Below are 129613 nucleotides of genomic sequence, written 5' to 3'. Positions count from 1 at the left end.
TTACAGGGAGAAGAAATCAACAGTAAACTTCATTCAGAGCAGGTCACTCATGTCCTTTATGACTCTACATAGATCTAATGAATGATGCAGTGTCCTAGTAAAGCAATCTACTGTCATTCTGCACCTCCACCACCTCTAACTTGAATTAGAGTTGAATGGAAACACATTTCTTTCACTGAATTCTATGGAACCAGCTGTTTTCACCATGTGACAACCTAACTCTTGGAAGTTGGTCACCATTTAAAATTATAATTTGTTTGAGGGACACAGAGATGAATCACTAACACACCAAAATCACTTATGCCTTTTCAACATAAGAGATAAAAGAAACAACACACACTTGCTGAATCCCTCAGGTGAAGTGCCTGCAGACCCTGGGCATTCTGACTTTACTTTTTGTAGGGAATCATGGGGAGCTGCCGCTGCTCTGTGTGATGTGACATCATCATGTTTCATCCCAAACAGTCTCCAATCCTGCTTCTGGTGTAGTTCAGAAGCGGCTTCTGAATGTTGGAAACTGTAGCAGCCTGGGTTCTTGCCTTCCTCTCTGCCACCCACTTCATTCCCATGTGAAACAGGGAGGTGATGGCAGGTGTAGAAGCCAGGTCTCTGGGCAGCTCAGCCATGTGTTCCATGGCCCTCTTTGTGCCATCTACCTCTCCCTGATGTCACTAGACCTCAAGATGAGGGGAGGCTATTGAAGCATGGACAAACAGACAAAAGCCTTCTCTCCAAACATGACTTTGCCGGCTGTTCCATGGCATTCCATCTGGAATATCTTCAGGTATAAGCAGCTACATCTCTCACTATCAGCTCCTGGCAAGGTATGCCTACTCTTCCACCAGAAAGAGCCAACTAGAAGACTTTTTTTCTCTTCCAATATGGGTGGGGGGAATAGTTTGACCCCTCGAACTTTTTTGGGGGGATTTGATTTGGCAAACAGACCAAAGCTCTGCAGACTTGGGAATAACTTGAAAAGCTTCTGGGTCATCTCTTGTCCCACAAGGTAAAATATTTAGGACTCAAAAGTCTGGAATTAATGCTTTTGGCTGCAAGTGATAGCCAACATATAAGTTGTTCACACAACGAAGTATGCTAATAATTTCATTTAAGAAGTCTCAGGTAGGGTGATTTCAGGCTTAGCTAATGTAGCGATTCATTGAGGCCTCCGAGGTCCCAGGTTCCTTGTTCTCTCTTGTCCCAAGCATGCCTGCTTTTCCTGATCCCCAGCAGCTTTGTACACCAGCATCAGAGGATAAGAGGACAGGATGACTATTGCTTTTTTCCCTGTTTGAGAACAAGCACCTAGCACTCTCCCTCACACCACGTGGTCAGCCTGGGTCTCATGTCTGCCCAGACTCAGGTGTTGGCCAGAGGGATGGACATGTCATCATTGGCTCAGACTTGTCCAGGTTCATGTGCTGGATAAAGGAATCTCCCAGCATCTCCTGAAGCTTATGGCCAATGGATACACAACTGAGTTCCCCTCTGGAAAATTAAGAGGGAGCATCTGTTGAAGAGGCATCAAGGAGTCATAAGCTGTTGTGATTAGAAAGATTCCCTACATCCTACTTCATATAGAGGGAGGGACCCAGAGAATTCTGGATAGACCCCTGCAACTTTCAGCTGAAGAATGATCATAGCTTTAGGTGTAAGACAGGTGGGCTACAGAGATGCTATTTAGTGGATTTGAGGTGCCAGAGCTACTGGACCCATCACAGCAGCACCCATGAGCATGGTGTGGCTGCTGATGGCCACGTTGGACTGAGGCCAGTGTTGCTACACACTCTGATTTGTCATAAGAAGCTAGAAACCCAGATCTTTGTATAAAACCTTACACTTCTTAAATATTGATCAACTCAAATTTTTAAGAACACTGTGTGATTTTAATAAAAAATGTGCAAGAGTTAGACCTAATCTAGGACTGGCATTCCTCATACTGATAAAGAGGCTCACATCTAGAAGTTATGAGGCTTTGCCATTACTGATTGTCACTGACCATGGGTGACACCCCTGGATTGAGAGACACCAAATATTACAGCAGAAGCCCAAGAGCTCTGTTACATTCTCCCAGGACTGAGGATCAGGCCACTTTCTAACTTTTATCTTCTAGAAAGGACTGGAAAAGGGATATGACATAAACCAGGATGCTTTTAGGAAATAAGACGGAATGCATCCTGCCAACAGGAATATTTCCCTTGCTGTGTTGGAGAAAGGTAGGGTGTGGACCACGTGATTCATAGTTTCAGATGGAAACTAGACACAATCCAGAATGTTTATGGGAAAAGCAATGGGGTGATGAAACTTAGCCACCATTGAATAAAATTAGACAAATGAGCACAAGCATGGGCAGCTAATTCCACCTTATGGGCAGCTGCAGTTGCAGAAACCTCCAGAAACTGGGACACAGGGCCTCTGTGTATCGTGGACCATCTCTACTTTGACTCTTGTCAGTTCTAACAAGATTCGGTGCTGGTACTGGGGGGTCAGTCATGCCTTCTTGTCCAGGACAGTCCAGTCATGGTTGGATGCCTGACTCATATGGACTTTTCTTTGTCATTGTGCCCTGGGTACCCACCCACACCCACACTCTCACCATGTCACATATCTCGCTGTCAACACCTACCTGTTAGCTGGAGACACTCTGGCCACTGGGGCTGTGGGACAGCTGTATCCCTACCCTGTCCTGACTGCCAAGCTTTCCTCTCCTTACACCCCTCTTCCCAAGAAGATGCTAAGGGAAACACAGCAGTTCATAAAAAGGTCAGCTATTTATTATTTTTTTAAAAAGCATATTAAAAAAAGCAACCTGGTTTATTTTCAAAACAACTTAATGGAACTAAATTACTCCACCATTTTTTACGATATGAAAACAGGAGTCTTCTTCATTTGCCCAGTAAATGCTGTGACAGAGGCAATGAATGCGGGCTGATCTCCTCCAGGGTCTGCCCTCTCCTGCCCTCACCTCCTCCTACTATGTGGAAAAGGGTCAGAGTGACACAGTAGCCTTTTGTAGATGGAAAAATAAGGGCACAGAAGAGCTGAGTCACTCCCCCGAAGTCACAGAGCTTGGACCAGGCAACAGAGGAGAATTCACAGTGTATCTCTATCTAGACCCCAGGGACTCTGACTTCTCATGCTACAGGAAGTCAGGAGAGGGGGGTGTCTAGTTTACATTTCCATGGAATAGTCTGGGCCAATCAGGAAGATCAGATTCTAGGGAGCCCTCAGGGCACTCAGGGAACCCTGTACACTCTGGCTGCAGTTCTTGACTTGTGGATCCGAATGCTTCACAGCCAGCAGGCGAGCTCCCAGCTCATTTCCAGGGGAGCCTGGTTCTGCTCCAAAAGTCAGGAGTCCACGCATGAGCCTTCTGATGGCGCTGTTTGAGCGGCAGTTACAATTGAATGGCCCTGCTGCCTCCTCTGTCTCCACCTGGCCAGCAGGGCCTGGGCCTTTGAAGCATCAGTGTCCTTGCAGAGAAGCAGCCTCCAAGCACCCATATGGGGTCAGCAGGTCCTAGGTGCCAACAGCAACTTGTAACCCCATTGGCAAGGGTGATTGATTGGCATAACAGTGCACCACTGAGGGAAAATACAGTGTGGTAACTTCTGGACAATTCAATCCCACGGCAGGCAGGAAAAATTTGCTGGGCACATGTTGAGATCTCAGGTCATGGTGCTGTCTTTGAATACACACACAGTGCCCCATGCACTACACACATCTGCCTAGGGTCCTGGGTTAAAGACACCTATGGCCATGGTCTGTCTGCACTGGCTGGCTCCTCTCCCATTCATCCTCCCAGGCCCCCACAGCAGGCAGTCGGACCTCCTTTGGTCCCGTTCAGGGCTATTGGGCATTGTGCTACCCCTGGGGTATTCGTGGTGGCTGTTTCAGAACCAACTAGAGCAGAAATAACCGTAATCATAAAATTGTCACGTAGTGAATGTGAGACTCTATTCACAGGGCTAATGATGGCAATTGTTGGTGAAGAACTGACTTCCAAAACCTTTACTATGTCATCTCATTTAATCCACATGCTTCCGGCTGTGTGACATCATTTACATATTAGGAAACTGAGGTCCAGAGAGGAAAGATATTTGCAAAAGTCACATGACTAGGAAGTATCATATTTGCCAGCAATCACAACTACAGAAAGTGGGAATTATCATTCCTGTTTGTAGTTGAGGTGAGTTTGAGGATGCCAACTGAGGCCAGGCAGCAGTCCTGACCTAGGAAGATGGGGTCTGTCTTTTCTGTGTGCTCCTGGAGCAGGACACTCTTCTCCTCTGCAGCCCAGGCTCCCAGTTGCAAATGGTTTAGCACCCACTCAGCATGTCCTGGACCTACCTGGTATCTGGCCTGTTCTCGATGGATGCTTGAGACGTCTGCTTCTCTACATCTAGTCTATACTTCTCAGGAACCCCCAAGACTGCCCACTCAGCTTCCTGAAAGCAGTAAAATTCTATCTATTCAACCTGTGAGACCTCCTTGCAAACAACTGCAGTGTTACTGTTCTCATTTACTGAGAATCAAAACTTGGCGCGTGAGGCCAAAGAGGTCATTTGTATTTCTATGAAATTATATTGTCTAAATCGGGCTAACTTGTTATGACAGCTTATTGGAACCGCTGAGAATATTGTAAATGCCAAAGAGATCCTGCAAATTGCCCAGCTTAGCCATGGAAGCATGATTTACAACCTTGTATTTCAAGCACAGAGCTGTTGCTGGAGATGAAAAGAAAAAAGATCCTGCCGAAAAGCACTATTCCTCTTTGTGATTTATCTCTTTCCAAATCCTGACAAGCGGCCTTTTCTTATCAAAGCCAGTTGTCAGGAGGTGAACACCAGTTAACCTTAAAAACAACATTCAGCCCGGTCAAGTTTTCTATAAATATTGTGCATGATAAATCACGTTAGGAGACTATTTACAAAATGTGGAAAAGTCAATAATGCTCTAAGGAAGAATGTTTAACCAGCCAAGGAGCCAAACAAGACTTGAAGGCAGGGAATTCTTTGAAAAAGAAAATCTCCAAGTCTCCACCAAATGTAATGGGGCCTTTTTGTCCCTTTCATTTTTTCTTCAGTGGGGACTGGCCAGAGGTGTGGAGCCTGCCTCTTCTCTGTTTCCTTGCATTCACAGTAACAGTGACTCTTGTCTCCTGAAGATCTGCTCTGCCCCAGCCTCCACAGGAAGTGCTAACAGCTATTGTCTCCTTGAATTTAATGCTCACAACATGATGGTATCTTGATTCTTATTTCCCCCTTTTTCAGATGAGGAAATCAACATCTCTGGACGTGAAGAGGTTGGGTTCAATCCCAAAGCCAGCAAATGGCCAGATTGAGGCTCCAGCTCTTGTAAAAGGAGAGTCTGGGCTGTCTCAGCTCCTCAGTCTCCTGGTGTGATGGTAGCTCACCTCCTGCCAGGCACTGTTCTGAGTGCTTTTGAGGTATGAGCTCATTTAATAATCCTCACAAAGACCTAGGAAAATGACACTGCATTGTCTCCCATTGCATTTGAGAAAACGGTCACAGATTGTTTTACTACACAATGAATAACAGAGTGGTTCAGCAGCTTGCCTAAGGTCACACAGTTACTAAGTGACCCAGTGGGATTTGAACCAAGGATGGATGTGTTCTATCCCTTCAATGCAAAAAATCCACAAGCTGCCCCTTGGGATGCCTGAGCATACTTACACCCTGGGTGGGTGAGTGCAGTGGCTCACTCTTCTGTCTAATGCCGTAACTTTCAGAAATGATCATGTCACGATCACTATTAGTGAGTTTTCTTTATCTGTTTTTTCATTTTAAAATCATGTACTTTAGGGGCACCTGGGTGTCTCAGTTGGTTAAGCAACCAACTTCAGCTCAAGTGATGATCTCGTGGTTTGTGAGTTCAAGCCTCGCATTGGGCTCTGTGCTAACAGCTTGGAGCCTGGAGTCTGTTTCGGATTCTGTGACTCCCTCTCTCTGTCCCTCCCCCACTCATGCTCTGTCCCTCTTTCTTCAAAAATAAGCAAACATTAAAAAAAAATTTAAACCATTTATTTTAAAAGGTGAAGCTTCAGTTGAAAAGAAAAAAAAAATACTCAGATTCAATTAACTATCTCTGTTCCTCTGGTTTAAGCTTTCAATCACAAATAACCCAAGTGGCCAAAGACAGTGATGGAATACAAGTGGCTTGAGCTCTGTGTCTTTCTCTCTACAGACTCTGTGCTGTTACTGTTTGTTGGGAATCTGCTAGAGGAGCTGGAGACTGAGCCGGCTGAACAATTCCCCGCCACTGTGAACTTGCTCCACAGGTCTGTGGAAGGTGTGGTCCATGTGGGGTGGAGTCCTGCTTTGCCACTGGGAATTTCCCAAATAAGCTTCCACAGAAAATACAATGTTTATTAAAGGATATGTAATTACAAGGTGCTGCACTGAAGCTTGCATATATATTATTAAACAGGGGTTTCTGGGAGGCTCAGTCGGTTAAGTGCCTGACTTTTGGTTTTGGCTCAGGTCATGATCTCGCGGTTTGTGAGTTCAAGCCCTGTGTGGGGCTCCATGATGACAGCATGGAGCCTGCTTGGAATTGTCTCTCTCCCTCTCTATCTCTGCCCCTCTCCAACTCATACTCTACTGCCCCTCTCTCTTTTTCAAAGTAACTAAATAAGCTTTAAAAAAATAAAATAACAGTAACCACCACAATTGTTTAGAATGTAGAGCAACAGAGGTGTGTGTGTGTGTGTGTGTGTGTGTGTGTGCGTGTGGAGCAGAATTTTATCACTGATCTTGTTTAGAATTGGTGGGAATTGGCAAAAGTAAAAAGACAATAAAAACAAGACCATCATTGAATCAGTTTTAGTACTTTACTATTTGAAATTCCCTGCAAACCCTGTGAAGTGCACCGCTCCCTGGCAGCCACCTCAGGCCCCCCACTTACCTGGGTCACCTCTAGAAGGTGACCTTCACTCAGCAAGAGAATTGCTGCTGAGAGCCTGTGGCTGGCCAGCCTGTCCCTCTCTACCAAGGACTGTCCTCTTGTCCTCTGTCTTACCTGTCTGGTGCAAAATCAAATAGTACCAAAACCCATGTCCCTTCCTCCTCCCTGTGCAGAAAACAGAGCCTGGCACATAGTAGGTGCTGACATACATTTCCTGAGTGAAGATACAAAAGGGGGACAATGAACTGACATACATATTGGGGATACCTGCTGTGTATGTCAGGAAAAATGCAGTGTACCTTTTGGACATGTCTTCATTCAATTTTTAGTTTAGAGAATAAAGAAAAAGAGACATCAGATGCCTGAATGACCCACAAACCGATCACTGTGCTCCAGAATAATTGAGATTAAACTACCCCATATTAGAGACTGGAATGGATCCATTCCGAACATTGTATGAAGTACATTTTAGGACAATTTAAAAAGAAAGCGCAGAGTACTCATTAAGAGTCCAGAATAAAAGTAGACAGTTTGGGGTCATGGCTCAGTGCTTACACCATGCTATTAGGTTTACGTTTATTCTAGAACATGTAAAGTGGCTTGTATTCAAAGATCTTCCAAGGAAAGCTCTCTGGTCTTCCAACTGCTGATTCCTGTTTTTTAATTATCAATCTTCAGAGAGATTTGATAAAATCTACATTTTAAATAAAATGTAATAAATTGTCATCCATGGAGGAATTCAGTATGTGATGTTCAGAATTTCCTCCAAGTTGGTATCCAAACAATCCTCAATCCTTTGTGAACTTAGCCAAGTTCTATCTGGTAAAAGTAAGCTCTCCTTCTTCTGCTTAGCTCACAGGCAAAAGCACTGTGCTCCCAACCCCACCATGCTGACGCTCCTGCCACATCCTTATGGAGTATACAGCAGGGAGAGGACAGTAGTACACCTGGAGCTAGAAACCTCAGGCCATGGGGTGCCATGAGAGTTAACTCAGCCAAGCTCAGTAGGCAGAGACTGAAGGATCAAGGATCAGAGGGAAATTCAGAAGATGTGGGGTACAGGGGGAGAGGAGATAACAGAGAAACTGTTCTGCATTCAACATTCGGTGGGTCAGTATGAGGCCAAATGCACTCTTGTGGTTTAGACAGATGGTTTGGTTCCTTGTGCCACATAGTGAGGGCTCAGCAGTGGACTCCGTCCCTGCTCTCTTGCTAGTCTGCTTTCTTCCCAGCTCCAGAGGAGGGAATGATACATAACTACATGAGTTCACTGTTGTTGACACTAGAGTAAGAAAGATATCCAAAGGCCCTGTTCCCATGTCATTTGCAGATGAGGGGGATCAAGAGTGAGGCTTAGATAACCAGGTTACTGGAGATAATAAAGTAGAATCCACAAGCCTAAGAGAAGGCAGCTTTCTGCACTGAACATGGTCTTTCTCACAGTTGGTGCTTTACAATTCTCCCTGGGTTAATGAATAGATAAACTGAGCACATGGCCTTGCTTCACTTTCTTCTTTATGATGTCAACACTTGGCTAAGTGAAGAGTAGTTGATTTGAAAGTTCCCACGTGAAAGATGAAGAACTGCCAGCAAAGGAATACCCTGACAAAGATCTGGGGGTCTGACTGGTTAATAAGTTCTAAGTCACTGATTCAACCCACGTCCTTAAGCACCAACCAAGCAATGTGTTGGATGAGTCCTGCAGGATCACAACAGTTTGCTGAGGAATCTAGCTCTGTGCTCTACAGACAGTAAGTAGTCTGGCTACTTCCCAATCTTCCCAAGGGGGTGAATGCAGAGTCCTGAGGAGGCAGGGAGACTCTAAGCCCCAAGAGGCAGCCTCCCTCCAATTGTTCTCTGGCCCAGGTCCCATTTTTCTGCCTCCAGTAGACACAGCCTTCTAGGACCCCCAACCCTTGGTAGTATAAGCAGAGAGCCATGAAGTCCTACTGGGTACCTCCCATGTCCTCTATTCCTACTCCATCCATTGCCAAGAACAGAGTGTTCTGGATCTTTATCACTAAATCTGCTATCCCTAATCCAGGGGAACCAGCCCAGGTCAAGTGACTGTCATATGTGCCTGGAGATCGGCAGTTGCCTGCTGAGTGATTCCCCCACATTGCTGGGGTCCATCAACCTGTTCCCCAATCTTCTACATGCAGGTCTTAACAAGTTGGCCCCTGGGTGTTTCCCCATGGATTTCAGAACAAAACTCCAAATTTTCATTGTTTGGACTCACAGAGCTTCTCCTTGACTGGGTCCTCCTTTCCATTTTTCAGGCTTTGGTCTTACAGCCCTTCTTTCACTCCCTTGTAAAGGGTACAACCCTCATATCACAGGGCCTTTGTTCATGCTGTTACCCCAGATGGAAATCATTCCCCTTCTTCGCTATTCTTCCTTTTGATTCCAGCTTCACTGCCATTCTCCATCAGAGGAGACTGTCACACTTCCCACTTCCCAACCAAGTCAGTACCTTGGCTGACACCCTCATCTTCTCCCTGTGTACGTGTCATAGCTACTACTGTTCAACATGTTCATAGCTATCTAATATAACAGACTTCAAGGGTCATGAAGGTAGGAGTTCCCTCCTTTAATCCCTGTGCCCAGTCCAGTGCATGCTGGAGGCTTAAATAACATTGGCTAGGTGGCTGGATAGGTGAGTGGGTGTATAGATGGATGGATGGATGGATGGATGGATGGATATATGAGTGGGTGGTTAGATGGATGGGTGAATGGATGGATGGGTGGATGGATAGGTGAGTGGGTAGATAGATGGCACCAAAGAACACAGGAGTATCCTATGTGTTCTGGGAGAGAATCTCTGGACTATCTCAAATATCTTATTAAAATAAGAACATAAGGAACACCTCTGATGAGTCTCCAAGAGTCTGAGATGGGCGTCGCATGCCTTGGGGAGGCGAAAGCCAGCAAGTTCATTATCTTCACAACACCCTAAACTCAGATCTCTGTGGAGGGCTGATGTAGCAGACACTGGTGCCATGCCCATAGCCCCTTGGCAGCTCCCTGCAATTCTCTTCAGTGTTACCTCTGGTCAGCCAGGTTCTTCCTGTCAGCCCAGAGTGCCAAGAACTTGTTGCCTCCAGTGAGGAAAGGGGCTGGAGGAGCTGCCACAGCCCCCTCTCCTTGGCTCAGAAAACTGATGCAGGTGTTCCAGAGACCACGGTGCAGGAGCCCCAGTGTCACCTATGCACTCAGGCACCCTGTGTTGGTACCCCCATTCCCTGCCTGACTTGCCCTCTCAAATGAATGACTTGTCTCCAGTCCTTGAGTCAGGGTCTACTTCTAGGGGAAGTGCCCCAACCAAAGACAGCGCCAGTGAGTAACACATCTGCAGGAAGAACTGCAGGAGGAACACCCTTTGTTTTCTTCAAGGGCCTTTGATGAGCTGCTGAACGGAAGGGGCCTGCCGTGACCAGGATTCTCAGAACTCTGGCCCTTCCTGGTAACTCTGAGCTGGGAGACAGGAGTGCCAGTCCAGGGCCATGAGGCCAGAAGCATTTTCTTTTTTTCTTTTTGATGCCTTTTTGTGACACTGCCACCTCACAACACAATATATGCACCACAAAACCCTGAAAACTGCCAAATTTCACCCTATTTATTTTAATGTTCTTTAGGAGCTTGGCATTGTGTTAGACACTCTGTGATTCCCACGGCCCGGTTCCTATTTAAAAACTGCCCATCTATTTAAAGTTCATGATGGGGGGGATAAAAGAAAAAAGACTTCCAAAGCCAAAGGGAACATGAGATAGGCAGAAGAAAAATCCAGTTTGCTTCTAAAAAAGGCTGAAAATTATAACCATCCGTGGCCTCATGTCTCAAGTCTGAGAATTTTTTTTTCTCTTCTGGCTGTTTGCAAATCAAAGTGGAATTTTATTATGGGTTACTAAGTGAGCTTTTTCAAGTTCTTAGTCCCCAAAAGTCTCCACTCACTCTGTAGCATGCCATTTAAGTTCCTCCTGCAGATGGGGAAGACAAGGGAGCGCAAATAAAACAGAAGGGTGTCTCCCAGCTGCAACGGTCTGCCCCCACGCCTCTGCATTTCCCCAGCGATTAGCCAGGGACCCAACACAGCCGCCTGACCTCTTTAACGAACAACAAAACCGTGATGAAGGCAACAGGAGTCAGAAAACTATTCACTGCAGGAAGCCCCAGTATCCGGTGAGAAATAAGAAGTACAACAGCACAGGATGCGCCTTGGGTCAGGGGGATGTGAAAAGCCCTCGGTCTTTGTGTTCTTCCCTGTGCCAGAACGTCTGCGTCGGAGCCCTCAGTTCTCCTCTCAGCTCAGCTGCTGTCACTGCACGGCTGCCAGCCTCCCGCTGAAGGGGACACGGGGCCATAATGGCCACCTCTGCCCGCCTGCTGCTGCCGCTGCTGCTCCTGGGCCAGCCCTGGGCGGGGGCTGGAGCTCCCGGGGAAGCTGTGGTGTGCGCGGGGAATGCCTGCTACACAGCCCACTGGGGCAAGCTGAGTGCGGCCGAGGCCCAGAGTCACTGCAGCAAGAATGGGGGCAACCTGGCCACCGTGAAGAGTGAAGAGGAGGCTTGGCACATCCAGCGAGCCCTGGCCCAGCTCTTGGAGTTGGAGGAGGCCCTAGAAGCTCGGATGGGCAAGTTCTGGATCGGGCTCCAGCGCGAAAAGGGAAAGTGCTTAGACTCCAGCTTGCCGCTGAAAGGCTTCAGCTGGGTGGGCGGCGGGGAAGACACACTTTACACCAACTGGAACAGGGAGGTCAGGAGCTCCTGCATCTCTAGGCGCTGTGTATCCCTGCTGCTCTATCTGTCTCTGCCGTCTCATGCCAGCCACCTCCCCAAATGGTCTGAGGGCCCCTGTGGGAGCCCAAACTCTCCTGGAAGCAACATCGAGGGCTTTGTGTGCAAGTTCAGTTTCAAAGGCATGTGCCAGCCTCTGGCTCTGGGGGGCCCAGGCCGGGTGGAATACAGGACCCCGTTCCAGGCCACCAGCTCCTCCCTGGACACTGTGCCCTTTGCCTCTGTGGCTAACGTGGCCTGTGGGGATGGGGACGAGGGTCGGGAGCATTACTTCCTGTGTAAGGAGAAGGCCTCAGATGTGTTCGACTGGGGCAGCTCAGGCCCCCTCTGTGTTAGCCCCAAGTACGGCTGCAGCTTCAACAACGGGGGCTGCCAGCAAGACTGTTTCGAGGGTGGTGATGGCTCCTTCCGCTGTGGCTGTCGGCCGGGATTCCGGCTGCTGGATGACCTGGTGACCTGTGCCTCCCGGAACCCTTGCAGCTCCAGTCCCTGCAAAGGGGCAGCCACCTGTGTCCTGGGACCTCACAGGAAGAACTACACGTGCCTCTGCCCCCAAGGCTACCAGCTGGACTCAAGTCAGCAGGACTGTGTGGATGTGGACGAGTGCCAGGACTCCCCCTGCCCACAAGAGTGTGTCAACACCCCTGGGGGCTTCCACTGTGAGTGCTGGGTGGGCTACGAGCCCCGTGGCCCTGGGGAGGAGGCCTGTCAGGATGTGGACGAGTGTGCCCCTGGCCACTCACCCTGCGCCCAGGGCTGCACTAACACAGATGGCTCGTTCTACTGCTCCTGCAAGAAGGGCTATGTCCTGGCTAAGGAGGATGGCACCCAGTGCCTGGATGTGGATGAGTGTGAGGGCCCGGAGCATGGCCTTTGTGAGGGCTTGTGCCTCAATACGCAGGGGTCCTTCCGCTGCAGCTGCCTGCCGGGCTGGGAGCTGGGCCCAGATGGGGTCTCGTGTACCACAGGGTCCACGTCTCTGGCACCACAGACTGGGCCTCCCCAGGGAGAGGATATGGGAGATAGAGAGGGGAATCTTGTGTATTCTTCCACAATATCCAGGCCCACCAGGGACTCCGAGGGCACCTCCAAGGAGGCATCTACCATGAAGACTCCCTCCCTCCCATCTGAGGCCCCCACCACCCTGACTGTGCCTGACATGCTGGCTCACAGTGGGCCCCCTGGCGAATGGATGGAGCCCAGCACCCATCACCCCAAGGCTACCACAGATGGTGGGGAGAATATGGATGAGGATTCCATGTCCAAACAAAGTGACAATGGCACCGATGGGCAAAAACTGCTTTTGTTCTATATCCTGGGCACAGTGGTAGCCATCTTACTCTTACTGGCTCTGGCTCTTGGACTTCTGGTCTATCGCAAGCGGAAAGCAAAGAGGGAGGAGGAGAAGGAGAAAAAGCCCCAGAACACTGCTGACAGCTACTCCTGGGCTCCAGAGCGGGCTGAGAACAGGGCCTTGGAGAATCAGTACAGGTAAAGGAGGCCTCAGATCACCTACAGGGGGCAGGAGGGTGGGCAGGTGCAGGGAGGTGGGAGGGCAAGGACCACCATACAAAGCAGACGGAGCACAAGGGGCAGGCGCTGTCTAAACCCTTTGGCCCAGAGGCACTCACTGAGGCTCTTTCCTTGCCTGGTGCGTGGACCATGCGGGTTTCTCCCAGGGTCTAGATGTGCAAGGCAGGTCAAAGCGGCTTCCAATACTGTCATCATTGTTTCTCATAGTCCAACGCCAGGGACGGACTGCTGAAAGGTGAGGCAGCCCCAGGGACACTGCCAGTCGGCCATCACCATCCTCAGAGCTTTCCACACCCCATCGGAAGGGGCGACCCACATCCTTCCCAAAGACTGGACTGGAATCTTAGCAAACAGTTGTAAACATTCTTAAAAGCCTAGCACCTTGGAATATACAGGTATTTTCTACTTGTGCGTGGTAATCCTGAAGTAGAAGCAATGGGTTGGGATGTGATTTCGGGAATTTTGTGGATGTTAACAATTCTTACTCACTTTCCCTTTGCAAATTCAAATGTGACCAATTTCACATTTCCCACTGATTCTGGATGAGGGAGTTACAAATCAGGTGCTAATGGGGCTCCTTCTAAACTGCTTCCCTGCTCGCTTGAACATCTGAGGAGAAAAGGCTGTCTGCTAATGCTAATTAGTGTTGAAATGATTTGTTCCTCTTGGTATAACAGAGACTAAATCATTGTTTAATGATGTAAAAAGTTTTTCTTTTCTTTTTTTGTCAAAAGGAACATATTGAGGACTGGAAACATTTCTTTACATTTGCATTCATGTATTTTCCCATCACAAGCCCTGATAAGCTTGACCTTGTTGAAATCCTCCAGAATGACCATAGTACCCTGGACTGCTCAAGTAGCAAGGATGCTGGAAGTTTACAAATTGCATTTCCTAGTTCTTAACATTGCTAATAGTTTTGGGTTTCTTTGCAAGTGAAGTCTGGAAAGGGTGGGAGAAGGATGAAGTGAGTTGAAAGTGTTTTTGAAAGCCAGTAATCCAAAGCGCTGGAGAGAAAGGCCTGAGGTTTGTTTCACAAATACTTGAATCAATCCATCTAAATACACTTGTGTTAACACACACTATTGATGAGGTGAACACGCACAAGGAGAAAAGTCAGAGTCGTCTCTCCTATGCCACCTGCCTTCCCTGCATTGGGCTCTGGATTTAAATGCTCTGATTGTAGATGGATGAAGCCCCTAGAAGTCTCTCATTCTGACTGTTAACACTGTATGAGGGAGATGAGATGCTGAGCTTTGAAAGCTGGCATCATAAAGCATTTTAACACAGCTCACAGTTGGTATTGCTTCCTGAGGGCATGATTCCTGATTTGTGGCTATAGCTTGCAACCAGGTCAGGGACCAGACAGGAGGGACACTGGCCTTGTGCTGCTTAAAGAACATTTGTCATATTTTTCTCTTGTTCTTAAAAAAGGGGGGAGAAGAGAAGGAGAGAGAAAAAGAATAATTCAAATCTTTTGCAACCATAAAAACTGCTTGAAGCAATTTTAATTTATATCCTCCTTTTTAAATGCTTGCTTGTGAAGATTTCCCCTCCTGAGGTAGTGGTGGAGAGCACTACCTTCTCATGTGGTTCTGCCTGAGTCACTGGAAAGTAGCCGTGGGATTCAGATCTTTTTTTTTTTTTTTTTTTTTTTTTTTTACTTTATGATGATCAGAGCTTTTTTTTTTTTACTTTATATTAGAGGAGTTTTAATTTTTTTTAATATAATTTATTGTCAAATTGGTTTCCATACAACACCCAGCGCTCATCCCAACAAGCGCTCTCCTCTCTGCCCACAACCGCTTGAGTAGCACCAGGAGGACTCAGGTCACCTGCAGGCTTGTTGCTGTCACCACGCAGAACAGATTAGGAATGTGTTTCCTTCTGGGGATTCCCAAGTCTGCCTCTCAAAACCAGGGTGCCCTATTGTTTCTGGCTTTGCCTTAGAAACACATCTGTTCCAGAGGCGGACACCTGGGGCAGGAATAGCTGACAGGTGAATGGCCGGCCCTCAGAGTTAAGTAAATATCCTTTTGCCAATATTGAAATGTAAATTCTATAGTTCAGGTTTTTTTTTTTTTTTTTTTTTAGGAAAAAGAGTAACTGAAGGAGTGAGTATACAGGAAGATGAAGGTTTTGGAGGACTTAGCAAGGTGTTTGGAACTTTGCTTTTTAAAGACATCTAATATTATTTAGATTTCAGTTGAAATACTGGTGTGTAACACTCAGGAGACAAAGGCTTATATCCACTGGCCCCAGGACCCTTGGCTGTCTGTTGTGTGGGAACCAACCACACCACTATTCAGAGCTGGCCAGAGGCATTGCTGACAATATGTGCACTTACTTGAACTAACTGCAAATTCAACAGCTTTGCCTCCAGGCTTTTACAGTTCTACCCTTATCACTAGGGGAAAGAAGACATTCCTATTTAGGCTTCCCCTAAGTCCCTCTGAGGGCCTGTGGGACCTTGTACTGGCTGAGGTCCCCAAACATGCTCTCTCATTTTTACGGAGTCTGACTTCTTCTACTGCCCAGTCCCATTTTTGACTTTTCTGTTCAAATCTCTCTGTGCGTGGGAATGTGAAGCCCTATCCCTGATGGCAGGCAGACCGCAGATACCCACTGTGAAACACACAAGGGGAGAAATGGACCGATAAATAATTCCCCCAATCCCCTCTAGCAGAATCAGTCCATTCATGAGCAGATGAGCCCTACCTTCTCTCCCGGAAGCTCCAACCAGTGGCCAAGATCCCTGAATTGGATGACCTTATCTGATGAAAACCACTGGCCTCAAACAAATACTGTTCTCCCCTTTGATACTGCTGCCATTTTGTATGAGGGATGTGAACTACCATTTGGGGAGATGGGGAACCAGCAGTGGATGAACCACTGGCCACATGGCCATTGACAAACTAGTTGTTGGCAAACTGTCCATTTATATATACAGAAGCTCCCCGGGTGGCTCGGCCATGACACAGCCTGGGAAATGGAGGGGTTGGAGCATGGGAGAGGTAGACTCTGCTGTGCACAGACTCCTCCAACTGTGTGCTTGGGCTGGGCTGGGGCAGACTGAGGGCTGTTCTGTCCCTGACCTGCAGAGCAGCAGAACGGCCAGGGTGATGGGGAAAGGGTGACAGGTCCATTTGGCAACAGGCTTAAAGACAATGGATACTTTTGCCCAAATAGAATTTCCCATAGTTCAATAATTCTAGGATCTTTTGGACAATTTATATTAGGAAGAAACTCACCCTCTCCCCTCTCTCCATCTCCCAAGGCAGATAATTGAAAGGGAGAATGACTCCTAAAACATGCAGCCCACTATGTTCATTCCCGAACTTCAGAGATAATCACTGCTCTTTTTTCTTGTTCATTTGAACATGTGATGCAGGACAAGCCTCACTCCAGAATCCGAGGAGTGTAAAAAGCAAAGGTGGGGCAATTATCTGAAAATGCCTTTGAAAGAGTTGGACCCAGTGAGGTCTTTTGTAGGATGCACCCACCCCTGCTCAACATCGTGACCTTGAGGCAAAAGATGGCCTTGCAGATGTCCCTTTGGTTCACCCACATGCTTGATCATCATAATTGTGGCATCTGGCACCACACATCCACATCGTGTTTTCCCTTCAGCATCAAGTGGGTGACTTAAGTGGGTTCTGCCTTAAGAACGGGAGGGATGCAGACTAACATCCTGTCCGTGATTAGACAAAAAGGTGGAATAAAAAGTTAAACATGTATGTGAGCGTTGTATGTGCACAGTACAGGAAGAATTAGGTTGGAAATGAATCTCTGTCCCTGAAACACACACATGTGTGTTACCATTCTTATGTTTCAGTCAGGAGCCCCTGTTTGAACTCATTCTGGTGGCACCTGCACTTTTATCACTGAACGTTACCTTTGGAAAATATAGATGTGATCATTAGCTGATTTTATTCCAACCCTCTTTCCCATAAATGTTTCTGTGAAAACTGAGAACAGAGGAGTTTTGATTCCCAAAAATGTACTACATTCAAAGTAATGCATTTTTAAAAGCAAATATAGGACAGACTTTTCCTATTATTTTTCTCCTTAGCTTCTCCATTGTCTAAATCAGGAAAACAGGAAAGCATGGCTTTCTAGCAGCTGCAAAATGGTGTAATGTCCCCTCCATGTTTCCATCACGTTAAACAATAGATTAGCATGGGAATCTGAGATATGATCCTTGAAAACATCTGTCTCTGTCTGGCTGCAAAACCTACTGCTTATAGCCATGTGGTTTGTGGCATTTGTCAACCAAAACAAACAAACAAAAAAGCCGATAATCAGAATTCTCCACATATTCTGTAATCAAATACCATATTCTTTTCCAGATTCCCAAAACTAATACACGCTGAAGTGCTTTTTTAAAAAGTGAATTGTGTTTTGACCTGTTCTTGGGGATCATGCGCATCTCCTCTAGGAAAAAACTCTAGAATATCTTTCTCACATTGTTCCTCTTTATCTGCAAGGGGGCAAGCATTTCCTTTCCACAAATCTTACCCACCATTCTTCTGGACTGGGTTCTTGGTGCACATTTGACTGAAGCTTGAATTAGGTTGTTTGCAAGGCCTTGTTCTATGACACTCAATGGGACTGTAAATGTCAGTCATCCCTTCACAAATGCTAGATAAGAATTTAGTATTTTTAAATCTGTGTATTTGAAATTTGTTCCACTAATTCTGCCATCGTGGGATTTCTGTGCAGGGTGCCTTTCTGTCCTGGGCCCGACTGTTTCCCAGGCAGGGGGAGGGCAGGCTTGGCTGATGCACAGGGCCTCGGAACTCTGAGAAACCAAGGGCCATATTGAGTCCACCTCGACAAGCAGCAAGCCTGCCGTCCTTTGTGTTTTATGTCACATGCCTAACCTAATAAACTCTGGACTGCAGTTGTTGTCACCTTGTTTTAATCTATTTCATAACAACTCAAGATACACTGAAGGACTTACATTCATGGCCATTAAGCATATCCGTTTCCCTTCTCAAAGAGCTGCTAAAAAAATGTACTTTGGCTACTCCACGTCTGCATCTCTACCTACTGGTTGTGATACTGACCCCAAAGCAGCTAGGTTGGGGCAAGGCCCTATCCACAGGAACAGGGACATTCAGAGGGATGGGGCCACAGTGTGTCCTGGGTCCTAGCTGCTGAACCCAGCCAGGCCGGACTCCATGCTTCCAGATATTTTCTTCTGACCTGGAGTCTACTGCCCCATGCCTCTCTGCCTGTTTAATTCCCCACATCATTTTAACTGCACAGGGGACCTGGTGCAGGATTAAACATGTACAACTGGTGTGATGTGAGCACACCATTCCCTAATTAGCATAGGAGCATTTGTCACCACTTTGTCAGCAAAGCCTTTCCAGTTTGTTTAACTCATTGGACAGGCAAACCTGATCCCCTCCAGCTTGGCTGCACGAATCTCACTGTGGCTGGATGCCAGGGCAGCAGGTGTTCAGATCTGAGTCTGCCTGCCTCTTGGATGGTGCTGGGTAAGAACAGGGCTTGGATAGGATCCTGCTGTCCTGCAGACGGACAGGACACATGTGATGACCATTCGTTTCTTAAAGAAAGCTGATCCTGCTAGCAGTCCAGTGAGTGACAAAATACATTTGGAAATTATATCTTAACATAAACAACCATCGCTGCTCCCCAACACACACACACACACACACACACACCACAATTTCAACATTCTTCTCTTTCATACAGAAAAATCCGAGGCCGGTGTTTCCTAATTTAGGAAAAGCCCATGAACAAAAATGTCAAATTCAACGTCTCTTGGTGACTTTTGCTATCTGCTAACTAAAATAACAAATATTAGATAAATATTTCAAATATGAATCATTTACAAGGAAATTCAATTTATACAGAGTTATATTTATTGCACAACAAAGTCCATTTGTAACAGATGACATGTAGATTAAAATACAAGACTCACATATGTATCATGCACATGCCAGGGAGTTTAACATGGATGGATGAACATATCAAGTTCTCAACCTACTTTTAAATTTATTCAGTAAGAGGGGACAGAGCACAGGAAATAAACCCACATACTCTAAGTCTCCATTAGCCCTTCACAGCTTCCTTATACCCCCAGGCCATCCTTTGTGGAGGAAATGATGGACAGGTAAGTGGTGAAAAGTGAGCAAAGGAGAGCAAAGAAATGAAAGAGCCAGGATAACCCATGAGACCAGCAACCACTCCCAGGGAGCCTGAATTGACAGGATGCTCTTCACGGGGCTGCACATACATGTCCTCACCTGAGCCTCTGGGTCCCCACAACTGCAGCACCTTGAGCTGCTGCCCAACCCCAAATTCTAGTTTTGGGGTTTTTATTTGAAATCTGTCACCATTGACTTGGATGTTGATCTTCTCTTCTGGTTGAAACTGGTCCATAGAATTCAACTGCGTGGTTAGAAAGAAAGAAGGAAGGAAGGAAGGAAGGAAAGAAGGAAGGAAGGAAGGAAGGAAGGAAGGAAGGAGAGAGAGACAGATAGAAGGAGAGGGAAGAAAGGAGGGAGGAATGGAGGGAAGGAATGAAGGAGAAAGAAAGGAAGGAATGCAAGAAGGGAAGGAAGGAATAGAAGAAACAGATTTAAAAAAAGGAGAGAGCAGAGAGATGGGAGGGAGAGAGAGAGAGGGAAAGAGAGAACAGCAAGGTAAAGGATGACTCAGCAAGGTCATTGGGTCACCATTCACACATCTCCACTTCAGTTTGAGATATTTGGGGGCCATTTGTCCTCACTGCCATCTGTAACTTCCTTGACCACACTCACAGAAGGCATAGCTCTGTTTCGCCGAGTTTGGCTGAAGACCAATGCCCTTTGTATCATGATCCTGCCAGCTCTTCCTGCGAAGCACTGCTTATCTCTCCCACTTCACGTTTTATGCCTGTCCACATAATTCATATCATAATGTTAAGCTGATTGATGACTTGTGTCCTGTAGAAATCCTTCTATGTTCATATAACAAATGAAAATAATAAAATTTGTGAGGTAGAGCAAATAATTGTGCCTTTTACCCTGTTTCACCAGGGTCTTCCTTTCCCAAAAACATTACGTCACAAATCAAGTGTTTCACTTTCTTGTCAAAGCAATCATCTGCCCTCCCAAGCAGACGACCTGGGCATCCCGGTCTGCCTTCTCTGGTCACAGTGTGGGCACCCCAAGCTGATGACCCCTGGACGTACCAGCCTGCCTCCTCTGGTCACAGCATGGGCACCCCAAGCAGATGACCTCTGGGCATCCTGGCCTGCCTTCTCTGGTCACAGCGTGGGCACTGCATGCAGGTTCTGCATGTTGACCACATCAGGCTCTTCCATTGACTTTGTCCCTGTCATCTTCTCTCATGGTGGTGTGACTTCGCTGACCTTTCTACCGGTTTTGCTTTCTACTTAAAACTGTGTGGTTAAGTGATTGATACGTATTGCCAGATGCTTTACCAATATGAAGTATACCTTTCTTAACAAGTTCATATCAATTATATTTTGTCTATCACAACTGATATACCTGATTAATTGGTTACATTTGTTGAATACTTTTTCATTTTTAAAAAAATTAAAAACAAATGTTCAGCTTCTTTGTGTCTCCTTTGTTTGTCTCTTGTAAAAACAAAGCTGGATTTTCCCCTCATTTTATCCAATCAAAAATCTTTGTCTTTTAACAGGAGATTTAACCTATTCACAGTTACTGAGATTACTAGTAAATTTGCAGCAGCTTATTTTGTTTATTCTATTTTTAATGTGTTTTTGGTGCTTCTATTCTCTTTCTCTTTCTCTCTTTTTAATCAATTATTGGCTTGATTGACATTTCTTTGTCTATTTTCTACCTTAATAGTATGGAAATTTGTAAGGACTGATTGTATTCTTCAAATGACTTATCTTAATTTTTGCCTCATATACTTAAACCTGTATTTCTCCATTGATATCTAATGTTAATTAATAGCTATATCCTTCTCCCTGAAAAAAGAAATGACAAGAATCGTAGCAATCTGTGATTTTTTCTCTCTTCTTCTCAAACTACACTAACCTCCAACACTATCACCCACCTTCACTGCATCTGAATTTTACTGTTTGATTTCTATACATTTTTATGATCAACACCTATTTAGATGCTACGAATTGTACATGATCTCCTTCTCCACTCCCCCTCCCCTAATTCCAAGTGCTCTTGAATTTCACAGGAGTGGAGCTAAAAACCAAGTGTTCTGGTTGGTTGTTTTTTTTGTCTTTTACTGAGGGGGCCATTGAAGACTAGATTTGCTGCAACCTTGTGCTACTGGAAATACTTCTTTTCCCGACTGAATGATGGCTTACCTGGATAATGATTTCTGTAATATACAGATTTTCGTTGATTTACAATGGGGTTTCATGCCAGTAAAGCCATTGTAAGTTGAAAATATTGTAAGTTAAAAATGCATTTAATATGTCTGACCTCCTGCCACCCCCCAACATCATGCCTTAGCCTAGCCTACCTTAAACATGTTTGGAATACTTACATTAGCCTACAGTTGAGCAAAATCAAGTAACCCAAGTCTTATGTTATAATAAAGTGTTGATTATCACATATAATTTATAGAATACTGCACTAAAAGTGAAAAGCAGAATGGTTGTCAGTGGACCATTTGTTGACCCTGGTGATGGTGTGGCTGAGTGGGAGCTACCCCTGCCCCGCATCATGAGAGAGGATTGTAACTCATATCACTAGCCTGGGAAAAGATCAAAATGTAAAATTCAAAGTGTGGTTTCTACCGAATATGTATTGCTTTCACACTGTCATAAAGCCTAAAACCTAGGTGGAGTGATGGTAAGTTGGGGACCGCCTGTAAACTATCATCCTCAGGAACGCTGTAGATACGGAGCCCTTGCATTCTCGCAGGCTGTTCCTGGTGTGAAGGCTGATGTCATATGATTATTTTCCTTCACAAGCAATTTGTTTTCTTTTCTATTCTACTGCTGAATGCTTTTATTATTTTCTCACTTCCTTCTGTGTTCTGAGGTTTCACGTCAGGTGTACAGATGTGGTCCTTCTTCCCATCCTGCCTGTGCTAGAACATTCCCATCTCAGGAGGGTGCTTTATTCTGGCACTTTGTGAACTTGAACATGTGTGTGTTGGGGTGCTGAAGGGGTGCTGAATCCCACAAAGGGTGCTGAAGCCCACAGAGCTGGCCTCAGCCCAGAGTTTCTGAGTCAGCACGTTGGGGATGAAGCCCGAGAATTTACATTTCTAACAGGCTTCCAGGTGAAGCTGCTGCTGTTTCCTGGAGAACCTCTGATTTATTCAGTTTAGGGCAATTTTCTTCTCTTACTATTGTGAGCATGCCTCTTGTCTTTTCTCTTGACTCTCTTATTCTGGAAACAATTTGTAGGTGGTTCTCTTTTCTGTGTCTCCTCCTGACTTTTCTTCCTTACTTTCCACCTTTCTGTTCTGTCTCAGTGGGTTATGCTCCTTCTCTCCAGCCTCCCAGGGATGCTTGCTCGGCCCTGCTTTTTTTCAATGCACTGGATGCCTTCTAACATAGCTTATAATTTCCTTTAATAATTACAATGCATTATTTATCATCCATATTTATATATATGCAAACTCCAGAAGGCCAGTGGTCTTTGATATACCCCAGGCATCTAGACCAGGGCCTTGCATACAGTGGTGCTCAATAAGTGTTGAATGGTGAGAAAGCAGGGCATTGGAGCAGTTTAACAGGCAGGGTGAGCCAATGCCACCCCTGGGTGGTCCTGTTTGCACCCTTGACATCTGTGACCTCTCTCTCCCCTACCAGCAGCCAGAGACCATCAACTGCCCCTTCACAGTCTGCTCAGCCTGACCCTGTCTGTCTCAGGATGCTGCCCATACTCAAGCCTTCACTACAGTTCCCCTGGACTGTCACCTTAATGTCCATCTGGCCTCCAGGCTCCTTTCACTCCAACTCCCAAAAGCAGAGCTGGATACAAGGATTCCAAAGCAAGTACTTTCCTTAGAAGTATGAGGAACATTAGTAGAGTCATGTAACCATGGAAGTTCTAGGAAATGTATTAAACCCAAAGGGGTCATTCCACCTGCAGGACAAGGGAACCAGGGTATTCATACACCGATTCCTGTCTGTAATGGGGAGGGGGCTGCCCTCAGGGGTGGTGGTGAGTAATTTCTGGCACTTCCAGACTACCAAACATATGGGTAGAAGGGCTGAGGAAGCCATCAGGTACAGGGATGGGGCACAGGCAGATGGGACTTGACCCGCACACAGTGAAAAGCTTAAAGGCTACAGGTTAAGCACTGGCAGCATCCTCACCTGTCCCTTACATCCAGCTGAGACACCCCTTCCTTCTTCCACAAGTCATAGACTGATTTTGTCAGGAGGAATCAGGACTCTAAGAAAGGGGTTCTCTTTCTGGATTGTTCTATCTAATGTCCTCAATCACTTAATTCTCAAGTGCTGGCTCAGTGGCTATGGCCTCCTAAGAGATTATAAGGTGCTAGAGGGAAGGGACTGCATCCTTATTGTGCCTCACACAGTGCTTCACACATAGTTGAGTCATAAATATTCTTTAAATTAAAGACCAACTGGATATATTATTTCATGTGACATGTTATTAAAACCACATAGGGGAAACCATTCATTTAACTTTTACTACTTACTGGATGTGAAAATAGTATTTATTGATTGAGAAACAGGCCCTATTACTATTCTCACTTTAGATAGGGAAGTGAGAAACCTGCCCATGGTCACACAGATGCCAGCTGATGAAGTAGGGATGGAAGCTGGTGGTGTCAGTCTTGATCACTAGGTTTCACTGCCTTCAATTAACATGAATGGGAGCTATAATTGAAAAAGTGTCAACCAGCAACAAGCTAGACTGGTTGTCCTCTCAACCTATTCAAGATAAGAAAGGTGGAGCATGAAGCAATTGTGGGTAGTTTTAATAATATTTTATGTCCAAATGAACATACTTAAGCTTGTGCATTCCCCTGACACACACATACAGAGACACACACAGACACACACTGACACACACACAAGTACTGGGACTGGAATCTCTACAAAGTTGCCTGCCATCCCCAGAGAGATCGTGCCACCTGCAACTCACCATGATCTGAGGGCAGATCCCATGACCGCACCCTCACTGATCCCCAGTGTGGTCATCCATCTTCTATCTGGATCAAAATGATGTGTTTGTGTATGGCAGAGGAGGAGGAGGGAACAAAGCATGTGCGAATCACCCTGTAGTTGTGCCTTGCCCTCAAAGGCTACTTCTCCACTGAGGCTGTCATGTAAGCCCATGGGAATGCAGCAATCTTTTCAAAACTATAGACTAGTTTCTTAAAAACCTGAATATACATGTATGATGTAGCAGTCTCCTCTTAGATATTTACTTAAGGGAAATGGAACCATCATCTATACAAACTCTTGGCCACAGATACTCACAGGAGGTTTATTTATGGAGGCTCAACCTGCAAACTACCTAAAAATTCATCAGCAGGTGAATGGATAAAGATTGAGCTTTTTACCATACAGTGAAATATTCTGAAGAAGATGAAAAGGAAGAGGAAGAAGGAGGAGGAGAAGGAGGAGGAAGGAAGGGAAAGAGGAAGAGGTGGAGGAGAAGGAGAAGAGGAGGAAGACTTTTGTTATACACAACAATTACATGGGTAAATTTCAAAAGTATTATGTTTTGCAGAGTAAACCAGACACATGAGACTATAACTCACATGATTCCATTTCTATGAAATTCTAGACTGGGTAACACTATTCTATCATGCTAGAAAGTAGATCAGTGGTTATATGAGAGTGGAATGAGAACTGATCACAAAGGACCTTGAGGGAACTTCATGGGAAAAAAAATTCTGTTTTGATTGGGTGGTGGTTACATGAGTGTTTGTATTTATCAAAACTCATCAAACCATACCTATAAAATGGGTACATTTTATTGTATGTAAATTACACATCATTAAGTTTATTTTATTTTTTATATTTCTTAAGTTTTTTTATTTTAACTCCAATATAGTTAACATACAGCGTTATATTAGTTTCAGGTGCACAATATAATGATCCAGCAATTCGAGACATTAGAGCTCATCATGAAAAGTGTACTCTTAATCGCCTTTGCCTATTTCATCCATCTCCCCAGCTCCTCCCCTCTGGAAACCATCATTAAGTTGACTTTAAACTCTTGGTTAGTGATGTTATAGATAAAAATAAAAGTTTATAAGTTGTGATCTGTATTTTTTATGGAACAGGGAACCATGATTGAGTTGGGCTTCATTATTGCAGAGGTAATAAAAAATGAATGACTCTGAAGTTAGCCTTGCACTGTATGAATTGTCTCCAATGCTGGTTACTTGTCTATATCTTGCACTCAGCTTTAATGATTGGGGAGGTACCTCTTCTGTGACCAATCTTCTCTCTACCTCTCTCCAAGGTAGCACAAGAAATATTAATCCCCTTCATTTTGCTGACCTCCATCAAAACATTCAATAATACCATGAAGAAAATATCTTGTCTGCTCCACACCCACTTTCCTCTCCCATATAAGGAATATGGAGTTTTAAAATTCACATTATTTGGTTATTTCTTTTAACACCACCCCCCTTCTGCACTTCTGTAAATCATCTAACTACACATTTCCTTCTTTGAGATGGCCAGTCAAACCCTACCCTTTGGCTTTAAGCCGAGTACTTTTAGGGAAGCAGCTTTTTACTATGGAAACAACTTTTATGTTATTAAAATTCATAAGTAAAAACAACTTTAGAAAAGCTCTTGGTTACTGCAGATGCCAAGTTGGAAGTGAAGCCAGTGTCAGCCGGAAAGTCATGGCCTTTCATTAAGATACTTTTTTGCATTGCACAGAGGAGACCAGATGCCCAGAATGACTTCTTTAATGCTCACAGAGACTAGATTTGATGCTTAATGGTCTGTGGCTGAAATTAAGTGTTGTTTGTTAACTTTAGATACATGATGAATGGTCTTCACCATGAGGCATTTATCCTTTTTGAGCACAGAAAAAAATAGTTCATTTGGGCCTTGTTATTTCAAAATTTGGGAGTCAGAAGGTCTAGAATCAACTCATGAGTTAGTTGAACAAACAAGAAAACAAACCATAAATAAATAAATAAATAAATAAATATTCATTGGGGAAATGAGTTTGATGAGAGATTTTCAGCTAAGCTCTTTAGCCTAACTAAAAATTCACCTTTTAAGACACTTATCTCAATGCTTATATGCTATTTTGTAAAACAGATATGAATTACAAATAATTCTTACATGAATGGAAATGAATCAATATCTGTTCTGGGTATTTTATTCTGGTTCCACTTGTATGTGAAGCAAACTCACAATATTTAGCAGTGAATTTGACTGCACGTAATAAAGCCGGGCTGACATTATGCTTATTTCTCTCACTTGATAAAGAGTTCAGAGATGGGGACTCTAGGGCCCCTGCTCTCAGGGGTCTTGCAATATTTTTGGTCCTTCATCACCAACCTGTGGCTTTCATATTCATGTTTATGGCATGGCCCACCAAGGCAGTCCCTTTTTCTTTTCTTGTTTTAAATTTTGAAGTAAGATCTACCTGCAGAGAAAGGTACCAATCCAGACTATACAATCTGATGAGTTTTGATGAATGCATACACCCTATCACCATCTCTCCAATCAAGACACAGAACGTGCCATTACCTGGCACACAACCCAAGCTCCCTCCAGTCATTTCTTACCCCAGAGACAAACACCCTCCTTTCTATCACAATGCATTACTTTTGCTTCAAGAAAATCATGTTGATCGAATCCGTTTACTAGGTTTAGGCCTATCATTTTGTTGTTTGTTTTCTGCCTCTCTTGCCTGTTTTTTTTTTTTCTTTTCTTGTTTTATTTTGGGTTAATCAAATATTCTTTTTTTTAATTACTAGACATTTTTTTGAGCAGTTTTAGGGTTATGGAAGAATTGAGCTGAAAATACAAAGAGTTCCCGTATAATCTTTCAACACTTAACCCAACACTTTCCCTGTTATTAACATTCTGCATTGATGTGGGACATTTGGTACACTTGATATGCCAATATTGACACATTATTATTACCCAGAGTCCACAGCTAACATTAGGATTCACTTTTTCTGTTGCATATTCTATGGGCTTTGAAAAATGTGTGATGACATGTATTCATCATTACAGTGTCATGCAGAGTATTCACTGCCCTAAAAAAACCCTGTGCTCCACCTGTTCACCTCTCCCTCTTTCCTCCCCTCTGAAGCCCTGGCAAAAATTGATCTTTTACTGTCTCAACAGTTTGGCTTTTCCTAGAAAGTCATATAGCTATAATCATATAGTACATAGATTTTTAAGATTGGCTTAGCAATATGGCTATGCTATGGCTTAGTATTTAAAGTTCCTCCATGTCTTTCATGGATTGATAGCTCATTTCTTTTTAATATAGAATAATACTCCATTGTCAGTATGTACTACAGTTTATCTGTTCACCTTAGGACATACTGGTTGTTGCCAAGTTTTACATTATCAATAAAATATAAACTTTTGCGTGCAGGTGTTTGTGTGGACATAAGTTTTCAAACCATTTGGTGGGTAAAAAACCTAGGAGTGTGCTTACTGGGTCAGATGATAAGAGTATGTTTAGTTTTATAAGAAACAGCCCAACTGCTTTTCAAAGAAACTGTTTCATCCTGCCTTTCCACTAGCAATGAATGAGATCTCCTGTTGCTCCACATCCTTGCCAGCACATGGTATTGTTAGTGCTCTGGATTTTGGCTAATCTAATAGGTGTGTAGTGGTATCTTATTGTTGTTTTAGTTTGCATTTCCTTGATGACATGATGTGGAATGTCTTTTCAGACATTTGCTATCTGTGTATCTTCTCTGATGAAGTGTCTGTTCAGGTCTTTTGCCCATTTAAAAAAATGGATTATTTGTAGTCTTATTGTTGAGTTTTAAAAGTTTTCTGTGTATTTTGGGTAACATTTCTTTTTCAGATATTTGTTTTGATGATATTTCCCAGGCTGTGGCTTGTCTTTCCATCCATTAAGAGAAGTTTTAAACTTTCAGTATATTTTACTAGTGCATTTTTATTTTTCTGTTGGGTGTCAGGAGTTCAGCTGAGCTGGAAAGAGAGAGAGAGAGAGAATCTGTCAGGTGTTGGAGTAGCTGATTGAAACAACAATAAGGCAAAATGAAAGAGGGGTGCCTGGATGGTTCAGTTGGTTAAGTGTCAACTCTTGATTTTGGCTCAGGTAATGGTCTCATTGCTTGTGGTTTCAAGCACCACATGGGGCTCTGTGCTGGCAGCGAGGAACCTGCTTGGTATTCTCTCTCTTCCTCTCTCTGTGCCCCTCTCCTTCCTGAGCTTTCTCTCTCTCTCTCAAAATAAATAAACATTTAAAAAAATTAAAAAACTAAGCAATGAAGCCTTTAATCACTTACTAAGACAGTATATGCAAGTATCTAAAACGGGAGAAAGTGCTGAACCCCTGTTCCATTTTCTCCCATGGAGTTGCATGGGTAAGGGGTCATCTAAATCAACACAAGCATGGGAGTGGTCTCACTGTGGAGGAAGCCCTGAACAAAAGGCTCCAGAAGTTTTATGGGTTATGAGGAGGTAGAGTCAGAGAAGGGGAAGCCTAGGAGTGGACTGAGTCAGAGTGGGGAAAAGTCTTCAAGATTCTCCTTGGCTCCCAGCCCTGCCCATAAGGAGACCTCAGCCAAGGTACAGGAAAAAGACCTCTGTCCAGGCCTCAGATAAACAGACCTAGGAATGAAGGCATCCAGGGCTAGGAATGCAAACATGTAGGGAGCAGCTCCATCCAGGGGGTCCTTAGTCCTGACTGCACCCCCATTCAGAGACTGCAGTGCACTGGCCATGCCTCAAGTCCACTGTGGGAGGGCAGCTTCGCCCGTGACACCCATTAGCTAAAGTCTTTGCAATTACCTATAGTCAAGCTTGAAAATTTCAGCCTATAGATGGACTTCCCGTGGGTATTTACAGATATCCCTGAATATTATTATTTTATTGTTGCTTTAGAAATTATATCTAATCACAGTCTGTTTAGAATTAATACTGTATCACCTTGTATGAAATAACAAAGACTTAAAACAGTATAATTCTATTATGCCTGTCTTTTGTATTTTTTTGGTCATGTGTTTTATATCTACAGAACTTATAAATCCTACAATACAATGTCATAGTCTTTGCTTTAAATTGTCAGTTGTTTTTGAGGGAGTTGAGTAAATGTTATCTTTTATAATTATTCACATATTTAACATTTTGGATGTCATCCCAATTTTCATGTGGTGTCATTTCCTGTCACCTGAGAGCTTCCTTTAGCATTATTACAGTGCACATCTGCCAGCACTGGATTATCTTAGTTTTCTTTTATTTGAAAATGTATTTACTTCTTCTCCATCCTTGAAGAATATTTTATCTGGGCATAATATTTTGTGTTGACAGTAGCTTTATTGTTTGTTTAACTACTTTAATGATATTGTCTCATTGTCTTCTGGTTTTCATTGTTTCTGATAAGAGATCAGTTTGTTTTTCTCTAGCTACTTTCAAGATATTCCCCCTATTGTTCCTTTTCATCAATTTGGCCATAAGAGACATAATTATGGTTTTCTCTGTACTTACCTGCTTGGGGCTCACTAAAATTCTTGGAACTAAAATTTTAACAAAATTTGGGAAATTTGGGAAATATGTCATCAAATACTTTATTGTTACATTCTTTGTCTTCTCTGCATCTAAGACTCCAATTTCTTATTACTGAAGCTTTATTTATTCTTTCTGAATCTATGTATCTTTCTATTCTTCATACTGATTGATTTCTACTGAGTTATATTCAAATTCATAAGTTTACTGGCTTATCTCCCTACCATTTCCTATATCATAATGTAAAGTTTTCATTTCAGATATTGTAATTTTCAGTACTAGAATTTCCTTTTTTAGCTTTCATTTATTTGCTGATATTTATTGTTTACTCAATATGATTATCTTTTCCTTAACTCTTTGAATATGCTTATAATAGTTTCTTTATAGTTTTTTATCTGTTAATTACACTTTTTGATTCATTTTAACACCCGTTTTGTTGATAGCTTTCTCTCTCTCTCTCTTTTTTAATTATGAGTCATTTTTTCCTGTTTCTTTTTACATCTAGTATTTTAAATTTTATGGCAGACTTTGACATACCTTGGAGGCTCTCATTTGTATAATTTCCCTCTGTTCTGTGAATTTGACTTTTATTCTACCAGGCTGTTAAGTTCTTGGTTGATTACACAGAACTTGTGAAGACTTGGTTTTATGCTTTATTAGGGTATGTATATTTTGTGTTTTCTCCCCTTAATCCTAGAGTAAATTCCGTAGTTCTGGGATATAATCTTTACTTCTAAAGTATGGCTTTTTGGGGGATTTCAGTGAAAAGCCCAGGTGTTTACCAAGCCCTCCTAACTTGGTGATACTTAAACTTTAAACTCTGCCTCCCCTGTGGTGGTCAGTGGAAGACAGATATGCTCAGCCTTTTCATTCATCTGTCTGTTAATTTCCACTGGGCTTCTTGGATTCTCCTTCCTGCATGTATTTCATGGGGTTAGTCAAAGCTTTAAGTGGAGCTTATATTTAGATGATCTGGGACTCTTCCCTGTGGCTTCCTGTTTTCCAAGATTACCATCTTAATATCCAGCTGTGTAAACCCTGAAATCCATCTTTTGACACTTCCAGCCAATAACACAAGACTGTCTACAAGTGTTTTAGTTACCCCACGTTCTGTGAATTGGGGGTATGTTCAGGGAAAGTATGAATAACATGGATATCATCCAAAGTAATTTCCTCCTTCAAAGGGTTAAATCCCTGCAGTTTCTGCCTGGTTTTGGTAATGCCCCAGTGCCTTCAAATGGCTATTTTTCATATTTTGTCCAGAAGTATTATTACTAGTGTTTTGTTTTGTTTTACCAAAACCAGATCCTAAGCTTGTCATTTTTGAAGAACCCTCCAAGTCACTCACCACGTGTTTTTATGCTCAGTTGGCTAGAATTGGACAACATGACCTTCTCTAGCCCAAGCACTGGAAGGGACATTAAAGTGTAGGGCTTGTGGATCGGGAAAGGGGGGTGTCATAAAGTGTCTGCCACACTGCCATTTAAAACATTCTCTAATTCAATTTTTTTCACATTTTCAGACTCGCTTTTTCTCTCCCAACAAGCCAAACACATCCTCCTATATCCCATCTAAATAAATGAAGTTTGACACAATAATTTTGGATTAAAACTGAAGATTTGCCCAGGAGTTTTGTATGACCTTGATGTATAGATTATTGAAGATGATCATACATCCTCGTAAGCTTTAAGATTTGAGGACCATGGATCTTCATAACAATTCCCTGCCAACAAGGTCTGGATAGGAATTTAATAGCAGTATAATTGCTGACAGCAGCATAAGCAGCAACATCTATTTTCTCTGTAACAAATGTCTGACACTTTCCCATACACCTGCCTGGTTCCACTGCCCATCCTGGATGTCCATGAGGCAGACCCAGGAGTTCAGAGTAACCTTGATTGTGTCACCTGTATTGTGTCATCTAACCCTAGGATGTGGTTTTTATCTTTACTTTGAAAGGGAAGGGAAACCGAGACTCAGAGGTCCTAGCTATCATGAAAACAGAGCGAATAGTAGTAATGATTATTTGGGCCCATCCTATGTGCTTGGTATTGTGCAAAATGTCTTCATTATGCACTAGACACTATGAATTATGCTCGATTTATAGGTAGAGAAATTAAAGCTTGATGACATTTAAGCAATTTGTCCATTGTCACAGCTATCAGAACCAAGATTTAAAGTGAAGCCTATCTGATTCCCCATAACTTTGCTCTTAAAGCCATGTCACTCCCTAGATGCTGATGAAAGACTATTACAAGGAAACACAATTCTGGTTATTTTACTAGGCACAGTATAAATTGTATCATTCAAAGAGACGAACTTTGTTTACCCTGGATCAATAAAAAGGAAAGCAGGGAGTTTTATTTTACTCTGATTGAAATCTATTAAGAGCTAGTTTAGGACAGAGTAGATACCAAACTGTGTGGAAAGGGCCTGGTGGAGGTAAGAATGGGGGAGGGTACATGTGGTGTGTGTGTGTGTGTGTGTGTGTGTGTGCAGACATGCGCACATCTCAGAACATAGGCTGCAAAACAAGTACAGATTGAAACATACCAATCAATGGATCTTTAAATTCATGCCAGTTGCTAAATGAAATGGAACCTTGCATCAAAGGCAGGTGCCGAGAGCTCAGTAAGCTCACTGGTCTCCCTCTGCCAATGTGCCTGTCTTTCTGGTTGAATGGGACTTCCCATGCTGTCTCTTCCTTGCACATCCCCTTCCTCAGCTTTGGCCTTGCCATCACCATCTCCTTCTGCCACCTGGATCCCTGTGAGAGTCTCCCAGTAACCATTGGTATCCAAGACCTCAGCAGCCCTTCTCATCTCCAGAAGGGTCCTAGGACTTGGACTATTGGTAAGTGGGTGCCAAAGGATGGAAGGGTAAGAAGTTTATAAACACTGTATAATGTAGCTGAGAAAGCCATTAAGAACCTTCTCCTAGACAGGTTCTGAGACACATTGCTGAAGGTGGCTTTCATCCTCACTGCACAGAGGAGGAACCTGTGGCACAGAGAGGGGCCTTGCTCCAAGAGTCAGCTCTAGAAAGGGACTGGAGAGGGTCTGCACCAGACTTCACTAAGGCCTAGGTCTGGCTCTGTCCCTGCCCCTGCCCACGATAAAGACACCAGGCAGCTCACCTCCAGAATTTGCTTGTTTAATCTGCTCATTTGCTTGCACTGAAATGAAGGAGTGTTGGGGGAGGGCCGTGAGAGGATCCAGAAATATTCTAAGAGTTCGATAAAACAGAAGTCCTCAGAGCTCTAGATTCTGTACTTCTTTAAATCCTCCCTGCATGTTTGTGGCTCCTGTGGGCACTATATTCTGAAGTTTACTAAAACCATCATGTATTTAATTTCTGAAAAAAAATCAGAGAAGGTTTTGCAGTGGCATGAGGCATTGACTAGTAAAACCAGTTGCAAGCTAACCCTCATGCACTGTTGTTGGGAAGGCAAACTAGTGCAGCCACTGTGGGAAACGGTATGGCAGTTCCTTTAAAAATTAAAAATAGAATCACCATATGATCCAATAATTCTACTACTTGGTATTTACCCAAAGAGAATGAAAACACGAATTCAAAAAGATATAGGTACCCTCATGTTTATTGCAGCATTATTAATAATAATCAAGATATGGAAGTAACTCAAGTGTCCGCTGATAGATGAATGGATAAAGAAGATGTGATATTTACAGATGGAATTTTATTCAGCCATAAAAAAATAATGAGATCTTACCATTTCTAACAACACAATGGACCTAGAGGGTATTATGCTAAATGAAATAAGTCAGATAAATTCTATGTGATTTCATTTATATGTGAAATCTAAAAAACAAAACAAAGAAGTAAACAAATAAAAAGCAGAAACAGACCCATAAATACAGAGAACTGTATGATGGTTTCCAGCAGGGAGGGAGTTGGTTGGTTGGATGGGCTAAATGGGTGAAGGAGGTGGGACATACAAGCTTCCAGTTATAGAATGAAAAAGTCACAGAGATGAAATGTATAGCACAGGGAATGTACTCAGTGGTACATTGAAGGTACTTAATAGCACTATATGGTGACGGGGTAGCTACACTGTGGTGAGCATAGCGTGACATATAGAATTGTCAAATCACTATTTTATACACCTAAAACTAATGTAATTTAGTGTGTCAGCTATTCTTCAATAAAAAAACAAAGACAAAAAATCTTCTCCTAGATAGAAAATAATCACTTGATAGATGGTTAAGACTTCCTACTATACATAAAATATTGTAATAGGGATATTAGATTTAGTTGTAGCCTGCAGAGAGCATACAAATCAGTTGAGAGGCAGATGTACCAAAAAGAGCAATAAAAATAATAGACTTATTATTTTTTAAATGTTGGAGCTTGAGCGAGGCTTTTAAGCTCAAGTATTTGAATACATAAGGGCCAGAACAGGCTGAGATGAACAGAACTAATTACTCATTCAAACAAGTGATATCTATTCTAAGCCTAAAATGTGTGATGGCCATCATGCTCTACATCTAAGCATAAGTAAATCACATGGACATGATGCCCACCCTATGGAGCAGATAGAGAGAAGATAAGTAAACAAAATAAATATGTGTGTGTGCATGCACATGTGTGTACACAAGTATGTGTATGTATGTATATTTACATGCTTACAAACATTAACTGAGGAATAAAATAAATATATTTGATGGATGAGATAAGGGAAATGGCAGGTGGTGGAAATAAAAAGGGTGAAGCAGTGGTGGCTTGGGCATGGTGCTGATAAGGAGTAAGAAAGGCACAGACATGCAAAGTGGGAGATCGAAGACAGCTACAATGAGGAGCAGCTGGCACAGCCGCCCAGGGCAATGTGGGTCAGACCGCTCAGGAGCTGAGTGGAGGGAAGTGGCTAGGGTGTAGGGATGGAAGATGGGAGGGGAAAGTTTTTCTTATGAGGTAAAATTTACATACAATTAAATGTATACATTTTAGGCATACCATTCTTTGACTTTTGACAAATATGGACACCTTCATAACTCACATCCTTATCAAAGTAAGGAACATGACCATCACCCCAGAAATTTCCTCACCCTGCTTCTCAGTCAATTGTGACCACACACCCAGCCCCAGGCTCTCACTAGAGGCAACTGCTACTCTAAATTTTTTTCCCCACCATTGATTAGTTTTTTAGAAAACTTTGTGAAAAATGGAATCAGAGCTTACTCTTGTTTGTAAATCTGTTTTCATTCAGTACAATGCTTTTTAGATTCATCCCTACTGTTGTGTGTTTATTCCTCCTAATTGCTCAATAGAATTCCATTGAATGGACATACCACAATTCACGTATCCATGTATCCTTTTAACTACTGAGGAACACCTGGGCTGTTTCTAATTTGATGCTGCATTTCACAAGACTGTCTTGCCAGAGCCTTGACACGTCAGAGACAAACTCATCCTGTGGATAAGGGTATACTGCACTTCCTTTTAAAGGGTTAGAAAATGTCAGTGACAAAATATAGAAAAAAAAAACATTTTCTTACAACATAGTTGATGGTGACATTTTTATTACCAGGCACCCTGTGGGTGACATTCCTGTTGACAGAAATTTTCTTTCCGTCTATTAGATTGCTAAAGCAAATAAAATCTCTCCATAAATGAAGGACTGTTATTCTTTGCAGTGCTTTCCTGCTTCTGATCACTTATTTTTGCCATAAACATTGCTCAAGTTCAACAGCACTGCTCTGTACCAACTCTGAAACTGGAGGAAAAACTGACATAGCCTTTTACTATGTTTCAGGTTTTCCAGTGGTTTAAGGTATGTGCCTTCTTAGAAGACAAGATGGTATTTCCATCTTTCAATGGTTTGGCTAGGGGAGGTGACTGTCTTAAAAGTAAAATTAATTGCTGAGAGAAGGGAATTGAAAGTGAGCAATAAAGAATGTGCTGGTCACTGTGGAAGCCACAGACAACTATGTGGGGTCAGACCACCCACACTGATGTCATTGAGTGAGTAGACATCGAAGCTTTAGATCTTGAATCCAGCTCTGGCTTCTGGAGAGGCATAGGGCAAACCAAATCTGTGAAGAGAACAACTCACAGAACCTTTTTATTTCCATTTGTCTTTCTTCTCCTACTTCAAATTCTCCTGCTTATCATTAAATTAAGAAAAAAAAGAATATGTGGTATTATAAGTAAATTGAACCTTTTAAACTCAGGTTTGGTGGCCTTGCCAACCAATTTGAGAGACACAGATTTGCTGCTAAATCCAGCTACATCTAATTCAGATGACAGACAAAAGATGTGTGGATGTGGATTTCTGACACTCTGCTTGTGGTAAGTGAGGTGCCACAATTGCATCTGGCCAAGAAATCCTCTTTGAGGATTTATGACATTGTACTTCTCATTCATCTGCCCCAGGAATCAGCATACTATTTTGTAATTTTAAGTGTGAAATTTAAAAAATTGAATGAAATTCAGAAATGAATTTTTTTTGAAATGATAATTTTAAGAAATAAAGTTAGGGTCAAAAAGATGAATGGTGTTTTTAACTCATGTCATTTATAAGCCCCTGAAGATTTCATGAAACATGGCCCAGATAATATCTTTGACATATTTGACCTATGTCAAAATCAGAAATGTTAGGGTTATTATGTCATTTCAACAAAATGATTTTTTTCCTTGGTTTTATTATTAACCCTTTATTATCTTTGGATCTACAGCCTCAGTCTGGTGGGCCCAATTATAATCACAAATTCCTTAAAATATGGAAGAGGGAGATAGAAAAGTCAAAGAAAGAGATACAACAACCAAAGCAAAGGTTGAAGAGAGATTGGCAGGTACTAAGCTGTTGGCTTTGAAGACTGAGTGGACCATGGGACAGGAAATGCAGACAACCTCCAAAAGCTGGAATGTTCTCCCCTAGAATCTCCAGAAGGAACATGGCCTTACCATACCTTGATTTTGAACTTCTTACATCCAGAAGGAACTGTTAGGATAACAAATGTGTATTGTTTTAAACTACTAATTCATGGTAGTTGGCTACTGTAGCAATAGGAAACTAACATATTCCCTTGCATACTAAGATTATAACTAAATTATAGGTATTTCCAAGTTTTTTTAAATGTAGCTTTGTTCTGTAATATAGTAGTGACAGTCACCAAAAAGTGATTTCTAAAAGTGCATGAAAAACAGTGTCTGAACTAGTATATGTCTGCAGGACAGTGACCTTGGCTCCCATTTGCCAACCTTGTATGAACTAATTCATGGGACAGAATCACCTGTGCAGCAGACCAGATTGAGCTAATTAAGTAACCAAAGATGGAAAGGGCTTATTTCTGCCTTGGATGTGGTGAGTTCAGAACATGGAGGGTGATGTTAAGCCTAGGCTCACAACTTACGGGAAACTACATGACTGAGGGTTCCAAGTACCTGATAGGGATCAGTCAAGGCAAGGCCAACTCTGTCTGGGAGCCATGGGGAAGATTTGTGGCCTTGAATTGAAAGAACTGGAACAGTATTTCTCTCTCTTTGCAGTTCAAAGCCTCCAGTCATTTTACTTCATCCTTCCCCAACTCCAACTTCTTAAACACTCTGGCTTCTCCTTTCTCCTTTTTTCCTTCTGACTCTGTAACCTCTTTTTCACCCACCAGATTTGTGCAACAGTAATAAATACATCCATAATGGGGCAAAATTTAGAGCTGGGGTCCCCTCTCTGCCACTGCCCCTTACATTTGAATAAGTGCTACTTCAGTTGTTGGGTTTTTACCTACCTGTGTGCATATCTTCTTTGAACTAGAGAAAACTCTTATAAGCAAGGTCTATGTCATCTGGGATTTTTCTTTTTTAATGTGTTTAAGGCAGGGATCAGCAAACTATGACCTGTAGGCCCAATCTGGCCTGCTGCCTGTTTTCATAAGGCCTATGAGCTAAAAATGGTTTTTACATGTTTAATAGTTAGGCAAAAATCAAAAGAAGAAAAATATTTCATTACATGAGAACATTGTAAAAAAATTCAAGGTCTACAAATAAAGTTTTATTGGGACACAGTACTTTCATTCATTTATATATTGCCTATGGCTGCTTTCATCTATGATGGCAGAGACCAAATGACCAGCAACACCTAAAATATTGAATATCTATCCTTCTTTGTTGACCCCTGGTTTAAGGGATATGACCTAATGAACATATAGAAGATATTATTAAATGATGTATTTGACTAAAAAAAGGGGTCAGGCCTTGAAATTTAAAGAAATTAGATCAGATAAATGGCAATCCAGGAAGCTATACTTTAATTTATTCAAATTTGTACCAACTAGGCATGTGACTGGTTGCATATAACAGAAATCCAATTATAGTGGTGGAATCAAAAGAAGGTTGATTTATCTCCCCTAAAAAGAATTCCAGAGGTTGATTGTTCATGAGTGGGGCTATGAGTTCTTAATGCTTTTAGCATCTTGGATTTCTTCAATCTTTCTGCTTTTATCCCAATGCATGACTTTCAGCCTCATGATAGTGATGCCTGCTGTACCTTCTTCTTTGTGGCTAAATTCTAATTCCAACTTGATTGGCTTAAAAGTTTATCTCTACTATTTAATTACAATAAGATTTGGGTTAGATGTGGCCTTGGAGCCAAGAACTGTGGTTGCAGGGTCTATGGATGTGTTGGCAAAGCCAGGACCCAGAGTGGAAAGCACAGAAGATGAGGTGGGGTGGTGAGGATGTGCTCAGAGCCTTGGAGGCCACTTTCATTCATATCTCATACACCATGAGCCCGTGGTTCTCATGGGTATACATCAGAATCCCAAGAAATGCATGCTCAAATCCAGATGATTGGTCTCAACCCCTGGAGTTTCCGATTCAGGAGGACTGGGCTGGGCCCAGAATCTGCTTTGCTGACAAGTCCCATGGTGATGAATGGTGTTTACAGTGAGAAGACATAATTCTGATGTTAATGGTTTTAGGAGCACCTTTCCACACACCTAGAGAGGATCATTGAAACTCTAATGGAGGGCAGGGCAAGGAGCTTCTCATCTCAATGAGGCCATTCAGTTGCCCTGCTGGTTCCTCCTCAGGCACAACCATGCTGGGGGACTTGTGTGTACCAACCACCCAGGATCTTGTCAAAGGCAGATTCTGATTCAGAAGCCATGGGGAGGAGTCAGAGACATTGCTCTAACAAACTTCCAGGTGAGAATGCTGGTCTGGGGATCACATGTTGAGGGACAAGCCTGCAGGAGTCTGCTGTCTCCCTCCTCTTCCTCAGCCTGCATCACAGCAGGGCCACCCTGTTTCCAACCCAAGCTATCTTCCGCTCTGCTAGAGGCAGCAATGCCCAAATATTCTGGGGGTAGGGTGTCCACATCTTTGTCAATTCTACTGAGCCTGGGAGAATATCTATATTGAATGATGTTTTCAACTGCTTGGAAAGATGCTGGGCCACTTTCTCAGAATTAGGAAGTCAAATATTTTTTTTCAATTATTATTTTCCCCCAAATTCAGAGATTGTTTTATTCCCAACAAAATAAGAACTTTTAGATTACAAGATAAAATATGAAAATGATGTCCAAACTCAGAACTACAGGCAAAAAAACAGAAAGTGCACACATTGTGAGAAAATAGAGAATTACAGAATGTTTCTGTGGCATATTTCAAGTTCTTCATTTACTTTATTTTTAGCTGTGTGCATTTATCTGCTTGCTGTAGAACCAGCTGGAGTTTTTAATTTGCACCATGAATAATGCTGTCAGAACTTTCCCTTGCATCTATTGGATCCAAGGTTCTTCAGTAGCCAGCTGGTCACCAGAAGTGACCATAAAAGCAACAACCAGTTCCAAGGAAAATCATTCTTCTGTGGAATAAGACAAGGAAGGGTTCCTCATGTTCTGGAGAGCCCTTTGAGGGACTCTGGAAAGCTGGATCTTACTAAATGTCCCAGAAACCCCTTCTGAAGAAGAAGAAACCCTGATGAGGAGTCTTTGCCAGTGCTTCTCTGGAATCTGGCTTCAGAATTATTCTCACTCTGGAAAGTATTCACAGGGACTTGGGTGTGGACTGAATGCTTCCCCATCTCCCCATGGGTGGGCTGGCTCTGGATGCAGGTGAGCAGGACCTGAAGCTGCCTCAGTGGGGATCCACTCCCTTTCCTCTCCCTCAAAAGCTTGAGGAAGCCTCAAATACCTGCAGGCCTGTGGGTGGAAGTGGAATTTCTGAGTAACAGACTCAAATGTTGGCCAACTTGAGCCCAGAGTAAAGCTGCCTCCTTACAGTGGACTGTGGACTGTGACTCCTTTACTCCTCAGAGGGCCTGTGTTCCCAAGTTCAAGATGTTCCGAATCAAATCACCCAAAGTTGTCAAACCATCCTGCAGGACTGCAGCCACCAAAGGTGTGTAGTAGCTAGTCTGCAACCCTGACTGACCAGATATTGATGGAAATAAGCTATCTAACTAGCATCTAGGAGTTACTAAAAGAATTCAGGTCTGTATTATTCAATAACAATCTGACTAGATAATGGGGGGGGGGGTCAAATTTTGATTGTTCCCATGACTAAATTTTAGGAAGATTTATTGCATAGCAGTAAATAGCATATTGATTATATTGGACAGTGCTATGCTTATGCTACAATGCCAGTGTTGAGCAGTTACAACAGAGACAAAAGGGCCAGCAAAGCCTGACACATTTACTACCTGGCCTTTTACAGAGGAAGTTTGCCCTGCACAAAATTCTTCCCATACCTGGGTCTTAACTGGTGCTCTGATTGTCTTGCCTGCCACAACTCAAAGCAAGAAGCCACAAGATGTAGCAACTAAATAGTAAATTGGTAGTTATGTTGTGGGTGCATTAGGATAGGGCTCTACTACATAGCCTGGCTGAATCTCTGTGATAGAAATCTGTTCACTTGTGAAATCATTGTTTGGGGAAGCATGTGTGCTGAGATCTGGGATGCAAAAACCTAAGTTTTTCCTAAGTCCACAAGGGCAACTCTCCTGTGATGCTGCTAAAGACACTTTCATTAAATGCTTCAAAAGCAATGAGCTAAGAGTGACTCAAAATACATTCTATTTTGCATAAGACTTCAAAACTTAAGTGGCATATTATTAACAAATTACTTTCAAAGCCACTAGCTTTCAATTGCCAAAAAGTAATTTTGCCTTCTTTATAAAGAATTGGAGGGGTGCCTGGGTGGCTCAGTCAGTTAAGCATCCGACTTTGGCTCCAGTCATGATCTCATGGTTCATGAGTTCGAACCCCACATCAGGCTCTGTGCTGACAGTTCAGAGCCTGAAGCCTGCTTCAGATTCTGTATCTCCCTTTCTCTCTGTCCCTTTCCTGCTTGTAGTCTCCCTCTCTCAAGAATAAACATTAAGAAAAAAAAAGAATTGGAACCCATTATTTATGAAGAACATGTTTGTTGTAAAAAATATAGAGGAAAGTGAAAATCATTTGTTATGCTTCAACACAGATAACTTTATTAATATATACACATATAAACTATATATTATGTGTAGTTTTTTTTCTAAATCAGATCATCTATTTCCATAGCTTCCCATCCAATGGATATATCTGTTATAATTCATTAACTGTTCTTTGTATGCTAACAAAATATTCAGGTTTCCAATTTTCAAAAAAGATTATGTGTAGTTAGTTTTATGACAGATGAACGTTTTTGTTGCTGGATTTCTTACATTTAACACATTTAAAGTACATATTAAAATATAATTTTGTTACATAGCATTAAAAATATATAAGTTCTCTTTTCTTAATTTCATAAGTAAGGTATGTTTTCCACACATGCTTCACTTTTAAGCCTCTCATCCTGCATGTAGCTGAGCCAAGAACGTATCCCACAGGAAATGTTTGCCAGACGTCAAAGCATATTTGACGTTTTTCAAATAACGCTTTTGGATTTCTTGGCTCCCTTGTGAAGAGTATCTTCAAGGACAGAGCATTCCTTTCAAATATGTATTGTGTTTTCAATAAAAACATAATCTGCTGTGAATAAATATTACATAAAAAAATAAAGGGAGAGTCTAAAATGGCATACATACACCTTGACGAAACATAGTTCTGGAAATTTCTATTTGACTAACCAAGATAGTTCTGCATTTTTTTTTTACCTCAGTTGTTCTTAATTCAGGGGTTCCATAAATTTAATAAAAAATATTGCGTCCTTATTTTCACTAATCTCTACCTGAAACTTAGCGTATACTTCCATTCTTGGGGGAGAAAAATTTATCAGCACTGAAATCACAGATACTTCACACCACACCATGGTTATTATTCTAGATCTCTCAACATCTTGTTTGCACTGATCGCCACTTTGAGATTATGATATTTATGTGATACACCATAAAGGTCTTGTGATTTTAAAATCCATAAAGAAGTATGTGTATTTAATTTCATGTATTTGTTTCTTTTTTATATTCTTCTAACTATATTTCAATATGATTGGTACTCTTTGTAATTCTGTGTGTCATCTCACATACAAAAATTAACTCAAAGTGGATTAGAGATCTAAACGTAAGAGCTAAACTAGAAACTCTTAGGAGAAAACACAAGTGTAAATCTGATTCATAAATAAAGGATGACATTTCATCTATTTAGAACTTAACATTTTTTATTTCAACATTGTGTGGTTTTTGGAGCAGCATTGACCCCTCAACAATTCAGGTTTGAACTATATAGGTCCACCTATATAGGAGTTTAGTGCAGGACTGTGAATGTATTTTCCTTATGATTTTGTTAATAATTGTTTTTCTCCAGCTTACTTTATTGTAAGAACACACTATATAATACGGGTAACATACAAAACATGAGTTAATCAACTGTTATCAGTAAGGCTTATTTTCAACAGTAGTTAATTAGCAGTTAAGGCTTTGGGGAGACAAAAGTTAGATGCAAAGTTTTGGCTGCATGGAAATGGGGGAGTGACAGCCCTAACCCCTGCATTGTTCAAGGACCAACAGTATACATTTTACACTTCTTTTGTTAAATTTATTCTTAAGTATTTTATTCTTTTTGATGCTATTGTAAATGGAATTGATTTCTTGATTTTGTTTTCAGTTTGTGCCTTGTTACTATATAGTAATACAATTGATTTTTGTGTATTGATACTGCATCCTGCAACTGCTAAACTCATTTATTAGTGCTTATAGTTTTTAAATATTTTCCTTAGGACTTTCTATGTACAAACAAGAGAATGTCATTAATGAATGTATATAATGTTATTCCTTTTTTTTTTTCTGATCTGGATGCCTTTTATTTCATTGCCAGCCTTAACTGCTCTGGTGAGAATCTGGAGGACACTTGATAGCAGTGGCAAGAGCTGACATCTTTTTCTGTTTCTGATCTTTGGAGGAAAGTTTTTAGTATTTGATGATTAAGTATGATGTCTGCTGTGGGTTTTTTGTAGATGAAACATAATTTTACTAACAAAAAAATGAGCCAAGAAAAGATTGTCCATTTTTACCTTGCTTCTTGAAGAAAGCCTGGGTAAGAGTCAAAATTTAGTAAAATATTTGCTCTGCCATACTGACATGATATTGTCTATTGAATAACATTTGCTTATCAGACATTTATTTTCCAAGCTTAGACCCATATATTGCTGCTTAGCCACAGAGTCTTAATTTTTATGGCTGCATTGTAGTATTGTTATGGCTTATAAATATTATGTTTTTACCTTTGTAATTTCTTTCTTCCTAATATCTAACTTATTATAATTAACATCAAGGTTAAAAATAAGATTGATGTATCTATTAGTCAAGTACTAATGATGGTTATATAATTTTAGCACTCCTCTTTTAAAAAAAAAGTAATGTTTTTATTTTGAGAGAGAGAGAGTGAGAGAGAGACAGAGAGAGGGTACTCTCTGGGGAGGGGCAGAGACACAGAATCTGAAGCGGGCTCTGGGCTCTGAACTGTCAGCACAGAGTCCAATGTAGGGCTCGAACCCACAAGCCATGAGATCATGACCTGAGCTGAAGTCAGATGCGCAACTGACTGAGACACCCAGGTGCCCCATTTTTAATTTTTATTCATTTTTGAGAGAGAGAGGGAGACAGAGAGACAGAGACAGAGCTAGTGAGGGAGAGGCAGAGAGAGAAGGAGACACAGAATCCGCAGCAGGCCCCAGGTTCTGAGCTGTCATCACAGATCCTGACCAGGGCTCCAACCTATGAACTGTGGGATCATGATTTGAGCTGACTGAACCAATTAGGCACCCCTTAATACTTCTATTAATGTTCCCCTTATAGATTCTGATTGCAGTTTTGACCACCATTACCTTGAAAACAATTGTGAAACAGCATCCTTTGAACCTAAGAAAGGGACACTAATGTGCTTCCAGCAATGGCTGGTACATTCAGGTGACATTATCTGACTGTATACAGCAGCACCATCTAAAAGAAATTTTGCTAATGATCAAATATTCTGTCTCTGTAATGCCCAATCTGGTAGTCACTAGCCTATGGTGCACTTGACATAGGACTGGTGACACTGAGAAATAAACTTTTAACTTTAATTGTAATGAGTTTAAGTTAACTAACCACAGGTGATTAGTGTCTATCATATTGGATAGTGTATGCAACTTTTATCTGCCTTGTCCCCAAGTTTTTCCAACATCATTTTCCATCCAAAGGTCCTGGAATTTTCATCACCAGCAACAATTAGTAGTCAGTCACGTATCTCCACAGTCTTGATGTTCTTAGCACCTGGAATTGTGCCCTCTAGTAGGTGGTTTTTCAGTAAGTGATCATGTTGGAACTAGAAAGTTCTTTTCAAGTCTTTTAAGAAAAAAGCTGCCTCCCACACTTGAAAAAGATCTTTGGCTAGCATATGTCTGGGGCAACACATTGCCCTTGGACCCCCTCCTGCATCTGGACTCCTCTCCACTTCTGTTCTAACAACATTCACCAGTAGTAACAGCTGTATTTGTTGAATAGCTGCTATGTTACAAGGAAGGTAACACCCCCTGTTAATAAATTTTCTAATTTCCATGACAACCTTGTAAATTAGATATTATACCTCCAGTTTGGGAGAAAACCAGAGATTTAAATAACTTAAATTCCAACAATGGGTAAGTGACAAAATCAGGGCTCTGATGTACTGCACATTCTAATTCTTTCATCCTAAACTGAGTTAGAGAATCTTACTTTCACCACTGACTAGCTGTGTGGCCTTGGGAAGTCACCTATTCTCCCTGACCTTCAGTTTCCACATCTGTAAAATGAGTTATTGATAATGGATGCCTCCAGCCAGATGGGGAGTAAGCCTGAGGCTTACTAAGAGCCTTCTTGGTACACTGGGGCACGGGTCATGCTTCTTGGGCTATCTTCAATTCCTTCCTTGTGCCTCCTGGTCTGTGAACTTATTTTTGTCCTTGATTTTATTTTAACAATTGCTTATTGTTATTATTGGTAAAAATGCTCAGCTGAATTGGATTTTACCCAGTAGACATTTAGTGAGTCTCTGCTATGGTCAGGAGCCATACAGGGTGTCGAACACAATCAGTGCTGAATTCAAATGATAGAAACCCGAGTATATCCTTTTTCTAGCTAAAATTTGTTGAGAATTTACCATGGTTCAGCCATTCTGACTGCTTTACATGCGTAACTCATTCAGTCCTCAGAATAACACTTTGAAGGGGTGACTATTAGGATTCCTCATCCCACAGTTGAAGAAACTGAGGCACAGAGAGGCTGTGCTACTTGCTAAATATGACACAACTTATAAATGATGGAGCTGGGACTCAAATCCAGCCATGGTGGCTGCACAGCCCACACTCCTTACCCTGAGGCTCTGAGGTCCCCCACCTTTGCATTTGCAGGTTAACATGAGAAAGTCACACTGGAGGCAGGGCACAGAGAAATATCTATAACAGGTGCTCAAAAAACTCCTGAACACTGTCTGCAAACAAAACGTGCTGTAGGTGGATGAGGATACAAAGATGTGTAAAAGCTACGCTCCACTCTCAAGAAAGTAGATTATAAATCTAGCAAACAGCATGATTAAAAACACATGATTATTTGTAAAACAGGGAAGATGTGATAAGTGGTAAATTGCCAATAGAAAGTCCTATGAACTTCAAAGAGAGATCAGTTGTGGTTTGGTTACTCAGAAACAATTGTGATGGGGGCAGCATGTCACCTGTGCCTTAACAGAAGGGTCAGATCCCAGTAGATGGAAAAGAAACAAAGGTGAGAACATTCCTGGTAGATAAAAAGACAGGAGCCATAGATTGGAGATGATACACGATGAGGCATTTCTCTGACAGCAGGAACTCCTCTTCCTGAGACCTTAAGCATCCACAAGAACCATTGAATTTGACAAAAGGGTGGGTTGTAAAGAGATAGGTGAAGGCCATGGGCAGAACTGTGAGGACTGGTAAACCTCCTGGGGCAGGAAAGGCAAAGGAGCCACTCTTCTGGCAAGCAGAGGAGAGAAGAAGCAGGAGCGCAGGTTTCTTAGAAGTCATGGGAGGGGGAGACTTGAAAACAGCCAGGGCTCAAGAGTGCAAACAACATAGAGACATCAAGAAAAAAATGAAGAGGGAAAATAAGTTTTTGGCTTCAGTATTTAGAAGATAATGGGTATTCTTAAAGAGAGCTGTTCCCATATAACAGTGAAATGGGCCTGGGCTAGTAAGTCCTCAGTGAGGGTGGCAGGGCCAGGGGTCAGCCAAGGAGAGGGAACTGAGTGTGTCATCCCCATGGAGACATAGGCAGTGGTCCATCCCTTTGCACAGGAGGTACAGAGAGGAAGGACAGAAGTTTAAAACATGCATAAAAGCCTCAAAGTGATGGCTCAAGGAGACCTGAATAGGACTCCCCACTAGAGATGGCCATGGTGAATGAATCAGCTAGAACTCATCCAAGAAGTGAGCCAGCATGCTGAGCGGCGGGGCCCTATCCTTGCATGCCCCTCAACTCTGGCGAGGGCTGGTAGACTTGAAAATCTTAGTGAAGTTTGAGCAAAGGGTGTAACTGGTCCTGTCTCTTCTCTAGCCTCATGCATCCGGATGGTTGCTCCCACTTCCTGAGATCTTTCAGCTGGGACCTGGTGGTTGGGAAAGGCCAAAGGGATCTGCCCAGATGTGAAGGCCCCACTCCCAGGGCAGGCTGTCCCTGAGGCAGCCCTACTCCAGCTCAGGCAGGGGGCAGGCCATGGGGGTAAGTCCAGACACCTGGCTCAGCCCAGGCAGCTGGTGGGATATCAGGCCAGCACCTGCCTGCTCTCACTGGGAGACAACCCAACTCTTCAAATCTGCTGGTCTTTTCTTCTTCTTCCCAGAGGAGTAGAGGCGCCCATTCCGGGAAGCTTCAGATCTCAGTCTCCAAGCTGTGCTCCTCCCCCACCCAGCTCTCAGGAGGCACCGCTTGTCCGAGCTCTCTTGAATGTCGGGCAGTGTAGGGAAGGACCCTCATCCCTCTCATGCCGGGAGTGTCCACGCCCCACCCCCTGGGTAACTATCCGTCAGTACAGTCTGGAGGTGGGAGTGGGCAGGTGCTTGTCTTCGCTAGTGAAGACGCTACACTGCGCTTCTCTCTTACAAGGTCTGGGCTCTGCCCAACCAAAGAGGCAAGATACCCAGCTAAGCGACAGAATTTGCTTGGGACTCCCTGGGAGCCAAGTTTCCTGCCCTAGGCTTAAGGCAGTTAAGGCCCCCACACCCTTAACTCTTTTCCGCCCAAGTTTAGAGAGCTCCAACTTTGGGGCCTTTGTTTAGAGTTCAACAGCGCCGCCCCCTGGTGCTTTGTTGTGAGTGACCATAGCGGAGACGGCACAGGGTTAAAAAAAAAAAAAAAAAAAAAAAAAAAAAAAAAAGTTTGTCACTCCGTTAAGTTTTGGAACCACCCCCGGCATTCTTGGTACGTGAATAAGCGGAAAAGGTCGTGAAAGTGACAGATTCTCATCTCCTCCTCGCTGCTCTCCCCACCCTGCCCGTCCGCATGACCGCTCTTCTGCAACGCAAGTGGCATTTATATGCACCTTTATGTCACTCTGACATCTCAGCCAAATGCAAAAGTCCTTAACAGTCCCAAGTGGGATCCTCTTGGAGCCAGCAGCGTCTTCCCGCGAGGGCTCCCATGTGCCCCTTTTGGGGTGCGAGATAGGCTATCCCTTTGTGAAGCTGGACAAAAACAGACCAAACAGGCTAGCGCGCTTCCCAACTCGCCTGCCCCGATAGGGTTCGGCAGAAATTCGCCTGCCGCTGCTTCTGAAGGGTGACAAGACCTTGGAACCCTGACAGTATCCTCGCGACTTTCCCACGCGACGAGATGAGATCCAGCCAGGCAGCTCGCGCTCAGGGACCCGTGGGTCCTGGCTTGTGCGCGGGGGTGCTTGTGTTACCCCAGTCTTCCCCCTCTGCCTATCCTCGCACCAGCCACACCCTCTGTCCTCTGGGGCCGAGCGCACCCATCTCCTGCTCTAGGCGCCCGGGGCGGAGTCCAGTTCTCTTCTACCGATCGTGTCTTCAGGGATGTCCACGCTCTTGGCAGTTCCTCCCGAAATCCTCTTCTTGGCGGGCACCTCCCTCTAGAGCCTTACAGGTCCAGGGCATTACTTCCCCCCACCCCTCATTCAAAACCCTCCTCCCCCGTCTCCACTTCCCAAGGTTCTGCAATCCAGGCTTCCTTTGAAATCGGTAGTAACAATACATTTATAAGAAAAAGAAACAGGAGCAAGAGATTAGGAGGGGCTGCGGATTAAGACGCCCCCCCCCCCGAACTGCGAGCCCGAGGGCCCTAGTGGCGGGGGCGGACACTGAGGTAGCTGACAGAGGTGCTGTCTTCCCGTGGCGCCTGCGCCTGGCGGTCCAGTCCGGGGACCTCCCAGCTCCCCCGCCGGGTTTACTCATCTCCGCGAGGTGATCCCAGGAGCGAGGGCGGGCACAAGTCTCCCGAAGAACCCAGTAATCCGAGAATGCAGCATCAGCCCTTCCCACTAGGCACTTCCTTCCTTTTCCCGAACGTTCAGGAGGGAGGGCCGCGCACTTATAAACCCGGGCCCCGGCCCCCCGGCATGTCAGAGGCTGTCTCTGCAGGGCTGCGCGCCGCGGCTGGACGCGTCTGGGCTGGGACCAACGCAAGCGGCTGTCGCCAGCAGCGCCCTGCGCCTCTCAGCCCGGATCCGACTTGGGCCCCGTCGCGGCGCTTGCGCTCTCCCCGGCGCCTGCACAAGGCGTGCCGGGACAGCATGCTTCGGGTCCTGCTCCTCGGTGTTCTGGCCCCCGCTGGCCTGGGGCTCTCCGCACCTCCAGGGCCACAGCCACGCGGCAGCCAGTGCGTGGAGCACGACTGCTTCGCGCTCTTCCCCGGCCCCGCGACCTTCCCCGCCGCCAGCCAGGCCTGCGAGCAGCTGGGGGGCCACCTGATGACCGTGCGTTCCTCAGTGGCGGCTGATGTCATTTCCCTGCTACTGAGCGGCGACAGCGGCGACAGCCCGCGCCTCTGGATCGGCTTGCAGCTCCAGCACGGCTGCGACGACCCCGAGCAACTCGGGCCCTTGCGCGGTTTCCAGTGGGTTACGGGAGACAACCGCACCAGCTACAGCAGGTGGGCGCGGCTCCACGTCGACAGGGCCCCTCTCTGCGGTCCCCTGTGCGTCGCAGTCTCGGAGGCCGGGGCCCTAGCATCCGGCGAGCCGGCCTGGGAGGAGCAGCAGTGCGACGCGGAGGCCGACGGTTTCTTCTGCGAGTTCCACTTCGCAGCCTCCTGCAGGCCCCTGCTCGTGGACTCTGGCGCGGTGGCGGCCGCCGGTGTAGCGATCACCTATAGCACCCCGTTCCGGGCCCTTGGCGCTGACTTCCAGGCGCTGCCGGTGGGTAGCTCCGCCGCTGTAGAGCCCTTTGGAGTGGAGCTGGAGTGCGTGGCGCCGCGGGGAGAGGCCGAGGCGCGCTGGGGCCGGGAAGCGCCTGGCGCCTGGGAATGCAGCGTGGAGAACGGCGGCTGCGAGCACACTTGCAACCGGAGCGCCGGGACGTCGCACTGCCTCTGCCCAGCCGACGCCGCCCTGCAGGCGGACGGGCGCTCCTGCGCCGCCGCGCCTGAGGAGCAGTCCTGCTACGAACTCTGCGAGCATTTCTGCATCCCCAGCCCGGACGTGCCTGGTTCCTACTCGTGCATGTGTGAGACCGGCTACCAGCTGGCTGCAGACCAGCACCGGTGCGAGGACGTGGACGACTGTATCCAGGTGCCCAGTCCCTGCCCGCAGCTCTGTGTTAATACGCAGGGCGCCTTCACTTGCCACTGCTACCCGGGCTACGACATGGTGGACGGCGAATGCGTGGAGCCCGTGGACCCGTGCTTCGGGAGTAACTGCGAGTACCAGTGCCAGTCCGTGGGCCAAAATGACTATCGCTGCATCTGCGCCGAGGGCTTCGTACCTAGCCCTCAGGCCCCGCACAGGTGCCAGATGTTCTGCAACCAGACTACATGCCCAGCTGACTGCGACCCCAACAACCCGGATTCCTGCCAGTGCCCTGATGGCTACATCCTGGACGATGGCTACATTTGCACGGACATCGATGAGTGTGAGAATGGAGACTGCCCCGATGCGTGCCGCAACCTCCCTGGCACGTACGAGTGCATCTGCGGGCCTGACTCGCCCTTTGCCGGCCAGGTTGCCACTGACTGTGACCCCAAGATGAACGGTGACAATGACAGTGACAGTTACAGTGACAGTGGCTCTGGGGAGCCCCCGGTCAGCCCGACTCCTAGCACCACCTCCATCCCCTCGCCGGTAGGGCCCCTGCATTCTGGAGTACTCATCGGCATCTCCATCGCCAGCCTATCTCTGGTTGTAGCTCTTTTGGCGCTCTTGTGCCACCTGCGCAAGAAGCAAGGCACCACGCGGGCAGAGCCGGAGTACAAGTGTGGGTCCCCAGCCAAGGAGGTGGTGCTGCAGCAAGTGCGAACCGAGCGGACGCCTCAGAAGCTCTGAGGGGCTGCCTCCCTGGACCCTGGTGTTGGCTAGGCCTTCCCTCCCTCCTGTGCCTCTCCCCTGCCCCAGCCTTACTCCTTGGCCACCTAACCCAAAGCACTTTAACTGGCATGGGAACTGGAGAATACCCTCCCCGCCCCTTTTGCTGATTCTGCACACTGCTGGGGAGGGGTGGGGGTTGGAAGGAGTATGCGCCCCAGCCACTTCCACACGTCATTGGACAACTGGGCAGAGATGGCAATGAAGACACAGACTATAATGAAGACACAGACTATAGAGTGTCCCATGCCCTCACCAAGGGGCACAGGAGGGGTGAGCGTTGTTGGTTGGCAGTCTTTGGGGCAGACTGTGATCCTGTGGACTAGTGAGTGTAATCGAGGTGTCAGTAATGACGAAGATATTTATTTTTTAAGTATTTAGGATGGTTTTGTTATTTTGTTATTTTTTGCTTTTGCATTTTTCCCTACCTGTATGTGTCCAATACCCACTTTATATCCCTTCTGCTCTTTCTCCCTTCCTTGCTTCCCCCTTCCCTTTTTGTATATTTATGTACTTCCACTCTTCAGGTGGCGGTAAAACTATCTTGGTAGGGGTTTTTTTGGTGGGCTCACCTTGATAAAGCCAAGCCCCAGTTCCCTATTCATTTTCTCCCAAATTTCCCCCACCTGGAACTCAGCCAACCCACCTGGAGTCTCCCACCCTACCCTAGACCCTGCTTCTACCCTTCCATGTCTGCCTAGGCAAAACTCCTCCGTGACACAGAAACAGAAACACTACAAACAAGGATGGTTGGGAATCCATTTGGTCTTGAAGCAGATTTGCTAATTTATCCTGAAACTTCAGACTTCCAGAACAATACCATTTTAACAAAAGTTAAGATGTGAGAGACACTCATTTAACTAATGTTTGCTGGACTGTCATAGAAATTCAAGCTAAGGGATGTTTGTTTGTTTGTTTGTTTGTTTGCTTTTAACTTTTTAAACAGTGAGCCTGGGTTTTATTGTTGTCACTTTTCATTTGAACCAAAAGGTCTTTATTGCTCCTTATGCCGTTTCTTTTTCCCATTATTACAATTGCTGTTGTTGTTGTTGTTACTGGTTATTTTTGACAATGCTGAAAATGCTCTCGTGATAGCTCTAGATTGAGAAGGGAATGAAGGATCTCCCACGAGACAGTTTAAGAAAGTTATGAGCTGCACAGTTCATGCCAGTTACCATTTTGAGTTTTACTCTTCTAGTAATTTGTGCTTCAAAATAAAACCAGTTCTGCTGGCCTTGTAGGGAGTAGGGGTGGGGAATTTGGGAGCTTGGGAATGGAGCCTGGAGGATGCTCAATTAGGACCTCACCTTGATCAAGCCCTTAAGAATTTCTCCGACTTCAAAGAAGCCTTCTCACCCTGGCCACTTAGAACATGGTCGCTGGACAAGAGTTAGGAGCTGCCTGCCTCTGGCAGTTGGTTAGAAATGCAGAAACTTGGGCTGCATGAGAATCTATATTTTAACAAGATCTGCAGGGGTCTGCCCAGTATAGTTTGAGAACTGTTTCAGACAGCTTCCAACTTTCTGGAATACATTAAATGTGGATCAGTAATAAGTAGCAGGCCAAGTCAGGGCCTATATTCTCAAGAAACTGAGGAATTTTCCATTTATAGCTTTGCTTTCTGATAGAAAAGACTAGGTACACACCTTTAGACATTGCTACACAGGGTTGTTGGTTCAACTAAGCTAGGAACGAAATCGAAATCTGAAATCGAAATCATGTTTCACTGTTTGGGGAAAATGTATCATACGAGTGTATCTTTTGTAATACAAAGATTTTCCTCTATTTTGTAAACTCGGCACATTTGTACATAGTTATTTATTTATTGGAGACAAACTAGAACACAGGCAAAACTCTTGCTTATGACATCACATGTAGAAAATAAACAAATAACAGTGTGCTCTTGGGTTTTGTTTCTGTTCACCTAGGCTTCCCCAACCGCCTCATTTTGTCATTAAACAGGGCTCACAAACAATGCAAACTCCATGCCATGCATTTAAAGGCTGCTCCACACCCTATCACTAGTTCCATCTGCTCAAGGCACCATCTCTGACTTCAAAGTTCTCTCCAGAGGAGATTGTTTTCCCTGTAGGAGGACTTCATGTTATGTCTGTGTGCACAAATATTTATGTTTCTCTCTGTAACCATAACAACTTCATACACAGGACTTGTGTCTATGTGTTTTGAAACACATTATAGGATTATTTGTTGGGATGAGTTAAAGAAACAGTTCTTCTTGGGGCATCTCTAGAATCCCAGCTTGTGTCCTTCCTGTGAATGGTTTGGCATTATCTGCCCTCTGAGATATGTAAACACAACAGTCATGAGGGGTCTCAGTCTGTGACTCAAATTCAAACCATCATTTCCACATACCAAGGTCTCATGCAGTATTAAGCCATTCTTATTTCTGTTGGAGATTAGAAACATTGTCTTTTCCTGGGCCTCTTTTCCTCACATGGTGGCACTGGCTAAATTTTATATGCAGTGCTCTGAAAATTTTCATAAAACAGAAGTTGGAAGGGAATGGAGTTTGATCAAATATTCACGTATTTTTATGCATCTGGATAATGCTGAATTTCCTAGCTCTCATCTGAATAGTTACAGTTGTGAAGATGAAGTTGGAGATTTCAACATCCATCCTGGATGAAGCTGACAGCTTTGGGGTGTGGCTACTATGCACAGTGCCCTCCCGAGATAACACATTTGAGCAATGTTGCCCTTAGGAGTTTGGTAGGCTAGCGGAAAACCAAATTCAGTAGGAGGCACATATGAAGGAAAAACTTGATGTGTGCAGGCAAAGCTGGTACACATGAATTGTGCTGGGGGTCAAGAGGAGAGAGTGATACCTTACAAATTTGTCCTTACTACTGGACTTCCATTTTTCGAAAGGGTTTGCTTTCAAGTAGCCAGCAAATTGACTTAAGGCTTATTGCTTTAGCGTTTCCTCCTCCAAAGGAGGGGGCTTTTCTTAAGGAATATAAGAAGACCAAAACACACTTCTAAGACTCAGAGCCAAAAACCCTTACTGGGGCATCTTGGAGCCCAGGGCACTAATAAAGTGGGGTCCTAGTTCCTCCCTATCCTCCTCATTCCCTGTCCAGTGGGAGATCAGCATCCCTGCTTATAGGACTCGTCTGAACTTGAGATTCTCAAAACAACTGGGAAACCACAGCCTCACTCCGAGAAAGATGCCAGGGTCATAAACAAATCAGTCAGCTGTAAGAACAATTCCCCAGCATTTAGAATCAGAGTAAACCTTATGAAACAGGGGCTGTGGGTCATCTTATATGGTCTCACTCTGTGTTCACATTATTGGATATTCAGGTCTGAGGGAGAACTCCAAATCTCAGCAACTGGTACATGGTTGCTGATGATGTCCCACAACTTGTAGGGCATGGGGAAGAAGGCCAAGGTCATACTTCTAGATAACTCCGAACTTGATTTTATGAGTGAAATGGCATTTCTCCCCTCCTCAGCTCTAGCCCCTTTGTTAGACTATTTTGGCAAATATTTATTGAGCACGTACTCTGTGCCTGGTTTGGTGATTGTCATGTTAACAAGCCCTGCCTTAAGAAGCTTACATTCCCATGGGGGAGGTACATATAAAACAAATTGCTCCCGAACTGTATTTAACTTAGAGACAGTAGTAGGAGCTAGGAGGAGAACTTCAGCACAATAGGAGAGTGGGACTTAGGTTGCAGGAGTAAATAAGGTGTCTTTGACCCTTAACACTAGATGTGAAGGAGGAGCAGGGGTTGGACAAATGGAGAGTGGAGAAGAAAGCAGTCTGGGTGAAGGAACAGCATGTGCAAAGGCCCTTGTAGGAAAGAGTCTTAGCAGAGGGCAGGGCATGAAGCATGATGAACAAGGTGGAAGATCACCAAGATGGAACTGAAGAGGTAGAATGGAGAGGTAAGGGGGGAGAAGGATGGGGTGAGGGGACTCCAGGTCAGCTTACAGATGGGAAATTCTATACCAGAAGCAAGTATGTCACTCGAGTTTTTTTTTTTTAAGTTTATTTATTTATTTTGAGAGAAGAAAGAGAGAGAGAGAGAGAGAGAGAGAGAGAGAGAGAGAGAGAGAAAAGCATGAGTGGGGCAGGGGCAGAGACAGAGGGAGAGCTGCACATACTGTCAGTGCAGAGCCCAGTGCAGGGCTGGACCCCATGAATCATGAGATCATGACCTGAGCTGAAACCAAAAGTCAGACGCTTACCCGACTGAGCCTCCCAGGCATCTCATGTCACTCGAGTTTTATTAAGAGCATATTGGTATTCAATTTCTGTACTAAAATTGGTTGGGATAATAACAGCTACTTGTAGACTTATTTACATGCCCCCATAGGCAGACACCTGCACAGTTTCCCTTGTAAGCATCCACCAGAGCAAACATGAGTTGTGGGTGTCATATACACCTGGGTTTGAATCCCAACCTGATATGTGGTTGTCACATGACCATGGATACCATGCAACCCCTATAAGGTGGTAAAATGGGGTACTAGCACAGCCACTCCACAGGGTTTCCATGAACATTAAATGAAGTGAGTTAGCACAGGTTCTGGCACACAGCAGGGGCCCAATAAATGTTTGTATATTTGCCAATAAATTAGTAGATGCATAAGTGGATTAAAAATGATTATGCTGAGATCTCAAATGTCTTGGGAGCAAATTCAGGGTGGTGCAGAGAGTGGAAAGTACTCTTTCCAGGCAAGGTGCAGTCACTTGGAAGGGTTGCTGCCCCCTCTAGAGGAAGCATCATGGTGGGATGTGGGGATTCCTTAAGGAGGGATATGTTTGCAGAGTGAGAAGTAGCCCCTTGGGAGCTGTAAAATCCTGCTTCCAAGTTCTATTTTCCCTGCTCACTAATCCCATCAAAGCTTAGGGGTTCAGAGATCCCCTCCATTGTGCTCCCAGGGAGGCCACAGAGAAGGAGAGAACACACCCCAAAGCTTGCTTTCTCAGGGCCCAAAAGTGGCTCAGCCCAGGCAGACCCTGGAGTTGTGGGAAAGGCAGCACTACCCGCACCTTCACCCTCACCTGCTACACAGGGCCTTCAAATGTAGCAATACCAAAGAGGAGGAACTTGCAAAAGAGAGAGGAATCATGAGTTGAAAGTGATAGCTCCAGATGTCCCCAGATTCTTGAAGGGTGACTCTGGGCAAATCTTTTAACTCTATCAACCATCTGCCCCACTGGGGACTGCAAGGGGGCTGGTGGGTGTGGACACCTAAACAGATTTCTTCTGTGATTCGTCTTCCTGATTGAGTTCCCAGGGGCCTGCCGCATATGGGAGACTGCCGACTCAGAAACACTGACAGCTGCCACCTGCATCTGAGGGAAGGCAGTCTCATCCACCAAAGTGAGGGGACTTGGGAAAAATACAGGCATGTTTGCTCATCTTTGTCATTCTCTGTGGGGACAAAGAAGAACCTAAGCTCCTAAGGACCTAAGTGGTATTTGATCACTGATTAGGGTGCCACAAGAATTAAAATCTGGAGACCTGGAAAGTTTTCGCCATTAAGACCACAGGTCACAGGAAGAGCAGGCTTGGGCCAAATGGTGGCCAGTGCATTTTATTTTATCTCTTTTTTTTAAGAAAAAGAAAACCACAACATAATTGGCATACATTAAAATTCACCCTTTTTGGTGACCCAATATGTAAGTCCTGAAGAATACATGCATTCTGGGAACTACCACCATCATCAATACATAGATCATCCTGGTCACACCAGAGAAGTCGCTTAGGCCACTCCCCTGCATGCCACTGGAGTTGTCTACACACACCAGATGACACTCGCTAACCCTCCCTCGACCTCTTCAGGGTCTCTCCGCACCAAGAATCCTGTGTTTTCATGATTGAATCACATGGATGAACTTTTCTGAGCTTCGACCAGACAGCCCGACTCTCTTAACCTTCAGCAAACAAGTTTCAATGAAATCCGGCTCCTAGGTCTCCCAGTGCCCTGCTCATTTGCCTTGTGTTCTGGACTTGTGCTGCCCAAATTTCTGGCAGCCCACCAGGGATGCGCAAAGACACAAAAAAGCTAGATGGTGAATCCCCTGCTCCACAATTTCGGGGGTGGGGCTTGAGGGTGCAATAAAGAAGTAAGGAAGGTGTGTGCAAAGGGAAATCAGGGCACTGCTGCCTCCTACCCCTTGTGCCAACCACCTGCTGTGCCACTCCCATTCCTGGGCCCCTGGGTCTGCCATTCTGGATGTGGAGGGCCAGGTGACAGAAGAAGGGCCACGCTCTCTGCGGGCTTCTGTTGGTCTCATGTTAAATAGGGGTTGATTATTATTTCACATCTTCAGGGAAAACTAATGTTACAAAGAACATATGAAAGCACATTTTCATCATGGTCAAGACTCGGTGGGGGGGTACCCAGGCTCATTTGAAAACATATCCTCTGACCTTTGCAGGCGCTTCTTCATAAAATAATACAAGCAACGCCTGACTCTTCCTTTCATTTTCAGAATGTGTGCCCAGATTCAGCACTATCTCTTTTTGTTTTGAGAAAGTCCTCCACCGCCCCCACCCCCTTTTTGTCTTGGTCAGTAGGTTCAGATGTAGGCAAACAACCAATTTCCTCTCACAAGAGAAAAGAAATATTTTTTTAACATCAGATTCTAACAGAATCAAAATCCTTCTCAGCTTGTTTAGAAAGTATGATTACGAAAGACAAAAGAACCCTGGGGGATGCGTTAATTCAAAGTCACACCCACAGGAAACAGGGGAGCTAGCCACAGAAGGGTTTTAGGATCCAGTGATAAACACTGAGATTCCAAACTGGGGTCCATGATGATAATGCCCCCCACACCCAGGCCATAGGCCAGATACTTTTCTGACTTTCTGTCTGAAATAAATCTTTTATTATTATTTTTTTTTAATGGGACATATCACGACTGATTTTATCCCATGACTGATTATCCTTCTTCCCCTCCGCATATTGGACATGTGGCAACTTCTCTCTGTTGTCCTTCTGGAATCTTTCTTCTGGCTTCACACTGAGGCTGACCTCAATTGCATATTCATGGGCTGTAGGACCCCAGCAGACCTTCCTTCAGCCACCCAGTGAGGAAGAAGGGCTTTGCAACAGTATCCTGAATCCTCCCCCTCTTCCTTCTGCTTTCCACCTCAATTCCATTTAATTCCTTGAGAACAAGGGCCCACGACTCCCACGGACTCTGGGGAACTAGAACTTTGCACACCATCTTGCCTGTAATAGGGGCACATACTGTTAAAGTTGTCTTGAAATAATGACTGAATCCAAAAGTGACACTTTTGGTGATTCTTTGCCAGAATGTGATTCCTGTCTTTCTTCAAACATTTTTGCCCTTCTCCTAAAGGTGGGGCTTCATAAGTCTACTAGTAACACGACAAGAAAGGGAAGTCTGAGAAGGGCCCGGAGTAAATCCTGCCCTCTCTGTTTCATTTGTCTGAATGTCCAGAGCTCAGGACAAGGCTTCAGTAAACACAGAGCTACCCAGCAGCAAGCCTGTGGGCCTGAGATCAATGGAAATGAAGCTTCTGTGGGGTCTTGAGGGGTATCCACTCTGCAAGGCTTTGGAGGGAGCCCGAACCCCTGGCTTGGAGGGAAAGCCGTGCTCTTTCTCCAGAGCTCAGAGTAAAAGCCTATGAGGTCATCAAGAAGCTGGCACCTTGCCCAGAGACATACTCAAGCCCATGGTTGTGGGTGAGGGATTTCTGGAGCCCAGGGTGGTTCTTTTCAGATATGGGAGGTCGAAAGGCAACGTTTCCTGAGTATTGTTTCCTGAGGGATCCCTGCCTGTGTAAAGGAGCTCAGGAAATGGTATCCGGTGGAGGGCCTCCCTCAATTTAGGGATCACATTGCCCCAGATCTGATCCCCTCATGTCCTCCATGCTATTGGCAACCTGCCCTCTCAAGGCATGTGTCACGGCCATGAGGAAAATGCTTGGTGACAACAACAGTCCCCATCTTAACTTGGGGTGGCAGTAGCAGTTAAGTAACGTAACTGTGTAGGTTTGCCAAAATTCATAGCACTGAGCACCTAGAAGGAGTGAGCTTTGCCTTATGTAAATTACACTTCAATAAAAATAGATTGAAAATAAATCACAGGCTAAAGAAATCCTGATTTAAAAAAACACCAGTGTGCCAGGCTGGCTCAGTCGGTTGATCATCTGACTCTTGATTTCAGCCTCAGATCATGATCCCAGAGTTGTGGGATCCAGCCCCGAGTCGGGCTCCATGCTGAGCAGGGAGCCTGCTTGAGATTCTCTCTCTCCCTCTGCCCTTTTGCCCCGTTTGCACTCTTTTGCTTTCTCTCTCTCTGTCTAGAATAACAACAACAACAACAACAACAACAATAAAATAAAAATTAAAAAAAAATTAAAAACAACAAAAAATACAACAAAAATACAACAAAAAATACAACAAAAAAATACAACAAAAAATACAACAAAAATACAAAAATACAAAAAATGCCAATTCTCTGCATCGACCTTGTTGTTTTCCTTCTCTGTCATTTGGTCACTCTCTGAATGTTTAGCCTTCTTCTGGGCCAGTCCCCTGCACAATCAGGGGGTAGATACTGTCATTCTGGCCTTTCTCCAGGGGCCACAGAACTTTTCCTGCGGTCCCACTAGGCTGGTATGTGGATTCTCTCTCCCTGGTCTGTGTGTCCCCAAGTCTATTCTTTCCAGGCCACCGCACATCTGCACTGTGCCAGCGTTGACCTCAGGCAGCCCATGTAGACCCAGGCACCACACTTCTATGTGGCATCAGTGGGTACCCACAGTGTCTTTCGCTAATAGAAAGCCAAAGGTTTTTATTTTAACCAAGTCAGTACTTCCATTCTGAGTGATTCAGTTAATGATCTTGGATTTTTTTAACATTAGTTCTCCCCCACTTTCAAAGGTGCCCCTCCTGGTTAGGCCAATCCATTCATATGATTGGGAACTCTGCCTTTCTGTTGAAAAAAGTTGATGACTGTTGAAATGGAAAGAACACGTTCCACCTGCCACCCTCGCACTGAAAAATGGAGGGCACAAGTGCCCAAACTTTACAAGGACTCAAGACTCCTTGATGGGTTTCTTTGCCAGGTTGACCTGACCCTCTCATTAAAGTCTGCCACTGCTGTGATGTGGCATGGTCCTAAATCCTCAAGGGGACTTATGAGGCACTGCTGGTCTGTCTCCTAGTGCCTGTTGCTGACTGGGCATCATCCGTCCTCTGTTCCAGTCATCTTTGGCATCTTCAGTGCTTACCATCACAGGTCCTTTGCACATGCTGTGCCTTGAGCCCTTTGCACTTTCCACTCCACCCCTTCTTCTCCTGGCTGATTCCCACTCATCTTTATGAGGATGTCATCTCCAGCAACCTTCCGGGGGAAACCTACCCTATGACGATGTCAGGTTCTCTTAGTATATCATCTCATAGAAACCAGAGTCCATTCCTGTGTGTTCTTATTTTAGCTTAAAATTGTACCATCATTTCTGTGGTTCTCTGATGAAGGCTCATCTTTTGCCTCTAAGCTCCAAGCTTCATGAGGACAGGGGTGCTGTCTGTGGAGACTCCCCATCTTACCTCAAAGCTGCCAGAAGCAGCACTCAGCATGCTGTCTGATGCACACTCCCAGCACACACTTCCACAAAGCAGAGCTTCAAGGACAGTGCCTTAGCACTCTGATATTTGTGCTTAAGGAATCTGAAGCTTTTCTGTCACATACTTTGGGTAAGGGGTGGTGAGAGACAGGGGTGTCAGAGAAGAGCTTCAAAACCCAAATTTATAGGAATTTGCCTAGCCACTGGTCAGTCTTCCATGTCTGGTTTCTGAATAGCACAGCAGAAACATACATTTGTTTTTTGGTTTTTTTTCCTTTGATATCAGCCTTCGGCACCTAAGGAGTGCTAGGTATGCTGTTTTTAATGAAAGTGAAGCCAAGAATTTAAAGAAAAAATGAAAATAGTATGCATCTTTGTTCAATGACATAGAGCTGACAGGTTGGGCAAGAATTCCAATGAGTGATCACCTGTCATGTTCAAATACCATTTTACAATCATCTGGAGAAAATAAATACCTGGCTTGTCACTGAACAGTAAGTTAAAGACAGCTTTAAAATGCAAAGCAGTTCACTGATTGAGGGGTGTCTGAAGGCTGTTTCTGCCCAGGTAAAAAATATTTTCATTCACTTTGAAGCCAAAAGCTGTTATGGTCAGTAGAAGCAGGACTCAGGCCACAGCCTGCCTGCATGTCTTCATGGCTGACCCCTGAGGCAGGTGAAATGTGTAATGTGAAATGCTCTCAGGACCCCAGCTACTTCCATCTCTGACTTTAATTCACAAATTCTGCAAATTTTCTGCTCAGGAACCTGAGGGGTTCATGTAATCAGCTGTTAACAAAGGCCTCAGGGTTGATGCTAACTACCACTGTTGGTGGACTCTAAATGTGTCCCCCAACAAATGCCCGGGATACTTTGTGGGTGCTGAGTTGCTAATCACCAAGAAGTGAGAAGGCTCTGCAGCTGAGGAAGACACTGGCCAGCAGCACACTCTCCACCCCTAGCCTGCCCCTCCACTGCGTGATTTATGACTCCCAGGTCAGGGGCAGCATTAATGCTAATTTTTAACAAGGGATAGAGAAAGCACTAAGCATAGACGAATGCTGTCTTTCACCCTCCCACTGCCTCAGCATGCCTCTTCAGTGCTTTTGAAAAGGCAGTTTACAGCTGAGAAGAACTCAAAACCCACACCCTGCTTTGTGCATATTTCATGTGAGAAACTATGGCTCAGAGAAATTATAGCATTCACTGCTGGCTGGCTTGGCCAATGGAGGGCCCCTGCCTCTCAGGGATTTTTCCTTTCATCACCTAAGGCTACCTCTACTTCAGCCATCACCAAGTTAAAAACATTGTATTTTCAAATACTCAGCCCAGCCCAGTGTTGCCAAGACTCCTGGTCAGTGCTCCGTCTTGCTCATCAGAGAGTTGGCCTGGTGTGAATCACTGTTGGACACTGAAGACAAGGACTGTAGCCCCCCCACCCAAGAGGGGGCAAAAGCCCAGCAGCCCATGCCCATGTCAGATCTTTTCCAGTGGCCCCTCCACCACATTTACTCAGTGACCACACTGCTGCATGCTGCCAGGCACTGGGGAACAAAGAAATAATTAAGTTTTAAAGACTGCTAAGAAATTATGGTTACACAAGGCCAGTCAACACCAGCACTGGCTTACTCCAGATGCCCAAGGCAACTCGAGTGGGTATGATAGGTTTGGGACAATTGATGTCTATGTGTTTACATGCATGCATGTGTGTGCATGTGTGCGCACATGTTTGTGAGTTCAAGGGGTTCTTGCACCTTAGTTAGGAGCTCCCAAACCACAGCCATGTCTCTGGGATACAACACAGATTGGCTACACATTTTCTCTCTCAGACAGATGTAGACCACCCCAATGTGCAGACCCTAATGGCCTTCATCTCTACCTCACCCACCCAGCCCTATGAGACACATTTGGATCAACACTGATTACCGCCTACAGATCATACTGCTGGCTGGCCATGTAGAGGAGTAAGGATCCAATGGTTATATGCCCAAACACAATGTAGGTAAGGCTTTTTGTTTTTCATTCAGTAGGGAAGAAGCTAGATTCTATAGCCACATGGAAAAGAGCATACGTTTAGTTCTCTGTCACGGTGTGCCGACATTGGAAGACCTCGTTTTATTACAGACAGAACTCTGAGGACCCTAGAGTTCAGTCACTTGCCTGGATCACACAATGTTTATATCTAGGACCAGAAGTCAGCTCTCTTGCCTGGTTCTCATACACCAGGCACCTGCTCATATCAAATAAGACTCTGGTTTTGGCCCTAACACTTCAGGGAAGAGCCCTGTTCTGTTTCCTTCTCAGAGAGGAGCCCCTGCCCATGGTGGAAGCAGAGCATCTCCCTGGGCCTTGCTCTGCCCTCCTCAATCTTCTTTAGCCTCCTAGAAGCCCTCTGTGTCCACCTTGGGATGCCTGCTGGCTGCCCCAAAAGGCTCAAGTCAGGCAAGTTCTGCTAGGCTGGCAGGTCCCTTGTGTTTTCTCTTGAAGCCCTCCTGCTAGGAAGCTGCAAGGCTGACCCCATTTGAAGAGCAGAGGGGCTCTCTCTCCAGCTGTCCTCACCTCCCTCCCTGAGTATCTTCCTTTCTGCACCGGGATGGGCTGGCCAAACCCAGAAGGGTGTTTTGCTTTGCTCAGCCAGGTGGAGTCTCCCACACAGCTGTTCACATATGTTTAATTGCATGTTTTCACTCCAGGCCCCTACAGAAGCATTGCAAGGATTTATTCACAGAAAACAGGATTAAAGCTCTCATAAGCTGACTTTTTCCTTTGGGAAAAGCTAATTTATCCTTGGGTTAACATTAGGCAAGAAGTTACAGCTGTTTACCATGTTCAGCCTAGATATGTTTATTATGTACATCTATCTGGCTGGTGTTTTACTGAATTGCGATTTTTTTTTTTTTAACAGTGGGTGACAGAGCTGCCTCCTCTATCCAAAATCTGGGCTGATTTCCATCTGCATTCTCTGGTCTCTTCCCTCCCACCTCCAGTTCCCTCCCACTCACCACTGCGGTATAAACTGGTCAACTTAATGAGATCTCATGTTCTCATGACAAAGGGTCATGGCAAAAAATCACACCATAGGAGCTAGATGAGATTCATCCTTTCTGCTTTATTATTATTATTACTGACCTGGTTTTGTGCCTCATAACAAATCCCACATCATGACTTTCCAAACCTTTCCTACTCACAGGAAGCCTGCTGCTAGCCCCAGAAAACTGGAGTGACATTTCTGACTGCAAGCAGGCACTGGGCCTGGAGGTGCCCCAGGCTGTCATGCATCAATTTCAGTTAGAAAAGATCCCAGGAATGGAAGCCAATGGTGTGCTTGGAGGCATCTTCCTTCCTCCCTTCCCTTTTCGAACATGCTATGTCCCCACCACAGGCAGAGTCTGCAGAGAGCAAGGGCACAGGCTGCCTCCACCCTCTGGACAGCCCTCTCCAAGGCAGAGATTCTGTAACACGTCACATGCAGATGGCCATTCCTGCTTGGCATCCCCCTGCTTCCCACCCCTCGGAAACTAGTCAGAGATCCAGGAATAATTAACATCTGACCACGTCCATGTAGTCCTACCCCCATGGAGGTGCCCCCCTAGAAACCAGAGTCCTGAGGACAGAACAAAGGAAAGGAGCTTTGATGCTCTTGGGGCTGGCCCATAGACTGCTGGGAAAAGGTGGCTGTGGCTGTGGTGGGAACAGGTGGTGGCTCTTAGATGAGCATCTAGGACTGGCAGTCTGCTGGGGTGTCAGGGTAGCACAGACTCCCTTACAGGTGGCCAGGCTGGGGAGGAGGTGAACGGGCTCTTCAGAAGGTGGTGGTCCTGGTGAGAGGGATCGGCTTGCGGCTGGGTTCTGGTCGTAAGGGCTCCTGCTGACAGGGGAGTGGGGGGCATATCCATCCTGCCCCACCTCTACTCTTGACAGCAGTGGCATAGTAGTCCAGGGGCTCTTCCTCAGCACCACCTGCGACGTCCAAGAGGCAGCAGCGCAGGCAGAGAACCCGCTGGAAGGAACGGCGGAAGTTGTCTGAGAGGAAGCCATAGAGGATAGGGTTGGCACAGCTGTTGGCGTAGCTGAGGATGAGGGACACATGGTTGACTGTGGCATCAAGGCTGGTCACAAACAGGTTTAGCAACTGCACCACGTAGAAAGGCATCCAGCAGAGCACAAAGACGGCTACCACCATCAGCACCAGCCGCGTGATCTTCTTTTCTGAGCGCCTGCGCTGCTGCCAGCCGGCCCGCAGTGCCACCGCCCGCATCTTGCCCACGATGAGCAGGTAGCACAGGCCGATGGCCAGAACGGGCAGCAGGAAGCCCAGCAGGAAAGTATAGATCACAAAGACCGCCGACCAGGCCGGGTGAGGCCAATGCAGGTTGCAGGCCACGGCTTGGCCGCCCCGAGCCGGCTTGGTGTCAGCGAAGATGGCGATGGGCAGGGTGACCAGCAAGGATGCCAGCCACACGCCCAAGTTGATGAGCTTGGCCACGCTGGGCCTCCGGTAGGTGGCGGCGCGCAGAGGGTGCACCACGGCGACGTAGCGGTCCACGCTGAGCACCGTCAGACAGAAAACGCTGGTGAACATGTTGAGGCCGTCCACACTGAGCACCGCGCGGCACAGCACAGACCCGAAGGGCCAGTGGCGCAGGGCGGCCGACGAGGCCACGAAGGGCACGCTCAGCATGAAGAGCTCGTCCGCGATGGCCAGGTTGAGCAGGTAGATGTTGGTGGCCGTCTTCATCTTGGCGTAGCGGAGGATCACGAAGATAACCAGGGCGTTGCCCACCAGGCCCACCAAGCACACCAGTGCGTAGATGCACTGGATGGCGACCATGCCCGGTGCCCCTGCGTCCCCGGTCCCCGCCGCTGCCTCCTCCTCAGCAGGGGCGCAGCTGGCGTTGACCGCAGGGGACCAGGCTGTCTGGAGCTCTTCCTCGCCCTCTGGGGGCAGCGTCGGGGGGGCGCTCATGCCCAGGGGTGCCCGCCCGGGGCGGCGGGAGCGCGGTGGAGAGTACTTGCCCTGGGACTCCGGTGCAGGTGCGTGCGCCTCTGCCTGCTCCGCCAGAAAAGCCTGCGGTGGGCCCCGCGGGGAGCGCCCGCCAATCCCGCGCCGTGCGCCCTCCGCACCCCAGTCCCAGCGCCCGCGCGTCCCCCCCCCCCCCCCCCCCCGGCCTGCCCACCTCCGCGCCCCCGCCTGGGATCCAGCCCCGCCCCAGGTCGTCCAGAGCCCCAGATGGACCTCCCGCCCCCTCAGCTGCTCACCTCAGATCCTGTCTTGTCTGACCTTTGGCCTCCCACTCCCCTGCTCTGCCCTCTGCAGCCGCGGAGCTAGGGGTCCCAGAGTCCTCCGTTTGGGTAACGCGGCCCTGGGGTGGTAGCGACTATGCTGAGCGTGCAGAGCCCTTAGCCAGGCGCTTGACATCCTCCTCCTCTCCACCGCGCCCCCCTGCCCCTATGATCTTCTCGAAGACCTGCAGGGTCTGTCCCATCATTAAACTCATTTCCTAGAAGCGGAACCTGAAGCTCCCAAAGGCGTCGCTGTGAATTCCCGGTCTGCCCGGGTCCCAGTCGCCCCCTCCCTTCACTCCGCGCAATCGCAAATCCCAGGACCTTTTCAGTGAGATTTCTGTAGGATGGAGGTGGGTGGGCGCCGGGAACGGAGATGCCAGAGGAGGAGGCACAGAGGAGGATCCACAGAGGAGGAGAGATGCCACAAAAGAAGGCCAGCCTCTGCGTCCGATGCTCATCGCGCGGGGCAGCACCGACAGCGGCAGCTAGCCCCAGAGCCAGACGCCGCAAAGCCTATGCCAAGCTGGCTGACTTCTGAGGCGTCCCCACTGAGGTCTCTGAAAGGTGCCTGGGAAAGGGTGCTCTGGAAAGGTCGGTGTTCGGGGCTGGATTCCCTCCTTCTCCCAAACTCCAGAGAGTGCAAGTTAACACCCTTGAGCTGGATGATTCTGGGCTACAGTCCGGGTCTGGGGATCCAGCAGGCAGTCTCACAACCCTGGCCCTACTGGTCAGGCACAGGGCACAGCAGAATTAGTGAAGTGGGGATTTGTCTTGGAAGATAATCCGCAGGGAAATGCTGGCCCTTTGGAACACCACCTTTGCAGGCCAGTGGCCTCCTTGAGCCTCCCTTCAGCACACTCCTGAAATGTCTTTGATGCATCTGGAAGTGGCTACTGGGTGCCAGAAGTGGGGTCCCATCTCCTATGCTGGATGGCTGGAGCAGCTGCGGAGGGGAGGCTGTCGGGATGATTAAGGCCAGCTAGAGGTGACCTGTCAGAGGTCTGACTGCTATCTATCCAGGATTTGGTGGGGGGGGGGGGGGAGAGGGGAGGGACCGGTGATCAGCCCCTGTGCAACATAGTGGCTGAGTCTAATCTCTGTCCCTAGTTTCTGCCACCCAAATGGTTCCTTTAAAAGATTTGTCTTAAAAAAATTAATAATAAAAGATTTGTCTTAGCAACCCTCCTCCCCTTTATGGACACTCTTTAAATTAGTCTGTTCTTTCCTCTGCTCTCATTTTCCTCATTGTCTCTAAGGGAGAGATGCTTATGGGGAAAGAGATGGTGGCTTCGACATTCTAGGGTGCAGGTGTTTGGGGGGGGTGACAGAAACCCAAGATTTGGGTGGAGGGAGAAATACAGGGGCTTTTCTTTTTAGTCCTGGACACGGGGGGAAATCTTTAAATGATTCCCCTCGAGGCCCAATAGGGGAGGTGTCCCACAGCTGTTTTGCATGCCTGGATACCCCTCTACCATCATTCTCTCTGTCCATTTAATGCCCAGCCCCCTCTCATCTCTGAATATTTCCTGGTGTCTTGCCTAACACGTGAGCCCTTGGGATCTTTCCCACCTCTACTTTGGATAGTTTTTCTCCTAACCTTTCCTGGCTCTGCCCTCTCTCCCCTCATGCAGACATACAATTCACAGCAAACCAAGCTAGCATTTAATAAGGTAAATATGTATTGCTGTTTTCTGCGGTTTTAGAAAACAGCCCACATTATGAGTGTGCTGCATGTAGCACTGGGGACACCCAAACCCAGCATTTCTGGAGTCCAGAAGTCAGGGAGACTGAGCATTCATTCATTCATTCATTCAACAAATGCTAGTGGAGAGTATGAGTCCCCTGCGAAGCATGGTTGCATATGTTGTCTTATATGGGATGATGGCCTACTGTGTGCAGGGCCTTGGAAGGCTTATATTTTCACCACCGCCCCACATTGGAAACATACTGGAAAGTGCCTGGGATCACAGGGGAAGGGTGGTGGCAAAGAAGGAGACAAAGAGCATGATAGTGAGGATGAAGGTGTACTTCAGAGAGAGAAGCTGGCAGAGCAGATGCTGCTGGGGGCCTGGGGAATGAACTGCGAAGTGGCAGCAGTACTGGATGCCTGGCAGGGGAGCAGAATGTAGTGGGTGATGATAAGGTATGCCTTGTGTGCCTGGAGGAGGCCTAGGGCCGTCATCTGAGGAGGTGAAGTTGGGAGTGTGTATAAGCCAACTGTCAGGGTCAGAGTTGGGGTCTGCATGGCTTCCTTACCATGACAGAGGGTGGCCTCGGGGTCCAGGTCTGTGAGGTTTACACAAAGAGCCTTTGGAGCATTTGGAACAGCACAAGCAAGAGCTGCATGTTTGTGCCAGGACTGCTGCAGCGGCAAGCAGAGAGGGCACACTGGTGCATTCTAGGTACACACAGGGCAGGTAGGCTCAGCACTGTGGCATCTTGACCTTGAAACTAGGCTGCCTGGTTCAAATACGGCTTCACCTCCTCCCAGATATGCAGCCTTGGGCAAGTCCCTCCATCTTTTGTGCCTCTGTTTCCACATCTGGAAAGTGGGTGTAATGGTAGTAATTATTTGGTAAGGCGCCATGAGGACCCATTACCTTGGCATACCTATGGTAACTGGGGGAGTACCTGGTCGTCATCAGCACTCAGTGAGTGTCAGCTGTCAAGGTTATTTATTTTTCTAACCCTCTCTGTGTGATGAGACTAAAGAGAAGGTCTGCCTGCTCCCGCTTGGCCCCACGTTATTGTCTGATGTTCCACTGGTTAGTTCCCTTCAGAGGGTAAAGGGTCAAGGGGGTGGTGGAGGCCACTGACACACTCCCCCATTAATTATTATTATAGGTTTTATTGTCAGATGTATCGGTTTCTACTAACAGTGTTTTTATATCTAACCTGTATTGAAAACAATCCTAAGACACATGGGGAGAGCATTACTTCTATCTCAACTTTGTGCAAATGACCCAAACAGAGCAAGCTTTGCAGACACAGCCTGACCTTTATTCTGCTTTGACTCACACCTTAATGATGGGTTATGCTCAAACCAGATTCTCCTGGGAGTGAAAGGAAGCTCTATTAGCAGTTGTGCTGACCAACAGCATGACACCTGACTCTTCCAGGCAAACCAGGACAAGGATCCTCTAATTATGGGGGACTCTCCAATTTAACTTTTGAATTTCCACTTTAAGTGGCAGAAAATAAAGTTTGTGAAGCACCAGATTAACTTCTAAGGGGCTGTCACACATCTCCCCAGAGCATCATAGGGAAAGGGTTTGCAGTGGTAAAGGTGAGGTGTGCATTTCACTGACAACACCAGGAGATATTGAAGATTAAATTGAAATGTCTATGTGTCCAAGATCAAGAGCAGGGAATCATACCATTTCCAAAAATACTCTCTCCAGACTTCTATATTTAGGGAAGGATCAGAGAAGCATTTGAAGTGTGGACCACTCACGCAACAGTGAATTCTTGAGAAAATGAGCACTCACAGTGCTGAACCCCCTCCTGAGATGGCTCTGGAGGGACATGTGCACCTAGGTCATATTCAGCTCATCCTGAGATGAACACTTTCCTGCCCATCCCATTTCTCTACTTTGCTCTCTGGCCTCAAACCCCAGGCCTAGGTTGGGAGTGGGGTTCGGGGATTGAAGAGAGTATCTTAGCTTTTGAAAAATTGCCATAATGATGAAAACAAGATTGAGTTTATACCGAGAATCACTGCCTTCACTGCAGCATCATCATAATGGTAAAATATCATGGACTAGAACAGGTTTAGAAATTGAGGTCTGATGTGGAGGTTCTTCTTCCAAGTCAAGAAAGTCATGAGGCTGAGCTACTAGGATTTGTGTTTGAGCTGACAGTGTGGGGTGGAGGGGGTAATTCTTGAATGGCAGACATTTTGGGAGGCAGCATAACATAATGTGACTGCTTTGATCTGAGTCCCAGCTCATTGCTTGCCAGTTATGTGACCTTGGGCAAGTTACTCAACCTCTCTGTTTCTCTACTTCATCCCCTGCAAAGTGGCCTTAATTCTAGTCCTACCACAGATGGATGGGCTGTTGTGGGGACTGAACAGGTTGACATATGTGAAGCAGTTACAACAGTGTCTGGCTCCAATAAACACTATATGTTTATTATTAATAAAATGTTTATTATTATTAATATTCCATCTGAAGTCTCTGGTGCTTGGTAGCTCAAAGCTCCTGGGCACATCTGGTTTTTCTGACATTAAGCAGAGGACCCCCTCTGTTAGCATCGGTGAGCTGGAAGGCGCAGGCATCACTCATGGAACATGTGTGCTGCTGGAGTGTCAAAAACCAGGCACAAACATGCTCAGACTGGCAGTGAAGAGAAGGTCCCATCCCTCACTGGAGCCCAGGACACAGGATCTGACACAGGATCCTCAGCTTCTGGGAGCTCACTTCCCTGATAGCCAGGCACCCTCTGCTGCAGGTTGGCACCCCTGGGAAAATTCACAACCACGGATGCCTGGGCCCCATTCCCACACACTCTGAGTCATTTGGTTTGGAGGGGGACTCAGGCATCTGAATATTTTAAAGGCTCTCCAGATAATTCTAAAGTGTATTGATGCATTGCTCAATTAAATGGAACCATAAGAGACAGGCAACCTGGGGGCCACAGTGTGTGGAAATCACTGGGCCTCCAGGGAGGCTGAAGGGACAGGTCAAAAGAAGCATCCAGGAAACTAGAGACCCCTCTGCACAGAGAAACAGACAGCTCGAGAGGGGCAAGGTGCAACCTGCTGGATACCAGATGGGATTAGGCTGGGGCGGTTGGGACCCCATAGCTGTCCTCTCCCAAGGCACTAAATATGCCACTAGAGAAAACAGAGTGCAACATTCATGCTGAGTAAAAGCGGGGGAAACAAAGTGCATTTATAAGCTGTTTTTTTTAGCTCACCTGTCCCATTGCTGTAGGATGTATATATGAGGGGCCTATTTTGGGTCTGTTGATTCAATGTCTGGCATCAGACCCAAATTGCTCACCTGTACATAGTTATAAGCAGCAAAGGGCTGGATTTGGGCTGGATCTGAGGGCCCTTCTCTCTCCTCCAGGTCGCGATAGGGCCACCCATGGGTATGGCTGGCCCCAGTAGCTGGTAGGCACCTGGAGTTTCTCAGTGTGAGTGACAGCTGAGAGGGTGAAGTGGGGGCCTCACAGCCCCTCCTCGAGCCAGGGGGAACAGCTCCTTTGTGGGCAATGTGACTACCTCCTCTATTTCCACACTTCAGGTGTGCCCCCCTGGTCAGGAGTCATCTGGCCTCCAAGCATCTGGGCAGCAGGTCTGCAAGAACAGCTTCTTCTGCAAATAGCAGTGCACCTTGAAGAGACTTGACCTTCAGCAGTATGAGGACTATCGTCCCGAGAGCCACTTCTGTCACCTGCTGATTAGAAAATCATCTGAAGAGCTCTCAGGATCTCAGCTGGGCTTTGATAGCTTCTGCTGAGTATACTAAAGCATAATTTACCAGGGGCTGAGTGCATGGCATTGTCAGAAGTGATTTACATAATTGCCTCTTCTTCAGATTCCCATCTGAACTCTAGTGATATGTGGACAATGTGATGATAATACATCCCCACTCCACCCCAAAGACATTAAATATGAGGGCAAGGAATTCCTTTAAGAATTTATTACTTATTCAATGATTTTCTCGAAAGAAAGTAAGCCTGAAATCATATGAGCTAAGCAGAAAGTCGGCATTAGAAGGGCACAAGTCTGGGATAGGAACAATGTTTATGTAATATCCATATGATGTGTCCAGACTCTGCTGTCAATTGTTTGGATCAAGGAAATTGAGCGCCTTGAGCGCTGTTCTGTTGTCTGGGAGTTGTTTCCGGCTGTCCCAGCATCCTGGCCTCATCACTTTGCATGTAGAAGAGAATGAACTGGAAGACAAAACATGGGTTTCGTTCTGAATGCTTTGTTCATGACAGGTGTGAGTGTGGGTGGTTCGTTTAGAGCACTGTTGCTTCAAGAGGACCCGGGACAAGCAGCACCCGCACTGCCTATGAGAAGTGCACATCCTGGACCTGCAGAATCACAAACACGGAAGGTGGGGACCAGCCACAGTGCTCACCAGAGCTCTAGGGGACTATGACAATCTTCAAGTCTGAGAGCCACTGGCATAGCCTTTCTGAGCCTCACTTTCTTGTCTTCCTAGAGTGGTGAACCAGTATCAGGAAAGATCATTTGGCATGAATGCTCTGAAATCTCTAGACTACCTTGGCCACATGGCTCCTGAACACCTGAAATGTAGATATGTGCTAAGTGTAAAAGACACATCAGATCCCAAAGACTGAGGGTAAACAAAAGAATGTAAAACATCATGTTAATATGTTTTATTGATTACATGTTGAAATAATATTTTAGATATGAAAGTAAAGTCAAACATATTATAAAATGAATTTTACCTCTTCCTTTTTTCCTTTTTTAATGCAACTATTGGAAAATGTAAGTTACATTTGTGTCTCACATTATATTTCTCCAGCGTTAGAACCCTACTGGATGCCCCAGCAATGCTGTTAATGTGCTGTTCCCGCGTGGTCACTAGACCCATGTGTCTCTTTGAATTAAACTTGTAAAAAATTCAATTCAATCCCTTAGTCACATTAACTATGTTTCAAGTGCTAAATAGTCACATGTGGCCAGCATACAGAACAGTGGAAATCTAGAACATTCCATTGTCATGAAAAATATAGCATTAGAATTTAAGTGTAGGGCCTTTAGGCCCCAGAATTCCAGTCTGGTTCTGACAAAGTTTCAGCCATGGTTATATGCCTCCCAAATACCACTACTTCCTCTTCCTTATGTATAGATCTCTGATTTTGCTTAGGACTCCACTTTAAATGTACTCAGGTTCTCCTCAATCTGTGATTTGTTTGGGCATGGGCATCTGCCCTTCCTCTGGCCAAAGAGATATGAGGGTACATTATTGAAGTTGCAGGGGCAACTTCTGGGAAAGTTTTGGCTATTGTCTGGCAGGGATATAGTGTTTGGAGGGGCTGCAGCCACTTAGTGATGATGAGGTAAAAAGCTTATCTGATATGAGAGCCAGTATGTTGAAGATGGTAAGGCAGGAAGCAAGAAAGAACTAGGGTACTTGACAGTAGTGAGAGCTAATGAGTCAGCCAACTCTGGACCTGCTCCCACTGAACTTCTTTTTATGCAAAGTAATGCACATTGTTGTTGTTTTAGTGCTTTCAGTTGCATATTCTGTTACTTTCAACCAGAAGCATTCTAGCCCATTATCCTTGGGCCAGTCACTGACCTTTCTAAGCCTGAGTTTCTCATCTCTAGGGTATGAACACAAGAGTTGCTTACCTCATCATATGAGATAATGGGATAATAACGTTATCAGGCATTTATGTCACAGTTACAAGTGGTTTTTATTTATAAAATGCTAATATATCCTCAGCACTTATCATTAAGTGTCACTGTCACAGGAACCAGGTGATTAATTCAGACATTCTGTTCCTAGACGTCTTCTTTACTGTGGCAAGAAGTAGCCTTTCCTGTTCTTCTCCCACCTTTCCAGGAAGATTAGACAAGTATTTGAAAAATGTTTTTGCCCCTAGGACATTTTTAGAAATTCAAATTCTCTCCCAATTGATTGACATAGGAATCAATACATGGAAAAGTGCCTTCCCAGTGTTCAGGCTATAATGCGTGTATTTAAAAATAGACTCATAATAAAAGTATCCACAAATCTATTTAGAAGCTGAAAGAGCTCCTTGATCATAGATAGAAATGGGGTTTTGCTTTTTTGGTACACCACACATTGTTTTGTGCAGAATTAGCATCTCAATCAGTTGTCTGGTTCTTTTTTTTTTTTTTAATTTTTTTTTTTTATTTTTTTAAATTTACATCCAAATTAGTTAGTATGTAGTGAAACAATGATTTCAGGAGTAGATTCCTTAGTGCCCTTTACACATTTAGCCCATCCTCCCTCCCACAACCCCTCCAGCAACCCTCAGTTTGTTCTCCATATTTATGAGTCTCTTCTGTTTTGTCCCCTCCCTGTTTTTATATTATTTTTGTTTCCCTTCCCTTATGTTTGTCTGTTTTGTCTCTTAAAGTCCTCAAATAAGTGAAGTCATATGATTTTTGTCTTTCTATGGCTGGCTAATTTCCTTAGCATAATACCCTCCAGTTCCATCCATGTAGTTGCAAATGGCAAGATTTCATTCTTTTTGATTGCCAAGTAATACTCCATTGTATATATATGTATATATACCATATCTTTTTTATCCATTCATCCATCAATGGAAATTTGGGCTCTTTCCATACTTTGGCTATTGTTAATAGTGCTGCTATAAACATGGGGGTGAATGTGTCCCTTCAAAACAGCACAGCTGTACCCCTTAGATAAATGCCTAGTAGTGCAATTGCTGGGTCGTAGGGTAGTTCTATTTTTAGTTTTTTGAAGAACCTCTATACTGTTTTCCAGAGTGGCTGCACCAGCTTGAATTCCCACCAACAATGCAAAAGAGACACTCTTTCTCTGCCTCCTCACCAACATCTGTTGTTGCCTGAGCTGTTAATGTTAGCCATTCTGGCTAAGGTGGTATCTCATTGTGGTTTTGATTTGTATTTCCCTGATGATGAGTGATGTTGAGCATTTTTTCATGTGTCGGTTGGCCATCTGGATGTCTTCTTTGGACAGGTGTCTATTCATGTCTTTTGCCCATTTCGTCACTGGATTATTTGTTTTTTGGGTGTTGAGTTTGATATGTTCTTTATAGATTTTGGATACTACCCTTTATCTGATATGTCATTTGTGAATATCTTCTCCCATTCTGTCGGTTGCCTTTTAGTTTTGCTGATTGTTTCTTTCACTGTGCAAAAGCTTTTTTATTTTGATGAGGTCCCAATAGTTCATTTTTGCTTTTTTCTCTTGCCTCCAGAGATGTGTTGAGTAAGAAGTTGCTGCGGGCAAGATCAAAGAGCTTTTTGCTTGCTTTCTCCTCGAGGATTTTGATAGCTTCTTGTCTTACATTTAGGTCTTTCATCCATTTTGAGTTTATTTTTGTGTATGGTGTAAAAAGTGGTCCGCGTTCATTCTTCTGCGTGTCGCTATCCAGTTTTCCCAGCACCATTTGCTGAAGAGACTGTCTTTATTCCATTGGATATTCTTTCCTGCTTTGTCAAAGATTAGTTGCCCATACGTCTGTGGGTCCATTTCTGGGTTCTCTATTCTGTTCCATTGAGCTGAGTGTCTGTTCTTGTGCCAGTACCATACTGTCTTGATGATTACAGCTTTGTGGGTAGTATAGCTTGACGCCTGGGATTGTGATGCCTCCTGCTTTGGTTTTCTTTTTCAAGATCGCTTTGCCTATTCAGGGTCTTTTCTGGTTCCATACAAATTTTAGGATTATTTGTTTTAGCTCTGTGAAGAATGCTGGTGTTATTTTGATAGGGATTGCATTGAATATGTATATTGCTTTGGGCAGTATAGACATTTTAACAATATTTGTTCTTCCTATCCAGGCGCATGGAATATTTTTCCACTTTTTTGTGTCTTCTTCAATTTCTTTCACAAGCTTTCTATAGTTTTCAGTGTATAGATTTTTCACCTCTTTGGTTAGATTTATTCCTAGGTATTTTATGGGCTTTGGTGCAACTGTAAATGGGATCAATTACTTGATTTCTCTTTCTGTCACTTCATTGTTGGTGTATAGGAATGCAACCGATTTCTGTGCATTGATTTTATATCCTGCAACTTTGCTGAATTCATGAATCATTTCTAACAGTTTTTTGGGTGGAATATTTTGGGTTTTTCCATATAGACTATCATGTCATCTGCTAAGAGTGAAAGTTTTACCTCCTCCTGGATGATTTGGATGCCTTTTATTTCTTTGTGTTGTCTGATTGCAGAGGCTAACGCTTCCAATACTATGTTGAATAACAGTGGTGAGAGTGGACATCCCTGTCTTGTTCCTGACCTTAGGGGGAAAGCTCTCAGTTTTTCCCAATTGAGGATGATAATAGTGTTGGGTCTTTCGTATATGGCTTTTATGATCTTGAGGTACGATCCTTCTATCCTGACTTTCTTGAGGGTTTTTATCAAGAAAGTATGCTGTATTTTGTCAAATGCTTTCTCTGCGTCTATTGAGAGGTTCATATGGTTCTTGTCCTTTCTTTTATTGATGTGATGAATCACGTTAATTATTTTGGGATATTGAACCAGCCCTGCATCCCAGGTATAAGTCTCACTTGGTCGTGGTGAATAATTGTCTTTACTGTATTGTTGGATCCGGTTGGCTAATATCTTGTTGAGGATTTTTGCATCCATGTTCATCAGGGAAATTGGTCTATAGTTCTCCTTTTTAGTGGGGTCTCTATCTGGTTTTGGAATCAAGGTAATGCTGGCTTCATAGAAAGAGTTTGGTAGTTTTCCTTCCATTTCTATTTTTTATAACAGTTTCAAGAGAAGGTGTTATCTCTTCCTTAAATGTTTGGTGAAATTCCCCTGGAAAGCCATCTGGCCCTGGACTCTTGTTTTTTGGCAGAGTTTTGATTACTAATTCAATTTCCTTACTGGTTATGGGTCTGTTCAAATTTTCTATTTCTTCCTGTTTCAGTTTTGGTAGTATATATATTTCTAGGAATTTGTCCATTTCTTCCAGATTACCCATTTTATTGGCATATAATTGCTCATAATATTCTCTTATTATTGTTTTTATTTCTGTGTGTTGGTTGTGATCTCTCCTCTTTCATTCTTTATTTTATTTATTTGGGTCCTTTCCTTTTTCTTCTTGATCAAACTGGCTAGTGGTTTATCAATTTTGTTAATTCTTTCAAAGAATCAGCTTCTGGTTTCATTGATCTGTTCTACTGTTTTTTGGTTTCAATAGCATTAATTTCTGCTCTAATCTTTATTATTTCCTGTCTTCTGCTGGTTTTGGGTTTTATTTGCTGTTCTTTTCCCAGCTCCTTAAGGTGTAAGGTTAGGTTGTGTATCTGAGATCTTTCTTCCTTCTAAAGAAGGAAGGCCTGGATTGCTATATACTTTCCTCTTATGACCACCTTTGCTGCATCCCAGAGGTTTGCGATTGTGGTGTTATCATTTTCATTGGCTTCCATACTTTTTAATTTCCTCTTTAACTTCTTGGTTAGACCCTTCATTCTTTAGTAGGATGCTCATCAGTCTCCAAATATTTGTTACCTTTCCAAATTTTTTCTTGTGGTTGATTTCCAGTTTCACAGCATTGTGGTCTGAAAATATGCACAGTATGATCTCAATCTTTTTGTACTTACTTAGTGCTGATTTGTGTCCCGGTATATGGTCTATTCTGGAGAATGTTCCCTGTGCACTGGAGAAGAATATATATTCTGCTGCTTTAGGATGAAATGTTCTGAATATATCTGTTAAGTCCATCTGGTCCAGTGTGTCACTCAAAGCCATTGTTTCCTGGTTGATTTTTTTGATTAGATGATCTGTCCATTGCTGTGAGTGGAGTGTTGAAGTCTCCTACTATTATGGTATTACTATCGGTGAATTTCTTTATGTTTGTGATTAATTGATTTATATATTTGGGTTCCTCCACACTTGGTGCATAAATGTTTACAATTTTTAGGTCTTTTTGGTATTATGACCCCTTGATTATGATATAATGCCCTTCTGCATCTCTTGATCCAGTCTTTATTTTAAAGTCTAGATTGTCTGATATAAGTATGGCTACTCAGGCTTTCTTTTGTTGACCATTAGAATGATAGACGGCTCTCCATCCCCTTATTTTCAATCTGAAGGTGTCTTTAGGTCTAAAGTGGGTCTCTTGTAAACTGCATATAGATGGATCTTGTTTTCTTACCCATTCTGTTACCCTATGTTTTTTTTTATTAGAACATTGAGCCCATTGATGTTTAGAGTGAGTACTGAAAGATATGAATTTATTGCCATTATGATGCTTGTAGAGTTGGAGTTTCTGGTGGTGTTCTCAGGTCGTTTCTAATCTTTGTTGCTTTTGGTAGTCACCTGGTTCTTAATGCTTTGTCAAGAACTATGAAGGGTTGAATATTTACCCTACTTGAAAGCTAACCAATTAGCCTATCACAGTCTTATGGAAGCTGGATCAAGTCCTGGGTCAGAGACAAGGACTTTATCTCTGAGGGTTCAATAGGGGCATGAGTTTCCTGTTTATATCACTCTGTTTTGTCTACCCTCCGGCCCCCATCTCATGAAGATGACAGGGAAGTGGGCCCAGGGGGATGCTGCACACACAGTGGGTTTACATCAGAGCTGAAGAGTTCTGAGTTTAAGCAATCTTAATCTTGTAGAGTAGTAGCAAACCTACCTCACCGTTGTACCAGAAGGAAATAGGATCTTTCTTATCCTGATCAGGAAACAAATCTGCTCTCTGCCCCAAGGACACATTATCCCTGTCTTCTAAGGCTTTTGCTATATGAACCGCCTTGGGAAAATAGTTCAAGGCAAAGGCCTGGGTGCACAGGATGTGCAGAGATGAGAGAGACTGTGATGAATTATCTCCTGACACTTTGCTCATTTCATGGGGTAGAGTAGAGACGCCACAGTGTCTCACCTCTACCACCCTCTTCATGTACACCATTTTGGCATCTAGCAGAGATGTTTGCTGTTTGTGTGTGGCTCCAAGCTTCCCCCCACCCCCAAATTTTACCTTTTGGTGACCCATCACTTTCTAAATAAATCACATTCTCAGTGGCCCCCACTCAGATTACCAGGGAAGAGAATTTTATTGGCCTAGCTTGGGTCCAGTACTCTGGGGAGGAGGTGTCGCTGAGCTGTGGCTGGCAGGCAAGGTCAGTTGACACCAACACTTTGCTCCCTTTTGCAAATGGGCCGAAGGGCCAGATCCACTTAAGGCTGAGGGCAGGAAGACAGCTTTAGTAAAGACTCATCCAACAAACATTTATTGCATAACTGGTGTTATCATCATTAGCAGCAGCCTCTTTAGAAGTCTTATAAATCACTTAAAAAGAGCCATCAAACATGTCTCAAATAACTTCAGCAGAAAACAGTCACAATAATAAAGTCATTTAATTACACAGTCTACATATTCTGAATATTCAAAAAATTGTATCGCCCTGCTGTGTGTGTTCAGAGCAATGCTTGACAGTTCTTTTTATTGCTGATGGCTTGCTGGGTTTATGCTCTTTAAAAGTTGCCAGAATCATTTGTACTGTCACTCAAATGTGCTGTTTATGTAAATCCTACTCCAAAAAACAGAAAAGCAATTGCAAAACCACTCCAACAGCCAGAAGAAAGGTAGCCCATTGAAAAGGCATTACCTGGGAAAAACAGTGGAGTTCTGGAAAGCAGAAGTCAGTCTCAACAGGATGAGAATTTGTGAGAAGTTGTCCTACCAGGCTTCTCTCTGTCCTGTTTTGCTGAATGTGGATGGAGGGTCAGAAAGGACAATTGGGTTCTCCTTCTCACAGCCTTTCTTCTTTGTATCTTCATCAGTGAAACTCTTTCAGTTTCCTCCTCACTGGCCTCTCAAAAAACAAAGCTCTGAGCTAGTGAATGTGTACTTTAGTGTTGAATGAATTTTTATCCTGCATCATCCTCCATGAGCTTATCTACATTTTCATTATTCTCTCATAAGGAAATGAAAGAGCCATCCAAAGAGAGAAGCCCAACTGAAGGTTGTTCAAGACAAGTCAGAGAGTAAGAAAGAGTCAGTTGTGTGGTGCCTGGGTGGCTCAGTTGGTTAAGCGTCTGACTTCAGCTCAGGTCATGATCTCAGTGTTCGTGGGTTTGAGCCCCGCATCGGGCTCTCTGCTGACAGCTCAGAGCCTGGAGCCTGCTCCAGATTCTGTGTCTCCCTTGCTCTCTGCCTCTCCTCCGTTCTCACTCTGTCTCTCTCTCTCTCAAAATAATAAACATTAAGAATTTTTTAAAAAAGAAAGAGTAAATTGTGCATACTCAGTCAGCACTAGTCTCTAGTTTAGAAAATGTCAATGACTAACATTTAACAGACAAGTTTCAAGTGAGGGGAGTAGGCTGATTTCCTCTGCCCTTGGAAGTACTTGAACCCAACTGTTTCCTTGCCTTGTGGCCCGTAATCAGAAAGGCCTCACCTCTACCCATTCATTAACCACCTCCCAAGCTTTGGAAATACTTGTCCCCATACAGTCCTGCAACAGACTCTGAGCATTGAGTCTGACTTCCTCTAAACACATGTAGGAGGAATTTATTTGCCTTGTCCTTGTCCTTGCACTGCAAACCCTTATCATACCCCTGCCCGTGGCTTTTCTCTCTTCCTTGACATGTTGCTCTGGGCCCTACAGCTTGACTGTCAGACAGCGGCTTTCCCCCTCCAATGCCCATTGTCTTTCTAGGGCTTGGGTACTCATCCATCCATCCATCCATCCATGTTTGTTTTTGCATGCTCCAGGCATTAGGCTAAGAATTTTGAGAGTTACAGGGATGAAGACAAAAGCCTGGTGTCTTCTCTTGTGAGCTCACCATCCACTGTGGGAGAGAGACAGGCAAGTAAACAAGGTGCTCTTCAAAAGCATGCAGGCCAGACTGGGGACTGCATTAGGGTTTAAGGAGCATGGGCCTCCCCTTCAGCTTGGTGATCCTGGGGCAGATTTCACAATGAGAGAGAATTTGAAGACTTGCTCAGACTTCTGTAGATCAGAGAAGAAGTAGCCGAGATGGAGCCAGGAGGGTAGGGGTGTGGAGGCAATCCAGAGACCCAAGCCTAAAGAAGAGAGCTTCCCTCTCCTGTCTGTTCCAGGACCTGATGATACCTTGGTTGGTTTTACCTTACAGGAGAACATTTCTCTTTATCAACTTTGGCAGCCAAGTTACATTCTGGGCAGCACCTGCCCTGGAGGACCTTTGAATGTTGACACTGTCTGAACAGTTTAATATGACTAGAAAAGTGTGCAGGGACCATGTTCAAAGTAAGTAAACATGTATTTAAAGTTGATGTGTGCACTCTCTTCTCTTCTCTGTCAGCCCTCTAGAAGCTGGGTGGAGGTGGTCTTCAAAGGCAGCATCTGGAACAGCCCCAGGATATGTGTTTTTATACCATTAGCAACAATTACACCAGCAAGTTCCAACTCCTCTGTTTTGCTAACATAATTCATGCTGCAAATCAACATTTACTGAGTGATGGGTTGACTCTCATTGTGCAGAGCCCCAAGACAGGAGCTATCACTTTCGGGGGAACAGTGCTTCTTAGAATCAGATGGGGCATGTGGTCAAGTGCAGGTGCAGGGCTCACAGGTGACTTGAGAATGCTGGGACAAGGTGGGGAGCTGCGGTTCAGGATCTGCATTTTTAACACACTCACCAGATGATTCTAATGAATGCCTAAATTTGAGAACCTTGTTCTAGAAACTGGGTGAAAGGATCTAGTAAAGAAGACTGGGAATTGCTGTAGCTGATCTGTGTGGGGACCATGGGTAGGGTTTATATAATGTGCTTCTGAGATTTTCTGGTTAAAGCCTGGATCCTTGGACCCCTGGCTGGATGAAGCAGAATCTGTGGAACTGGAGCTCAGAGTCTACATATTTTATATGTATATAAAAAATACATATAAAAATTTATATGTATTATATATGTATATTTAATATGTATATGTATTTTATATGTATATAAGCACTTTGCTTATAACTAAGGAAGGAATGACTTTCGAGCAGAGCAGCTGGAATGGGTTTTCAATTTTTCTAATGTCATAAATCTTTTTGTGTGTTTGTGTGTGTGTCAGACCTCATGATTCAAGTGAGGTAATTTTCATAGCCAGTAGCAAACTGAAGGGACATGAAATGCTGAAGGTCAGTAGACCTTGAGATGGTAGCCAAGGACTTCTCAGAGAGTTGGGTTCCCTGTTTGGGCAGGATGCTACTAGTTGTCATTCTAAAGAAGTCTAGACTAGTGGTTCTTAAAGTGGGATGGTTGCCTGGAACAGCAGTGCCAGCATCACCATAAGCATTGCTAAAAATGCAAACTCTGCACCCCAGAATCTGAATCATAAACTCTGGCTCCCAGGAAGCTGTGTTTTAATGACCTCTCCAGAGGATTTCAATCATGTTTAAGTTTGAGAACCATACTTTTGACTTTGGTGGACATCTGGAGATTGTCTCGTGAGCATCTCCATGACCTCAAATGTGTCCTCTCTCTCACTGCCTCCTGATAGGATGGGAGATGGAAAGCTGAGATCTCCTCACCTTCTGCTGCACTACAGAGACACTGGGACACATTCCCAGTTGTGATGCCCCCATATCCTTTACAGCCACCTTTTACCATTTTTGTCAGATTCAGGTGAACTTCTTTGTCTTTTATGAAATAAAAGTGTTGTTTAACATCCTAGTTACATTGTTGGTTAATGCAAGATAAAAACAGACTAAGATTTTTGCTTTTAAAAATTGGGTGAAAGGAGTACCTGGTTCAGTAAGTAGAGCATGAGACTCTTGATCTCAAGAGTTGTGAGTTCAAGCCCCACACTGGGCAAAGAGCTTACTTAAAAAAATTGGCATGTGAAAGGAGAAACTAGGAACTGTTGAGGGAAGACAGCTGATGAACACCACCTTAAACCAAGGGTAGAAGCTCAAATCAGCAAGATGTGTCAAGCCAATGTCACATAACACCCAAGATGATACCTTGACAGGAACACCAAGCATGTCTGTGGCATTACTGCCCAGAACGCATAACTTGAATCAGTCCATTAGGAAACATCAGGCAAACCCACACTGAAGGACATTCTTCAAAATAACTGACCTATACTTTTTAAAACATCAAGGTCAAGAACACCATGTAGGGCTGAGGGACTATTTCAAATCAAGGAGGCTCAAGAGAACTGACAAATGTGGCTCTGAATTGGATGTTGGGTGAGGGGGAAAGAACTAGCACGGGCATCACAGGGCAGCTGACGACATTCAATATGGTCTGTAGATTTGATAATAGTATTGCTCAATGTTAAATAACCTGATATTGATTATTGTACTGTGGTAATGTAAGAGAGTGTCCTTGTTCTTAAGAAAACACAAGTAGAATATTTAGAGAGTAGGTATGCAGGATGTCTATAACTTACCCTTGAATGGCTTAGACAGAAAGAAGAAGAGAGTCTGATAGAATGATAATGGGGAAAAGTGTAAGCAATTGATGAATCTCCATAAAGAGTATATGGGAGTTTTCTGAACAATTCTTACAATTTTTCTGTGGACACTTAATTTTTTTTTAATTTTTTTTGAACGTTTTTATTTATTTTTGGGACAGAGAGAGACAGAGCATGAACGGGGGAGGGGCAGAGAGAGAGGGAGACACAGAATCGGAAACAGGCTCCAGGCTCCGAGCCATCAGCCCAGAGCCTGACGCGGGGCTCGAACTCACGGACGGCGAGATCGTGACCTGGCTGAAGTCGGATGCTTAACCCACTGGGCCACCCAGGCGCCCCGGACACTTAATTTTTTTAAGTATGTATAAATACAGGGAGTATTCAAGTTGCTATCATTGTTTTTCAGTAGTGGGATTATAGGTAGCATTCCTTTTTATTTTTAAAAATCTGTTTTCTCCCAAATATACTGTCATACGTATTAACTTTTCTTGAAATCAGAGAACAAATGAAATGATAAAGATAATTCTTTCTTTTCATACGTACTCCAACTGTGGCTTTCTTTCCTTTCCTCTGGCTAAAGGTATCCATGTCTACTTCTCTAAAGGATTTGCAGTAGCATCGAGCCAGATACACATGTGAACCCTCACCAAATAGGACCCAAACTGCACACAAAAGTGGGTGGGGAAGAGAGCTTAACTCATGCAACTGTAGATGAAAGCATTTGTTCCTTTTGCCTCCCCCCCCCCCTTATTCTTGGAAGCCCGAATTTTCTCCAGTGTCTATTCCATATGTACAATTTGCATGTTTCCAGGATAGTTTCACTATCACAAGGACACACTTTCTACTTCCCTCTGTATGCTCCTCGGTCCTGTCATGTGAGGCTTCCGGTCTTTGAAGAGGCACAAAAGTACCTTCTTTTTGCTCTTCCTGCCTTGCTAAGCATCTCCGTGATATTAAGGAGATAATTATCTTTTCTGATATTTTTAACTTTGTTACCATGTGAAGATCTAGACAATACTTGGCAGATGCCAAATCCCTGAGATAATGACTGTTATTTTAAGGATCTTCCTTCTCTTCAAACATGGTTACCAAGATAACACATACAGATCACAGAGTCCTCACTACAATGAGCTTAGTTTCTGAATGTATAAACAGTGTAATGTGCAAGTCTCTGGATTAGCTTGAAGCACTGTGGGGTGAAGTCAGAAAGGCAAAAGTCTGCCAGGGGTGGTGAATGTGCTCGGGTTTTCCTTCCAAACAATGGGTATCAAGCCTGGAGGAAATGCCTCCAGCAAAGCCCACTGCTAAGCTGGGACGCCCAGTCCTCCTCTTAAAGGGCCACCTCCAGGCTAATGCCAGCCCACGCCTGACTTCTTTTATGTGTGCTTCTTTGTTTTTTGATGTATTTTTATTCCTACTTTACCAGTTGTTAGAAATAACACAATTTATTTTTGTGTGTTTGTGGTAACTTTCTAAATCTCTGTGCCCATGCCCAAAGGAAGGCTCCAAATAGTGACAGCTGCAAAACACACTCTACTTAATAGGTTGATCATAAAACAAGACCCTTGTATCATAAAAGAGCTGTTATGGCTATGCTTGGCCTATATAGCACATCTGTTCAATAAATACCTGTTGAATAGATAAATAGTTGAGTGTCTGACCAGCTACTAAGAAATGTTCCTAGCCACATTTCTTTTGCAGAGTGGGGGTTCCTGGATTATCCAGAGTAGCAGGGACCCCTGCAACCTTCTAGGTCAAACAGAAGGGGTCGAGGTCACAGCTTTGCCAAAGCTGTGGCAAAGTCACAGCTTTGCCATCAGCTGAGAGCTTGTCAGGAATCCAGAACCTGAGGCCCCAGCCTGGACCTTCTGAATCAGAATTGGATCCCCAGGGCATTTGGGTTCCATCCAGGGAAGGATGCGGGTGCTCCTGCCAACTCCCACCTGCAGTGGTGAGGGGAGGAGATGGCAGGGCTTACAGAAAGGCTGGGTGAGGAGCAGGCTGGACACAGGGTAGGCAGGTACTCCTCCAAAAGGTATTTTAAAAGTGCTGTCCATCTTAAATATATTTGAGAAGGATGTTATTTAAAGGGGGTTGTAGTAAATCTTGTTTTCTGGTGGAAGGAGGAGAAATGTGCACTGACTGCAGCCCGAATCTGTTCTGAACACCCCACTAGGTGTACATGTGTGTACATGATGTACATGTGTATATGTGTGTGTATGTGTGTGTACGTGTACACAAACCTATGCATGTGCAGTTGACCCTTGAACATCATGGGTCTGAACCACATGGGTCCACTTACACGTGGATATTTTCCAATAAATACAGTCCAGTTCTATAAATGGATCTTCTCTTCCTTATGGCTTTCTTGATAATATTTTATTTTTTCTTAATTTACTCTATTTAAGAATACAGTATATAATGCATATAACATACAAAATATGTGCTAATCAAATGTATTGTTATCAGTGAGACTTCTGACCAATAGTAGTTAAGTTTTTAGGGGAATCAAAAGTTACATCTGGGTTTTTTACTAAGCTGGGGGTCAGCACCCCTAACCACCATGTCACTCAAGAGTCAGCCGTATATACATGTGAATCTGTGTGCATACATATACATATGTATGTGTATACATGTGTGTGTACATATGGATCTCTTTTCTTCTCAGAATCCGAGCATTTGGCTACTAATCCCACCTTATAGATTAAGCAGGTGATGCTTGCGTTGTGGGGAGTCAGCAAGTGCACATGAGGAGTGAGGGAAGGACTTGTAGGGACATCTGATTTCTTTCACATCCATGCCCCTCTTGCTCTACCTTACTTCCTCCTTTTTGCATACAATAAAGAATCCTTTCTGATCCCAAGCTCCTCCTAATTTGTTATGATCATTGGATTATGTGCATGGGTGTGTGTGTATGGGGGGGGGGGTTCCCAGTTACCACTGCTATGTAACAAAACACCAGGCTTGACAAATGTCACATTTACTAGAAAAATCAGGGGCGCCTGGGTGGCTCAGTCGGTTGGGCGTCCGACTTCGGCTCAGGTCATGATTTCGCGGTCCGTGAGTTCGAGTCCCGCGTCGGGCTCTGGGCTGATGGCTCGGAGCCTGGAGCCTGTTTCCGATTCTGTGTCTCCCTCTCTCTCTGCCCCTCCCCTGTTCATGCTCTGTCTCTCTCTGTCCCAAAAATAAATAAAAACGTTGAAAATAAAATAAAATAAAATAAAATAAAATAAAATAAAATAAAATACAGCTACTGAAATATTTAAAGTCATGCTTGCATCTGTTGAAGGGAGATGAATAAAATAGAAAGGAAATGGTCCTCCGGCTTTGGGGAAAATGACCCTACCAATGGGATCTACCTGCCAGTGGGGTTTTTCTTGTTTTAAGTCTAGATTTTGCTGTCTGCCTTTCATTCCTCTCAACAAGAAACAAGAAGCATGGAGTCAGGAAGAAAATGATGTCTGTGGACTGGCCTGGCCACGTGAAGGTTTCCCATGAGGCCAGCCCGAGGCAAGAAAGGACATGGGTCCCTTAGGGCATGATGTTGCACCATCAGAGCATTGGGGGAGAGGAGCCCCATCCACCGAGCAGAAGGCACAGGAAGATGCCATCCTTTATGGAAGGTGCCAGGTTGCAGGACCTTTGGGATGAGGATTGCCCCTCAATGGACATCATTCCTGAATGTCAGGACCAGGATGTCAAAAGCCCTCCTACCTCCTTGGTCTGGTTCATCTCTCCTGCCTTACACTCTTTACTGGCATTTGTGACTCTGCTCCTCTCTGCCAACTTTCACTTCAGCTCATGCTCTTCCTGTAAACACAGCTCTGACTTGTTTTTTCTCTCCTGTCTAAATAAGACTCCCATTATTATATTCGGTGAAGGTGTTCATCTTCACACCCTGCAGTGAGTCATGGATGGTGATCTTCCAGGACAGCGAGAAATGGACAGCAGTTGGACTGAATTCTGTCTTTTTGCATGGGATCCAGAGGTTCATGTCCTGGTCTCTGTCTGTTTCTTACTTTTTGTCACCCCTCAAACCCTACACCAGTTGCAAATGATTAGTATTGCCTTCACTCCCCAGCGTTTCATACCATCTATTAGGACACCATTCCCACCAGCGGGAATGACCTTCCCCTCTGATAAATGCTGCTCATCATCCCTCAAGACCCAAATCAAGAACCAGGTGCTTCTGCTTCTGTGACTGTCCCAAACACTGTTTCCTCCAGCAAACAATTTCCTTTTAGTGTTAATGCCCCTGCACCTGACACACACGTGTATGAAGCTGTTTGATTGCAGTTAGATTCCTAAGTGGGCACTTCTTTAACATGCATATGAACGCTTGGGGCACCTGGGTGGCTCAGTCAGTTAAGCATCCAACTTCGGCTCAGGTCATGATATCACGGCTCATGGGTTTGACATGTGCTGACAGCTCAGAGCCTGGAGCCTGATTCAGATTCTGTGTCTCCCTCTCTCTGCCCTTCCCCCACCCATTCTCTCTCTCTCTCTCTCTCTCTCTCTCACTCAAATAAATAAACAGAAAAAAAAATGTGGTTCATGGTTCAGCAACTCTGGGGTGGAGCCTGAGACTCTGCATTTCTCATGAGCTCTGGGGGAGCTGATGCTGCTGGTCCACGGGCTGTATCTGGATTAGCGGGAGTTTCTGTGGCTTCCTTGTCTCCTATACTAGATATCTAGAAGGAGACATGTCTGTCTGATTTAACTTTGTAGCCTCTCCCCTGCCTGAACCAGTACAGGACACACCTCACAGGCTCACATATTGGTGGGTTTTATTAGACTAGTGCAGCCCCGAGTTCCTTTAAGCCTCTCTACTAGGATATTATTGGCATGCAGATGGAGGGAGGGTTTGTATCCATGTTTTTGGATCTGGTAGCGTGGAGCTCCATGCAAGGTGCTTCACGTACCCTGTCTCCTTTCTCCTAGGAGCTACCCGATAAAGACACACTGCCTCTCAATGAAACGTGGAGATGTTAAGCAACACAGGAACAAGCTAGTCAGTAAGCGGCAGAGTTCCAGTGTGGTCTTGCAGATCAGATGCCAGTTATCACTTCGGTGTTGTAAGGAAGAGCCTCGCTCTTGCCCAGGGACCTGTAGGAGTCCATAGCACTGGGTTTTATCAACGACTGTCCAGTTAAGGAGGTTTTACACCTTTCCTCTAAATACTCTGTAGAATATTCTCTGCACATCTTGTAAAGTCATAGGTTGACTTTCCCTGTCAACTTAGCTTATTTTAGCTCCTGGGATGACTCTCTGTTGTGCTTCCACTTGGAACTAAAGGGGAGGAACCACAGCCCAATGTCCTTGAGTTCTGTTCCCAGGAGACTTGCTGACACTCCTTGTCCCATCCTCATCCCTAAGCACCTCCCTTCACTTTGTGGCCCTCTGCCACATACAACTCAGCTTATACCGATGGCTGTCTTGCAACCACTGCTGAGCCAAGGCAACCGTGCCAACCAGAGAGTATGTCACAGCTTGAGGACTAAGAATTGGGGCTTCAGAGCCCAGCTGAATGAGGTTCAATTCCTGGCTGTGACATTTACTAGTTGTGTGACCTTGATCTTGAAGCCATGATTTACCCTCTTTGAGCCTGGGTTTTTTATTCCGTAAGATGGGGATGATTACTAAGCCACCATCCTCTTCAGGGGTGGCTCTAAGCCTGATATGAGGGGTGCATATGTTCTCAGCAGAGTCCCACAGAAACTTCTGGGAGGGAATCAATACTTGAAAGAAGGGAATGGCACAGTATTGTTCAGGCTTCTAGCTGAGGGCAGGCCCCAGTCTGCACCATTTTGGGAGGCTAACTCTCCAATGGACAATTTGCCTCTTTACTGGCTTAAAGAGCTGGGGTCAGAGCTTAAGGTCACTGCAGCTGCTGGAGCATGAGAGTCTTAAGAAGGAGAGTCGGGGTTGGGGGAGGGGACCCACATTCTGTGTATGGTTCTGCCTGCCTCTCAGCTGATGTCTGAACTGAAGCTCAAGCAGCTCAGCTAAGGGTCAAGATGCTGAGCTGAGATCTGTTCTCCTGTCAGGGAAAGGGGGGTTTCCCTTTCAGTTAGAGCTCAAATGAGTTATCTTCTTGCAAAAACAAATGAACATTCACAATCTTGACTCCAAAGCATATGGTCCCAATGCCAGAAAAGACTCTAGAATCACTCAATATATTAAGAAACAGTAAAATAACAACAATAGAAACCCAATCTGGAGATGACCCAGATGTTAGAATCAGTAGGATTTTAAAGCAACTGTTGAAACTATTCTCTGTGAGGTAAAAGAAAACATGCTCATAATAAATGAAAAGAGACTTTTTTTTGGTAAACAAATGGAACCTATAAAAAATGGAAATTAGGGAAACAAAAAATACAATATACAGAATAAAGTGCTTATTATAAAGGCAAGTACTCAATAAATAGGTAGATATTAAAGCAACACAGAATGAAAGAGATCCTCAGTTTATTTTTGTTTTTTATTTTTTAAAAGATATTTATTTTTGAGAGAGAAAGAGAGGGAGAGCATGAGCAGGGCAGGAGCAGAGAGACAGGGAGACAGAATCCGAAGCAGGCTCCAGGCTCTGAGCTGCCAGCACAGAGCCTGATGTGGGGCTCGAACTCACAAACAGTGAGATCATGACCAGAGCCTAAGTCAGATGCTTAACTGACTGAGCACTCAGGTGCCCCAAGAGATCCTCAGTTTATTCAGAACTGAACTATGGAAGAATATAGTATACTTTTAGACAAAAAATGTTGTTCAGACATCATTGATTTCTTCTTTGTGATTGTCTTCTTTGTGAAAGTAAATTCTTCCTGAATTATTATTATTATTATTTTAAGATTTTATTTTTATATTTTTATGCCGTATTAACCTCTACGTGGGGCTTGAACTTACCGCCCTGAGACCAAGACAGTCCCATGTTCCACCAAGTGAGCCAGCCAGGCACCCCATGAATTATTTTTTTGAAGGGTGGTCTTTTAGCACCTGCACCACATTAAGCTGCCCTTGGGGGGCCTGCTGCCTCTTGCAAAGTGTCGGCGCAGGTGAGTGGCTGGGGGGTTGTGATTTAGCCCACAGTTCCTGGGTTTTTGTGGCAGCATGGTGGAGGGAGGTGCTGGTTCAAATCCCAATGGCATCTTTTACTTGTTCTGTGACTCTGACATCTTGTATTTTCGTGCCTATGTTATTGTTGTTGTCTGTTTTTCATCTATAAAGTAGGTATTTGTGCAGTTGTGCTTATAAACTTGGTATAAGGATTTAATACGAATGCCCATTCCAGATATGAGCCTGGAGCCTAACATCACTTCCTCCGTTTCTGTAGAGGTGAAAACAATAGACTTAGCTGGGTCCCACAGGGGCTCAGGAATACCTCTGAGGGACTGATAGGGTGGGTGATCATCAGGCCTCTTTGCGAAATCAGCTTTGCTTGAGCACCAGGACCAGCCTGGGCCCTGGAGCAGAAGGCCTCCTGTGAGCAGTCTCAGATTGATGGCCACATTATCAGAGGCCTGGGGAAAGAGCCAAAAGGAAGATTCTGGAGGGGTCATCTTGGGGATGGACTCCATCAGAAACAGGTATGAGGGCAAGAACACATCCTGTAGGCCTGGGTAATAAAGTGTGTCACAGAGTGTCTGTGGCCTTCTGGAAGACGGTGTCTCCCTGGCACCTCCAGGATCCACAGCTTTAGCAATCGTCTGCTGTGCTCAGGACTTCCCTGCCGTGATGGCCATAGTGAAGTGCTGCCCCCATGTGGCAGGTTCAGGCAAGGACCACAGAAGTGACCACCACCTCTCTGGTGTTCCCCAGAGTCCCGGAAACAGGTTAATAATGGATGCAAACTAAGCATTATTATTTTTTCTATGTTTTATTTATTTTTGAGAGACAGAGAGTGAGGGGGAGAGGGTCAGAGAGAGAGAGAGAGAGAGAGGGAGAGAGGATCCGAAGCAGGTTCTGCACTGACAGCAGTGAACCCATGTGGGGCTCGAATTCACAAAACACAGATCATGACCTGAGCCGAAGTTGGACACTCAACTGACTGAGCCACCCAGGTGCCCCAGCATTATTTTTAAAATATTGTTTACTATAACTTCAGAAGAATCATAATTAAAGATTTAAAACAAAATATCACGTTGGTAATATTTATAGTCTAGCTCCATCCTCTTTTACAATAGATTGGAAGATGCCACCCCTGAGCTCAGAATCCTTAGGGTTCTCCATGGTTCTGAGAATATTGTCCTAACTCCTCACCTTGACCTGTAAGATCTTGCCTATCTCCTAAGCCTTTTCTTTTACCTGATTCCTTGCTAGCTCAGTCGCAGACTCACTGATAAGTGTCAGCTTTGTCCAACCAAGCCAGCACTTTCCTGCCAACAGGGCACATACCGCTTCCTACACCTGACACTTTCTTGACTTCATATCCAAGGCTCTCAATCCACTACTATCTGCCAATTCCTACTGATTTGACAAGCATCTGTGTAAGTATTTCTTAGTCTGAGAAGCTTTTTCCCACCCCCCAGGCTAGGCTGGACCCACATTTTATCCTATTTCATTAGAATAACTCAGCACTAGATAATAATGTAATTCTGTGTTTACTGACTGTCTCCCTGGCTCTGTGACAGCAGAAACTTTGTCTACTTGTCCATTCCTCTGTCCCTGGGGATGGGCACAGAGTGGATAAATGTGTGCCAAACAAGGGAACAGCTATTAGTTCCTTCAGTGTTCTAGCTATTTTCTTAATTTCTACATCCTTCTCCAAAATCATTTCTAAGAAGAAGTTGGTGAAACTATATATGTTAATTGAGGACCAAACAAATCCTTTTCAACTAAATCATTTTGCAAATTGAACAAAATCATATACATTTGCTAAATTCAGATTTTGTTTATACATGGTTTGCTTATATGGGGCCCATCTGCGCCCCTTGATCTGGAGTTCTCAATTAATTACATGGTGGTCACTTCAAGAGCAGCACTGTTAAGTGCAAGAATGATGGGTGATGGGAAGAGGGGTCAGCGTGCCATGTTGCCTTGGGCATTTGAGCTTCTCTTGCCTTGGTTCAGCTCTTGGAAGAAGAGGGACTACAGCACCTGCTCTGTGATGCTCAAATGGGTATGTGGAATAAGCAGTGTAAACTTATAGTGCAATACAAAATATTCAGGCTCTGAAGTTTTAAATAATTTCTAGAATATGTATTTCTATAAACACAGTGTTTATTATTCTCACTACACATTAAAATCTCATTATGAATGGATTGTTAGGGTGTTTCACACTCTCTTTATGTCACCCAGGTTTTTCTTCCACAAACAAGACTTCTGTTTACTTCCTTCCTTCCTCAAGACTCCCAATTTTTCCTGGAAACCTACTCAGTCAGTATACCTGTCCTGGCCCTTCTCCCCTTTCATAAGTCAGGGAAAGGCACTTTCACACCTGCTCTCTTGTTCTCTGTCTCTGTTTTGTATGTTTATTGCAGGAAAATAGACAATACTGATGGGAAAAGAGAAGAAAATAAGCACCATAAGCCCACCACCCAGAGAAAGAATTCGGTGTATATTCTTTACCTCGACATTCATATCTACATATCTACATTTATTTGTTTAAAATTAGTAGAGCTTATTATTTTATTCTTTTTTAAAAATAGTTTCTGGTTTACAGATAAAGGGACAGAAGGTTCTGAGAATTTCCACATATTCTCTCCTTCTTCACACCCTGGCTTCCCCTGTTATGAATATCTTACATTAGTGTGATATACTTGTTACAACTGATGAGCCAATATTAATAAATTATTATTAAATAAAGTCCATAGTTTCCATTAGGGTTAACTCTTGATATTCCTATTCTAGGATTTTGACAAATATATAATGACATGTATCCATCATTACAGTATCACACGGAATAGTTTCACTGCCCTGAAATACCCCTGGTGCTCCACATGTTCATCACCCCTTCCTTCCCCAACTCTGCCCCCATAAATCCCTAGCAACCACTGATAATTTTTTACTGTCTCCATAGTTTTATCTTTTCCAGAATGTCATGTTACAATTATACAGTATGTAAACATTTTCACATTGGCTTCTTTGACCTAGCAATATGCATTTAAGGTTCCTCCATGTCTTTTCATTGCTCGATAACTCATTTTTAAAATCACTGAGTGGGGTGCCTGGGCGGCTCAGTAGGTAAAGCATCTGACCTCTGCTCAGGTCGTGATCTCACGGTTTGTGAGTTCAACCCCCGCATCAGGCTCTCTGCTGTCAGCACAGAGCCTGCTTCAGATCCTCTGGCCTCCTCTCTCTCTCTGCCCCTACCTGGCTTGTGCTCTCCTTCTTTCTCAAAAATAAATAAACGTTAAAAAATAAAATAAGTAAAATCACCAACTAATATTACATTGTCTGCATCTACCACATTTTGTTCATCCATTAACTTATTGAAGGACAGCTTGGTTCCTTCCAATTTTGACAATTACAAATGAAGCTGCTGTAAACATTCATGTACAGGTTTTTATGTGGACAAACATTTTAAACTCCTTTGCATAAATACCAAGAAGTGGGATTGCTGAATTGTAAAAGTATGTTTGACTTCATAAGAAACCACCAAACTGTCTTCCAAAGTACCTGGATCATTTGCGTTACTGCCAGCCATGAACGAGCACTCCTGTGGCTCCACATCCTTGTCAGTATGTGGTGTTGTCAGTGTTTGGACTTATGGCCACTCTAGTAGGTGAGCGGTGGTGTCTTCTTGTGCAATTCCGTAAGGACACATGGAGCATCTTCTTCCTATTTTTATTTGTCATTTGTATTTCAGCTCTGGTGATGTGTCTGCTCAGCTATTCTGCTCATTCTTAATCAGGTTGTTTTCTTTTCTTATTGTTGAGTAGTAAGAGATTTGTGTGTGTGTATTTTGGACACCAGTCCTTTATCGGGTAATTGTTTTATAACTATTTTCTCCTAGTCCTTGACCTATCTTTTCCTTCCTTTAACCGCGTCTTTCTCAAAGCAGAAGTTTTTAATACAAATTAAGTTCACCTTATCAGGTTTTTTTTTTTCTTTCATGGGTCATCCTTTGGGTGTATCTAAAAAGGTCTGGCCAAATGCAAGGTCATCTGGATTTTCTCCTGTGTTATCTTCTAAGAGTTTTATATGTTTGTATTTTAGATTTAAGCCTATAATCCATTTTGCGTTAATTTTTGTGAAGAGTATTAAGGTCTGTGTCTAGGTTCTCCCCGCCCTCACCCCCCACATGTAGACATCTAGTTTTTCTAGTACCAATTGTTTGTTGAAAAAGACTGTCTTTTCTCAACATTTACTCCTTTGTTAAAGGTCAGTTGACTATCTTTAAGTGGGTCTATTTTTGGTCTCTCTATTCTGTTCCATTGGTCTCTTTGTCTACATGTTTTGTTTTGTTTTGTTTTGTTTTGTTTTGTTTTGTTTTTCCATACCACCTGTTTTGGTTACTAAGACTTGAAGTCTGGCAGTGTCATTTCTCCAACTTCGTTCTTCTTGAGCCCCCTAATTTTGTCTCACATGAGTATCTTTCCCGCTAGGCTGTTGGTGCCTTTAGGACAGGGCTTTGCCTCCTCCTTCTTCCCTCTACCCCTCACCTCTACTAGTGCCCAGAGAGCTGTTGCCTGGGCAGCTCATTGACTGTGACTCTGTCTTGGAGAGCATGGTCACAGCTGTCTTGAGCCACAAGTGATGCTGGTCCTCGGGCTTTTTGGCCTTCCTTCAGTTACCCTGTGTGTTAATGATGAGGCCTGGAGCAACTGGGCTTAAGGTTTCTCCTCTTGAGCCTGATAAATCACTTTCAAATGGAGACAGAGCAAGGCAAATCCACCATCAAAGGCACACTAATGAACCATCCTGGACTCAGAGCAGGGATAGGCCTTGGGCCTGCGAATTCTGCTGTGTTCTCCTTTGTAAGGTCATTGCACATGATTGCCGCCTGTTCCATAGCTACAGTGCCCTTAGAAATGGCTTCAAAATTGCATGATGCCTGAGAGAAACTTAAGATTTTCCTGTCAAATCTTTTCTATTTAATTGTTTTTTTATCTTAAAAAATGATTCTGCTTATCTAAGTTATATACAAGTAGATAGTAACTATGGGAAAAATAGCATTATTCAGTTAATAAACCATGCCAGAATGTTGTGGCTTAAAACAATAATGGTTTGGTACTTTTCATGATGCTGTGTGCTGACTTGACTCAGCTGGGTGGCTCTGCTCCTCATAACACTTGTAGAAGGCATTCATTTTGTATGTGTCTCTGGCCTCTGGACTGGTCTGGAGGGTCAGGGAAGTCCTCACTCACAACACTGGTGTCTTGGTGCTGCTCCATTTCTCCATGAGGCTAAATCGAGCTTCCTCACAGCATGGCGGTCTCAGTGTGGCCCACCGTCTTCATGGTGGCTGACTTTAAGAGAGAAAATAAAAGCTATGAAGCACATAAGGCCTGTTATGGTGTTAACCCTGCCACATTGTTTTGGTCAAAGCAGTCACAGGCCAGTATAAATTCAGGGTCGTGGTGGACACAGACCACATGTCGTGATGAATGAAACAGCATATGCTTACGGGGAGGGAATTTGTGGTGGCCGTTCTTGAGGACCGTGTCCTAGAGCATCAGATGTAAGAGTCAATCCCTGATTCTGTTGATGACCAGCTGCATAGCCAGGGCATAGTGCTTAAACTCCCAATGCTCTAGGCATCTTGTTCTCAAATAGGGAGAACACTAACTCCGTAGATTTGCTGGAGGAAGCAAATGAAGTGGTATATACAGTGTACATGTCATGGGCACTCTGCTAGTTACACTGGAAAAAGTCACCTTAGTTCTCAGTAGCAGATGGAGACAGTGTCCAGCCCATATCCCCTGGTCCTCTGATAAGGTCACCTTCCATTTCTGACCATCCTGTGTGGGGTTGATATCTTCTGTCTTTGCCCTTCCACAGATAGATCTGAGCATGTCTCCCCACAGACTCTCAGGTCACCAGGGACTGACCTCCAAGGGCCTCCAGAGGTCACCCTCCTAAGCCCACATTTTGACAGCCTTCACTTATTCCCATCTTGCTTCTGCAAGCCATCAGTGTGCTTCTCAGGATCACTTCCCTAATAAACCACTTGGATCCAAGCCCTTGTCTTAGGGCCTGTGTGGGGGGACCAAAACTAAGACATAGACCATCAAAATTCTCAAAATATGAGAATACTTTCTTTAATAGAACAAGCTGCCCAATGTTTGTGAAAAATTTACATAGTCTACTTCCTGGTTTCAGGTTTCAGACAGAAACCTGGCAGTGCCATAGGTAGAAGAGAAAAACTTAATTTTCATGGGCAAAATAGTCATTTCAGGTCTTTCTCTGTACTGAAAGCCAAAATTTATAACAACCAGCAGCAGCTCCCAAAGAGTAGGATTAAGAAGTGGAAAGGGGAGCCTTCACTGGGGGAGAGTGGGTGCTCTGGTTATTCTAAGAGCCTGAACCATAATTTCTGATGGGGAGGGAATTACTTTTGTTAGGAGAGAATGTCTTGGTGGGCTCCTGGGGACCAAAAGGGAGGAAATGGGCTAGCCAGGGCTACAGCACCAGTGGTTGGCTTAACCCACTTTACATTAGAAACAGAAAGGACCCTGGAGACATGGAGGGGGTGAGGGGAAAGAGAATGGACAGAGAAAGCACAAAGGAAGCTTCAGCAGTATGGCCAGCAAGTTGTGCAGGTGATGGGAGGGATCTAAAGAGCAGAATCATCTGATATTAAATTGTAAGTTGTTCATAGTTTGCAGTTCTTCATGCAAGTCCTTTTATCCCCAAAACATTTATTAAAGTGTTCCCTCCACTGACATAAAGGTGTGCGTGTGTGTATGTGTCTGTTGATGAAATTATAGTGTCGAGTTCCCCTGAGGAACAATGGAATGGAGACCAAACCAAAAAAAAAAAGAAAAATGAGAATTGGAAAACAATGCCCCAATATAGAAGTGCTTGAGAGAACCCTGATTCATAGAAATTTGCAAAAAGCCTTGATGAAGACTTTCCACAAATCAGGGAAGGGAAGGTTGAATGAAATCTTTCTGGATGCCAAGGGGCAGCAAGAGCTCACATCTGGCCTGGGAATGTATATGAATGCCTGACTCAACATTTGCATGGGTATTAGGTACATATGCTAACACATCTGTTACTAGAGATCATGCTGGCTACATAGAGATTGCTAGACAGAGATCCCTGGGGTAGGTTTAAAAGTGAGTAGTTGATCTTCCCATCCTCAGGGAGCACCAAGCACTCGAGACCAAGCCTCTCTCCACTTAAGACATCCCCACCAACTGCTGGAACCTACTACCTTCTCTACTAGTGTCAGCTAAAGGAACATGATCGGCTGTCATCTCCCTCCTACTTCTTTTGACCTTTCCCCTAGCCCTGGGTGGGAGTCAGGGGAAGGGCTGTTACACATTCATTTCTCACAGTGTTTATTTTGTGGTGATCAAATGGCGGGGTTGGACAAACTATGTTTATGTGACATGAGGCTGAAAGGCTGACAGCTGGCGTGGGTGCAGATGCTTGCCAGCCCCAGTCACTACCGGCCTGTCATTGTCCCAGCTTGAGAAATTCAGAATCCCCTCCATGGGAGCTTCAGCATTTTCCTTTGAGAAAACAAATTTGCTAAGATTCTTCAGAATCCTGGGGGGTGCCAGGCTAGCCTTCAAGGAGCCTGACATAAGAAGGTCATAGTCTATAAACCCAAACAGCAAAGGAAATTATAGATTCGACACTAAGCTTCTTCAAATTATCGCATTTCATTCTCTAACTGTGGTAATTGGCATAAAGGTGGGGGAGGGGATGGAGGAAGAGTTGTAGCAAGGATACCAAGCAAGGTGTTTCCTTGTTTTTTTGTTTTTTGTTTTTTTGTTTTTTTCCAGCATCTCCCGAAGACTTGAGCTTTGGTTGCCCATCTGGGTATGTTCCAAGCCACTGTGTGTACAGACACAAACAAGATGACATTTTATTGGGAGAAAAGACTCTGGCCCAACTCACCCATAGGAACACCTAATAGGAGGTAATGGAAGATTGTTGACCCCCTACTCCAGATTTATCTTCTATTTGTAAACCTAAAAAAAAAAAAAGTGTTTCAAGTACCATCTCAGTTAGTCTCACCACTGCTCTGTGAGGTACCAGTAGAAAATATCATGATAATACAAGTGAGTGAAGTGGACCAAACTAGCAGTGAAATAGGGAGTGGCAGGGGACAATGGCCAACTAGGGAGCTAGTCCACATCTAGAAAGGGAAGTGCACTTTAGCCCCAGAGGACTGTGGGCTTGTGGAGATATTGGGCCTCATTTTGCTAGATTCTCCAATTTTACACAGTTCATGTTTTACAAGAAATGATTTGGCAATTACTTAAAAACACCCAACTATGTGCAGACTAAACAAGACAAGTGTTTAGGTGGCATCTGGCCCACAGGATGTGATTTGTCCACCCCATGCCTTGGTAAAAAGAGGCTGCATGGTGGGTGCGGGTGGCCAGGGCAGCAGGGGGTAGGTGCTGTCTGCTCTGCATCCTTAGCTGTCTGTCCCCCAGGTTCTGCATGTTAGGTCTGCACAGGAGGGGTTGTGGGGCCAGGGAGTGCTCCCAGCCACAGGTCTTTAGGAGGGAAAGTGAAAAGTGGTGGTCATTAACCCCATTAGCCTGGAAGGTAGATATACAGAGGTACTTGTTCCCCACCCCCGCTTGCAGTACAATCCTGCATGGGGCAGCTTTCACTTCTGTACAGTCATTCTTAGGGTTGGCAACAAAGTTTCTATTTTCCCTGGTAAGGGCTGCAGTTCATATCTAAGCTCTGCCTTTGTCAGCCAGTCTGCTTTTTGTCATGTTACTTCTGCAAAGATGGGATGACAATGACACCACTTGATCTTATCTGCGACTATCATCTCTAGGCAGTTTATGGTTTCTCTTGAGAACAGTCCCTCTCTGGTCCTTGAACACGATTCTCTGTGACCTTATCCAGCTCCTTCCTCATGAGCAGTGAGAGCCACCTGCTTCAGTTGCTCCCACTGGGAAACACAGGTTTACCTCTTCATATACGTATACTTTGCAAGTCTCCTGGTATGTCCTCAGCTTCCTCCTGCAGCTGGATTTATCTGGAAGACTCACGGTTTCTTCCATGGGCATTTATGTAGTCCCTGAAGATAAAACATGTTGTTGGAATGCCAGAAAGCACACAGCCCTCCATTCTCCAAACCTGGGTCATGTCAAGCAGGGGGCATGTGGCAGGAGACAGACCTTTTTATGGAGTTTTTTCCAACCCTGCCTTGGAGCCTCTCCTATTTTCAAAAACAAAACAAAACAAAACAAAACAAAACAAAACAAAACAAAACAAAATATAAAGCAATGGAGAGTGGAGGCAGCCCCCTAAAGAAAGCAGGAATGAGGGCTTCAGGAGGAATGTGAACTTGCCCCATTACCACCTTTTTCATAGTGAAAACATACCATGAGGCAAAAGAGGACTCACTTTCAAAATTTGTCTCTCTCTCTTTCCCTTTGATTCTACTTAGAGTCAGTGTACAAGAAGTTATCAGGCTTGATCTGGAACAGTTCTTGAAAGCTATGAATAACTGGTAGGATTTCAACCCACATACTCAGGTATGCAAGAAGTAAAATTATCTCTAGTCCCTCAAATCACTTCATTCTGACTCAGAACTGCTGCCCTCAACTAAATGTCTAAAAGACACCACCCTCGCATTATTGGGGACCCCTCCCCTCAGAGGCTTTCAGGGAGCTTGAAAGGGACAGGGGTAGCTGGGGCATGGGGCCCTAACCTCTCATTCTGGAGCTCAGTGTTTGGGTGTCTGGACTGCTCTGATCCTACCACCTCCTGGGTGTCCCACTGCCAAGCATTGTCAGCCTTCCACCCGAGGCTACACTTCCCATCATCCTCCTGGCCCACCTGGACAGTGTCTGCTGCTCCTCTCCTGTGTCTCTGGCAATGGGTGCAACCTCCAACCAGGATAGGCCTTGGGAAACAAAATCAGGCAACCGAAGTCTCTTGCAGACAAATTCTTTCTCGTGCCACAAACCTCTTGCAATGTACGAAAGTATGGGGGCTTGCCCATCAGCTTAAGTGAGGGAAGTAAAGGGGAGAGGCATCAGGAAAATACAGAAATCAATATCCCCCAAATGAACATGACATTCATAGTTTCACAGAACAGACCCAAGGGGGAGTTGAAAGACTTTGCTTATATGGTATGATTCAAGGAGTTGCTGCTGGAAGTTTCTATAGCTTAGAATCTTTCAAAGTGTTATTTTGCCTAAAATTTCCAGCACTGATAATGCAAACAGTATTTTGTCTCCAGGAAAGGGTTAGGGTTCATTATCTGTAGTCAGCATAACAGCATGTGACCACCACAGAAGATGAGATAGTCTCTTCATCATGCAGCAAAGCTTAGAAGGAGGTAGGGCATCTGGATGGGGAGATGGGACATCTGGATGGGACTGTGTGGTGGCCTTTCCCTAAGAGAGTATGTCTGGGTGGATCTGGCTAGGCCCAGAGGTGGGCTCCATAAGGACTCGGGTTCTTGGTTTGAAGGAGAGTGTCCCAAGTAGGAGGTCACACTGGGAGCATGAGTTCTGGCTGATCTGGGCAGAATGGTTGCTGCCCACACAATCTGACAATGTCCATTCTTGCCTGAGCAACCCAGACCCAGGTTGGGAAAGTCATTACTTAATGTTCACATGGATTTTTGTAAGTTCATCTCTTTTCTTCTCCTTTTCTTCACAGGTCAGGAGACAGATTTAAAATACTGTATTCAGGACTTCACAGTTCTAAATAACTTGGGTTTTTCCTTTCCTTAGTCTTAAAGTTCTATTTCTCTAAAAATTATGTACTTCTTTTAAATGATAGTGTTAGTAGTGTTCCGTTAGTTTTTTATTTGGGAAAATGGAAAGCGTATAGTACAAAAGATTCCAGTAGATCAAAAAGGTCTATTATGAATGTCAACTCCCTCCTGTTCCACCAATCCTGAAACCCTCCCCAGAGGCAGAGGAAGCCCCTGCTTCTGGCATCGCCTCTTCTGGAGGGGGTATCAGGTTCTGTGCTCTGGACTGAACTTCTAGTTTTTTCAGCTTGTCTTGGAAATTCCTCCATACCATAACATAGAGAGTCACCTCATTTTTTATCTTATTGACCTTTCATAATTTAATTAAATCCCTTTAATAAGTATTTAGGTATTCTATTTCTTCAGTCTCAGGAATCCACAAATAATGCCTCATTATTCACTCAGTGTCTCTGTATGTGCATTTTTTGTCCTTAAAAATGTTTTCCTGTTCCTGATTCAATATCTCTATTTCCATTTCATCACATCATCTTTCCTAATGTATTGTGTATAAATGTGTGTGTGTATCCTGGTTGTAAGCCATCCTGAAGAGAAGAGAAGAGGCAAAACGAAACAAAACAAAACTGTGCCATCCTCAGTGGAGTGGGATAGAGTTGAGTTTCTTTCACATGACTCATGCGCTGTCCCTGGTTTTGTTGCTGAATATTTAGATCTTGTATAAATTTATGTTTTAATCTACGGATAGTCAGCCGGTCTCCTAAGAAGTTGGAGAGCAAGAAGATGAATTTCATTGGTGTTCTATATTTTTTAATGGTTATTTATTTTTGAAAGAGAGAGCAAGAGGAGAGGGATAGAGAGAGAGGGCAACAGAGGATCCAAAGCAGGTCCCACGCTGACAGCAGATAGTCTGATGAGAGGCAGGAATTTGCAAACCACAAGATCATGACCTGAGCTGATGGATGTTTAGCCAATTGAGCCACACAGGTGGCCCCATTGGTGTTCTTTATTAATCACTTAGAGCAGAGCTATGGAATTCTCTAGAGTAGTGAAAATGCTGACCTGGTTAATTCATCATGAGTTCCTTTCTAGATGACTGTGGGCCATTTTGTACCCACATTTTGTTGGGATCCCTGAGTCCTCCTAGCTTCTCCTGTAGTCAGGAAAGTTTGGAGTACCTCTGTGTTCTCAACCCTGCATCAATATTAGAATCACATGGAGAACTTTATAAACAGCATGATGCCTGGTTCTGGCATTTGCCTTTGCTATGCCTCCAGGGCTGACAAACTTGGATGGCATGATCATTGAAACTCTTCTTACCTCTGACCTGATGACAATTGTTATAACTTGCCATAGAACCAGAGGTCTTGTAAACTTGGCCAATTTATTAGAGTTTTCATGTTCACAGTTTTGAGGGTAGTGACATATGTCCTCATGAGAGTTTTCCCTCTAAATATAGAGGGAAGTAGAAAAGTAGAAAGAGGGAAGTTGCTTGAAGTAGAAAAGTCCAAGTTGGGGCTTCAAACCTTTCTTAAGGGAATAATAAGAACACAATTTTCTCAAGGTGCAAAACTGGGGATCCATACAGCTGAGAAGCCAGCAGCTTGGAGGGGAAGAGGGAATGGACAGGTTAGAGCATCTGCCCAAGTCTGACTCATCATCCTTCCATGTCAATCTTTCAATTTCTTCTCTCCCAATTTCACCAAATGTCCAAACAGCACATATTGTTGGACATTCATTCAAAACCTTACACTACCATGGATGAACAGAAGCAAAGAAGTAATAATGGATACACGGGTGAGAGCGTGAATGGAAGAAATGGAAGGAGGAGAGAAAGATGGAAGGTTGAGTGCACTGGTTGAGAGTTCCACAGAGGCTGAGGGTTGTGTTCGGTTCCTAACCTTGCCATTTGCTACCTGGGTGAGATTAGGGGGCTTACTTAACCTAAAACAGCCCTCTCCCCTATCTTGTGAAACATGGATTTAGTGGCACCTACCATCTGGGGTTTTCATGGGGATTAAATTAGATCATGGTGGGTAAAGTCTTTAGGCCAGCCCCAAAGAATGCATGTTCAATAAATGGTATTTATTCTTTATTTTACTTCATTTTACTGTGAAGGTGTTTTGAACTGACTTTGAAAATACACATATTACATGCATTGTAAACCTATTTCCAAATCTGTGTATTGATACATTTTGATGAGACATTATTAACATCAAGATTGTTTATTTTATTAATGTTTTGTTTTGAAGTTCTTGCTTTTTATATACTGGTTCTGAAAATTGCCCACCTCAAGGTCATGAAAATATTCCCATTTGCTTCTAAAACCTTTATCATGTTACCTTTCATATTTCAGTGTAAGATCTATGTATCTGATGTTGATTTCTGTGTATGATGTGAAGTAGGGGTCAAAGTTAACTTTTTTCCCATGGCAGACCAACTGACCCAGTGGTTTATTGAAAAAAAAAAAAAAAAAACAAACCCTTCTTCACTATATTTCAGAGGCCCCTTTGTTGTAAATCAGGTGGGTCTAGCTCTGGTTTCTCTAACCTTGTTCACTTTCTTGTCTATCCTAGTACTGCCTGCTCACTGTTGTAAGGATGTATATCCAGAAAATACAGAGAACTCTCACAGAAAAAGACATAGTGAAATAAAAATGTGCTAATGAATTGAACAGGCATTCAGGTCCATTCTAATTCTTTGACTGTAATCAAAGATTTAATATGCATTTTGAGTGCCTGCATTATTCTGAGACAGCAAAATGTATTGCATCTGTGTATCTATGTACTTACTTATTGATCTTTACCTTTGTTTACCTATTTTTTTTTACTTTATTTGTTAATGGTATGTGACTAGAAAGACAACTGTCCAAGGATTTTGAAAGTTTCAGAGCTGAATAATGACAGAAATGCAAATAGAAGTTATGGTTTAGGTGATGGGGCCAAGTGTGGCTCACATGTGTGAGCTGGTGCTGCCCAGGTGACAGGTCTTATTCCCGTTACAAGTCGGAAAAGTCCAACTAGAATGCATACTGCTTCTCATGTACGGAAACCAAATATTACAGGCATTCCTGAAAGCTGGGGTTGTCTTTTCCTGGAAAGAATAGGTGGTAACAAAGAAAACTGGTAAAATGGATGAAGAATCAAGGGTGTAAGTAACTAATAGTTGGTTCTCAATCTTCATAAAAGTTTTAAGGCTTATGACTCAAGTGTAGCATTCATTGTAAACATCCTGGATATACAAGAAAAGTTATATTTACCATCTCAGTATAGTCATGGTAGCCGTTTACTAAGCCATTTACTTGTCATCTTTTGTTGGAAGACTTAACTATCAGGGATACCACGTGATTGCATTTAAGCTTGGCCTGCAATTGCTTGTTTACACGGGTAGCATGCAACAGCCAGAAAATGCAAGTCGGAGATAGGGAGCGGAGAGAAAGGAAAGAAGTGGCAATGATTGGGTTTATTGCTCAGCTGGTGGGAATCCAAACTTTGAAAAGAGCTATTAGAATTATTTCTCAAACATCCCAATTCAGAGCTAAAATGTGCCTGTTATTGTGATGTGACATATTTAGCAACTTTAACAGGAAAACTTGACTTTGATCACAAGCCTCTTGGTTTACATAAACCAAGCTCCTGGCAAGATCTTGAAACGGAATCTATGACCCTGAGAAATGGGTTCTTTCTCACTGTACGTAGAGAGAAGCCTCCCTCTTCCTTTTCAGTTTTGAATATGAGTCCCCAAGGGCTTGGGCAACACTGAATTTTCTGAGAGGTGGCAGAGGGAGCCAACTTCACCATTCAAGTGTCTCTTGAATTACAGTGGATGTGGTGGGCGTGGCTTCTGGGGATATTGGATTCTGCCTCATCTCCTCAGTGTGCTCAGCCAAAGTAGGGCCAAATTGCAACACAGCACAAGATACTCTTTACTTGTTCTTTAACAAAGGAGAATATTGCCAAAGTTACCATGGGGGCTGGAATCGAGTGTTGAATCCATCCCACTCACTGTGTTGGGAAGAATCCCTCCTTCCTTTACAGCCTGGCCCCATCAACTGGTGGACAAAGGATGTGAAAATGCCTTACAGACTGTAAAATATAATAGCATGTGGAATTTCCATTTTGTGGTGAAAATAGTTGACTTTCAGCAATTAAAGGTGCTTGTAGTCAATAGGATGATGTTGTTAGAATATGGTAAATCCACTGGCTGTCCTTGTCTATCATTGATTCATTTGAATATGTCTACTTTTTCATTCACCAAAAACATTTATTAAATGCCAGCTGAGCAGCAAGCACCACATTAAGTGCCATGGATGGAAAAGATAAAATAAAAGTAAAGGTCAAGAGAGAAGGGCATAGTATGCTGAATAACCAATGAGTCTATACTTTGCAAGAGACTTAGAAATAGCTCCCCAATCAATAGAAGTAGGTCCCTAACATATACTAAGATGCAAATGTGTTTACATGTAATGGAAACAACTTGGGTTGAATTAAGCATCTCCACACACAGAGGAAGTAACTTATCCCATGTTTTCCAGGGGACTCAGAGCAGTGACTCTCAAAGGTGGGAATATGCTACACATTGGAAGATGTTGGAAGCTAGATGAAAAGTTGGTGCCCACACAACAGTACTTCCATCTCCTGGGCCTCCCTTCTCTGTTTCTGTTTCCTTTTTTTATGCTCCAGAGATTCACTTCTCAGCTAATCACATGGTGGGAGGAAGACAGCTCTCCCATCTGCAACCAAATTTACATATGGTGGTGTCCTGCTACCCAAGGACACCCAGTCTCAGAATACCAGGAGAGTGACTCTGCTTGGGTCAGCTGTCCTCCTCGACAATCTTACAGCTAATTGCTATCAGCCCTTTGGTGACTTTACCCTCATATATGCATATAGCTGCACCCACATGCACTGCTCAGTGGTCTGTGTGTGGATCTATTGGATCAAATGATTGTCCTGAAAGACTATCATACAAAATGTATCATTCTACTCTTCCTTTTTTCACTTAATTAATCTGAATTCCTTCCATTGTGGTGTATGGAATTACATCATTTTTTTTTACTAGCTGCATAGTATTCTATAAAAGCTGTTCTGTGGCCTATTTATTCCTTTATTGATGATTATTTCCAAATTTTTATGTCATTTACAGAGTCACATTCACCACTCACTTGTATATCTTTAAGTATTTCTGGACTCTATAAATCCCACAGTGAAATGTCTGGATCAAAGCGTATGTGCATTTCAAATTTTAATAGGTGTTACCAAAATGCTCTCCAAAATACCGTTAACAGCGAACACTTCTGCCAATATGGTATGAGAGTGAATGCTACTTATTCCCTTGCTAACCTTGAATATTAGCAGTCTTGTTAATGGACTAGTCAAAAATCCTGTCAGGGCATTACATTGTAGCTTTGCTTTGGAAAGGCTGGCTTTCAGCTTGCCAGCTGCCTCCCCCAGCACCAGAAGCCTCACAGCTTTAAGACCTGCCCTGCTTCCCAGAGGAGCTGAGCCTATGAGCTACCAGCTCCTGTGGGGGTTTCAGCAAGTATGGTCCCCTGAAAGACAATGACATCTTCTCTATTATGACTTTAGAAAGCAGAACTAGGAAACAGCTGAGTTTAAAAGTTTTAAAATCATAGCCTACAAACAATCAATTCATTGGAGTAAACACTTGAAACGTTAAAGAGGAAGTTCCGGGTAAATTCATTTTCATGTGTAACTAATATGAGACTCACTCCATTGTTTATATTCCTTTCAGAAGAACCAAACATAGAGCCATCACCCATCTCCCTGCCTCTTCCTGAAGCAGAAGGAGGGCCTGTACTGGCTGTGTCCCCTGTGGGCCCTGGAGAAGGGCTAAGTGTGGGATTCCTTCCTTTTTCCGTTTATATGAAATTGTGGATGAAAGATGTTAGATATAGCTTGGAGGCCAGGAAGGAAAGAGATTTATTATTATTTGCGTTTCTTTCCTATTCTCATTTAGTTCAATTGTTAAATTTAGGTTTTCAGAGAACCCAGGCAGTCAGATCTAGAGGTTTAAAGGTCACCAAGCTGCTGTTTCCATTACAAATTGCAAATAGTGCATAGTATTTGGTGATCAGAAGTGGCTCTGATTGACACTGACACTTTTTGTACAAGGGGCCCCACCGAAAGGCCTTCTGACTCAGGATAGAACCCAGTGACTTTGCTCAAGGACATATTGGTGTTCTTTTTTCATAAAACAATGGGTAATATTCCTGACCACTCTTTAAAATTATGTATAATATGAAAGTATGTCAGAGGAACCCAGGTGGCTCAGTCGGTTAAGCATCTGACTCTTGATTTCAACTCAGTTCATGATCTCACAGTTCATGGGTTCAAGTCCCATGTCAGGCTCTGTGCTGACAGTGCAGGGCCTGCTTGGGATTCTCAATCTCTGCTCCTCCCTTGCTCTCAAAATAAATAAATAAACATTTTTTAAAGAAAGTATTTCATTAAACTTGTTTGAAAGTGGAAGTTGGAAACTGTTGTGATGAACCCAGAAATCTGGTTCTCTGACAATCCCTGGCTTACACACCAGCAGCCCAACCATGGACTTATCCCGTAACCACCTGGATCTATTGCCTTACCTGCAAAAGGGTTGCAATGTTGGTAAAGATTCAGTTAAATAGTACAATATGTCTCTAAAGTGTTGCTACAACATCTGACTCAATATCTGTGCTCAAATATCAGTGGAGAAGAATGAAAGTTAAAGTGCTCTGAGTTATGATCGTAAATGATCTGTTTATAAGTACACTGAGCTGTGGTGATTCTTCATATCCACAAAGGCAACCATGCAGGTACCCACAATGGCCACACAGACAAAGGCATGAACGCGGTGGATCTGAGTCTTGGCAGACACTTTACGGTCCTCCCAAAATATGAGGCCACACCCCACCGGCCTCCCCATGCCCCCCAAGGCTGTTAGGAGACAATTTCTCATGGACTCTTGGGTCCTGATGAGAGTGAAGCTTCCAGCTTCTGCCCTCAGGTGCAGTGTGGTGCCAGCCCCCCAGCGATACCCAGTCACTTTCACTCTATTATCCTGTTTGGTGTGTGGGATAAGGACCTGGGAGCTGGCATCTATGTCTGCTCTCTTTGCTCCATCTGTGTGAGTTCCTCAAAACTGTCTGTATTTAAAAGCTGCCTCTGGATCTTGGCTGGCCAAATAAGTCTAACTGTGGCTATGGCCTTGTCTTCTCTTAGGAATGGACACAGACACGCTTGGGGCACCTTCTCTGCACATGGCACCAGGGACCCTGTGATAACAAGGTGTTCTCAAGGTGGTCTCGCCTCTGTCTTGTGCTGGCAGCAATGATGGCCCCATGGGGGTGGCCCACAGGGACGTGCCTCTGTCAAGGAAGGGGCACTGCTGGCCCTTCTAGGGTACTCAATGTGACTTTGATCTCTCTTGACTATGGAGATCCTCAGGCCAACTCTCCAGGCTATCACCCTGCCCCCATGTGTCTGGAGGCTGTGCTTGGGATTATCAGTCAGCTGGTGAATGCTTCTGGGCTCAGATGGAGCTTGGGGTGATCATCACAGGGAAATCCCCCTCCTCCAGACTCTGATCACATGCTTTTCCACCTCAGGCTCAGGGTCAGGGTCACCAATAGTGATTTAAGGGCTATGAGGCACTAACTGGCTTTGTGTCAGTAAGTCCAAGGAAGAAAATAGCTCTAGCAGCTGCTTCAATTCTTTCTCCAAAACTTTGTTTTTGCCTTGTTGACGGGATCTTCCCAAGCAAGAGCCTGCAGCATATGGTTCAATCTTAAAGTAGGATCCTCAGAGGCAGGCCTGGGAGGAGGGGGATTTAAGGGAAAGGGGTGTGTTGGCTTGGAAGGTGAACCCCAGGTGCATCTTCAGGGGGAGTGAGCAAGGGAAGGGAAGAACAAACACAGGGAGTGATGATCAGATTTGCATCATGAGCACTTCATCTGTGTCACCTCCAGGAGGTTATGTTGAGCATGCAGCACAGCAGCCTGCAGCCTGCTGCCTGCTGCCAGGCCTAAAGGAGACGGGGGATCCACTAGGACTAGGGTTTCCAGGACTTGCCATTAAGTCCTGCCCCTTGTTGCCCAAGGCAGCTCTTGGGGACATGGTTTCCCTGGGGGTCAGAAAGCAGGAATACAGGTCCTTGCAGAGGGACACCACAGGCGTTCACTGGACCAACGAGGAGTTAGGGGATATGGGCAGGTAGCCAACAGCACCGGTGTCCACCCCCTAACTCATACAGGGGTTCACCCCACTTGGAGCCAGCTTAAAGCAAACCCAGGTTGACACAATTGGCTTGGAAAACTCCAAGTGCCAAAACACCAGTCGAGAGCACATACTGCACTCAGGAACTCTGCATGGCTTCTCAGGATGGTGACTGGTCAAGAGCAGCTCTAAATACAGTGTCTCATTTCAAAGAAGGTCCGGTTTCCTTTGAAACCGGTTTATTCCTATGAGCAGTTTATTGAGAACACATGCAGGGAGAAAAGGTGTGAGTGTGACACAGAGACTTCCCATGTATGCACAGAGAGAAGCAGGTCTCCATCTCACAGAGCTATCTTTATGGAGTGTCCTGCCTGCCATCTTCAGAGTGTTTGTAAATCTGCCTTTAATTTTTAAGTATCACCAAGCAGCGTGAAAAGTAAAACTGCCTGAGTTTGATTTGTGGAAGGGATGGAGAGAGGGATTGGCTCAACTGATCACTTAACAGACACTGTTAGATCCCTCATTGGAACCAGCTCTGTGGTGAGCTTGGATCCAGGGAAGAGGAAGGAGATTCAGAATACTCACAATGCCTTGCACAGTCTGTGGCTGAATTTGCCTTTATGGAAAAGACCAGTAATTCCTTCCATGTGTATGCCATTGTCATTGTATGGTCTGCCGAGTACCTCATCCATCCTCTCAATAGGCGAGGGGTTTGAATCACTTTATTCCCATTTTGTGGAAGAGGCAAGCAGGTCAGAGCAGGACAGGACCTGCCCACTTGGCCCAGAAGAAGAAACTGGGCCCAAACCATATCTTGATTGTCGGCAACCAGACACTGCCTGACGTGTAATCCATGCCAAGTTAATGTCTGAGTGGCTGTTGGGCTTGGATGTTGTTTAATCTGGGTCTTTCCACCACAGGAAGACCATGGGCTGGCATTAGCAGAGGCAGCCTGACAGGCAGCAGGAGGTTCCCTTTGAAAACTTAGCATGTGCACTTTGAGGGTTTGTTTGGGTGTTTTTGCACATGAATTTATTCAGGTGGCAAAGCAGTTCCCGACAGCTGCTTCCCTCTCTGGTGGACTTGTTTCCCCTGGTCCACTGGACACGTCCCATTAATGAATTTGCTGCATGCAGGTCAGTGACACCTCACCCACAGGTGTGCATGCGGCAGTGAGGCACTGAAGAGAAAACATCTTCCAGATCCAGCTGAATGAACTTTTAGTACTGGGATGTCTGGCTCTGTGGCAAGTATATTAGGATAGCCATATTCTTTGTGGAGAGGGAGATAGACTTCCTGGCACGATTATATGCCTGTAGACACCTACACTACTCATTCTGTGTCCAGCCCTACTCAACCCAACTGCTTCCAGAGTAGTAGTGGAATGGAGAAGGAATATAAAACCCTTGGGTGGACACTAGTGTTGTTGTTAGATTAAGAAATTCAGATAAGGCACCAGGACTTCTAAAATGCCTTTGGTGATGTCAATGTTCACAGTGACTTCTCAGCATGTGGAGACACAGTTTCAGGACTACTGAGCACATGAGAAGCCACTTCCATTTTGGGTTTCTGCTGCTGGGTATTTAGGATTTTCTTTCTTAATTATTAAGGATATCTTGGGAAAAACTTTCAGTGTAAACCAGGGAAAAACAGATCTGATTTTTCTGTGCTTTCCTATAAATGTCCACAAACCCTTTCTTACCCAAGAATCTCACTTGCTTAGCGAAGTAGCTGGTGCATGTTGAAATAGCCATTCTTATGTGAACCAAAGGGTAACTCACCCCAGGACTGAATGACAGGTTTGAGCTACCAAGCTAGAGTTTAAGTCCGGTCCCCTATAACTTCAAGACATTTTATTTTATTTTTATTTTTATTTTACTATTTACTCCAGGGCCATTTAGTTGCTTAACACTTTGCCTAATGCCTTTCTGCCCTGGGTGAGCATTAGGGGCTTTGAGGCAATGAGATTTTGTAAAGGAAAACTCTTGGCACCTATTTTTGTGTAAATTCCCATCAGTTTCCACAGTTGCAGAGCTGCCTCTTGGAGACTGTGGGCTCAAAGTCCTCCATCCTCCTTCCTCTGGTGTTGGGCCTCCAACGAGGTAGAGCTCTACTGATCCTCTGCCAAGGAACCCAGGGGATGGTGCAGGGTACAGGTACTGTCTATGGTGGGAAAAGCAAGAGAGCTTCTCCTGCATCTCCATCCACACCAGACTCCATTCTCCATATTCTGTGATGCTTTTAATGGCAGGATGAATGTAGAGTCAGGATATCCGGGTCTCAGGTAAACTTTGTCCTCCCTTCTGTGATTCTGTGGAGGATCCCTCTGCTCCAGCTGGGCCATGGCACACCATCTGGTGGTTCCCACACCACATGGCACCTGCCCTTGGTCGCAGGTGTTGCTAATATCAGTGCCTCAACACCCTAGTGTGGCATATCTCATAGAATAGGAGCACATTGATTACCACTGAAATGAACAAAACTCCTTCATCAGGAACCACAGCACACATGGATGATTACTTCAAGGTAAGGGACACTCAGTGATGACCTGGGCTGAGCCCTCAGCCCAGTGGGCTCCTGCAGTGATTTATTCACGGACGGCAGAAACTGTGCCCATCCCATGGTACAGGCTTCTGGCCCTGGGTTAGGCTCAAAGAGACCAAGAATCTGAAATACTGGCTGGGCTGCACCCAGGATGTTGTGGTTACAGCAGGGAAATCCATAGTTCTCCCTCCAAGCCTTAAATAACACTCATACATGCCCATCCCCCATCATTAAAACAAACTAATTTTTACAGTTAAGTGACCAGTAGATCTTTGAGGGGAAAAAGAATTGAGAATGGCTAACCCAGTGGTTCTCAAACTTAAATGGACATCAGAATTCCCTCGAGGTTTGTCTGCACACAGGTTGTTGAGTACCCCCTTCAGGTATCTCTGGAGCCACCAAGGACTTGCACTTGTTAAGTTCCCAGATGCTAATGGTGCAGTTCCAGGTACCACATCTGTGGACCGCTAGAGCAAACCCACAGCAGCATGATACCTTAAAGCTTCAACCAATCCTTCCCCACAACACCAAAGGCCTTGTTGGAGAGAAGCCAGCTCCTTATGATACCTCAAATAGGAAAAATTTTACTATCAGCATGGGTTCGAGACAAGAGTTAATAAACAATTTTTATGTTTCCACAGGCATAGCAGTGAAGCAGGTACTCAGAACACTGCAGGGTCAGCAACGAAAATAGGCACAAGTCTCCTGCTGTAGTCCTGTCCCCCACAAAACAGATTAAAAGAGTAAAGGAAACCTAGAACACTGGGAGGAGTGAAGGTGGAGTTGGGATTTTTCTTTAATTCTAAGTTTTGTGTTTCTAGAAACATTTGATCAAATAACATCTTTCATAACCAAGTGGAATTTTGACTTATCTTCACTATCATGGTCATCAAGCCAACCCACAGTAAGATGAGTCTTGGCTTTCCCATTTTGGAAACTGCCAGAAATGCTATTTGGATTAATTTCTGTTTGGGAGTTGGCTAAAACTGGCCACATTCTCTCATACCTCAGGATAAACATCATAGCATTGTCATATAAATTTATATTCCCCAAATTAAGTTAAAATAGGCCTTTTTTAGGGAGGTGGAAGTTGGTTGTTACTGGTTTTTTTGAAAATTACTCCTCAAATATGTTCAGACACAAAGTTCAAGGTTTTTGTTCTTCCATATTTGGTGTCAATCAAACTAAATATCTACATTTCTGCAATCATATTAAATGACTTTGTATTCTTCAGTTACATATAAAATTCAATTAGCATTTCTTTATGGAAATTTTAGCATCATATATAAGCTAAACAAAAGAAGATTTAAAATAACATTTTGTGTAAGAAGCAACAGAAATCAACTTTTCAAAGCACAGCCCAATCATGCCATTGGAGTGCATCTATTATATTTTCCCTTAACAAAGTATGCTCCAAAGAAAACGTAAGTAAACCTTATTCTCTACAATAAATTGACCCTCAAAAACTGTGTATACAATGTCTATAAAGTAAATTATCATACATTTAAAATAGAAGATTACAATGGAAGCAAAATCTGGAAAAAGAAACCACCCCAATTGCTGACCCTAAAACTATTTTGTGAATTAAAAAGTATTTTCCTGTCCCCTTGATTCAAACAATTGAACTTTTGTGCTTTTCAGAAACAACTAGACTAGAACTTGATCACTGAAATAACTTCCTGATCAGACTCTTAATTTTGTTCAGGTATTTGTTCCTTAACTATTGACCCAGAGGCGATGATGACTCTTCCTTCCTCAGGGGGAACAGATGAGTGGGCCTGGCTGTGGATGGTGGGTTGATGCCTTGGCCATGACTGAATTAGGAGTGGACACTGGCCCAGTCTGACCAACGAGTCATTGAGATGATTGCTGGAGTCTTGGAAAAGTTTTCCTCATTCCTCAGAAGGACTCATATGAAGGGATGGTCCTTTTGTGTTTCTGGACAGTGGATATTAAAGGTCTGGTTTTAATATCCAGAATTCCTGGAGCCATCTTGCAACCGCAAGGGGAACCATTGGGGGCAATTCCAGCCCACAGAAGATGGCAGAGCAGAGACAGAAAAGAGCATGGGTCTTTGATGCCATTGCCAGCTGTTGAATTGACCAACCTGGGAGCCTGCCAGACCTTCAAATATCTCTTAATTGATGTAAGAAACTGTCTCATCATCTGTGTCTGTGAGGTGAGTCTTCTTTTGTGTATAGCAAAGGTATCCCAGATAATACAAATAAAATCTGAAAATTAGAGATTTCATGGAAACAGTATTCTGTCTGTTCCTGTTTATTTTCATTACACACCTTTTAAATAAGGTCCTTGTTGAACCATTTTTAAGGTCTCCTCTATTGTTAACGTTTTCTCTAAACTATGAGTTTTTCTAAGTTGAAAGATATTTGTGTAACAGTTTTTCAAAAAATGGCTCACATTTGTATTTGCTCAATTGGCTATTCAACATGGGCCACATTTCTTTGCAATTTAACTTGTTTTTCCCTTAGTGTTCTTTAAAGTGTGAAGTAAAAGGGGCAATAAAAAATGTAAGTGAATTTATTATTTATTCTTACATATACCTGGATTATTTGTGGTAACTGAGGTCTAGTGTGCCACAAGCTTTGTTACAATTTGTGACATTTTATCACCCTGCTGGAAACATTTCCTGGATTTGAACCCAGGGACTTTATTTTTTCTTAAAGTGGAAACATGTCTTCCTCTTGCTCACGAGTCTACTTTCTCCATTTTCACACAGTGCATGAAGAATGGATTTCCTCTTTCTCAGATGTTTTGATTGCTCACATCTTATCCACCCTACTGCAAGTGAGCACAGGGTAATCAACCTGAGATGTGGAAAAGAAATCCTAGGGTCTTAACTCTCTGTGACTGTTACAAATTTTAAGTCTTCTGACCGTTTTTTAAACCAAACCCTCCCAGTTTTGTTTAGCTTTGTGTTTAGAAACTATAGTCATGACAGCATTGGCAAAGGGTACTCATCTTGTCTCATATTTACACGTGGTCATGTTCATAGTGTGTAATATAATTTGGCAGTGTTGGCAACTTCTTGGGGGAGGTAAGAAGTGGGAAGGTTCTGATCACTCTCTGTCTTCACTTATGTTCCCTCCTTTCAAGGAATAAAGCAAGACCCCTCCCTTATTCCACTTGAGCAAGACTCCAGTCCTTACTATCAAAGAAATCATATCAGTTAGGGGGGCCACAGATTTGATATTGATACTCAGTTGAACATTAATCAATAATGTTTAATAACAATATCAGGCAGGAGTAGAAAGAAACAGGCTGCTTTGGGTAAGCATGTAACAAAAAAAATAATCTCAAACTCTAATGTGCTTGGTGCTTAGTGCATGCCTGGCCCTCTATTCAATGCTGGCCTGGGCCAACTGGGGTAACAGACTCACCCACCCCAATGGTTGTGTCAGTGTGTACCTGTCAATTGGCCTTTCCTCCCCCATAAGAATGGCTCATGGATGGACACTGGCCTCATTGGGAACTAGTGGGACCTAAAGGGAAGTTTGCTGGGGCCTCCTCTGAAAATTGCCCCAAGTCATTCAGCCAGTAAGTGGAGAAGCCAAGATCTGTCCAGGGCAATCTGACTAACATGGCCAGGTTATTGATCACTGAGGTGGAGATACAGAAAGGGAGAGAAATGGGGGCAGGCAAGAGGATGGGCTGTATTGGTGAGATAGCCCAAATACATAACCTTTTCTGGGACCATCTTTGGTCCATCTTTGGTCGTACCCCTAAATCATTTCATTTCACACCTTTTTGAAAGTTATGATTTCAATTGAGCCTCTAAGTTATGTCATTTGGGGAAAATAATTGTATTTGTGGCTTATCTATGAAAGCTGTAGATTCTGAATTTTCCATGAAGATCCCAATTCTTTCTCAATATAAATTCAAGTTAGTTAACATACAATGTAGTATTGGTTACAGGAGTAGAACCCAGTGATTCATCACTTACATGTAACACCCAGGGCTCATCCCAATAATTGCTCTCCTTAATGCCCATACCCCACCATCTCCCCTCCAGAAACCCTCAGTTTGTTTCTGTATTTAAGAGTCTCTTATGATTTGCCTTCCTTTCTGTTTTTATCTTATTTTTCATTTACTTCCCCTCTGTTCATCTGTCTTGTTTCTTAAATTCCACACATGAGTGAAATCATATGATATCTGTCTTTCTCTGACTGACATTTATTTTAGCATAATACTCTCTAGTTCCATCCATGTTGTTGCAAATGGCAAGATTTCATTATTTTTGACTGCTGAGTAATATTCCATTGTATATTTATACCACATCTTCTTTATCTATTCATCAGTCAGTGGATATTTGGGCTCTTTCCATAATTTGGCTATGGTTGATAGTGTTGCTATAAACAGTGGGGTGCATGTTATTTCCCCAATACATTATTACCCATATTGTGACTTATAAAAATATAACTTCTAAAGGAATCAGTTTAGAAACCAGTTTATTTTCTGTGTAAATGACAGAAAATCCAATGCAACCAGGTTTGAACAATAAAAGGCATTTATTGGATCCCACACTTAGAAAGCTCAGGGACTAGAGGCCCTTCCATGATGCTTAGATTTAATAGCTGGCTCATCAACAGCACCTGTCCTGCACTCTCCCTACCTTCTGTGCTGCCAGGTCCATCCCAGGGGCCTCATCTTCCTTTATGGTGTGGCTGCTACAGTTCTCAGCCTCACACTCACACACCACCCTTTAAAGGGACTTTGCCAAGGAATCTGCTCTTGCATTCCATTGGCCCAGACTGGGTTGCAGGTATTGAGCCATGTCTTGAATCAGGACTTACAAGGGGTCACCAAAGCCAGGGAGGGTAGATGACTGTTCCCATTGACTGAGACCAGTCAGGCTCCCCTCTTCCACAGCTGCTCCCCAATAGAGGAGTGTGGAATACATGCCAAGGGCAAGAACAAAAGTGACTTTTCCAATGACTGTATCTAGATCCATGTCACATGGTGTCATGGTGTCATGCCCTGTAACAGAGCTTAATACAATGCAATATTCCCTTTTTGATTTTTAAGATGCCATTTTTTTTACATTTATTTATTTTTGAGAGACAGAGAGACAGAGCTCAAGTGGGGAGGGGCAGAGAGAGAAGGAGACAGGATCCAAAGCAGGCTCCAGTCTCCAAGCTGTCAGCACAGAGCCCAGCGTGGGTCTTGAACTCACAAACTGTGGGATCATGACCTGAGCCAAAGTCGGACGCTTAACTGACTAAGCCGCCCAGGCGCCCCAACATGTCACTTTTGAACTCTCCCATTCTGACTGGTTAGCCATTAACTGGGTCTGCATAAACCTTCCCTTGGTCCCCTGCACTCACAGAGACTAGGCCTCTGCTCCGTGCTTTGACCATTCCCAAGCTCAGAGATGTCATGGGATGCCTCAGAGTAAGTACACAAATCTACAAGTGCACTTCGCAGGCCTCAATCCATGCAAACAATCAAGAAATGTGAGATGCAAGAGAAGGCAACAGCTAGAATCACATTCAACCACAAAGGAGAGAAGGGAAACTTAAACACACAAGGGCACAAAGCCAACAAGTGGGAGATAGACACTCTGCTTAAATAATTCTGGAGTGCTGGCCTGGCCTTTACGTCCTTCTCCCAGGCATACATATGTACTGTAGCTCCATAACCCAATGTCAGCCCACATGCCAGAGCACCAGCCACCATTTAGCTGTCCTTGCACAAAGGCCTGAAACTTTCCTCTCCCTGAAAACTTCTTTCTACCTAAACATGACTACCCCCAATGGTTGACAGTGTCCCTGGCTAGCTGGTAGTTCCCAGGGAACCTGAATCACATTCTTCACAGGGTCAGTTGTGCATCCAGTGTTGACAAGGTCCCTGGGCGAGAACTTCCAAGGCTCCCCACACAGCTCACACATGGTCACGGGGATGCTGTGTGCCTTGTCCGCATCACAACCATCCACAGCACATTTCTGTGTGTACTTATTTTCCTTCCAAAATAAATTTTATTTCCAATTTTTCAAAGTAACACACATTCATTGCGGAAAGCATTGAAAATCTAAAAAATAAATAAATAACCCAGCACACACAAAAGAAAAAGCTCTATCGACATTTTGGTCCATTTCCTTCCATTTCTATTTTTCCAATTTGATAATAATTCATTCAGTTTTTTTCTTTTCCTACCAGGTTTTTTCATGCACTATATATTTTATACCTTTTATGCATAGAGAAATAATTTCATAAGTGTGTTTCTGTCTCCTGTTTGTCAAATTCCTTTAGTCTGAATGATGGAAAACTTTCATAAGTATTGCTGTACTGATTGCATATTATTTTATTGTGTAAATGGACCATAACCAACTCGGGCATCCTGTATGATGATGTTTAGGTATTCACAGTTGCTTTCATTTTATAAACATTGCAGTCCATTTTATAAACCATGAATTCACATAATGCAGCTAACACATTTTAGATTTTTTTTTACGATGATTTCCCCAGAGGTGGCATTAATGAAGTGAGGTTTATAATTTGAAAGTTTATAATTTGAAACTGTTCTTCATATATGCAATAAGAGAGGAAATGATGTGTCAGAGATCCTGGGTCTTGGGGAAAAGCCCGTCAGAGTCCCTAAGTTGGAAGTTCACTGGACCCAATGTTGCCTGACATGGACGTTTTTGATCAAAGTCACAAAAAGTCTCAAAAAATGTACACTTTCAATTTGTATGAAGCCTTTTGGAAATGATTGTGATTTGCAATTTATGATTTGTGATGGGTACTGTAGGCTTTTAGAGGGTGGATGGAATGAAAACTGGCAGTAGGTGACTTCTTTCAGACTGGTGTGGCACTGTCACCCATGTTCCTCACATATACTTTCCTCCCCCACCTGGCCGTAGCATGCTCATGTGCATGTGCACACACTCACACTCACACACTCACAACACACATACTGACATAACTCTGCACACTCACATTCACTAGGATTTCAAGATAAATACAGAAAAGAAAAGGACCCTCAGTTTAAAATGAATTTCAGGGGTGCTTGGGTGGCTCAGTTGGTTAAATGTCCAACTCTGGATTTTGGCTTTGGTCATGATCTCAACAGTTAGTGAGTTTGAGCCCCATATCAGGCTCTGTGCTGGCAGTGCGGAGCTTGCTTGGGATTCTCTCTCTCTCTCCCCCCTTCTCTTTTTGCCTCTCTCCAGCTTGTTCTCTCTCCCTCTTTCCTTTCTCAAAATAAATACATAAAAACTTAAAAATAATAATAAAAAATAAAATGAAGTTCAGATAAACAATGAGCAAGTTTTTAGTGTAGATATTTTCCATGCAGTATTTGCACATGTGGTATTTACAATATTGCCATGCAGTATTTGGTACATACTTAGATCAAAACATTATTGAAATTCAAATTTAAACGTCTTATATTCTTATTTGCTAAACTTGGCAAATCTACCATTTGTACGCCATACATACCCACTCACATATGCCCATGTGCACTCACACACACTGGTACACACTTACACACATGCACACACTCCTCTTTTCCTTTGCATTTCACATTCAATTTAATTGCTTATTATAATATAAATGCATGACAGAAACCCTCAAATAAAAATAAAATTATGTGGCAGTAGCTTAATAGACACCTTTTAAATAAAAGGTTTAATGAAATCACAAAAGAATTTCGTCTTGTGCAGGAGACCATTCTAGAGTGTCAGAAATCAATTCCATTGTGGGTAGGATTCTAGCATCCATGCTGAGTTTCACCTTCTAGCAGCCAGGCGATTTCCACAAAGGCGGCTGCCTTCAGATGGCCCAGGTCTGCGGGCCCTGGCTGGGCAGCTCTCAGATCTCCTGTAAACATTTCCCCTTGCACTTCCTAAGTTCGGGGTGTGTTTATTTTACAGAAAGGGGTCTCAGCCCATCTGGGATTTGTTTGGAAGGGATTGCCTCTTTTCTTTCTTTATAAAAATAACCCAGTGTCTTTTTGTAACTGGGCCGGACTGTCAATTTAACGGGTGGACCTCACCTTTTCCTGGGTGTGTTCCTGGAAACAGTGTGCAAGGCTGGCCGGGTTAACCATTCCTGTGCACTGCCTCCAGCTTGGCCTCCTTTAAAATATACTTGCTTCAGTTCCATGGTGCCAGCCACCCCCACTCCTTTCTGTTGTCCAGTCTTCAGGGGTGCTGGGCTAGTGCGCAGGCATAGTTTACCTTTGATGATTGCGTGAGTGATTGAAAGAACTGGAGACTGGATTCCAGCTGCTTTTGACCTATTTGTAGCTTATAATTCTCCCCTGTGGAGCAGCAGTGATCCTATAGTCAGTTATCATTTCATCCCCAACACGGGGGTAGCTTGGAGATATTACAGTTTTGGTGGCAGACCACCACAAAAAAGGGACCAGCACAGGGGCACCTGAGTGCTCAGTTGGTTAAGCATGAGACTTTGGCTCAGATCATGATCTCAGGGTCTGTGGTTCAAGCTCTGAGAGGGCCTCTGTGCTGACAGCTCAGAGCCCGGAGCCTGCTTCGGATTCTGTCTCCCTCTCTCCCTTCCCCTCTCTTGCTCTCATTAAAAAAAAAAAAGGAATAGCACAGTTAAGTGAACCACATGACATTTTTGCTTTCCCAGTGCATATAAAAGTTATGCTTACACTACACTGTAGTCTATTAAGTGTGTAATAGCATTATGTCAAAAATAACAATGTGCATACCTTAGTTAAAAAATACTTTACTGCTAAAAAATGCTAACCATCCTCTGAGCTTTCAGTGGATCGTCACTGGTCACAGATCACCAGAACAAATATAGTACTAATAGAATATTTGGAATTTTGTAAGAAGTACCAGAATGTGACACAGAGACATGAGGGAGCAAATGTCGTGGGAAAAATGGCGCCTATAGACTCGGTCCACACAGGGATGCCACAGACCCTCAATTCCTAAAAGGGCAATGTCTGCAAAGCACACTAAAGGAAGCACAATAAAATGAGATGCACCTGTAACAGGGTCCACCATGTCCAGGACATTTTAAAAGTCTTAATTTTGTCTGTAATTCCAAAAATAACTTGAGAAAGATGCCAGTTGCACTTCCTTGGTAAAACTAAAGTTATGTGCTTTAGGCCAAAAAGCCAAAGGATCCTGACCCCAAATACTTACATGCAACCACTGGCTCCAGTGACACTTAGGAAGTGGAAAGAAAAGAGACACCACCGGTGAAAGCTGAGGGTACTTAGAGAACAAGGACTCTAGGAGATGCCAGTGAAAGGTGAGGGCACTTTTGGGAGCTGCTGTAGGTAAAGCATAGTGTTAGGGTTTGTTTTTAGTACTTTTTACATTCAGGCAGGTAACTAACTCCCTCCCGTGAATCTGGAGAAATTGAAAATCTGTGCATGTGGCTCACAGCAGAGCAGTTGGCCTCACACAGACAATATACATTTGGCATAGGGCTTTTAAACACTTATTTCATTAGCCTCCAGAAGTGCCTGGTGAGATGGGGAAGTGCCAAGAAATGCGATCTGTGTCCTGCACAATGGAAGACACAGATCTTCCCTAGGACAAAGGAAATTGTGGAATGAGAGAAAAACCTAGAACCTTTGTTCCCCCACACACTGCTCCGGGTTTCCAATCGCTCTTCTTAGGCTCCTCATTGCCAGAATACACAACTTTGTTCAAACAAACACACCCAAGAACCTAATAACTTTCTGAAATCCACTTCCAAGTATAAATTTGGCCCTTTGCACCCCCAGGAGACCTCCTGAAGTGTGTCTGCTTGTTTGTAGAAAAACCCGTTGTCGTGATGTCATGGACTTTGTTTCTGAGAAACGACGATTGTTTTATTTCAGGAGGAAGGATGTTGGGGGCAGTGGAAGACAATTTCGCTTTTGTCTGTAACTGATGATGTTTAGAGCAACTTCTACTCATCCAGAGAGAGTCATCGGCAAACTCAAGCCATCTAAAATCATCTGTGGCTTTGTAAAATCAAAAATTTGTGGGAGAGAGGCTCAAGAAGGTGTCACCCAACTTGCCACTCTCAAATGTGGACTGCACATGGTGACTTCCTTCCAAAAAGTAGAACATAGAAAAGAGAGAGAGTAGCTTTAGAGTGGCCAGTGGATAAAGATTACTACCACCAGACATGTTGACAGCATGTTCCCTTGATATGACATGTTGAGAATGGCACTCTGCTTCTGTGGTCTTCCTACCAACATGCCCATAACCCCCATTAACCATGAGAAAAGCACCAGGTAAACTCACACTAAGGAACCTTCCACAAAATGCCTGACCAGCAGTCATCAAGGTCATCAATAAAGGAAAATCTGGGAAACAGTTGTCAACCAAAGAAGGCTTATGGAGACATGAAAACTAAATGTAATTTCATCTTCTGAGCTAAATCCTAAAACAGAAAAAAGACATTAGAAAAAAAAAACTAGTGAATGAAACATGAATGAGACATTCATTAATAGTAACTCGGTTCCTTATATGTGATCAATATACCTGCTAATATAAACTGATAGTCTGAGAAACTGGACGAGGAGGAGCACCTAGGTGCCTTCCATACTGTCTTTACCACTTTTCTAGAAATTAAAAAAAAGATTATTTAAATACAACTAATCATATAAAAACGTTGGTCCTAACACAGGCATTGTGTAAGTCCAGTGCTTCTGAAGTATTTTTTTAGAATTTGATATAAAATTAAAGCTCTTGAATTATTTCTAGGTTAGAGTAGGCAAGAGGGTTTTGAGGAAAGCTGGTAATAAAATGGTGAAATTCTTCAGGCAAAAAGACCAGTCATATTATGCTAAGGAATACACATAGAAATACCTAATACTGGAAAAAAAAATCTGAAATCCAGCCCCTTTGTTATACTCTTTTGCATAGGCTTGGATACTAGTGGTCAAGGACACTCCTAATACTTGGCCAAAATGACTGCAGGACTCTCAGGGCCTAACTCCAAAGGGTCAATGTGGATCTTTTGTTAAATGTGGTGGATCAGTCTCTGTCTTTACTACCTCCCGAAATTACCACAATGATGAAAAGCGGGAAAAAAGTATAATAAATTATTTGGACAAAGAAAACAAAGAAGGTATCCCTGGAATGTTTTAGACAAGAGAATAGCTAACACTGACTGAACATGCATCAGTGTAGATCCTTCTACATGATGATTCACAGAACTGGTGGTAACATATCCATAAAAGCAGAAAAAAAAAGTAAACCAAGTGCCTGTGGAAAGGAGGAGCAGCAAGGAGTTAACTTATTCTGCAGTAACCGAGAACAGCCAATGCATCAGAGGTGCCCAATACCCCTAAGGGCAGGGCTGAAGAACAGGGTGGAAAGGGGAGGATGGTGCTGTCTCCCTGGATCCAGGTTGCTGAGAGACACCTTCTCTTATCCCAAGGTAGGTGATCAGTTCATTCTCTGGACACACCAGACCAGGCTGGTTTACAGTTCTGGACACACACTGAGGAGACTCAGTCCCAGGACTAACACTTGGAAGAGTTGAAAATTCCCACTGTGAACAGTTAGGTCATTTTTCAGGACCTGTTTCAAAAGGCTCATAGCCTGGTTTGTGCTCCCCAAACAATGAATTAGAGGATTCTTCTAAGGAAAAAGACCCCAGAGAGGTCTTATCCAGAGAGACACCTCCAGATATAGATTTTTATGGGCTGAATTGTGTCTCCCCAAAATTTCTATGTTGGATTCCTTACCCCCAGTTCCTCAGAATGTGGTAGGTGATATTTGGAAACAGGGCCTTCAAAGACATGATTAAGGGTTGCCTGTGTTCCTCAGCGGGTTAAGCACCAAGTCTTGATTTAGGCTCAAGTCAATAATTCACAGTCGTGGGTTTTAGCCCTACATGGGGCTCCATGCTAACAATATGGAGCCTGCTTGAAATTCCCTGTCTCCCTCTCTCTCTGGCCCTCCCCGGCTCTCTATCTCTCTCTAAAAATAAATAAATAAATATTTTTTAAAAAGAGATGATCAAGTTAAAATGAGGCCATCAGGGTTGGCCTTAATCCAATCTGACAGGTGTTCTTATAAGAAGAGGAAATTTGGTTGTATAAAGAGACACCAGGGATTTGCATACATAGAGGAAAGGTCATGTGAGGACATAGCAAGAAATCGGCCATCTACAAGCCAAGGAGAGAAGCCTATGGAAGAAACCAGCCCTGCTGGCACCTTGGTCTTGGATTTCTGATCTCCAGAACTCTGAGAAAATACATTTCTGTTGTTCAAATCACCCCATGTGTGGTACTTTGTTATGGCAGCCTGAGCAAACTGATGCATTGGATGTCCTCCAGTGAAAAGGACAGTCATAGTACCATGAAATCCACCAGTTCGCAGGTCTTACCTAAGTGCATGGAGCTTCTGTATTGATCAGGGCCTTGGCAAGAAATTCTGATGGCACTCTCTAAAGGGGAGGTAGAGCCAAGTTTCATAAAAGGCCTACTTACAGAGCTGAGGGTGTGGTTAAGGGAAACCAAGGCAGGGTGGTGCAAGCCCTGGGAGGAACAACAGAGGCAGCTGTTATCACTTCTGTGTCTGCGAGTCAGGATGGGAGTGTTTCCTAGAACCCAACTAGGGCTGAGGTTGTCAGAGAAGGTCGACTGACAAGAGAGGTCTGTAACCTTCAGCAGAGGAATGCAGCCATTGCCAAGACACAGCTCAGCAGAAAACCTGGACATCAGTTCCCCAAACATTATCTCATCCTGATGTCTGATCCCCTGCCAGTGCTCCGGTGGCTAAAGCCCATCAGAATCCATAGTGTAAAGGAAGCTAGATGATGCAAGTAGGTCAGCCTCTGGGGCACAGAACAGGGTGGAAGGGATGCAGTCTGGAGCCACCAGTAAAAAATATAGAGCTCACTTTCTAATCAGCTCTCAGTTCCTCTTTTTTAAGTCTGAAATGGCTTCCAGGAGCATCAGATAAGTGAACCCCTTCAACATGGAAGAGAGACGCAAACCAAAAAAGCACACAAACATACAAATAAGCAAACAAAGGGAAACTGAGAGAAATGGACATGCAGTGAAGAGGATAAACTTTTTGGGTTTTTTTTTGTTGTTTTTTTTTTTCTTTTTTAAGAAACCCAGAGGAAGTAATGTAGTGGACATTGGAACATATATACACCAAGAATTCAAAGTCAAGTAATTCCATTCTCAGAAATGCCATGTTATGAAAAACGGAAAAAAAATCAGACAATGTGAGAAAGTCTAAATTAAAAAATACAATCGCCAAAAATAGTAAATAATATTAGAAGAATTTGTTCAGAAAGTAAAACAAACTAAAAGAAGATATAAGATGGATGAGAAAAGATAAGAACTTAGAGAAGCAAGCCAGAAGATGCAACACCTGACTCTTTAGAAACTCAGAAACAGTGAGAAGAAAGGGTAAAGAAGCCACCACTATCACATAAGTGGTAGGGGACACTTCTCCATCCCTGAGGCCATGAATCTCCACACTGAGCGAGCCCTAGGAGTACCTAACCAAAGAGATGAAAACACACACACCAAAGCACAGATTCCTGAGGTTTTAGAATTCTAGACAGAAAGCAGTATCCAGAGAGAGAGAGAAAGAGAGAGAGAGAAGGTGGGGGGGAGAGGGGCAGTAGGGAAGGAGAGGAGGAAGAATAGGAAGGAGAGAGGGAGAGGGAGATAGAGGATGGGAGAGAGATAAAGAGAGAAAGGGAGAGAAAGAGAAAGAGGAACCCATTCAAAGGAAATGAAATCAGAAGGCAACACTGTAAAAGTAAAAGTTGGTGCAGATAAACTGTTAAGTTCTGAGAACAACCCAGAATTCTATATTCAGACAAATAAAGTGTAAGTGAGAACAAAAATATCTCAAAAATATTGCGACTTCTGCCAGATATTCTAGGAAGATGGAATAGATGTAGTTTCCCTCTTCCTCCTGCTAAGAACAACAACATCCAGGACATCCTATGTAAAGCAAGCATAAGAAGACTCTGGAAGGTGGAGAAAAAGCTAACTGGCTAGGAACCTCAGGACCCAAGGAAAACTATAGTGGGTGAGTTGCAGGCTTTTATCTCACCTCATATATCCTGGAATTGGACCTGAAGAAGCCAAGAACCCAGAAATGCTAACAGGCACAGATAAGAAAGGCCCTAACAAAAAGCTGCTCTCTCTAGCTGAAGCATTAGGCAGGTGGCTGCCTAGAAAGACAAAACATTTTTGACAAGAACCACTCTACTCCAGCCAAACTCCACAAAAAAATGGGGTTCCATCCTTATCCACCCCCGCCAAGGCTGCACGAGGAACCTGGAATTTCATCCCCACAGGGCTGTAACAGGGAGCCTCACCCCTACAATGGGATGGTATCAGAGAAGCCCCCTAGGGAGCCAAGACTTCCATACCTTTCAGCCAGTAAGAACTCCCACTCTCCTGCAGTCAAGAGAGACCTTGTAGGGAAACCAGACTTGTTATAGATGCTCCTCATCAAGTTGATAAGTTCTAACCTCTTCCATTTTTCCTATAGTTTTTATCATGAATGGGTGTTGAATTTTGTCAAACGTTTTTCTCTTTCATCAACTGATATGATCATGTGACTTTTTTTCTTAGCCTGTTAATATGGTGGATTACATTGATTTGTTTTGAGATACTGAACCAGCCTTGCTTTGCACTCCTGGAGAAACACCCACTTGGTCATAATTATCTTTGTTAAGAATCACTGCATCTGTGGAGCACCTGGATGGCTCAGTCAGTTGGGTGTCTGACTTCGGCTCAGGTCATGATCTCGTGGTTCATGAGTTCAAGCCCTGTGTTGGGCTTTGTGTTAACAGCTCGGAGCCTGGAGCCTGCTTCAGATTCTGTGTCTCCTTTTCTTTCTGCCACTCCCGCACTTGTACTCAGTCTCTCTCTCTCTCTCTCTCTCTCTCTCTCTCTCTCTCTCTCCCTCTCCAAAGTAAATAAAAACATTTTCAAAAACTAAAAAAAAAAAAAAAAAAAGAATCATTGCATCTGTATTTAGTAGGGATACAGGTCTCTCTCTCTTTTGTACTATCCTTATGTGGTTTGCTTGTCAGGATAATATTATCTTCATAAAATAAAACTGGCACAGTATCCTTTCTGCCATACTCTTTTGGTCAGGTAGTCACAGAGCCCAGATTCCAGAGGAGGGGACATAGACTCACCTCAATGGGAAAAGTACAAAAAAATTTGAGGTCATGCTTTAAAATCACTATGGTCCTAGAAAGGCATTAGACATCTAAGTTTCAAGTCAGAATGCATTATTTTGGGAAACAATTTGCTTGTGAGACAGTAGTGTACTTTCAAAATATCATAGGCCAAATCCTTTCTTGCTGAGCAGAGGGAGAGAGCCATCCCGTGTTGATGCCTTATCTCCTTTATTTCTAAGGGAATGTGTTCTGAGTTACTGGAGCAGTGTGCAAACAAACTTTTGTAATCCAACCGTTTCTTTGCTGTATTGTATTTCTTAATTCTGCAATTTAAAAAGTCAGTGGGGACAAGCTGTACAAGATGACTGGCAGGATCCACTGGAGGCTGACAAGGAGCTGGATAAGAAAATAGTGGTGATCATGGCACAGGATATTAACAGTGCCTGAAATGTGCTGTGAAAGCCAAGGGTGAGCTATGCCTGCTCTGTGTCTCATTCTTAGATAAGGGGCAGCCAGCAAAGAGTGTGTGCTTCCTCCCGTGTCCTGGGGTCAGTACCTTGGGGGAAGAATGTGGTTTCCTGGTGAGCCTTGGTTCTTTTATTACTTTGTTTTGTTTCAAATGTAATTAATATATGATGTCATGTTAGTTTCTGTTATACAATGTTGTGATTCACTGATGCTACGCAGTTCCCAGTGCTGATTCAGATAAGTGTACTCTTAACTCTTAATCCCCTTTATTTGTTTCACCCCTCTCCCCCACCCAGCTCTCCCTCTGGCAACCATCAGTTTGTTCTCTGTATTTAAGTGTCTGGTTTTTTTGTTTGTTTGTCTCTTTTTTTCTTTGTTTTTTAAATTCCACGTATGAGTGAAATCATATAGTATTTGCCTTCTTCTGACTTATTTCACTTAGAACTGTACCTGCTAGGTCCATTCATGTTGTTGCAAATAGCAAGATTTTATCCCTTTTTATATTCCAATGAGTATATATACCACATCTTCTTTTTTTAAAAATATGAAATGTATTGTCAAATTGGTTTCCATACAACACCCAGTGCTCATCTCAACAGGTGCCCTCCTCAATGCCCATCACCCACTTTCCCCTCCCTCCAACTCCCCATAAACCCTCAGTTTATTCTCACTTTTTGAGTCTCTTATGGTTTACCTCCTTCCCTCTCTGTAACTTTTTCCCCCTTCCCCTCCCCCATGGTCTACATAGGAGTGAAAACATGGTATCTGTCTTTCTCTGTATGACTTATTTCATTTAGCATAACACTCTCCAGTTCCATACATGTTGCTACAAAAGGCCATATTTCATTCTTTCTCATTGCCAAGTAGTATTCCATTGTATATATAAACCACAACTTCTTTATCCACTCATCAGTTGATGGACATTTAGGCTCTTTCCATAATTTGGCTATTGTTGAAAGTGCTGCTATAAACATTGGGGTACAAGTGCCCCTATGCATCAGCAGTCCTGTATCCCTTGGGTAAATTCCTAGCAATGCTATTGCTGGGTCATAGGGTAGATCTATTTTTAATTTTTTGAGGAACCTCCACACTGTTTTCCAGAGTGGTTTCACCAGTTTGCATTTCCACCAACAACAGTGCAAGAGGGTTCCCATTTCTCCACATCCTCTCGAGCATCTATATAGTGTCCTGATTTGTTTATTTTAGCCACTCTGACTGGCATGAGGTGATACCTCATTGTGGTTTTGATTTGTATTTCCCTAATGAGGAGTGACATTGAGCATCTTTTCATGTGCCTGTTGGCCATCTGGATGTCTTCTTTAGAGAAATGTCTATTCATGTCTTTTGCCCATTTCCTCACTGGATTATTTGTTTTTTGGGTGTAGAGTTTGGTGAGTTCTTTATAGATTTTGGATACTAGCCCTTTGTCTGATATGTCATTTGCAAATATCTTTTCCCATTCCATTGGTTGCCTTTTAGTTTTGTTGATTGTTTCCTTTGCAGTGCAGAAGATTTTTATCTTCATGAGGTCCCAATAGTTCATTTTTGCTTTTAATTCCCTTGCCTTTGGAGATGTGTCAAGTAAGAGATTGCTGTGGCTGAGGTCAGAGAGGTCTTTTCCTGCTTTCTTCTCTAGAGTTTTGAGGGTTTCCTGTCTCACATTCAGGTCCTTCATCCATTTTGAGTTTATTTTTGTGAATGGTGTAAGAAAGTGGTCTAGTTTCATTCTTCTGCATGTGGCTGTCCAGTTCTCCCAGCGCTATTTGTTAAAGAGACTGTCTTTTTTCCATTGGATATTCTTTCCTGCTTGGTCAAAGATCAGTTGGCCATATTTTTGTGGGTCCAATTCTCAAGTGTGTATTCTATTCCATTGGTCTGTGTGTCTGTTTTTGTGCCAAGACCATACTGTCTTGATGATTACAGCTTTGTAGTACAGGTTAAAGTCTGGGATTGTGATGCCTCCCACTTTGGTCTTCTTATTCAATATTATTTTGGTTATTCTGGGTCTTTTGTGGTTTCATACAAATTTTAGGATTTATTTTTCTAGCTTCAAGAAGTCGTGTTTATCTGTTGTTCTATGGATGGACCCTTGGGCTGTTTCCAAAGTTTGGCTATTGTAAATAACACTGCAATAAACATAGAGGTGCATGTTATCTTTTCAAATTAGTGATTTCATGTTCTTTGGGTAATACCCAATAGTGGAATTACTGCATCATGTGATAGTTCTATTTTTAATGTTTTGAGGAACCTCCATACTGTTTTCCACAGTGGCTGTACCAGCTTGCATTTCCACCAACAGTGCATGAATGTTCCTTTTTCCCCACAGCCTCACCTTCCTTCTTTACATAGCTTTGGTCAACAGAAAAGCAGCCACATGTTTTCCCACAAGCTAGGTGAGGATTGGAGAACTCCCCATTCCTGTACAACTTTTTTTGGTGGTGTCTCATTTAGAATTGCCAAGTTTCAGTTTCAGGGTAATGGAAATAAAGATGTTATTTTCTTCCATCGAAAGTGCTGTCCTGAGTCTACCTAGGGACCCCAAGGTAAACACTTCTGCTTCTAACAGCAGAATTCTTTCCAGGGTTAGAACTGTACGTTGATTTGGTGAATGGATCTTTGGTTTGCAGAAGAGGCCCCTGGGCTGTGCAGGGGAGCAGAGCAGCGCTGGTGCTCAGCATAATAAACA

At 44.0% G+C, this 129613-nt stretch overlaps 3 protein-coding genes across 4 annotated transcripts; 2 read left to right on the top strand and 1 right to left on the bottom strand.

Annotated features, from left to right (window-relative positions):
- The first annotated feature begins 10920 nt into the window (after positions 1-10920).
- Positions 10921-42477, top strand: CD93 (CD93 molecule). Of its 2 annotated transcripts, none has more exons than XM_011280979.4 (2): positions 10921-13211; positions 39556-42477. In XM_011280979.4, exons 1-2 carry the CDS (start codon positions 11290-11292, stop codon positions 39599-39601), a joined length of 1968 nt encoding a protein of 655 aa, XP_011279281.3. In that variant the 5' UTR covers positions 10921-11289; the 3' UTR covers positions 39602-42477. The 2 variants fall into 2 exon arrangements, with proteins under 2 accessions (XP_011279281.3, XP_011279283.3); XM_011280981.4 differs by lacking the exon at positions 39556-42477 and adding an exon at positions 13461-18156 and having other exon boundaries at positions 10923-13211.
- A 6160-nt stretch (positions 42478-48637) lies between these two features.
- Positions 48638-52758, top strand: THBD (thrombomodulin). Its single transcript, XM_006929999.5, has one exon. It carries the CDS (start codon positions 48801-48803, stop codon positions 50817-50819), a length of 2019 nt encoding a protein of 672 aa, XP_006930061.3. The 5' UTR covers positions 48638-48800; the 3' UTR covers positions 50820-52758.
- Positions 52759-63527: 10769 nt separating this feature from the next.
- Positions 63528-65557, bottom strand: SSTR4 (somatostatin receptor 4). Its single transcript, XM_003983838.6, has one exon. It carries the CDS (start codon positions 65402-65404, stop codon positions 64241-64243), a length of 1164 nt encoding a protein of 387 aa, XP_003983887.3. The 5' UTR covers positions 65405-65557; the 3' UTR covers positions 63528-64240.
- Positions 65558-129613: the final 64056 nt, after the last annotated feature.

This window comes from Felis catus, chromosome A3, assembly GCF_018350175.1.
Source record: "Felis catus isolate Fca126 chromosome A3, F.catus_Fca126_mat1.0, whole genome shotgun sequence".
NCBI lineage: Eukaryota > Metazoa > Chordata > Mammalia > Carnivora > Felidae > Felis > Felis catus.
This window is presented reverse-complemented; position numbering and strand designations above follow the sequence as displayed.

What these genes read in the sequence shown, in the direction of transcription:
- THBD (XM_006929999.5), top strand. Translation starts at nt 48,801, where the DNA reads ATGCAGCATCAGCCCTTCCCACTAGGCACTTCCTTCCTTTTCCCGAAC.
- CD93 (XM_011280979.4), top strand. Translation starts at nt 11,290, where the DNA reads ATGGCCACCTCTGCCCGCCTGCTGCTGCCGCTGCTGCTCCTGGGCCAG. An exon ending in GCCTTGGAGAATCAGTACAG is followed by an intron (nt 13,212 to 39,555) that starts GTAAAGGAGGCC and finishes CTTTATTTTTAG; the next exon opens with CTGTGTGCATTTATCTGCTT.
- SSTR4 (XM_003983838.6), bottom strand. Translation starts at nt 65,404, where the DNA reads ATGAGCGCCCCCCCGACGCTGCCCCCAGAGGGCGAGGAAGAGCTCCAG.